Genomic DNA, 144,179 nt, shown 5'->3' on the forward strand with positions numbered 1-144,179 from the left:
TTATAACACATTCAAACAATTTCAGTAGTTGTGTTTACAATTATGATTAAGCTCATATAAAAGCCTAAACCCCAAAAAATAGAAATCTAGAACAAGAGAGCTTCTATTGGCACTCCAACTTTTACTTATTATCAACCATTCGCTTCTTTTCTTTATTTTTAATTGGGGTGTAATAGGTAGAAGTTGGGGTGCCAATAGCAGCGCTCTTTATACGCCTAAGGCTCTCATCATCATCAAAACCTTATCCAAAAAATTTAGGGTGCTTGAACAAATCATGTTCCTCTATTAAATTGTCTAAGCTCTTTTGTTATTATAGGTGTATCATATCTGCTCTCATTACCTTAATCCACATTCTTTTGGGGCTTTCTCTCTCTTTGGTAGGACCTTCAACTATCCTGTCCACTCAAACTGGATCGTTGCATATGATCAAACCCTCTCAAGTGATTTTCTTTTAGTTTATCACCTATTAGGGCTGCTACTACATTTTCACGATTGTGTTCATTTCTTATTTTATCTTTCCTAGTCTTTTTACTCAACTATTTGAGTATCCTCATTTCTCATACACTCAACTTAACATGTTGGTTCTTGATGCCCAATATTCAACCCCATAAAACATAGCCAGCCTTACTATCACCTAAAGCTTTTCTTTTAAATTGATTGGAATGAGTTGGTCATATAGCTCTCCTGAGAAGCACACCTCCACTTTAACCATCCAATTCTAATTTTATGAAAGTGGTTGTTTCCTGACTACCATGAATCTTTACTTTCCATTCTTCATGGGCATCATTATTAAAGTTACATTTCACATACTTTGCCTTGGTTCTACTTCTTTTAAAGCCCTTGGATTCCAAAACAACTTTTTAGGCTCTAGTTGGCATTGACTCCCTTTAGTCTCATCAACTAACACCGATTTGCTCTTGAATATGATTAGTTACTTCATTTATAACTATAGAACAATCAAATATGGGCTCAAAGTCGATCCCTGATGTAAACGAATTGTAATTGGGAATTCATTTGTCTCCTTGCCAATTTGTTCACCATTGCATATATTTATATGATTGAAGTTGCATTGATTCAATTTACAGGAGGTGGGTTTAAAAATGTTCTAGTAATTGGGGCTGATTCTCTTTCTAAGTATGTTGATTGGACGGATAGGGGAACCTGTATTCTTTTCGGTGATGCTGCTGGCGCTGTAGTAGTACAGGTACTTATTTTGGGGCTCTACCTCGTCCTTTAACATCTATGAACACTTTCCTTTTTTTTTTTGTGCTAGTTTTGGTTCATCTTTACGGTAACACAAAATTTTTTTCCCCTTGTTTAAAGCTTATGATATTAAGTTTTGGTATTTTGACTGTAAAGTCTGTTAGTTCCCGAAAAATTTGTCAATAAATGGCGAACTCCATGAAACATATGATAGAACAGGGCTAAGGCAGTAATCTTGACTGAGATTAGGATGAGCTTTGATGAATAAAACAAGAATAGGTAGAAATTTGCATTGCTCAACCAAATCAAACCTATTTTCAGACAAAGAAGATAACTCAACAAAATTATAGTGGCTAGGAGAGCCCTGGAAATTCGGCTTTTCAGCCTACTCCTTTCTAGTGTAGTCAGGGCCTACTTATTTATATGCAGTACCATCACCGTCTCATGCAGGAACGCTCTATTGATAGATGGCGTAGTACCAAACTTGAGTTTCATGTAGTGTAATCAGGCTCCCCTGGAGAAGCCTTAGAAAAAACACACACACAGCGGACTGGACACAACTCACTGGACCACTATTCCTTGCCAAAGGAATAGAGTAAAGGTCCAACCTACTCTATTAGCAAAACGCGCTGTAAGCCCATATTTGATATATCCAGAATGCGAGTTCAAAGCCCCATTCGTTGGTGGGGCCAACCAACTATTCCAAAAGACTGATCTGTTGAAGAGGGGGAGAACTATGAATATAAGAGGGCCACGGGGCTTAACTGGGGTATGGAACACCCGAGAGTGGAGGAAGATATACACTCAACACTCCCCTTCACCCATGAGGATGGAAAGAATCAAACCTGTGGCCTATATGAACCTAGTGCTCTGATATCATGTTAACCAACCAACCAACTACTCTAGAAGACCAATCAGTTGGAGAGGAGGAGAACTCTGAATATAAGAGTCACGTGGCTTAACTGGGTATGACACCCTCAAGAGTGGTGGAAAATATACACTCATGGCAAGCATACAAAACTGACAGGGTCTGGATTTATGTAAGAAGGACAACACTTGTGCCGTGTTGGACACGTCTCTAATACACGGACATACTTGACACACTCTAACACACCATCCTAAAACAAGGTAGCGTTACCTTTTAGTTTGATGACTTTCTGTGTAAAATGATGTCTAAAGGTGGGTGTTGAATACATTCGAGTTTTGTACTTCATATCTCTATCTCCTATTCAGGAAAAAAAAGAATTGGATTGTAGGTTAGATGTTTATTTTTTTGATAAGTGACACTCCTTGTTTTAATCATCTTATGTACAAGTAAAATTTTTCTTACTATGATCCATATGGTCCAAACTTGGGACTCCTCATCAGCAAAAATTTATTTGTTTACTCATGAGAGTTTTCTGTTGAAAACCTATCTTGTTTATTATTTAGAAATTTATATTTGTATGCTTAATTTTAGTAAACTAATACATTTATAATTGTTCTTTAATAGAATAGATTTTTATTCATTTTGCAGGCTTGTGATGGTGACATGGATGGGTTATTTGCTTTCGACTTGCACAGCGATGGGGAAGGCCAAAAGTATGCCATCTGGTCTTGTTGAGGGAAGAAAAATTGAATCCATTTGTAAGGAGAAATGAGACCAAGCATTTACTTACCCTACTTCTTGTGGCAGGCACTTAAATGCTTCAATCAAAGAAGATGAAACAGAACATGTGTTGGGCTCTAACGGTTCAGTGGTAGACTTCCCCCCAAAACGCTCTGCTTACTCTTGCATCCAAATGAATGGCAAAGAGGTCTTCCGCTTTGCTGCTCGGTGCGTGCCTCAGTCAATCGAGTCTGCACTAGAAAAGGCTGGTCTTGCAAGTTCTAACATCGATTGGTTACTTCTTCATCAGGTATTATATAATAATCTCTTGATGAAAAATCAAAGGTCTGTCTTAATACAGTGTGCTTGCAGAGTATTGAGGTCTACCCCACGTATGTCAATCTCTTGACATGGTTCCCGAGGTCATTGAATGAATCATGAAATAGACTCCACATTGCCGTCCCATGGGTCTTTATAATGACTTATTTATGGGATAAAGCATAGTACAACCATGACGTTGATCTTTCCCATCACATTATTTATCAAGAAGATCTTATCCATCAAATCTAGTGCATTATCTTTGATAAGCTCTTCAGGAAGGGTAGGTCGAGTACCTGAAATCCCCCGTAGCAATGAATTCCTTGGGGCCACCCTCCAGGGTCCAGTCCTTGACTCAACCAGTTGCACGTAGGACTTTCCAAGGGGGTAGTGCGTGTGACACATGGGATTAGTCTTTACCCGAAGGGTGGGGATACCCACCATGAGCAAAGAAAAAAAAAAGTCTAGTGCATTATATTCAACCTCAATGAGGATCTGATAAATTTTCTCGAAAAAGTTACTAATTTGCATGACTAGATCATCCAATTGGATTAAACTTAAGAAACACTTTCTTTAGTAAGATTTCAAATCTTACCAAGGGTCCTTGAGCTCAAATAATTGGCAATCCAACATCACAACCCTCTAGATTTCATGGAAAAACTTAGATCCCTCCCCCCCCCCCCCCAAAAAAAAAAAAAAAAAAAAAACACGCACACACACACACACACACAAAAACATAAAAATTAAATATATATATTGGGCTTGATCTAAGGTTTTGAAAATGGACAACTATTGAACTCTCAAAATTAAAATTTAACTACTACGGGTCTCTCAGTATAGTAGGGTCTCTCTTGGTTGGACAGGGTAAATTGTGTTTTTGGTAAATTTACTACATTAGTAAATTGTGTTTTTGGGTTTAAGCTTTATCATATCTACATTAATTAATGATGGAACAACTGGTTGATGCAGGCAAACCAAAGGATCATCGATTCTGTTGCAACACGTTTGCAGATCCCACCAGAACGGGTTTTATCAAATTTAGCCAATTATGGTAACACAAGTGCCGCATCCATTCCTTTGGCCTTGGACGAAGCCATTCGAAGTGGTAAGGTTCAATCTGGTCATACAATTGCCGCTGCAGGTTTCGGCGCTGGCCTTACATGGGGTTCCATGATTGTGAGATGGGGATGAAATTATGTTTCTCCGATTACATCAGCCAAAAAAAAAAAAATTGCAATCTCCTATTACCAACTTGTATTTGAATATGTAGAGGGAGACAGGGAGGTGGTGATCACACCGATCCTCCATCTTATCCGTTCTTTATGGATTTTGTAGCTTTTCAGCTTTGAGCGCGCTTATAATTATTAATTCTTTTTTCAATCTTGATGAGCATTCCCCCTTGTTTCTATGTCAAAGATGAATATATTGTCAATTATTTTCTACTTTTGACTTCAAGGCTCATAATCCAAATATTTTTGATATTTTAATAGAATCAGTAAATATAACACCTATTTCAATCGAGTTTGTATATCAAGTCAACTCAAAAATCAATTGAGACATGTCAACTCAGCCATGTTCTGAGTCAATTGGACGAGTTTTAAACATTACTTCACAGTTCCCCAAAAAAAAAAAACACACCCAACTACCATTCAAATTCTATTTTCCTTCCAAAAATTTCAAAACCCACAAACTATTTATTTCCATTTGAGCCTTTTCTCTCTCTCCCTCTGTATCTTCTCTCTTTCTCTGTTTAAAGAAGAAAAAGAAACCTCAGAAGAAGAAAGATCTTCCCAAGATGATGAAAGCAGTTGGTAAGCTTCTCTCTCTCTCTCTCTCTGCATCTTTTTCTTCATTTTTCTCACTTTTGTTCAAGAAACCATTTAACACTTGTATCTCCAATGTTTGGAAAATTAAACAGCCCGAATCGGCCGCAAGAAAAGCCCGCGCCCTTTCAAGGAATTCTACCAAGAATGGATCGAAATCCTCAAGAACACTCTTTACCCATTACTATGCCGCTCCATGTTGGTCTCCTCTGCCAACCTTCTCTCCACCCATGTTCAGATGCTCCACCACCATTTCCAAGCTTACTATCAAGTTCTAGACCTCGTTGCCTCTGACAATATCTCCCAACTTCTCTATCCCAATTGGCGTAATTCTCTCGAAAAGCCCTTTCTTTGGTTCGGAGACTTCCACCCTTATCTCTTCACCAACCTTCTAAGATCATTCTTCAAAGACGATTTCGAAGATGATTGCGATCGTAAGAAAATTGACAAACCCTTAATGTTCTCGATGGCATGGGAGCACCCATCGGAGGCGTTAATGAGTCGAATTGAGCAGATCGAATGTGGTCTAAGACTCATGGTCCCTTCTATCATGACCCGTTCAAGAAGAACACAATCTTTATTCATTGATCGGGTTGCGGTGGATTGGATACGTTGCGAGGGGAGACAAGAGGCCTTAAAATCCATTGGAGGGGCCATGGTGGGTCAGATGGATGAGCTTGTAAGCATATTTCTTGACGCTAATAGGCTTCGGAGGAGCATTTTGACAGAGATTATGGGTGTCACTGATGTATATCAGGCAGCTCTTTATCTCGAAGGGCTTTCTCAATTCTATATTGGATTCAGAGATACTGAATTGCTCCGCGAATTCGAACACTGCAATATGCCTCTCTCGCTCAATCCTTGATCCTTGATTGGGGTGTCTTTCAATTTCTTTATTTTCTTGTTCAAACAAAGGGACTCTGGAGAAAGAATTTTTATGAGTGAGTTTCTTTGTACCCTTTTAGTTTTATTTTTATCCCATTTGAGCACTTGTTTTTAAAAGTTAAAATTTTCATTATGTACCTATCTTACAACTATGAAATTATGTTCATTTGGATCTGAATTTCTTCTTGACAGGGCATTTACGAAGCTCGTGATCTGTAATAATCATCTGGGCAACCTTTATTTCAATATTTTGGATATTCTTGGGTGGTTGAAGTTGTCTCAATTTCATGTTGAACGATTTTGGATACTTTGTATAATTCTATCTTAAATGTTGTAATCTATTACTTTTAATTTAATTATTTAAATCTGTATGACTGACTGATACTTGGATGAATACTTCAATTAATCACTTAGATGTTACTCCATTTTCATTTTAGTTTAATGTGGGATACTAAAAGTGACTGTTTGAGGTAACAGAAACAACCGAACAAACAAAAGGATTTACGTGGTTCGGCAGTATGCCTTTGTCCACAGATCAGAACAAAATCCAATCACATTATATCCTTGTATTTCAGCCATAAAGATCTCTACGAAAAATCGTGAGAAGAGAAAATGTTTCTCCCAAAATTATAAAACCCTAGACGATTTTCCCCAAAAGAATACATATATATATACCCCCAAAAATATTCGCCCTGGGCGTGGTCCCCTCGAACCCCCTCATGAGCCCAGTCGAGAAGTCTAATGGTCCAAGCCCACTCTAACACTTTTGCCTCTAAAAGCCCAAGCCCAAACATAATACAAGACATTTACACAACAATTTCACCAGCTTTGCTTCCTGTGGTATTAATAAATTGACTATGGTACCGATTTAAAAAAATTTGACTGTAGTAGAGATGGGGATGTCGAGAAAGATAAGTAGAAAGATAAAATTAGAAACTATTAAGAGTATACTAGGATGCAATATAATAATGTATATTGTGATGCACTGAATCATAGTTTTTTATTAGATCAAATTTAAGAGATTCGAATTAGATTTAGGATTAGATCCGATCTTCCATCGGTTAGGATTTTCCTTTTCTATATATACCCTCTTAGGGGTTTTTATAATGATCATTCAAGTAATCAAGAGATTTAATAAATCTTTATTTCTCTTCAGAAATAAACACATATGTGAAAATACAGACATAACTCCAATAGGTAATAAACTAAGAGAAACGTCTAAGATGGTTTGGGCATGTTCAATGAGCGGTAATTACAATCTTATTTAAAAGGAAAATTCAAGTTGAAGATTCTTAAAGATAAGGGAGGAAACCCTAAACAATGTGGCCGGAGATAGTGTAAGTAGAAATGAACCCACTTTCAATAAAGCGTACATCATACTGGTAGTGGTCACTGTATGTCTAAGAAATCCATCATTGTCACTTCTTGAAAATCATTATTATTATTTTTTAATATTTAACATATGGAGTATATTTTTTTTTTGTTTTTTTTTTTTTTTTTTTAATAACCCAATATCCCTGTAGACAACAGACCGGGCTTGTATTTGGGCTTTGCCCAGTTCATAAACCATCATCTTGTCCAAGGAATAGTCCCGGGGCACATGCAACACCCGCACATCACATATATCGGGTTAGTGATGGTGTGCCCCGCTCATAATGAGAATCAAACTCGTGTCATGTCTGATGAGGTACTATGTTCTAACATCCTCCAACTCATTCAATAATATAAATGGAATTTTAAGGCTCTTATCCTGGCAAATATTCGCGATTTGGTAATGTGCACCGGCACCGTCAAGAACAATTAGTTTATCATACATGTACTATATATAAGTTTCCCTAGTTGTTAACACACCTTAATTAATTTCTCTATGTAGTCCCCACTAAACATATTTGACAAAACTCTTAATTGGTTTGTTAGGCCTGTGAGCATTGCTTAATTGTAATTGATTGATGATTTGGGAAGATTTTACACTTAGAACAAAACAAACCGAAGAGCAAACGTAGGCCCAACAAATGGAGATCCCTCCAAAAACAAGTTGTGACCCAACTAGCACTCGCGTAGGACCTATAACACTGATGATAGTAACCATGAACATTGTATGATGGCCATGAGAGTGACACCTTGAAAATAGGTACATGAACCCGTATTAAATGTTTCTTAGACATGACCAACCATTCTTGATTTTTCTTTCTGTTTTTTGTATCTCATTTTTCAGTTTTTAGGTCTTTTTTTTTTTTTTTGCTTCGACTCGTGCCGGGGTGACACAAAGGTGACAAAATGATGAGGTGTTGTGCACATTAGTGTGGATACTTTTCTGCAAGATACAAGTAAAAAAGCATTTGCGGTTATGTGTGCGTCACCACATCATTTTTATCACCTTTGTGTCTCCATTTGTGTCATTCCGGTATTTTCTTTCTTTTTTAATAAAGAGTTGCGATTCAGAGCAATGTCCCATTCCTATAATAACATAAAATATCTACATGACACATTTTGGTTAGAGACTAAATACATTGGACTACGTACCATGTAGAAAATGACTTGGTTAGGAGTCCGATGTATTTTAAACTCTTACCAAGCCAAAAGGTGCCATAAATACACCGTTCCTATGGGACACCATACTTGATCTTGGTTCATTTTTTAAACGACTCAAGATTCAATTCGGTGTCCCGTTCCCTATAAAATAGGATAGGTGTCCATGTGGCATCTTTTAATTAGTGTTTAAAACACATTCTAAGGTGTTTGAATTCTAATAAAAATGTATCACGTGGACACCTAACATTTTTATAAGAATGGGACATCGTTCCGCATCACATCTCTTTTTAAAGAATACTAATGAATGCACACGGTCTATATGTGACCGATTGGGCAAAGGCACATAGTCGCATATCTTTTTCCTTGCGCATCCCGAAGAAAAAGATCTATATATGATTATGTACCCTTGCCACATCAACCACCTATGATTTACAGAGAGCATTCACCACGACTCCTTTTTAAATTAAGCTGATATGAGATTTGACGATTTCTTCATCTACTCGAATAGGTTCTAAGAGCCCAAATTTACCCCTTAAAGTAGAAAAATGGCATAAAATATTCCCCACTTAGAGAGTAGGTTTTATATCTTTGTGGCGTGTTTGTTAGTTTGCTTTTCTCTACGAAACGACCTTTCGTTGAGTTAGGAGTCGCTTTTTCATTTGGTGAAGTGGGTACAGATCGTGTACTCTTCAAGTAATTTATTTCTACTCAACTCCCAACCTCCTTTTCACATCATCAAAGGTTTTAGGGCTAACCTGGGTCCAAACTTTTTAGTTGATCTAAATATAAAGAATCTCCCTAATCCGTGTTTTTTAACCATTGGATTGATTTTTTATTACCACGTGGCATAGAAAGGAGATGTGATGTTTGATAGTTCCCCAATTCCTCGTTGTACAGGATTTCAAGTTCTTCAATCTTGTCTAGCCTTTGAAACGTGAACCACGTTTGACCACTTTAACCACGCTGTACAACTTTAGTGACGTGGTTCAAGTAAAAAAAAGCTGATGTTATCCATTTACATCATGACACGTGTCTCTGAAAAAATATGATCCATATATATTTTAGAATTTTGTTAATGTGATAATCCAAATGGACTTAATGGGCCTTAATTAATACTTGACATCTTATTAAGTTAGTAAAGAAAACGTTTTTTTAAATAAATTTAGTTTAAACACGTGTTTTATACTTCAATTAGTTTTGTTAGCACTTTGATGTGGTCATTTCGCATCAAGATTTGAAATGTCACACGGTACACGGTTCCTCGATGTGGTTGTGAGGGGACAGCAAGTATTAGAAGGTGCGATATTGGCGCGTCGTCTCCATGTAAGAAACAAATCAGCATTGTCACATCATCATCTACCATTAATTATTGTGGTACCCAGTAATGTTTTGTTGTGTACAATAACGACAAAATTAACTCGGTGTATCCGAGGTGGATGAATTGGCCGTACTCCTTCGGCCACTTAGAGAATGATGTTCTATCTATTTGATTTTCTACCTAAACAAATTATCATCAATCAATTTATTTATTTTTTTAGTTATATTAGGGGTGCGTACTACGCACTGCATTATACATTTCTTAAAAGAGATGGAAGATATTGATCGGGACGAAGGCAAGATTTTCTTCTAAGGGAAATTTATATTTAATGGTAAGGTTGAAGAATTTAAAGATGATTTGATTTGGAGAGAAAATTTAATGAGTTTCTTGATTGAAAGTCAAAGAAAATGGTATTTCAGTTATTTCTCATTAATCTATGAGAAAAGACCCAAGTCAGGAGGTAGTATCATTGATTCAAAATATAAGGGGTCTCTCAAATATTCACCAAAACATCTACATGTCTACTTGACCTAAGTTTTTCCTAATAAATTAATGCAAAATAATCCAAAAATAAAAAATTCTTTTGATTATTCTTCCTAAAACCAATGATCTCCAAACTCTTGAATAAAATTTTGAATTTGACTAGTCTTACTATGATGTGAGGTTAAATGTCGAGGTCTTTTTGATGGTGAATGAGGCTTAATAATGCCTTTTTCCTCATTATCATAATAAGGAAAGAGGTGTGTCATTAATTTGATAATAGTATAGTGAGAGGGGGCAAGGCATTAACACATAATGGGGCATCTTAAATAATTATCAACCTTTAGGAAATATTTTAAAGCACCAAAAAACTTGAGGTTGGGCAATTGGCCCCTTCTTGGCTTGCCCCTGATATTGACAATTGTGTTTTAAGCATTGAGCGTATTTTAAAAGTTAAATCTGATTGTGAGGGATTAGTCCATATGTAGCTTATATATGATATGCGACTGTTGAAACTTGAAACAAAGAATCCAACTATCGAGTTTATCGTAGGGATGTGTAATATTAGGATCATATAAATCTGATCATTGGATCTCTTGTTTAATGATTAGAAGGATATGTTTTTTTTTTCGAGTCACTCATTTATGACCATACTATTTAAGAATTAAGATTAGGTACGGTGTCCCTTGTCCATGCCCGTAGTATATGAATGTTATCTACGTGGCACATTTACAACAGACTCCTAACGAAGCCGTTTTCTACATGGCACATAGATCAATGTATTTAACCTCCAACCAAAATGCACCACATAGACATTGTATGTTATAAGAATCTCAAGAAAAAAATTTCCAAAAAACCCTAAATAGGTTTGAAATTCCAATGTAGGGTGGGTTTCCAACTTATCAAACAATCTTACATCTTAACCAAACTTAATTTTATTACTTAAATGGAATGTAATATTTTTTATTTATATACATTAAATTGGGTAAGCCCACCAAGCCTAATATCAAATAAAGCAAGCTGTGTTTCCTTAGCGCATGTGACATATTCTTCACACAATTCCTTTAATTTCATGTTAGAAGTTATTAATTTATTTTTAAATGGGATTCCATAATTATGTAAAATGTTGGATTTTATAGTGGTCAATTGTTGAGGTGTTGGATCAAGTTGTGGTGCTTTGTTAGCGGAGCATGTCCTCTAATAAGTTGCCTCAACATTTTTTTAACTTCTCCTTCCAATTAATAAAATATTTTTATATATAAATATTAATGTTTCTTTCGATTAATAACAACTAAGATGTAAAGTTATATATATATATATATATGGGTAGCGTTCTTTGAAAAAATCCTAATAAATATTCTAGACAAAGTTTTGTCTTATATGACTAAAAAGTTTCAGAATGAAATGATTTTTGTGAAGATGGTCTATATAGTCAATAGATCATCCTCACAAAAACTCAGCCAATTCTAAAGCTTTTAATCCGATGAAAAGTAGTTACAAACTAATGATAAAAATTGATGGTTCACAATTCTTCATCTTATAAACTAGGGTTAGAAATTTTAGAATTTGCTGATTTTTTGTGATGATGATTTTCTCATCATAGAGATCATCCTCACAAAAATTCAGCTCATTATGAAATTTTTAACTCATATAAGACAAAATACTTTTTCTAGAATGATGTTTAGGATTTTGTCCAAAGAACTCCACCCTATATAAATTGCATTTAATATAACATTAACATCTTTTTTGTCATCGTGGTCGATAATTAGGTAAGGGTGGTTTATTATATTGATGTGATTATAAAAATAAGTCTCTCTCATGAGACTTAATTTAAACACTATATTATCTAATGTTTTGGCCTTTTAGATTTGATGTTTCGAAAACAATGTTTGTCACTTTAGACAATGACATTATTAGGTATTAGTTGTTACAAATAAATGTGATAAAAAAAACATGCATGACTCGTACAAATAAACAATGCTTAATTATGATTTGACTTTCATTATAAAAATAAGTATCTCTCATGGGACCTAATTTCAAAAATATATTACCATGGGTTGTGCTGGGGCGACACAAACGGAGACACAAAGGTGACAAAATGATGTGGTGTCGCGCACAACACCGTAGATGATTTTCCGCGAGATACGAGTAAAAAGCATCTACAGTTATGTGCGCGCCACCACATCATTTTTTAAACCTTTGTGTCTTCGTTGGTGTCATTCTAGCATTTTCCTATTACTAAATGTTTTGACATTTTAGGTTTGATGTTTCGAAAATAACACTGTAATTTTAATTGCTTTAGACATCTTATTAGGTACCAGTTGTTACAAATAGGCAAAAAGAAATATGAACACGCATGACATGCATGAATAAACAATAAAAAAATATATGTTTTGGCTTTCAGTATGCAGTTTCAAAGTCATCATATTTTGAATAATCTTGGTTCATATTAGAGTAAATATATATATATATATATATATATCAAATAGTAGAAGAAAAATATAAGGTGGTGACCATGATCACAAAGTTGGAGTACGGGTTTAAATTGGCAAGGGAAAACTTCGAAAAAAATAAGAAAAAAATCATGAGAAAAAAATTGAAGTTATAAAATATATATATAAATAATGAAAATTCATAAAACCAAGTTATTATCATCAAATCCCATATTTTTTATATTTATGAATTATCAAATTCTATTATGTATCAAATCCCACATTTAAAAAAAAAAAAAGGGAGAGAATGTTAAAATTTTTGTCCCTATGGAATGAACAGGAAAAAGTTAGGTGGGTGGCAAGGGACAGGAACAGTCGAAAAAACAACAACTTTTGCTGCGAATGAAAAAGTCATTTCTTTTATCGTTTTAATTGTCAAGGATGCTAGTCGTGTTTCAAATGCAACTTTTTCAAAAAATTGCTGATTTTTGCTTTTATGGCGATATACATAAGTTTACACATAAATAATGAAAAATTATAATTTGAATAGTTTAAATAACTAATGACATCATTCCAATGTCATTAGGATTTAAATAGGTAATCATGATTCCATATTATATATAGATAGATCATCTGTCACCTTGTAGGGTTTTTTTTTTAATATTAGAAGAAAGTGATCATTTCTTCTTCTTTTTTAACAAGTTCGATAAGAAATTTAAAAATGAATGCAAAAGAAAAATGTACAACCATTTTGGGAGGTTAAGTTAATCATCAAATAGTAGAAGAAAAAGAAGATAACAGGGTGAAGGGAACAGAGGTACAAACAAAAGAATTTTAATTTATAAATTTTGGACAATTATAAATTATTGAGTACCATTTAAGACATTTAAAATGAAAGTAAGAGAAAAAAGTATCAGTTTTTCAGAAGGTTAAGTTAATCCTCAGATAATAGAAAGAAAAAAAAGCTAAAAAAATGTAGAGAAGAGAAATACAAGCAGAAGAAGAAAATTACAATTTACGGATTGACCATCAAAACATAATACAACAACAACAATAATAGCAAGAGTAATAGCAACAATAGAACCTTAACCCAAAATTAAATTTGGAGTTGTAATCAATCTTTATTGAATATGCTCAAACCATCCAAGATATTCTCTTAATTTATTTATATTGGAGCTGCGTTTATATTTTTTCAAATACATTCATTATTATTCAAATGATATAACTAGATACTTCAGAAAACTTTAAATAAGAAGTCTACAACGAAAAATAATATTAAAAAAAATAGGATTAGGATTAAAACTCTATGAATTTCAAAATTTGATCATCGAAATGTTTGTTAGTGAAAACCACATGATCAATAAGGCGAAAACTTAGAGAGAAGTTGGGAAAATTTTGACAACCCTAAGCATACACTTGATATTATTGAAGTTCTAGAAACTTAAGACATGAATTGACAAGCAAACCATTGATTTGGATGAAAATTTTAATCATTTATATACGAGAGGCATAATGTAGTTATTGTATAATATTCTGATTATGATTTGACATTGTGAGTTATTGCGATTCTTACATTTCAAACGTGGAGATAAGGGAAGATGAAGAAGAAGAAGAGGGGAGAACGTGGTGGTGGTGGTGGTAGTGAAGAAGAAGATGATATTTTATAAATGAAACATATGGATTGATTTCACTTTTCCATCCATATAAGTGGAAAAGTGAAAATCGTGTTTTGGTGGACTTTTTAATTGGGATGAAAAAGTAATTTTAACAAAAAAATGCATTCAAACACATGAAAAATATCATTTTTCATAAAAATTGATTTTCCACCCTATTTTTCATGTGCAATGAAACATACCCTTAAATTAATGTTCAAGTTTAACGTGCTAATTAATTATTAATATCAATAATTTGACTAATAGTTTCAACGTCAGAGTCTAGAAACTAGAAAAGAGCCAAAATAAATAAAAAAACAAAATAAATAAAAGTGGAGGACGAAAAGATCTATGTAGGATCCAAAGCCTACGTGGGCCCTACAGTTTCCAACCTTTAAAGGAAATCTAAGTCGTTTATTTTTTTTTTACATTTAGCTTTGTGGGGTCCACGTTGAACGAGTAAAGTCGTGTTGCCAACTCAGATGGGACCATGTGAACCCCGCCGCACGAGTTTCGATGACACCAAACTAGAATAAAAAGCGGGACCGCTTTACGGGCTCCCATGGACCAATCTCCGCACGTGACACTAAGGCCCACAAATGTGCCACGTGGATCCGTATCAGCCACAATTATTCAGCAATTAAAATTTTTTTTTTTATCGTCTACTATTAACGCCAGCTTTGTATGATAGCGACGCGAGAGGAGAAATGAGTCCACCCTTATGTGATGGGCCCGTACGGACGCTTGGTCCTAGTCACGTTTTATACGAGCTCATGTGTCGTGACTCTCGTGCCTAAGATGTGGTCGACACGTATGGGTTGTGGGGTTGCATCTGGAGCTGAGGCGTGAGAGTACAATATGTTCAACACTATAGGCCAAGTAAGTTTTTTTTTTTTTAATTAGACATACAAATGCTGTGTGTGTGTGTGTGTGTGTTTTTTTTTGTTTTTTTAAAGAGAGAAATGGGCATTATTTAATAAATAAATATTATTTAAATAATAATAAATACTCTTTTGACTATTAAAAGAGACGACTTGACCGTTGATTTTTATACTAACTTACTCAACCACTTATTTTAATGAAAGTTGACGGTTAAAGTGTTGATTTTCGTTCTATACAAAATAGTCATAATCCCCCCTCAGTCACTCTCATGTCGACAAAAGGACCTCATTCATTACTCTCATTTCCACAAAAAAACGAGTAAAGTAAGAATTATGTTATATTCTCAATTTTTTTTAAAATTTATTTTATTATTAAAAATATAAATATTAAAAATAATATTTATAATAATTAAGAATATAAATAATTTTTTTTTTTAAAATTTATTATATTGTTAAAAATATAAATAAAATATATATTAAAAATAATGATCATTTAAAAAATATAAATTTTTCTTACAAAAAATTAAAAATATATCCCAATAATTAAGAGAAATTAGAGAGTAAGAAATAGTGAGACTAATTAATAGAATTTCTTGTAAGAGAAATTAGAAAGTATGAATGTGATTATTTATAGTTGGATTTTTTTATAATCGTTGGAGCATAAATTTGACCATTATAGTGAAAATCGACAATCGAACCGTCGATTTATTACTTTTTAATAAATTTGTAAAAATTATTTTTTCATAATTATTAATTAATTAATTAATAATTTTCCTACTTTTTTAAATATATAGTGCTATCATGCAACTGCATTTTTTCTTAGAAAATTTAATTTCTTATCATTTTTTTAGATACATAGGAACCCCAAATTGGTGTCAACAGGTTGATGTTGGTTCAATTTGACAAATACTCAAGAGTTAATGAAATAATATTACCCATTTGATACTTCTAGGGTATTTGACAAGAAAATAATATTTTTAAATTAAAAATTAATAGGTAATTCCTCCTTTGATAGTTGATAAAAAGTTATCTATAATGGATTCTTCAAATAAATCAATCTTTTTTTGGAAAGAAAATTAAAAAAAAAAAAATTTAGGATTAAAGTCCTTGTTTGTAGTTGACATCGAGATGAAATAATAAATATAAACGAATAATTTGTGTAGGGCTTCTCCATAGCACAATTGATTTGACACATTGCAAAGCAACTCTGAGGCCATGGGCCCAAGTTCAACTTACCCATAATTTTGTTTTGCATAAAACAAAAAAATAAAAAATAAAAAAAATAAAGTTGCCACATTCTATTGATGCACTAATTTTAGTCCAAATGTAATTTTTCGTAGAAAATGAATTAGTGATTAAAAATAAGTTAATGGATATGAGTTTTGAGCCCATTTCATTGTGTCAACACTCGCAAACTTTAAACAACTTAGTAAGCTATATTTCATTGAATACTTAATTTTATTATAAATAAATTTCTAGTAAAAGAAAATATTCACTGTCAGGTATCCTTTGAAAATTTGTTATGTCTCCTTCGGAGACCCAATTTTTAATGGGTCCTTAAGTTGACTACCTAAGATTGAATTGAAAAATAATTAGGTTCATTGATAATTCCAAAATTGACTAATTAGCTAGGATACAATGGATAAAAAAAAAGTAGGTACTCATTGATACCTTTAACCCCTAGAGAAACACGTTCCTTACTAAGGAAATTTCCTAATTGCGTCACCTAGTGGCATCCAATAACACGATTTGACGTTACATGATTGTAGAGGATAAAATTTTAAGAACTTTGATTTTTTTTTTTTTTTTAAATATTTCTCATCATTGAAATTTAATTTTAGATTTGTGAATTCGATGGCTATTCATTTCAACAACTTGGATCAGACTAATTTTTATTTTTTAAATTTATTTTGAATCTAAATTTTTTGATAAAATCTATAGGATTATGGTGTTGGTTTGCCAATTTGATAATCCACTGAGGCCCAATGATCTTTAGTAAGATTTGAAATCTTATTAAGTTAATTACGATAGCCTAACTGTAATCCTAATGTATTTGTGAGTAAGAGTCAAAAGTAACTTTTAATACGTCTAATAATAAAAATGCTGACCTGACTAAAAAAGATAGTCAACTGACTTGCAGTGAGCGCAAAACTAGACTTTTTCCTCGAGATATAAAAAAGTATATGATTCTATGTACACGGTCACATCATTAGAGTGCAAGGTTTCAAAATTCGTTCGAGTCGTCTCGATATCAGGTATGGAAGAGATGGACAGACAAATCACTTTTTTGGACGAGATTTAAAATTCAATGTTCATTTTTCAAAATTTTAAACAAGATGTCTCAAACGTATTGAAAAATTCATTCGAGATGACTCAATATCTAGCATGGACGAGACGAGACGAGACGAGACGCAAAACCGAGTTTTAAATCAATGCCTGAGGGTGCTTTTGAGTCCGGTTAGAAAACTCTTCAAATAAAGCTCTGCAAACCAAACCGAATAGCTGGCATTTATGATTTTTTTAAATAGGCTTAATGAGCTGGCAAGTATAAATAGGTAACTGGTCATATCAACCGCTATACAATATGTCGTTATTTCGTTGTTTCTGTTATTAATTTATAATATTAAAATGTAAGATTTTATAAATTTGGGGTGTTCGGTTTTCCCGATTTAACAAACGAGTTAGTTTCTTTGTATGGCAACTCTCCTCGCCATTCAAACTCTATAACTACCCAAATCTCTCCTCATTTTTTTCTCTTCTCCTCTCTCTCTCTCTCTCTCGTTCCAAATACGCTTCTGCGTCTCTTCTTCTTCTTCTCTCTTTGCGATTTCTAGGGTTTCTGCAGCTTCTCTTCTTTGAAGGTGACTCTCTCTCTGGAGCTTCGTTTTTTGATATTTTCTCTTTATATTGCCTCGAATGATCATAATCTATGGTTTTGGTTCCAAGTTTTCGATCTTAAAATCCACATTTCAAAGATCTGTTCGTATTTCGATCTTAATCCGTGAAAGTAGGGCTCCTGGTTTGAGCTTTAATAGTTTAATCAGGCTCGTTATGATCTTCTTCGATTATCTGAAGATTAAGGATGTCCAATTGTTATTATTATTATTATTTTAAAATCTCGTTGAATAATTGGCGCTTCTGTTGTTAATTGATAATCGTCGTTGGTATGGTGAGTTACGCATTGCTGTTCGAACGCTAGAATTTCCCTTTTGAAATTGGGAATTTACATGGGATTGGATCTTGAGATCTAGATTATTGTTCTCACCTCTTTCGTATATTTAATTTATAGTTTTTTTTTTGTTTTTTTTTTTTGAGAGATTAAATTGTTTACGCTTGTGATGAGTCTTTTTTTTAATCAATGTGTGCAAATGCTGCCGACAATATTTTTAGAGCTTAAAGTTAGGTAATTAGGTGTTTATTTCCATTTTTTATTGGCTAAAGTTAAGTGCTTGGGTGTTTTTAGAGCACCGTTTTGAGAAAATTTCACTTTTCGTGTTCCATTTTGGTAATTTGTCCTTTTTTTTTCTTTTTTTTTTTGTTATAAAGTATATGTTCTGTCTGTTACTGTAAATTACAATAAGAAAAGGCCAAGTGTTATTGTAATTAATATTTTATTGGTCCAACCTTCAAAAATAAAACAGATATCTCTGAAGGGGGAATCAAAATGCTTCTGAATAATTTTATTATTATTATTATTTGATTATATTTATTTTTTGTATTTTTGTTTCCATCTCTTAAAATGTATACCAGAATCAGATCCAGGTGCTTAATTACTCCCCATGCTTGGATGTTGGCCCCCAATTTGGGGTTGTACATGTGTAATATATTGCTAGCAACATTGTGTGGTTGGGGGATCTGTAGACTTTGAAGTCCTCTGGTATAAATTTCAGTGGGGCCAGTCTTCATAGTTGAGCATTATTTCATATATATTTTTGGCCATAATTGGTCATTTTTTGTTGTTTCAAGTACTATTGATTCCATATTATTATTAATTTTTTACAATAAAAAAAAAATATCTACTATACTTGGATTGTAAATTTCTTCATATTTCTCTTCCTGTCCATAATGCAAAATAGGCCTGGTTATTTGGGAAAATGATTTTCGATGGACATGAGTAAACCTTTGTTTGCCTGATTTATGAGGTGAATCTCGAGGATTTAAGGGTAGGGTGACTTTGTTGTGGTTTGTGGAGCCTGATAGTACAAGTCAACAACAAAATTTTCAAGGGTATTTTCGTAATTTCACTAATATTATGTAAAACCCTAGTTAGGTTTCTTGGGTATTTATATTTCTCGTTTTTTTTTTTTTTTTCTTTTTTTTGGTGAAAAGGTGTAATCTATAATTGTGATTTTTTCTTCATAGTGGAATCGGTGTGATCTGTGGACGTACCTCAATCTAGAGGGAACCACGTAAAATCTCTGTGTTTCTTTGTGTAATTGCATCTTGTGTTTAGTTTCTTTGATTCGTTTTCTTGTTTCAATTGCACCTGTTTTCTTAACTGACTCTTCATTTGTTTGGTTAGGCAGCTTAGGCCTGGGTTGAGTGTTTTAAAGCTGAAGTTGGATTTTTCATGTTAGACAAGCTGCAACACTATTTTGCGTGGTGTTGTATGAAATGCTTAGTTTTTAATATTTATCTTTATATTTTTTCTATTTTTTTAAATAAGTATTTAGCTTTTTTTTTTTAAATCTTAGTTGTTGTATGTGAGAGTTATTAAGTTTTCATCTCTCCATTGATTCTGAGTTAACTTTGGTTGACTCAGCCTAACTCGGTTGTGACCCATCTTTGATTTGATTGCATACGAAGTGTTATATAATGTAACTTGGCCTGACTCGAGCTTAACTCAGCCTTTTTCCATGCATTGACTTGGATCTGAATCGGCTAAGTAGACTCGATTTCAAGGTCAATCTGGACTTTGAGTACAGCACTTGAAACCATGGGCGTTATTTGATGTACAATATTACTTATTACACTCATGGACGATTTTATCCTGCATAGTTTCTGGTTTTGGTGAAAATTTGAACCTTGTATTTCCTTTGGCAATGTTTTCTTTGTACTTCACAACTAAGTTGTTTGAGATCTTTTCTTTGTTGAGGTTCCTCCATAGAGCATGATTTATTTTTTCTCAAATTTAAAAAATTTCTTCATGGAAAGAAGCGCGGTATTGTTAGTTGTGAGCATTGTTGACTGTGTCACTGTACATGGTTGTTTGTTGGAAGACCTTTCACCTTGTGGACTGTTCACAGTTGGCACTTTAATACTTTTCATTTCGTAGGATGGGCTCACAATTCTCAAGCTCATAAATCGAGGCTTGGTTAGAGCTTAATACTTGCATCAATTCTGCTCCAATACACCAAGTCTGAGATTAAAACATGGTGTTCTTATGGTGCATATAGAGGAGGATTGGATAGAAATCCGTCCAGCATCATGTGGAACAGGGCGTCTGCCAGTATCGCTTTGACTGCTTTATTATGTAGATTAAGTCATTTTATTTGGTTTGAAGAGTGTGGAGTACCAAAATTTTGAAAATAATCTCAATGGGCATTGTGCTCTGAAATTTTTAGTAGTTCCTTTCTTTTCTTTCAGAAACTATATCAGCTATAATATGCGAATTGGTACGTTAATGTTAGTTGCTGAATGACGATGAATTCTTGATTCTGATAGGTGGTTTAATGCATTCCCTCCCATTGTTCACAATTTTCTGTATGATCATCGTTATGTAGCTTATATTATGAAAATCTCATTCATATGGTGTCTGCATTTGGAGTTCTTTAAGGGAAGTTATAACTAATTACTTTATATATGGGACTAAGAAACCAGTACCAATCATCTTATATCTGCAAAAAATCCAGTTTTTGTAGATATTGTAATAATAAACATCTTTTCTTTTCTTGATTAATGCAGAAGGTTGGAACATTTGGCTGGATTTGTGAGAGTGACATATTAGTTCTTTTTCAAGCTTGGTTGCATTAAGAATGTCTCAGGAAACCTGTATTTGATGGACTGCTCTCACAATAGCAGTGACAAGAAAACTTTGAAGAGGTGGTTTTTCATAGATAAAAGGGTTGGGTAAATAATATCTGCAATTTGGAAGCGATCATCTGTGATTGGGTTGTGAATTTTGCAATTCATTATCTTGGACTACATTTATCATCTATTAGTTGAATTCTATACATTCTAATTAAAGGTTTATAAACCTAGCAAATTAATCTGGATTTGATGGATTTGAAATCGAATAATGCTGCCCCTGTTCTCACTGATCCTGCACCGATAAGTCAGTCAAGATTAGGTATTCATACGGGTCTATTGCCTTGCTTGCCACTGGGATCAACGTTCTCTTCTGGTCTGTACTTAACAATGCCTAGAAAGAAGCCCGTAGGCAAACTCGATGATGTGCGGTCTGGCAGTTGGCTAGATGCCATGCAATCGTCCTCACCATCTCACAAAAAGCTGACCAAGGATTCCAACGTCGAGGTTTCTTCGGATGATAGCCATGTTGTTTACCGTTCTTGGATGGTAAATTGCTCTATTTATTTTTTCTTTGTTAATTTTTCGGTGGACTGTTATCTATCCATGAATAACTTATTTGGAATTAGTTATAAGTTTCCTTTTCCCTTTGTGCAGCTCAAGTATCCGTCCGCACTTACATCTTTTGAGCAAATCACAAGCTACGCCAAGGGAAAGAGGATTGCATTGTTTTTGGATTACGACGGGACACTGTCACCAATTGTAGATGACCCTGAACTTGCCTTTATGTCTAATGCTGTAAGATTTTACTTTTTGCCCTTACGTTATTAAGATGGGTTGAAATTATTTCTTTCCCTGTATTCTCATTGAGATCTATTAACATTTTGTTAGATGCGTTCTGCGGTAACAAATGTTGCAAAGTGTTTCCCGACGGCAATAATTAGTGGAAGAAGCCGTGATAAGGTATATGAGTTTGTAGGACTAACGGATCTCTATTATGCCGGTAGTCATGGGATGGACATCATGGGTCCAGTCAGACACTCCGTGTCTGACAATGACGATCAAAATTGTACTGTGATGCAGGTAGTCCCATCTATCCTTTCTTATTGGGTAATAGTTCTAGAGGAATACTGTTTATCGTTTTTCTTTATTTTGATGATCTTCTTCCTTGTATGTAGGGTAAGGAAGTAAATTTATTCCAGCCTGCTAGTGAATTTTTACCCATGATCGATGAGGTTTGTAATCGTCTTTTATGTGAGAATATATAATGGAACTTACAAGACAACAAAATGGGTTAAATTTTTTTTTTTTTCTCTATAACTAAATTGATTATATGTGTGTGCAGGTTTTTAAATCCCTCATTGAGAATACCAAAGGAATTAAAGGTGCAAAAGTTGAGAGCAATAAGTTTTGTGTCTCTGTCCATTATCGTAATGTAGATGAGAAGGTAATAGCTGCTTTGAGCTCTACTCAAAGATTATACTTCATGTTGAATCCTGCAATTTGTGACGGTTTTGTGAGGCTATCAGGCTGAAATCTTTTTTTTTGGCTTAATGGTGTGACTTTCAGAATTGGACTACGATTGCGCAATGTGTTCATGATATTCTAAAAGACTACCCACGTCTGCGATTAACTCATGGCCGTAAGGTGTTTTACATAACAGCTCAGAGATTCTTGTTTTATATTTTACAATATCGTTCTCTATTATGAGGGACATAGTGTGGATGTTGAAATTATGATATTTGTTTTAATTTTAAGGTTGGTTTTTTTATGTTTAAAGGTTTTAGAGGTCCGACCTGTTATTAACTGGGACAAGGGGAAAGCAGTGGAGTTTCTACTCGAATCACTTGGTGAGTAACTCTGCTTGTCCTCTAAGTGCAAAGCAACAAGACATGAATATTTATGTGACATTTGATTTTACCATTTGTCTAAAAAACCGAAAAAATGGTGCAGGACTAAGTGAATGTGATGATGTGCTCCCAATATATGTTGGAGACGACCGGACGGATGAAGACGCATTTAAGGTAACACACTTCAATGGTGATCTGATTAGTTCTTAATCTTTGAGTGGCATAATTATTCAAATTTAGTGTTTAAATAATAGGTCTTGAGGGAGGGGAATCGAGGTTATGGTATTTTAGTGTCATCGGTGCCAAAAGAAAGCAATGCTTTTTACTCTCTTAGAGATCCATCAGAGGTATGAATCACACTTTTGTTTTAAAATGTCGAGTATTTTGCAATTTGCACCTTATTTTTGACAAAGAGGGAAAATATTCTGCAACATTTGCAGGTCATGGAATTTCTCAAGGCCCTGGTAAGATGGAAGAAGTAAATATATGAAGAAGAGAGTAGTAGTATGAGAGGCATACAAATGTTTGGTCTGCAATTATAAATACATGTTTTGAATTTCCTAACAAATAAAAAGATCATGGTGGGGGAGGGGAGCTGCATTCTTATCAAGGAGAGTACTATTTGAATTGGCATTGTGGATGATGTCAGTTGTGTTAAATTGTTTGGGGTTGGTCAAGAGCTAGTGATCCTATATCTCATACCTAATTAATTATGTCTACATTTCCAAATGTATTAATGTTTTTTTTTTTTTTTTTTTTGCAATTTTGATCCCAAGGTTCCTCCTCCATTGTGATTCCTATTTAAATTTATAATATGAAAATGCTTGTATTACAAAGTTCATAAGAGTTTTTGCCATATATGTGTAGTATTAATTAAGGGTGTTGAATGCATGGTTTCAAAACTCGTCCAAGACTGAGACGTATCACCGAGTTAACTCGGTATCGGAGCTGAACAAGACCAACTCACAAGTCACTTTTATGACCGAGATTTAATACCTCACGTTCAATTTTTTTATTTTTTGAACGAGACATCTCAAACGTATTGGAAAATTCGTCCAAGATGAGATGTGAAACCGAGTTTTAAAACCATGGTTGAATGGGAAAATGGAACTAATGGAGATCTTAATTAATGATGTTAAGATTGTGAGAAACAACATGTTTATAGAAATGAGAGTAACGAAGATGGAGATGTTGAAATAGATGATCGTTTGTTGAGAAATTTCAATTATTAGTTGACTTTGTAATAATATAGTAATGTGTGTTATTTCAAAGGTCTTTGCCTTTGCCTTCATAGAGAGAGCATAGGTAATTTAAGTGGAGAAAAATAAATATAATCTCTTAACAAAAGTCTTAGTCGAAGTGTTTTGTCTTATATGGGTTAAAAGATTCGGAATGGGCTGGTTTTTTTTTTTTTTTTTTTTGAGAATGACATCCTCATAAAAAATCAGCCCATTTCAAAACCTCTAATCCATGTAAGACAAAACACGTAGGGAAAAACTTAAGGTAAAACGTAGGGTGCCAAATATTTCCCATATATATATATATATGACGTATCTCATTATCAGAGAGGGAATGGAGGATGAAATACTTCAGTTTTTAACTCATAGAGATCAGTCTCCTATCTGAATATATGTGTGATTGAATAAAGGGGCCAGTTACACTATCCAAACCTGGTCCATACCAAGATGGGCTGGCCCATAGCCTGACCCATCAAGGGTCTTTTTTGATAAACGGGCCCGTATATGGGCTTTTCCTAATGCATAGACCATGGTCTTGTCCAAGGAGTCTCGGAGCATGTGCAACTCCTGCAAATCACGAGCACTAGGTTACTAAGGATGCGCCCTCGCAGGTAGTCCCTGAGGAATTAATGCTCGTACTGGGTATCGAACTCACAACCTATGGGCATTAACCGCTTATTGATCCAAAATTGCCATTGAGCCAACCCCTCGGGGTTGAGCCATTGAGAGCCTTACTCACAATATGTTTCTAAATAAGTGATTTAAATAGTTTAGGGGCATTTTCAAATGCTAATAACCCTAATAATGGGGTCATGTTTGTTATGTGATAGGAAAGATAGTATGTCAAGTGACAAATACCCACCCCCAACTTGGTTCTAAGTATGCCAATGAACCCAATTAGATCCGATTACCTGGGTTTGGGTCTTAGATATAGGCCCAATCTATATTCAAACCCATTGTCCTGATACCCACATTTTCACTCATTCCCTAATAGGAAAGGACCAAAGTTGTCTTTCTAGAGCTGTCAATGAATCGGATCACGGTTGATCCGGAATCAATCCACTAACAATCAGGTTGGATCTGGATATGATTTGATAACTTGATAGATCAGGTCCTTATTGGATCAAATCTGATTTGATAAGATATATAAGTAATATAGATATACATCATATCATATAAGTTAAACAAAAACATATAATATTACTTAAATATTTATCATACATCATGGGATTCAATTCCTATATGATCAAACATGATTGATCGAATCATATATCCGTCTCCTCCATACATGAGCTTCCTCCTTAGAAGTATTCCGATGACCAAGTTAGTTTCGAATTTTTTAGAGTTTAGGATCTATTCATAGAGAATCACATATCTTATTCTTCATTCATGGCCTAGTTAGAAATTTTCAGTCTCTTTGACCCTTTCACATTATTACTTGGTTTTGTCATTCTTCTTGGTTGCTTGGTATTTGTTTAGTGTTGTTTCTGGGACTCAGTCTTCAAGTTTGTTAGGCTATGCATTGGTTGTAGTAACAAAGGATTATGGAGGTTAACTATTTTAAGTGCATGTGCAACCCTGTCATGATGTCACCTCCCACCTATAAGATGTCCACTTTGCTTGGGATATCTAGTCTTAACTGGCTCAAGATTTTTTGTTTCTACTTTGAGTGTAGTGATCCCACCATTGGTGGATATGGATCGGTCCTTTACTTGTTTGAAATGGAACTCAAGAAAACTTAGGTACACTAGTACAAAAAGACTTTAGACGTCGATTTTAAGTGATGATTAAAACAATAGACATTGGTTAAAATTGGATGTCTATGGCAATGATGTCTTAAGTTTTGAACTTAAGACATTGGGTTTTAATCGATGTATAAAGTAATATTAACCGATGTCTAAGGTCATAATGGACATCGATTCTTAAGTTTGCCACTTTAGACATTGATTATTACAAAACCGATGTTTATTTAAAAAAATGAAATCTATGTTTTTGCACACTTCTCATCTGCATCAGAGTAAACTCAACTAAACCACAATTTATTTTTTTCAAAAAAATATACTACAAAATGACAATTACTGCTAAATCATAAGCAATTTTGTATAACAAGATATATATAACAATGAAATACTAAAACTAGTTGTCAACATCAGAATTGCTTTCACACACAAAAAAAAGATCATGTTCTCACTATAACAACAAACTCACATTAAAAATTGAAAAATAAAAATACAAAGAAATAGACTAAAATTCACCTTGTAAGTTGTTAAGTAGTGAAGTTTCTGCCTCCCCCCCCCCCCCCCCCCCCCCCCCCCCCATACCTTGCAATGCATGTGCGTCTTGTACGTATAACAACAAACTCACATTAAAAATTGAAAAATAAAAATACAAAGAAATAGACTAAAATTCACCTTGTAAGTTGTTAAGTAGTGAAGTTCTGCCTCCCCCCCCCCCTACCTTGCCTCAACATCAACCCCATCCCTGTCCCCTTTCTCAACATTCATCAGTGAAAGCGCCCTCAATCCGGGTGTACGATCTGCTTTTTTGGGGTTTGGGAATCACCACCTGGTTTTATGGTCTAAAAATTGAATCATGGCTCTAAACAGATAAACAATATTGATCTACGAAAAAGAAATTATGGGTCCGGGGATCACGTTACGGGATTGGAAGGTGTTAGGCACCAATCCAATCCCGTTCGGCAAATGCCGATCTCTACTTTTTTTCAAAAATTACATTGTTAAAAATAACCTAAAAAAAGATAAACAATACTGATCTACGATTATGAAGGTTAACCATTTTAAATGCATGTGCAACCCTGTGTTAGGTGGCAATTTTGATGGACCATGCACATCATCGTCATTATCATTGCTACTTCATGATCATACTACACATTTCATGATGTCAAACTATCACTTCCCACCAAGATGTCCACTTTGTTTGGGATACCTAGTCTTAATTGGATTAAGATTTTTTTTTTCTACTTTGAGTGTAGTGATCCTACCATTGGTGGATATGGATCGGTCCTTTACTTGTTTGAAATGAAACTCAAGAAAACTTAGGTACACCAGTACAAAAAAGACTTTAGACATCGATTTTAAGTGATGATTAAAACAATAGACATCGGTTAAAATTGGATGTCTATGGCATTGATGTCTTAAGTTTTGAATTTAAGACATTGGGTTTTAATCGATGTATAAAGTTATATTAACCGATGTCTAAAGTCACAATAGACATCGGTTCTTAAGTTTGACACTTTAGGTATCGATTGTTATAGAACCAATGTTTATTTTAAAAAAATGATTTCTATGTTTTTACACACTTCTCAACTTTATCAAAGTAAACTCAACCAGACCACAATTTATTTTTTTCAAAAATAAAAAAATAAAAAAAATACTATAAAATACTAAAACAAATTGATAATTACTACTAAATCATAAGCAATTTTGTATAACAAGATATATATGTATAACATTGAAATACTTTACAAGTTGTCATCATCAATATTGCTTTCACACAAAAAAAGACCATGTTCTCACTATTAAACAAACAGCTTACCTTACTGATCCAAACATTACACAAATGCAATCATCTTGCAATGCAGGTGCATCTAATATGTATAACAACAAAGAAATAGACTAAAATTCACCTTGTAAGTTGTTAAGTGGTGGAGTTCTGCCCCCCATACCTAGCCTCAACATCAACTCCATCCCTGTTCCCTTTCTCAGCATCCATCAGCCTTATCCCATGGAAAACCCGCCTCATGTTCATCAACAAGGTCAATCACTTCAGCAACCCATGCACCAACAACCGATCCATGGGCATTTAAAACACCATCATCATAGCTTGTACCATGTTTGGATCACTACCATATTTGTTATCCTCAATCCCAACAATACTTCCATGGTGCTTATCAAGTTGGGGAGGAAGTTGTTGAATGCACCAATATGGAAAGACAATAAAATATGAATGCTTATCAAATTGAAGCGCACATTGTTCACATTAAAAGTAGACAGATTTTAAGACAAATTGAACCGACCAATTCAAAGAGAATAAATAAACTTTATCTAAACAAATATGTTACTTGTTTTAAATTTTAATTGTGTATGTCCTGTTTAGAAGATTTTATAGCAATCACAAAGAGTAACACAACAATAGCTCTGAATCCCCATTTTAAATGAAGAAGGGCAAACTATTAAAGTGGGTCATGGTACTTAGCTAGAGCTCAAGCATAAAAAGAAATTTGTATTTAAGTCTTTGGGTTTAAATTATGTGGTTGTAAGTGTGTCTCCATGGACATAAGGTATAAATGCATTTATGGACACTTAAAATAACTTAGATCTTATACTACTTGAAAAGATTTTTCTGAAATTATAACTGGGGGTATGTAGTAACTACTTAGGTTGCAGTCTGACTCCTTGTACTTGTGTCCAACATTAATTGTGTCCAACATTAATTCATGGTCTTTTATCATCCTATTTGAAGTTTATCCGAAAATATAAAACATGGAAGAACTCATTTCACTTTTGATTTTTATGTACATTATGGATGGGATATTTTTACTTATTCAACTCTTTTTTTTTTGCTTATCTTTCCCACATATTAGACAAGCGAAATATTATTTGACTTGACAATCACACAAGTTTCAATAGGTTGAAAAATCACTTATCGTCCATAATAATACAATTTTCAATGTAAATGATTCTCTTCGATATGCATCAATGCCACTCTCCCATAAATATTTTAAATCATCAATGAGTGGGCTTATGTACATATCAATATCATTATCAGGTTGTCGTGGACCTGATATTAACAATAATAACATAAAATTTCTTTTCATGCACAATCACAATAGAAGGTTATAAGTAACCATTATAACAGGCCAACACCTATGTTTATTACTAAGGTTACTATGTGGATTAATTCCAACTGTCGAAATTGCTTGTCGAAGGTTTCTTGGTTTAGCAGAGAACTCTGGATACTTATAATTTACTAGCTTCCATGCTGATCAGTCTGTTGGGTAATGTAATTGACCATCTTCTAGTCTTTTATATTCATGCCATGTCAAATCCTTCGTTGTCTGTTAGGATGCGTACCACTTTTCGAACCTTGGTATAATAGGAAAGTACCACAATACTTTTGCAAGCACACCTTTATTTACTTGTTGGGTCCTATTCTGTTTTAACTTCCACCTCGATGTTCTACATGTACGACAAATAATTGTATCACTATACTTATTTCTATAGAGTATGCAATCATTAGGACACACATGAATTTTCTTATATTCCATTCCCAACGATTTTAAGGCATTCTTTGCTTGATATATTAATACGAGCATCTCATCATCTTTGGGGGAGCATATCTTGTAATAGCTTCAACAAATCTTTTTTTTTTTTTGCCAGACCACTTATTAGTCGCACTTAAATTCTACAATTTTATCAATAACTTCGTAGACTTTGAGCAATCGGGATATAAGGGCTTTTTGGCGTCTTCAAGAAATTCCTTCAAAGTTTCAGGGTTACTTGTAAACTGATCATATGTGTTGCGAACAATTTTGACCACGTCCCCAACGTCATCTGTAGTCTCCACCCTTTCAAATTGTTCGTAGTACGAAGTTGGCACGTTAACATTACTTGATGTCCTAATAGAAACTTTTTCTCCATGCCAAATCCATGTATGATACGTTTGATCAATACCTTTAAAATACAGATGCCCACATACATCATATATTGTGTGTTTATTAATGTTACTACAACCGTTACATGGACATCGTATCAAATTAGAATCTTCTTCAATGGTATTTCTAATCATCCTAAGCAAATTTTCAACCCCCGCCCCATATTCCACGAACAACCTATCCCTAGACATCCAATATTTGTCCATTCTTACTACGCAATATTGAAGAATCCTGACTTGAACAAGAAAAAGGAAAGAAGATTAAGAAAGTACAAAAATACTAGAAGGTAAGTTAAAAATAAAACTATGTTGGGATGCTTTGAAACTCAAGGGTTTTAAATTTAGTCTGACCTAAACAAAGTGTATATGGCATGCTAATGATACATATCTAGGACAAAATGAGGGCTACACAAGTGAATTAAAGGAGAATATTAGCAGTCGAGATTCACACCACCATAAGATTGAATCAATGAAGAAGAATAGGAATACTTTGTTGCATGAGTCAACTCGAGTTGTTGGTATATGCTAAAAATGCATCTAAAAATCAAAATAAAAATATTAAGAAAGAGAGAGAGAACCAACAATAAAGAAATGTCACACAAAAGAACAAATAAAGCTCATTCTAATATAACTAAGTGGCCAATATCATCTATGCCTTCTATTTCTTCTTAACAAATTTCGTATATTTCTTGCCTCTTAGCTAAGTAGTTACAAAATGACATAATATAGATGAATTTATTTAGAGACAACTGAAATTATGATTTGTAATTCAGTATTGATGCGAGAGAAGACGAAGAGATATTGTTCTTGGAAGAAATATTCATACAAAGTGCGATATTGTTACAGAACTTGATGCAGGAGGTCACTGGAGACAAAAAAACTTATTTGGTGAGTGTGTTGGCGAGATACCAAAAGTATTTAGTGGAGGGAACCAAACACCACTTAGATATAAAGGATTGAAAAACTAATCTTTTAATCTTATTTTATTTGACTGAGTTTTTCTATTAGTGAGTAAAGTTAGGTCCTTTAATATTAATTTTGTAGAAAATCGTGATCAGATGATGAGATGTTTTCACCATTTTTGTGAAAACAACGTTATAAGCTCTTAATCTTACTTCCTCTTGAAAAAATTGTAAATCCCGAGCTTGGAATATATAGCCCGTACAAAATCGAAATTGGGTATAAAACTCGTGGAATCAACTTCTTTGCCCTAATATAATATCACCAATGAGATACAAAACTATTACCAATAGAATATAAGGCACAAATATAACTCCTTTATAAGGGGAAATTGTGAGGGAAATGTCTTGCTTACCTTGATGGGGTAGTTTGTTATGTAATTTCGAAGTTCGCTAAAGCCACTCGTGATTATGAACCAGCTTTGTAAACTAAGTTGCATAATTCAACTCTCTTATTTTCACAAGAATACTGTGAACCAATTTGAAGATAATAATACAAGAAATGAAGTATTATACATAGATGTCATGAGAAAGTAAGAATTTTGAATAAATATGCCTAATTCAGACTTTGTTGTCATATCAACAAGACTTAAAGTTTGCATTATTTTCTAAAGATATTCAAAACAACACAGTTTTTCAGAAGTATCAATAATGTACGTGTTAAAGTGTGAAATGATGATATTACATGTATGGTAGTCAAATTTTAAAAGTTATTTTAACACACTACCTGTGAAATCAGATGAATTGCTAAGTAGTGTATGCGTCTGACTGCCAAAAGTCTTGCAATCCAACAACTTTTTGAAAATGGACGACTAGATTTTCTGAATTGCAAAACAATTTCAAATAAATCAATAATTTCATCCCATAATGATACAACCACATGTTGTTGTCGAATAAGGAAAAAATAGATCACCTTTTTATTCTGTTTACGTCACTTTGTCATATGTATTAAGTTGAACTTTAGAGGTACCAAAGTCTTGAGTTAAATCAATTGTAGAGTTCTCATAGTTCGATCATCTATGAAGATTCATGATTAATAAAAAAAATAGAGTCTACATGGCACTGATGTTTATATCATTGTAAACACCCGAATTTGGACGGGCTTCCCATGCAAAATGCAAAATACCACAAAATTGGAATGGACCCCAAGGCCTAAACCTTCCAAAAATTTATTTATCTTTCCAATAAATAGTCTAGGGCCCCTTCTTGTTTGGCCCATAGATTTAAAAGTCAACCCTATATACACACAACCCACCACCAAGCCCATTAGACTCAAAGCCCAACCATTATCTCAAGCCTAAGTTTCAACCCAATAATCACAACCAATACCAAGATAATAAAAATGAGACATATGTCACCACCACAACCACCTCCCTAATTCATCTACTTACCCCATCACATTTCTCTAAAAAATTAACCTACTCACATCTTACTCATATCTATATCACAACCTACCCCCACCAATCTCTTCAAATTCCCATCACAAGCCACCCCTGTACCCCTTCTCCCTAATCAAATCACCTAATACACACCCTTAACACCTTTTAGACACATGTCACCATATCCTCCAATCTCTCAAAAAAATCAACAACCACTCTATTACATATTCCATTATTCTAATCAAAATCTATTCTATTCAATTCACATAACATTCAACTCAAATGGGGTGAAAAATCCAACTCATTTGGATAATAAATAATTCATTTACACCCCTTTTCACAAATGTCCTTCCACCTCCTTCAATTTACACACACATCCTCTCACAAACCTCACACTATTCTACATTTTTTAACATTTTCATCCCATTTTGCCCCTAAAAGTTATCTCCAAAATCCTATAAAACCCCTTCCTTCTCAACACAATAGCCCCAAGATTTGAATTCGTTTACTAAGTCTCAACTCCCTCAACTCTCAGCTCTCAACTCTCAACTCTCCCCTCTCTCTGACAATACCATACTCACATCCACTTACTACTAAAAGTTTTATAGCCTAACACATCGAGGTTAAAATCAAGGCTCATCAGATAAAGATCAAGAAAAAAAATCAAAGAAAAATAAGGTAGGGTGTAGATAAAGAGAAAGAAAAATTATTCCCCCTTCCAACATCCCCCTCTTCTAATTCTCCATTATCTTCATTTTATTTTTATTTTTATCTTTTTACTAAAACAACCATAAAATGTAATGGATACCCTCCCCTACCTCTAATAGATTGGGCTCCGGCTCGATCGAAAGGGTAGGGGTTGAAAAATCCTTTTCAAAATATTTCTTTAAAAAATCTTTATACTAGTGCACACACTAAAAAATGTTTTGAGACTAAGGACTTGGCTATTTTCCTATAGAAATGGGCCCTTGATAAAAAAAAGTTTATATTTTTCAAGATATGTCAAACGTATAGATCCTAAAAGTGTCCCTTCCTCAATAAGGAAGCCTTTAATAGTTTAAATCAAAATCAAAGTCCCTCGCACTCAAATGCACAAATCGGATTTTTTCGACTTTTTATGTATTTTCTAAAATTGATCAAATATGACATTGCCACCAATGATAGAGAGGAGTAAGGTGCTTAACACCTTCCCTACCCCCTAATATGGACCGCTTTACCTATATCTAGGATAGACCAATGGACCTTATATGTACGAGAGTCGCTACTAAACAATTTTTTATAAAATCACTTTTCGCGTGTACATTCACACCCTTTTCCAAAAAAGAATGATGACAACTTCAAACCTAAATAGGAGAGATCTTCAAACTCGAAAATCACATGTTTACAATCACTATACGTCCTTAAGCTAAAATGAAACATATTTATTAAAATCAAAGATAGAAACCATTTGTTGATTGCTCAACTATAAAAAAAAAAAACACATTAACCTTTAAATGGAGGGAGCAACGGTGCCAACATGGTCTTATAAGCTCTGATGCTCAAAAAAATAAAAAAATAAAATCATTATTTCATTCAAATTAAACAGAAAATCACCAATACAAAAGGAAAAATTTACCCTATTAAGGAACAAATTCAGAAAGACTAACAAGAACAACCCAAGTCATATGGATGAATTTTAGCACAACTTCTATCTCCTCTTCATCTAAAATCTAGCATACCTTTCCATTACTAATGAAACACTTGATTAATGATTAGAGATTACAAACTACATTAGAATCAATGAAATGGCAAAAAAAATGGAAACAAATGAAAGATTGATAGATTTTGGTTCCAGTAAGAAGTGAAACAATTGTTACGTATTCAACCTTTAATATTAAAGAAAGATCAAAATTAGATATCGAAATGGAAGATCGCATACTAGAAATCAAGCTTGAGAGATCGAAATGGAGCTTCTTCGTCTTCATCTGGTAGAAGATCGTAGACCAGAAATAAAACCTTAACAAATCATCAACAAAAAATAGTACTAAGTTGTAATAATTTTGAAAATTGAAATAATCTTAGTCTTGTTAGATTAAGAAAGAAGAGAGAGAGAGAGAGAGAGAGATTGCAGATTTCATACCTAAAAGAAAATTGAGACTTTCTCTAGTGTGTCAGATAAGAAATCACAAACCGTGGGAAGGGGAGCTTGAGAGATCGAGATTTCAGAGAAAGGGAAAGGTATCGTTCGAATGTTTGAGTTAAGATTTTGTTCAAGAATTTCATTCAAGAGAGAGAGCTCCGTTCGTCTTTGTTTGATAATTCAAGAAGGTCGAGAGAGAGTAGAGAGGTGAGTTAGGGTCAGGTGTTGTTCGTTTGAGAGAAGGAAAATAAGTGAGGGAGGTCATTGTAAATAACTAAACATTATAAGGAGGGTTATGTAAAATTCGAACAAAATCAAGCTCTGTAAAAAATCGAACTAAACACATAATTACTATTGACACTCCAATATTTATTTAGTACACCCCAACATTAGACAACGGTTTTTATAACCAATGTCTAAAGTTCCACAAAATCTTATCACCCACAGAAAGTAGATGTTAAATGTCATTTTATAGGAACCGACGTCTATTTAATAAACAAGGGTGTTGTCTAAAATGTTTTTGTTTGTTTGTAGTGGTGGTAGTAGTTTTGACCTTCTACAAATTCCGACCTATTTGATCGCGCCATTACTAGAATCCAAATCCTTGATCCAGACCCCTAAGTTATTGAATTGTACTCGAGGTAGGTATAAAACTATCCAATGACAATCCAAGATCTCCCCACGTGGAGCAGGGCCTAACAATAACGCTAGAGTTATTCAATGTGGGAAACTATAATTTTGTCTGAAGTGAGGGGTCCCAATCAAAAAGAATAAAATATATAAAGTCCACGTCACGAAAACAACCCTTAGAATGTGCAAAAAGCATCAATCACTCTTTCTATTGTTTAGACCATTTTTTTTTTTTTTTTTTCCAATTGAAAAAGGATTTGACTCTATTAGTATGCACCCCATCCCATCACATCACTTGGGCTGTTGGAGCCAATAGTTGCTTGATTTGCGCCGTGTGGGCTCACTTTCAAATGATTATCTTTCTTTTTTTCACAAATACACGGCAGAGATTGCTGCAGACTAGGAGGTGTTAACGGGTTTGGGTCAAGTCAACTAGCCCGAATCCAAAGGTTGGGTCTTGGGTATCCGGGTTGGGTGGTGGATGTAAATTATATTTTAAAACTTTTATTGAGTTAACTTAAAACTCGACTGAGTTGATTCAATAAAATTTCAAGTTGACTCGATCATATAACTCATTTGAACCGGCACAGAAGTTAGCTAATCATAGTAATCGATTTTGGATTTGGTGGCGATATAATTAATTTGGATAATTTTGAGAAATTTTATAAATTGTAGAAGTTTTTTTTTTAATAGAAATTATACCAATAAAATTGATTATCCTCCCTAAAAATCCTATCTTGCTATTAAGATTTGAAGGTTGGAGTAAAACAATGGTATCATATTATGTAATTAATCAATAAAAAACTAATTAATTTATCAATTTAATCAATAGATCTATTATACGATGAATTTTATAAGGGATGAAACTGACCTCTTAGATCACCATATCTCATCTAAATCCACTGATTACATGCAATACCTCACAAATCACATATATTAAGTAAGTCAGGATAAATCTACTTAGGTGACTAACGAGATCAATAATACCTTATCTCAATCATGGACTGAAACTAATATATGAATCGGGTTGAGAGTGATTTTGATTCGATTTGATCGACATGTGAGTCAAATTTTGAAACTATAATTTGAGTAAAAAATCTGAATTTGGATATGTTGGGTAATTTGGTATAACTTGAAAGTATAGTGTGAATCCTCATAATCCCAAATAACCACCCCATGTGGAAGGTTAGCTGTTAACAACAATCGAGTTTTATTATATATTGTTATGGGTCTTACTTTTCTCTTGCTCTCATTTGCCGTATCAGGCACGTAAAGGCCCCGTTGAAAATCATCCCAAAAATGTAGGAAACATTCCCTATTTGTTTAAGAAAATAAATTGATTGAAAAGATTTTCTTGTCTTCTAATTGTAGTAATTTGCAATCTATAGACTGAACCCTAATTACCTGCCGTATTATTGGAATTAAACACTCAAATTTTATAGTTTTCTTAAGTAAGATATAAATTATTAGTTTTCTAAAAATGGAGAAATACATAAATAAATAAATAACTATATATAGGGGGTGGTTCATGGGCTATATGTAAAAATAATGATTTTTCAAAATATGGGATAGAGGTTTTGGATTGTGCTGATACTTTGCGAGGATGGTCACTATGATGAGAAGATCATCCTCATAAAAAATCAGCTAAATCTGAAATTTATAAATCCATCAAAAATGATTTACAAATTATTGCCAAAAATTGATAAAAAAAATCGACGATTCACATGCTAAATCAATTTTAATGGGGTAGAAGTTTCAGATTGGACTGATTTTTTTTTCCGGATGATCTTCCCATCATAGAGATCATTCTCACAAAAAATCAACTCAATCCTAAACTTCTAATCCATATTTTGAAAATTTATTAATGTTACATTGTGTTTTACATATGTTTATTCATATGTCCCTTGATCCGTTCCCATAGATAGGGTCAGATTGAATTGACAAAATTTTAAATAAACTTTTGTCTTATATTACTAAAAAGTTTTGGAATAGACTGGATTTTTGTGAGGATGATTTATTCTCCTTTTGTCTTATATTATTAAAAAGTTTTGGAATAGGCTAATTTTTTGTAATGATGATCTATATATGGTGAATAGATCATTCTCACAAAAATTCAGTCCATTCTAAAACTTCTAATCCCATGAAAAGTTATTACAAACTAACATCAAAAAATTGATGGTTAACGATTTTTAACTTATAAATTAGGATTAGAAATTTCAGAATATACTAATTTTTTGTGAAGATGATTTTTTTATCATAGAGATCATTCTTACCAAAAATTAAGTCATTTTGAAATTTTTAATCCAATATAGGACAAAATATGTTGTCTAGGATTTTGTCAAAAGAACGCTACCTATATATATATATATATGAATCATGATAATTTGACTTATCTGCGTGGCATACTCAATCGACACCCCTAATGTGATAGGCTTGAGAATCGTAGATCCACTCTCCTCAAGATACAAAACTATGGTTCTCCATAAAATGGTGCAATTTTGAATCCTAAGAAAAGTAGATCTACAATTTTTTAGCCTATCATGTCAGTGGTGTTGATTGAGCATGCGACATGCCTAAGTTAGATTATCATGGCTCATATATATATATATATATTAGGCTTATAAGTAATTCTACGCATATTGTTTAGAATACTATATTTAAAAAGAGTCATGATAATCTTGCTCTCCATGTGGCATACTCATGAAAGTCTTCGGACATGGTAGAACTATAGACTTTATGTCTCGTGATACACAAATGCACATCTTGGAGGGTATTTTGAGTATACCACGTGGTGGGTGGGGGGGCTTACTCTTTAAAAAACCATCACATTTTTTTTGGGAGTGGATCCTCCGTAGCCTCTAATTTTTATTTATTATTTTTTTGTCTTTTACTTTTTGACCATTATTGTTTTGATTTTTTAAGAGAGATTCTATTGTTAATGTCACGTCAATTCATGTGTAAATCACCACAGAATTGGCACACATCTTGGGTTAGCATTAACAAAAGTTGGTGTGGCATTAGAAAGTATCTTTTTAAAATAGCAAATCTAATAAATATATATTCAGACTCTTTTGGTACCATATTTTTGTTGGACACATAAGTAGCCTCGCAACATAAATGGTGCATTATAATTAATAATGGATCGGGATTGGCTAACTCAAGAAATACCACTCAAACAATAACATGAGATCGTATTTAAGAGTGACTGGATTTGCTCCTCAGATCATATCTTCAAATTTCTATACGTCCCTTTGCATAAAAGTGACTACTTAACTACTATCACATGACATAGTGAGATGGTACATGCCGCTTGCCAAGCCCAAAAAAAAAAAAAAAAAAGATCCCAACCATTTACAAATAAAATCTAATGATTGAGATTTAAAGGGATTACATCCCAATGTTGCTTATCTCGAAAATAATTATTAATTGTTGGATTTTGTGTTTATATAATCAAGATTTAATGTTATTTTATGAGTCAACAAAATCCAATCCATTAATAATATAATTTTACTTATTTTATTTTTCAACATGTTCATGCAGTGCCTTGGACTATAGAGAGAGTTCAAACTTCAAACAATAAAAAAATATATTACATTTCTATAAGCTGTAGTGACACTTCAGTCCATATTAATTGGCTGGCAAAAGGGAGCCAAATAATTTACCAACTCAGCATTTTCTCATGCAGCAAGTTTCATTTTGAAGCCATCCACCCAATACAAATCTAACCATAATTCTTTATTTTTTATTTTTATTTTTTTAATGTAATAATAAAAAGTAAATAATTGATTTAAAGGGAACAAAAGTATGAGGTGTGAAATATAATATATAATTGATTGGACTCAAAGGGAAGTTAGTCTTGGGATTAATCGTCCCTCTTCTACTTAATAGATGATTAGAGATTGTCCTTGTCAACCCTTTAACAAGCAAAAAGTATAAAATCAAATCAAATTGCTCATTCGACAAAGAGTTTTGGAGTACTAGTCCATTAGATCATTAAATAAACAAACTCTACCATGATTACTTGAAAAGATGTTTTCTTAAATTAGTCCCATGAAATCTCTTTAAAATTTTCCTCTAATAACATAGACAACCTTGAAAAGTTTACAATTTCACAATACTAACTCAAGATTTAACCTAAAATGGAGCTTATGACCAAGTTAAGAAGATATTTCATAGGAATTTGCAAGAAAAACGAATCTTTAGAGAGTAACAGAACCAAGATTTTGTTATGTAGGGGTAATTAAAGATTTACAAATTTTAAAATTTTATGTGAGGACAATAATAGTAAATTTTATTTTTCACCATTGTTTTATGTCGCAGTAGCATATTAATTTTATGATTTTAAAACTTCTTGTGGGGACAAGGGACCCCATTGTACTTCTTTTACTAACAAAGTGTTCGGGCTAATTTGCGTGCACCACGACTAATCTTGAGGAGGACTACCATAGCAATCCACCGCCATGATCCCCTAATTAAATCATGAGAAAATCTAAGAGGGGAATTGAGCCCGTGACGTGCGCCTAACCCATATTTCACATGCTTGCCTTTACCATTTAGACAACCCATGAGTGGGTCAAGGACCCCCATTGTAAATCCGCCCGTCTTTAGAAAATGTGTTGATTGTATATATATATATATATATATATTATATTTTATCCAATAATTAACTATTATCACATATGCCATTTAAATCTTGAGCCATATGTTTAGTCAAGATATTCGTTGAAAAAATAATAGAATATGCATAAATTTCTCATCTATACTAATTGATAAAAATAATAGAATATGACCATTATCTAGTTGGTGGCCATGGTGTGAGAGTAGATGCACTACTGCATAGAATCATCAATGGATTGAATTTGACGTAAAATCTAATCCAATATGAAAAGAAGTATATCTAATAGGGTCCAATATGATTAATTATTGGTTTTAGATTAATTATGCCCTAATCTTTATCTAATAGGGCCTGATATGATTTATATATATATAGAATATTAGATCTTCTTTTTTACTATTTAATTCTATATAAGCCATACCTTCACTTACTACATGTTACTTCAAATCTTTTTTTTTTTAAATAATCTTTATGTATGTCATTTTAAAATTTTCTATTATACTTCCAGATTCATCAACTTGAAGCAAAGATTTTATCCAAAACTGTCTCATCGACCTTTATATATGCTGAAAATCACCTCTAACAACTTTCACTTATTTTATTCTTCTTAAATTTCTTGGAAGCTAGGTACTTGTGAGGGGCTAAAATCCTCCCTAACAGCTCAAGATATATGGTGCAAGTTTCAAGGCCCTTCCAATCTCCTTTGATTGCTTTTATAACCATGATAGAGTGCCTAAAAACCCAAATTAATTACTTTTGTTTAGCAGAGTTTTTGTTCTAGATAGCAGAGTTGCATATCAGTACTCCTTTAATAGGTGTTTTGAGCGGATGATGTGATCAACGACTACCATATTTGTTCTACTATTTTTTGAATCTTGTGATGATCATAATCACATTTTTGAAACCTCGTCTGTTTGTCAGGTGATTATACATCTCTAAACTATTTTTTGATGATAACCCCGAAGGGTTGGCTCAATGAAAATTTTAGACCGATAAACAATTAATGTTCGTAGGTCGTGAGTTTGATACTCAATATGAGCATTAATTCTTCAGGGGCAACCCATGAGGGGGCACCTTCACTTACTTGGTGTGCAATGCGCGGGCATTGCACGTGCTTGGAAGTTTGGGACTAGTCCTTAGAGAGGGCCATGGGCAAAGCCCCGATGCATGCTAGATTTGTCTAAAGGGAAAACCGGTTATAATTAAAAAAAAAAACCCTATTTTGATGGTTAATTATTATATTCAAGATTTAAGATTTGTTTTTGTTATTTTCTTCCTTAAGTGGATTCGAGGCTGAATCCATCATCTCGTCAATACTAAGCAGTGATCATACCAATCATCCATATCAACATCTTCATCTCAACTATGTTCATATTATGAATATTTAATTTTTTAGTGATACTACATTTAGTTCCATAAAGTATGATCGGTCCCTCGTTGTCTTATAAATTTATATATTATGCATTTCTCTATTGGATTAAATCAAATATAATTGCTACAAACTGAAGGGAAAATTAGCCCCTAAGTTTTTAGGACTTCTCTTAATAGTCTATTTAATAAAAGTAATAGTTTGAATTCACCATTATCATCTAAAATTAATTGCATCTGACCATTCCAATCAAGTTTCATAAACTCCATTCAGAAGTAAAGGATTTGAGAAAGAAGAAGAAGACATTTTAAAATATATATTTTTCAACCATTTGAAGACATATGTAAGAAACTATGATTTTTTCCATTTTTGTTTTGTTTTATTAATGAAAACTCAAAAAGTGCAACATAGGTAGATTTTACCAGAGTCGAATTCACCAATTTTTATTGTCGAGATTTTTTAAAACATTGTTGAATTCAATAACAAAAAATGTTGAATTCGACAATAAAAAGTGGTGAGCTCGACAATAATGATGGACCAATAAGAAATAAAAAACTTTACTAAATAGACTTTATCGCCCAAAACTTAGGGACTAAAAGAAAGATATCCCCCCTCCCCCTTGCCCCTGTCAAGGTCCTTAAGTAATTTTTCCTAAAATCAAATTTGGAACAAGATACACATGAAAATCCAATCGAATAGAAGGGGAGATTGGCTCTGAACCCGATCCCGATCAACCCATTGGCTGTTGGATAGACGCAATCCATTAACATGCTTAGTAATTGATTGGGAGCTGGATACACCCACTTTAAAAAAAAGGCTATTGGCACCCCAACTTTTACAATAACACCTCAATTTCTTAAATTATTTATCGCATCCCAATTAAAGATTTAAACACACTTTTCAAACATTACAAATGTTTGGCTCAAATCATAAACTCAACATTATAAAATATGATTACATTTGTTCAAGAAATATTCAATAGTTGTTTATAATTATGATTAGGCTCATATAAAATCCTAAATCCCAAAAAATAGAAATCTAACAAAAAAAAAAAAAAAAACAAAAAAACAAAAAAAAAAGAAAAGAAAAATTTTCTATTGGCACCTCAACTTTTACTTATCCTCAAACGTTCACTTATTTTCTTTATTTTTATTTGGAATGTAATAAATCAGCTCTCTAAGAAAAAAGAAAACAAAAATGAATACAAGACTGAAATGACGTGGATACACGTACGTTGGAGATTGGATGGATATTCCTAGAGATGTCCTGACCTCCAGGCCCCAGCACACACGATTTTGATGCGTATTGGCGGGTGTGCAGTTTAGCTTTTAGTGCGTGTTTGCAATTCGAAATTTGTGGACCACCAAACCCACAACGGTTCTTAAGGGTGTTTTGGTCTTTTCACTTTAATTATTTTAATCATTAAAGTCTTCGATTTCGTTAGCCTCGGTTTTCGTTCTTGATAATTTAATGAAAGATCTGACGGTGATCATATCCTCGTAATCTACTTACTCCAGTACATCGAACATACACAGAATCAAGATACATTACCTTGGGCCCACCTCTTTTTTTTTTCTGTACAGTTGTAATACACGCCCTATAAAACGCGTAAAGCGCACATGTGGGACATAGGGCCCACAAGGGCAAATTGATGGGGGCCCACATTTCTTTCGGGCAACTTAAACAGATCATGAAAGGTGGAATGGTGCTGTCGTTCGGATTATAAAAGTCCACACCAGTATAATCGAACGATATGGATTTAAGGAGTTTGTACTCCTACGAGGATCACACTAACACAACTCGAAATGGAAAATCCGAACGTTGGAGAGGGTCTGACGCCGACCCTCGGCTCATGTGGCCGACAGCTTGGACTAAAAATTGCTTTTCTCGTTTAAACTTAAGGAAGAAATACTCCTTATATATTATCCATTAGATTTTCCTCGATTTCATAACACATAATCTTGTTACCAACGAACGGTTAGAATTTTAGAGATGATGTCTTTCTGAAGTGGATGATAAAGTTTTCTTTTAGAAAGCTCGTTCTCTTAATTCCCTAACAGTCCACACTCTGCTCTCTCTCTTCTCTGTTCTTCTCGTCTTCTCCAACTCTTTCTCTGTACCTCTCACAGATCATGTAAAACTTGAAACATCCATTAAATCGGCTCGAAATCCTCCACAAAAAACCTTCTTCAATCCGATACATGGCTTCCTTTCGTTTTTCCCCTCTGTTTTTGATACAAATTTCGCTATGCTTGAGTCTCTGTTTTGGCGGAGATCCGTTTGTTTTTTTAGATTGGGAGGTCTCTTACATCACTGCCTCTCCTTTGGGTGTCAAACAACAGGTTTGATTCTAGCTTCTCAGATCTTAATCTCTGTTTCTCTCTGTTTTTAGATCTTCTCTTCTCATATTGTTTGCTTAATGCCTTTGCATAAATGAGTGATTTTTTACCCAGTTTGGATTTTTTTGTTGTTCTGGATCTGATAAATTTCACAATGTTATAGGTACTTTGGTGGGTTCTTTTGCTATGGGTTTTAGTTTTTTCCCTTGTTTTTTGATCTGGGTTTTGCATTTTTTCTTTGTTTTTTTGGATTTCCGTTTTAGTGCTTTGGTTGTATTTGAATCATAAATTGCTAAATGTGGTAGATTTATGCGTTTTTCCTTGATTAGTGATATGGGTTTGAGTATCATAGTTGTACTTCAATCAGAAAACGGGGATTTAACGATTTAATGTAATTTAGAGTTCGGTACTTTGATGGGGTTTTTCATATGGGTTTTAGATTTTTTTTTTTTCCTCTTGTTTTTGGATTTCTGTTTTAGTGCTCTGGCTGTACTTGAATTAGAAACTGCTAAATGTGGTAGATTAAACTTTTTTTTTTCTCTTGATATTTGTGACATGGGTTTTAGTATCATATTTTTTAAATCAGAAAATGGGGATTGACTGATTTAATGTAATTAGGGTTTTGGTACTTTGGTGGGGTTTTTCACCTAGGGTTTAGGTTTTTTTTTTCTCTCGTTTTTTGATCTGGTTTTCATCTTTTTTCTTATTTTCTGATTTCTGTTTTAGCGCCCTTATTGTATTGGAATCAGAAATCTGCATAAAGTGGTAGCCTTTGAGAGAGTTTGGGTTTTCTTTCTTCATATGAGAATTGCGTTTTTTTTTTCTTGATTTGTGATATGGGTTTTAGTATCGTAGTCCTACTTCAATCAGAAAATTGGGATTGAATGATTTAATGTAATTTAGGGTTTGATGTTAATTTGTTTTTCAATTTGCATTGCTTTTGGGTTGCAGGTTATTGGGATTAACAAGAAGTTTCCAGGTCCAACAGTTAATGTGACTACGAATAACAATGTGGTTGCCAATGTTGTAAACAACTTGGATGAGCATCTCCTCATTAACTGGTATGATTCCACATATGTATTGTTTCTAAGTTTTCTAACATTAATTTAGGAGTTTTTTTTTGAAGATTTGGGGGATTTTTTGTTGCAGGAATGGCATCCAACACCGTCGTAATTCATGGCAAGACGGAGTTCTCGGCACTAATTGCCCAATACCTCCCACTTGGAACTGGACATACCAGTTTCAGGTTAAGGATCAGATCGGAAGCTTCTTTTACTTCCCTTCGACCAATTTTCAAAGAGCGGCCGGTGGGTATGGTGGCATTATTGTTAACAATAGAGCTGTGATTGCTGTTCCGTTCGGGACTCCGGATGGGGATATCACCCTCTCGATGGGTGATTGGTTCAACCAGAATCATACGGTCAGTGTTGTCAAGTACTCATTTTATTTTTGAAGATAAACAGGATTGTAGTTTAGATCTAAATTTTGGTATTTTTGTAGGATTTAAGAAAGGCCCTCAATGATGGGAAAGACCTTGGAATTCCAGATGGTGTTCTGATGAATGGGAAGGGTCCGTACCAATATAACAGCACGTATGTCCCCGCGGGCATTGATTATACAACTTTTGAAGTCGACCCAGGTAATGTTGTTGGCGAAGAATGGCTAAATAGGTTTCTTTGTCCTTGATCGATAGCATTCAGACTATTGACTTTTATGGTGATTTCTTGGGGCAAATATGTCGGCAAAACACACCACATTTGGAGATATATACTTTTGATGACCATCCAAACTCACGAAACAAGTTAATGGTTAGATTGTTACATAGTGTTATTTTGTTTAATACTCCAATCAAAAGTTAACCTTACAGTTAGAAGATGGTCTCGGTTGTCATTGAAAGCACATGTCCTGGTTGAACAACTAATGGTTTACCTCTAAACCTTTTGCTGAATTATACAAGATGTTTGCTAAATTTTATCTCAGTTATTGTTTGGTCGTCTGCCTATTCTAATAATCTGCTATAATATACTTCAGATGGTGAATAATATCACAAAGAATGGTTTTGGAAGAAAATTCTACCAATTTAATGGTTACTCGTTCAATTGGATCAGTCTTTACTATACTTGCTATCCATTTATTGGACATTCGGTATTAATGGGCATGTTTTTGTGTGGATTGATGATGGTTATTATATTATACTAGCTATGTTTCTGTTACTCATTTTCATTTATTTAAATGGGTTGCTTCTGGTATGTTATTTTTTCATATGGCTTACGGTAAATCACTCTCGATTGACAGGCAAAACATATCGCTTTCGTGTGCACAATGTTGGAATCTTTACTAGTTTGAACTTCAGGATCCAGAATCATAACTTGCTTCTTGTAGAGACGGAGGGATCATACACAGTACAGCAGAATTATACGAACCTAGATATTCATGTAGGACAGTCTTATTCTTTCTTGGTTACCATGGATCAGAATGCAAGCACAGATTACTATATTGTAGCGAGTGCTAGATTTGTGAATGAAACACTCTGGAGAAGAGTTACCGGTGTTGCAATTTTGCACTATTCCAACTCCAAGGGAAAGGCAGCTGGCCCTCTTCCGGACCCACCAAATGATTTTTACGACAAGTTCTTTTCAATGAATCAGGCAAGATCCATCAGGTTCGCTTCCATTATCTTTTTAAAAAGAGTTATTTTTTCTTGATTCCTTTTTGGGGTTATTAATTTGGTCTATTTGGTTTATGGGTTCCATTTACATATTAATCAGGATGAACGTGTCTGCTGGTGCTGCTCGCCCTAATCCACAAGGATCTTTTAAATATGGTTCGATCAATGTGACCGATTTATACGTGTTGAAGAACAAACCACCCGTGATGATTAATGGCAAGCGTCGGACTACACTAAGTGGGATCTCATACGTCAATCCTGATACACCCATTAGGCTTGCAGATTGGTTCAAAGTAAAGGGAGTCTACACACTTGATTTCCCTAATAATCCGCTTACTGGAGCACCTCGTATGGGAACATCGATAATTAATGGTACATATAGAGGATTCATGGAAATTATTCTCCAGAACAATGATACCACGGTCCAGAGCTATCATATGGATGGATATGCATTTTTTGTCGTTGGGTAGGGACATCATCTCTTCTTTGGTGTGTCTTTTATATCATTTTGTTTCTTAAGTAGGAAAATATGTTGATATGGTAACAATAATAATTTGATAAATTGTGGTGATTGCAGGATGGATTATGGAGAGTGGACAAATAACAGTAGGGGTTCATATAATAAGTGGGATGGCACTTCTCGTTGCACAGTACAGGTATGATGCCTTCCATGAGATTATTCTCTTATTCTTATTCTCATTGTTGTCAGTATTATTTTTCGATAAATGAGCTGGGGTGAGATTCCCACCAGTGATAATTGACAAAAATAATTGCAAGACAACAACTATCCTGAGATTCTAGGCAAGGATAAGAAAATCTATGGAGATCTCACAAAGAGAAAACATGTGAAAATATGATCAGTAAACTCTTTTTTCTTTTTTCTAGAGATTCTAGGGAATATATCTGCAATTTGATAGGTGATGGATAGATATTAAGGCATCACTATAATTAATTGTTTTATGAGTTCAGGCAAATAGTGGATTGGGTGGCACAAACTGGCAAGCTTTGTCACACTACTTTTGTCACCAACAAACAAGGAGATGATGAAGCTAAACAACCACATATACTGAAGAAATAACGTTGTATTTTGCTTTGTTGTGAATTTTGAAACATTAACTTGGACATAATTAATTTTGAGAAGTGTGGATCCTTGAACACTCACCAAATGTGGTGTACAATAGAAGATTGAAACCACAAGGCAGTAGATATTGGTAATGTGTAGGATATCTATTTGGCTTTCCATTGGTAATGTAGAAAAAAATAAAAAAATTACAAGAAAAAGAGGCAGAAAAATGGGTAATGTGTAGGGTATCTATATTCGGCTTTCCATTTTATTTTTTTACTTTGGTAGCAGTGTGTTTTCATTTCTAATAGTAGGTTTTCTTGATCTCCATTTGTTTTCATCTGTTTTGTATGTCTATTATCTTTTCCAGATAAGTACTAAAAATTCATTCTAGTAGGGTCTTCTTGATCTCCATTTCATTTCTGCACATTAAAGATCTCTCTATTTTTTTATGCTGTTGTGTGTAGGTTTTCCCGGGGGCATGGACAGCGATCTTAGTCTCTCTTGACAATGTTGGTGTGTGGAACCTAAGAACTCAAAATCTTGACACATGGTATCTTGGCCAGGAAGTTTATGTAAAGGTTGTCAACCCAGAGGATACCTCCAACAAAACCGAGCTACCTATACCAGATAATGCCCTCTATTGTGGTGCCCTCAAAGATAAGTCACAGTATGTATCCAAACTCATTATAATACCATCTCTTCTCCTTTCTATCTTTTACTAGTTTACATAATCTAACCCTGGCTTCAAACCTCCATTTGATGAACTTCAGGCCATTTCATAAACACACATCAAAGGGTTCATCAATCACAGAAGGAAGATCGAAGATGTTCTTCGCACTGATGATGTTGTTCTTTGCTATCATTCCTACTTTCCGTTAAGTATGGTGAAGAAACCAATCTTTTTTTCTAGTGGAAGTGGGATGTATCGTCTCTGTTGAAGGTAGGGGAGCCGGCTTTTTCTTGGGTGACTTTTTTTTTGTCATTTTTACCGGGTGCAAGTGTTTAGGTGTGCAAACGTAGTCCTGTTTATATGAATTTTCTCGGTGATCCTTTACATGTTTGTTTTCTAGTCCAAAGTTTCAGGATGCTCCCCCTAGTGCCTTGTAATTCTAGGTTATTGGGGATCCGTCATTCTTTCTATCCATAATTTATACTGATTATGATTCACTCATTTTCTATACCATATTCACCGTTTTTTTTGTTACTTACTTTCATCTGTCATCGGATATTGTCATCTCATTTGAATGTGAATTGTTTTCGAAACAAAGGTTTTAGAGTTCGACAGAGGGGTATGGTGGGTACGGTATGGGTCGGCTTACATTCAGAAGTGTATGGGCCCTTGAACCCTTGAAGCCATTAATTGTTATTGATGACAAGTTGGTCACAAAACGTGAAAGTGAGATGTGATGAGTTGTTTGTGGTCCATGGTGTGTTATTTGAAGGTTTGTGTACAACAACTGGTTTTTTATGTACATGTACTTTTTCATATAATGTGATCTTTGCAAAATCCTGTCTGGCCAAATGAAAGAAGGGAAGTCATCTTCATTAAATTACAAACTGCGGAAACTCCTTAATATCAAACATGTATATGTTAGTAATAGTGATGTTCAAACAAGACAAGTCTTGAAATTCTGACTGTTGAAGATATGTACACTATACGGAATGGAGGGCATTTAGACAATTCAAGTTCTTCACTATGATGGATCAAAACCAAGCGTATTGATGTTTGGTATCACTTCATTTGTGAGACTTTCAGTAGGTGAGTTTATATCTAAGAGAGTTGCCATTGCCACACCAATTTTTTTACTAATGCCACACCAACAGTTTTCTATTCTTTGCAGGATTTATATTGGAGTTGGTGTGGCAATAGTTACTCTTTTATAATCAATACAAAAAAAAAAGGAAATGATGGAAAAGTTCTAACATTCAAGTTTCAAAATGTGATTTGGTGGGATTGGCCTAACAGTGATTCTAACACATTTTAAAGGTTATAAATTTAATTAAGCATAGGACCTTAATATGAAATTTTCTTTAGAGGTTGAAGAAAAGGTATTTAGGTAATTTCTCATTAGGCTATGAGAGAAGACCTAAGTCAAGGTGAAATGTGATCAGCCTACATTCCTGAATGACCTCAATACCCACACCTTCAATTTAAAATGAAAAAACCCTTAGATTTATATGTTTCCAAAGCCAATCATCTTCAACATCAATGGTAAATTTTTTTATCCTAATCTGGAACGGTAGTACTTGTCTACTTTAACCTTCAAACTTAAAAAATAATATAGGATTTTTGAAGTAGACGAAGAGAATTTTCTTGGTTTACTACAAAGAGATTCAGGTGAGGTTCCAAATTTTTTACCCTAGTCTTCTTGAACGAGAAGAATAATCTACTTTAACCTTCAAATCTAAAGAAAAATATAGGATTTTTGAAGTAGAAGATGATATTTTTTGAAAGAAAATACTAAGATTTTCTACATAGAGATTAAGGCGAGGTTCAAAACGATGGATTAAGATGATGTTAAATAGATTAAAATTAATTTTTGTTTTATAGAAGTTGAAGAGTTTGAATATGACTGATTTTAGGACAAAAATTGAAGGATTTTTAGTTACAAGTTGAAGATGAGGGTTTTTAATTTAGTTTTTGTTAGTGTAAAAAAGAAGAACAAGGCCAATAGGGCATGTCTTTAGTTTGCAAACATAGGGACATCATTCACCCAAATGTGGAGGGGTATACCCAAATCAACAAAAATATTGGGGGGAGGGGAGCATACCATCAGTTAGAAAACATAAGGGTATCTTTAATATTCATTAAAAATCAAAAGGACCAGTCATAGATTTGAAAGCAAAGAGGTGCCTTAAATATTCACCAAAAAATTGAGGGGGGCAAGTGCCCCCATTGTCCCCACTGTTAATCCGCCCACCTCATCAAGGTGGTATTCAAGTAAATTTCTTTCAGCATGGTCCATACTTCATAAGAGCACTTAGTGCCCAACAATTTGAACAATGGCCGGGTTGACTCCAACTGGGTAATTTTCCATAGTAATTCTTGGGATGAATACCATCGAAGAAGCTTACTTGTTTTTTACCCCTTTAGAAGTGTAGGAAGATGAACTTTTCATAGAAGATAGTTTATTAGTTGAACTGAATCGATATCATATTGGCTCACAAAGGGAACAATCTTGTTTGACATTGAAAAGTGTCATGGTCATCGCCATCACCATTGATCAACACTATAGGCTTGATGGCAGGCTGAAGCTGAGAGGGGGTGGAGTGGACACAAATGTATTAGGGCTCTTGTAACAAAACATCATTTGTATAGCTCTTGAGAGCAGAGAAAAGAAAGGTGAAAGATATATAACTGCACTTATACATAAGACACATTGAGTGCATGTTTTTTTTTTTTGAAACCCAAAACAGACATTCAGAGTGGCCAAAACGAATGGTAAGGTTCAAAAGGGTGTTCATCGACCGGAGAGGCTTATTATTCGTTAAGCCCTGCCGAGCCATTGACAAGATGAACGTGTACATTGATTGAGGTACTGAGAAGAGAATAGAAGACACTTGCCCGAACAAAATTCATACAATTGACTCTATACGTCTTAAGGATGAGGTGCTGATGCGTCTAATAGCAATTTTTGTGCAGTTAAAACTAGACAGTTAGAGATCTCAATATAGAACAGTACATCTTCGGGCTGCTTTCAATCATGAAGAATCAGAGATTCTGAGAAACACAGGTTCATTCTGTGAAAATGATGAAGCACATAAATTCCAATTTCAATCGACACCACAACCAACATTGACTCAAAAATTAAATGTTTCAGATTATTTTGAAAGTTCATTCTCATTACTCCACATCAAAACATTTCCTTGGATCAAGATTTTATATCTTGGTAAATTTGGATCTTGTTTATGGATTACAGAGGTGTTGTGTTTATCTAGGCGATGGATTCTAGATAAGCTATTCGTGCTAATCTTAGGATTTCATTAGTATAGTAAACTTTTTTAATGGCCTTGGGCCCAATGTGGAATTATTAACAAGAACAAGCATCCTTCACATCATTACTGTTGCATTAGTCTGGTACATTGTGGACATCTTGTACATATGTGATATGTAAAGGATGTGAGCACAAGAGAAAGTCAAGGTTGGATAGATGGATTCTGCGACTGAGCCATGGGTCTCTGATGTAAAAATAATCTGAGGGCTCAATACCAGCTCATATATTTGCGGATCCAGAAAAAAGATAAGGACATACAAAATTATTACCTCAGTTGACTAATATAATTTGCTGGTAATTCAACTTTGAAAGACATCGAAACTACGAGCCTGACCTGTTTCTATCTGATTTTAAACAAATTGTGGAATCAAAATTCCCGGAAAGACACCAGTAATCTCCATTGCTCATTTTGGCATCACCAACAGCCATCTCTCTTTATTTTGAAAGCCAATAGATAATAAGGAACAACGTACAAGCTGCGATGACAGCAGCCAAGATGAGAGTATCTTTAGACCGCTTCCTTCTGATTGCACCTGCAAAGTTCAAATACAATCTTAATTACATCGTATTTTCAGGAAAATAAACTTTGTAGATTGTAGGAGGATGAAGAAAGGGAGGAACGATACCAAGAAGGCCACGGATAATAGGGAACTTATCGCTCAGTTGCTTGACTTTCCCTTGAACATCTCCAAGCAAAGTCCGTTGAGAGCCCAAAACCATTCTCGTTGTTTGAGCTTGACTTATCACATCATCAATCTACATAGAATGATTCAACGAGACAGGGAACTAAAATGGTTAAAAAGCAATCAACATCATAAAACATAAAATGATATAGTGAGTTGATTTGAAATGTTCAGCTTTTCTTGTAATTATAATAATTTCTACGAAAGTTAATAGTGTAGTTTCTTCTTTCTCTTTCGGGATATCAAGTCAAGGTGAGAAAGTCCTCATTTAAGTAGCCAAGATTTGAAGAGTCGAGTCTTGGTTGATTCCACAAAGAGGAGTCCAATGAATGCAAATATAGAATTTTCATGCCACTTGCAATATATATATATATATATATGCTAATTGCTCTAGATGCATCATATTGAAATTTGACATATTCCCACGAGATATACCCTAATATTTGCATTTCCACCAAACTCTATACAAAAATTTAATGAACAACTTCTTTTGTGTATAGATTTCAATGGAAATAATTATTAGTTTCGTGAAATATTTCGATGAACAGTAAATTTTAACTGAAGTAAATTTTAATTGAAATATTCAAGTTTCAAAGTCTAAAATGCAATACTTTTATGAAATATTTCGTAAACAGTAAAAATCGACAAAAAATATTCTTCTTTATTTTATTTTTTTGAAATATTGTTAATATTTATAAAGATAACAAAACTATACAAATTTTTATAGAAAAAACTTGTAAGTTATACATAATATTCATTCATCAGTAGAAATAGATTATGGCCTTTTTGAAATGTAGAAGGAGATTATGATTAGTTAGGAGTCTATATATCATGCTACTTTGGTGCATTCTATGTATATTAGCATCTTAAAATAAGCACACATTTTTTTTATCGATAATATAAGCACACACATACAATTATCCATGTTCTAATTAATTAGATATATCATTAATTTATTCATACATATAGTACTTATAGTTTGCTCATTTACGTAAGAGTTTTACTACTAATATTTATTTCCAGAATATATATAATTGTTTATTGTAGTTTGCTGATTTATTGAGTGTTTAATGTCTATTTTATCATTTCATACAATTTCAATAAAAAATTCTTAATTTTTCTATCAGTTCCACAACATTTCTATCATTTCCATGAAAAAGTAATTAATTTCCGCACAGAGAAAAAAAAAATTTATATAAGTATTTCCATTTGCAGACTTACCGAAATAAACAACGAAACCAAAATTTAATACCTTGCCTAGATTATCAAACAGAAAAAGAAAGATGTGATAGTCTCAGGCTCCAAGGCATCCAAATACGGTCATCGATACAAACATTGCTACAAGAAATATGGATATAACTTCTTGTTTCTCAAAATTCAGGACACATATACACTATTATCCCATCCAATGCTTTATATTTTGTTTTTTGACTTTTTTTTTATTTACATCATATTCGTAGTTGTCATATGCAATCGCATATGCCATATGCTGTCACACATGTAAGGATGTGATCACATATGCAGTATGTGATCGTATATCTACCCAATGGCCAAAATTTTAACCTCTGGGCAAAAACTTTTTTATTTTATTTTATTTTATATAATAAATACCCCAATATCACCCATGAATACAACACTTTAACCAATTTCTATCCTCATTTTACCTCACTTCTACTCTCATTTAGCTCCCTTCTTTGGAAGACCCAAAACTTAAAAATAAAAAAATAAAAAAAAAGTGGTATTTGCTAGCAACAACATAATGAAGGCAGTCAATCAATATAGATTGATCCAAAATCTGATTCAAATCCAATATAGCACCTATGGGTACATAAGAAATGTATCGAATCGATTCTTTTTAATGAATAGATCCGATCGCAACTTCGAATATGGAATGAAAATAGCTTCAAGTCGTACTTCTTATCCTTGCAAGCTTACTTGCTGGATAGAATATTAGGAGATAAAATAAGGTTGTTTGAGATGGTTTGGACATGTACATAGGAGGGCTTTGGTGCAAGCTAAGGGATCTAAAAAGGCAAGATGGAAGGAGTAACAAAATATATGAAGATGCATACCCTAATAGAGACATGGGCCCAAGAACCATATAGATCAAAGGGGACGTGACGTATGTATACATGCTTACATATCTTATGTCCAGTTTAGGAGATTCAAGAACTTTTGAGGGTAGAAAAAAAATTAAGGTCAATTTGCCATCACGAGTAAGCATTTAAATCCATCATACTTAAAATGATGCAATTTTTCTTAGAAAAATGAAGTCAGCAAAATTTGAGAATAGGATCTACTTCAGAATTGAAAGGGAAAGGTTTGTTGGCGAGAAAAAAAAAAATATTGCCTGTAAATGCCAGAATGGCTTATAAGGTAAAATGAGAATGATCTGAAGCCATCAAATATTTTCCATACTAGTCTTGCCAAAAGATAATAGAAGAATATTTCGAATTGGAACACCACAAATGCATTCAAAAGCGAAAGTGATCAATGCATGTCAGAAATTTATATTACACAAGCAACTTTATGTCAGACAAATTGACGTTCAACCAAAATGCCAGGCCAATATAACAGCATAATAATATTTATGGAGAATCATTTTTCATAACACATTCATTAAAATTATTCAACCACCATACTCCAATTGCAAGTCAAATAACTGCTAAATAACTTGATTGTTTTGCTTTGATGCATAAAGATTAAAAACATGTTAGGACAATAATTCAGTAAAGCTGAGTCTTACATGAGTTATGCTTCCATGTATTGCGGCTCTTTCTCGTAATACATGCATTCTAGGTGACATACTCCCGGATGCCTAAAAGACAAAAAATTAAATAGAAAATGAGTAGATTTGACATAATCAAATGATCTGGATAAATTAAATTCACAGACCATGTTTTCCTCACCTTGTATTCAGTGATATCGTCTCTGACAGAGCTGAGAAGCTCAGCGTGCTCCCTCATGGAGCTTATGTTTCCCTTTGTTCGTCTAAACTCCTAAAGAAAAATATATTTTATTAGAGGAACCGACGGCGGCCCTTATCATCTCATAGAACAAGATAACGTAGTCTTAAATAAAGCAGCAAAAGCTTCATGTGAATGCTACCACACAGCAAAAAAGATTACCACACAATGAACTGAACTTCCGTGAAGGATAATTTTTCCAGAATACTTGCATATGTAGTATTCCTTAGGGATAGACTAAATGATGTTTTCTTTGAAGCTATGTGGAGCTGGGATGTTGCTTTGCCTTGAAATTGAAGGTGCACTGTTGCTGTTTGAATGTGTACATGGAGTGATATATTATTTAGAGTCAGTCTAGCCTGGCTAACTTAGATTTCAAATCTTACTAAGGGTTGTGAGCTCACATCTTAGCATCCAAAAACATGATCCAATGCCACAGGCTTGTAGAGGACGAAATTCTAATAACTTTGAATTTTTTTATTTTTTTGAATCATTATTTTTCACCGTTGAATTTTAATTTTAAGTTTTGGGAGTTCAGTAGCCATCCATTTTCAACACCTTGGATATATATATTTACTTATTTGAATATGAGTTATTCCAAGAAATCTAGAAAGCTATTATGTTGTATTGCCAATGTGGTAATCCATGTGGGCCAAACAAGGTAAGATTTGATTACTAAGGAAAGTGATTTTCTATTATTTATTAGCTAATTTGATAGACTTTTCAAGTTGCAGAAAATATTTCAGTCATATACAAAGTTCTCATTTGGATATGTTCAACCGACCCCAAATTTTTGGGACAAGGCATTGATGATGGTGATGCAATACTCATCTAGAAGGTTGAATAAACATAAGGAAACTCAGCCTTGGTCATCTCTTCACTTAACAATCATTGGTGTCTTAATTGGAAGGATGCCTTCCAAGTGCAATTTATTTAAGTTTCCTTCAGAAAAAAATTGCTAAATAAATGATGGTGTGGAGTCCATTGGAAGTGTGGGCATTACTTTCCTTCTCTTCAGGACTATCTAGGCAAAAAATCGAAGGACATTTAGATGGAGACAATAGATGAGTTCTCTTACCCCTTATTCCCATCACAAGGATAATGGATCAAGGATCCAACCTCACAAGTGATGAGGTAATTCTTGAGTTCTCTTGTAGAATTTCAAAAAAGAACACCCTTTTAGAGTTCCAATGGATTTAACTCCATTAACTTGCCGGAATTGAAACTAGAACAGCAAAATAAGTAAAATCTTACCAAGAGACAGATGGATTGGAAGGAAAAGAAAGATCCAATGATTTCTTTGATGTTTGGAGTAAATTTGACACAGTTTTCCCTTACAAAATTCTTCTTTTTTCCTTCTTTCTGATTCTCCCCTATTTATAGGCCTCATTGGGGGGGGGGGGGGGGGGGGGGGGGGGGGGGTGCAGGGGAGAAAAAGGCCTAAAAAACAACAGATTGCTCGCTCTATCCTTCGTGCGAGCAGAGATTGTTTTCATTCTGAGTTTCTTCCAACTTCTTCAATTCTTTCTCTACTTGGTTGGGCATCCATTAGTGGCCAAAAATGTGTCTTATTTTAGACACAAACATGAGCAGGCCAAACGTGTTGTACAACACATATACCATGATTTGAAAGAGAAATTAGCTAGTCATGCCACTGAAACATGCAATGAGTTCAATCTTAACCAAGGTCCTGAATTTCTCAATCTATAAACGAAGGTGCAAGCTTCAAACTACAAAATCATTTTCATTAGCTCTTCAAACTAAGTTTTTTGAGGACTTCTCACCCTCTGGTCAATAAAATTTAACTTATTAAAAAAATAAAAAATTAGCTCTTCTACTTATGTATTACATCTTGGTTTATTCAGTCTTTAACTCTTGTCCTATGGTTTGAGCTTTTAACCATGTGGTTTGTTTCTTACCTAGCAAAATAAAGAGGAAAACAATCTGAGAAAAATCCATGATTCATGGTTTGCATTCAGAGTACCATGTGCCTCAAGTTTGACAAGTCTTGGGACTCTTACCAAGTTTTGCAAAAGTTAGCTAAAACAAAAATGTTTTACAGGTGGATTGCTTCAAGAGATTTGGTGGTCAGGTGGCTTGGTGTCTTAAATTTCAGAGAACTATTAGATTCACCAGTATCAATATCTTAGTGTCCTTTAACTTACGAGGATAAATATGTCCCCATCGATAATGAAGATGTACCAGTGTGGATACAAGGTAATCAAAGTTTGGGGTATGAACCTTTTCTTTTACTCTGTTTTAGTGGGGCTTTCCCCATGAATGCAGTTCTGGGAATCAATGTCTTTCATAACAACCTATCTTGATGCAGCCAATAATTTTTTACTAATGAAAGGGAGAGACCCAATAACCTTTAGTCCCACATTAGTCGTGAATTGGTTCTTTGTGTACCTAATGTAAGTCAACTCATCCTATTTGTTTAAACAAGTCTAGATAAAGATTATAAATGTACGTGCATGTGTGAAACAATGCAGCTCATGCGAATAGTGTGGGTATTGCCAAAATATATTTTTCCATTCCTTCAGAAAAATTTAACCCCCAGCAGTTATGAGTTGCAACCTCTTGTGAGCCAACATTCTTAAATTAACTTTTTCTAGCCGTACCAAGCCGATTTCTTCTCTCAGAGTCTAATATTATTTTCTTGTTAATTTCCAATAATCTTTGCTTCCAATCAAGAAAGTGACAACACATGAGGCAAAATCCAATAGAAATGATATGTTATGAGCTTTGTGATCATAGTGGCAGGCCAAAGATCAGTATAAATATTTAGGAAAAAAACTAATATCTGAGTTGGAATAACGACGCTTCAAGTAATAAAGAAAGTAGAATGGAGATAAACCTGAGTAAATTCATGAAGTATGTCCCTGTGCCTTGCCAACTTCTGGGTAACTGAAGTAGTGGGTGTTGCAGATGCAGCACAACGACTCATGGAATCATTGATATCTAGTAGCTTCTCGAGCAAGGATTGAATCTCCATTTCCATAGACTTCCATGATCTACCAGAGCCAACAGTTGGTGACCCAGTGTCTGCATAACCTGAACCAATAGCATAGTTCTCAAAAGGGTGAATAACCTCCATTGAACCACTCTAACTACATAGAGAGTGGAAAATAATGAAATGACCGGTAATACTATTACTTTTAGGGTAATACTATTACTTTTATGACGTCGCTCTTTCAATGTTATTGTGCTTTATATGTATTTTTGCATTTCAACCAAAACTAAAGTTTAAAAACTTTTGGGCGAAAAAGTTTTGAATTTGTCTCGCATTTGCTTCCACAATGGAAAGTTACATGAAATCAATGGGTTTATCTAGAGTGGTTTGGAAACCCTTGCTTAATCTAAGTTTAGTACACAACACACATACACATGAAACACAAGCATGGGTATGTAAGTGGCTTTGGCACTTTGGGGAGGAAAGGAAAAGCTTGTGGATAAGAGTTATTTGGGTAAATATGGGGAAAAAAGTTTTGGTTGGGAGAGTGGGGAGGCGAAGTCTTCCTATGGCTGTAGCATATGTAAAGGAATTTTCTATGTGTCTCAGCTATTAAACAAAGGAGTTGGTTTTATGATGGGGAGAGGGGACAGGTTGCGATTTTGGGAGAACGGATGGTGCGGCGTTGAAACTTCATCATCACAATTCCCGTACCTATACATAACGTCTTTGAAAAGGAATTGTGCTATGAAAGACTACCTGATTCACAATGGTAGTGACCTCACTTGGGTTTCAGGAGGAACTTCAATGATTGGGAGACTGATGAAGTAGCTTCTCTTCTTCATCTGCTCAACTCTACTCAAACTGTAATTTGATTGAGGAGGATAGAAGAGAATGGAGTGGAAATAAGGATATAAAATTCTTTGTAAGTTCCTTCCATAAGCAGTTGTTGGTCCCTTGCAATCTAGTATACTGAGAGACATCCATTTGGTCATATTTTGTGCCATCCAAAATTGTTATCTTCATTTGGTTAGCTTCTTTGGAAAGAATTCTTATCTTAGACAATCTAATAAAACATGGCCTATCTACTCCAAATTTTGTGCTTTGTGCAAGGAGACTCTGGATCTCATATTCTGATACATTGTCTATTTGTTCATAAAATATAGGTCAATTTTCTTTCCATTTTCAAGCTAAATTGGGTCTTTGCTATGTTAGTTTTGTCACTCTTCCTTAGGAAGTCCTATAATGTGTTCTTAAGTAAAAAACCATAACTATGGGCCATTCTCCCTTTTGCGGTTTGTTGGGGTCTTTGGAATGAGTGAAACAAAATGGTGTTTAAGGGGAAAGTGAAATCTCCCCAAGATGTGATTTTGGAAGTTCTAGTTTTTTTATTCTACTGGTGCAAGTTGAGCAAAGACTTTGAAGGAGTGTTCTTCGAAGATTTTGTACTCAAATGGGATGAGTAATGTTCGATGTAATTCTAAAAGGATTTTATTTTAGCTTTGTGTCTATATACTCTTGTAATTTTTCTTTTTTCCTTTTGATCTTTTTATCTTTTGGGGGCCATGTTGGCCTACTGTTTCTTCTTCGATAAGTTTTATACTTATAAAAAAAAACACGAGCATGAAATGCTGCGATGCGGGGCACTAGTATGAAACCTATCATATTTTGTTAATAACTTCCATTTATAAATTTATTTAAGCGGGCCAAAGGCAGCAAGATACGGCTCAGCTAGCAAAAACAACCTGACGCACTTCGGCCTTGACGGAACTATGTTGGGCCTCCATTTGCGTAGTCTCGCTAAGTGACATGACCTTTTAAAGAGTCTGAATCCGGTGTGAGGCTTGTGCTTCTTTCTATGTCTATGGAGAGCATGAAAGGCCTAACAGGTTAGTCAACACTGAGCGGGATCTTTCAGCAACGAACTCCCCATACAGATAGAGGCACCTATCAAAAAAGATACTCTGAAGGCTTCGAGCTGATCATAACATTGTGATACTGATTGGCGAGAGCTCTCGGTCATGAATACAAAATTTCTTTGCGAATTCAAGATGCACTCATGAGTGATCAATGGCCTCCCTAGAACATTCGTATGGACCGAAAGAACAAATTCCTTTCATCTTGCATATTTAGCCTTGATTGAGAGACCTTTGACCTTCAACTGCTTCTCGACCATTTTGAAAACTTCCATTATTTTGTTTACACTTTTGCACAATTCTATCCATGATGAGTTTCTAATGAAGCACAACATAGAGTGTTTCCCACTATATTATTTGCCATGTTCTCTTTTTCTTTTTCTTTTTTTTGCATAACAGATACTCAGAAAAAAAATAAAAAATAAAATAAATAACGAAAGAACGGTCTTTTATCTTCTTTTACTCTTATCCACAAACAGTACGATTTGCGCTAAGACTTTCATTCAATCTTTTAAAATTTAATAAATGAGTTTTAGATGTTATTTCTATGTCTTTTTATCCAACTATAAACAGCATTGTTTGGAACCATTTCGAACAATTGTGTATTTTTTTTTCTTTAAGGGAAAGGGCTGTACAAGGGATTCAGGGTTTGAGCGTTTTTCTTGTATTTTTCTCCAAAGATCTGATCGCGTCCCATGTATGTAAATCTTGGTGTTCTTCGGTTTGATCTTTATTTGAAATTCTCTTTGTTTGTTACTACCAAACCACGTGTTCTGACGAGAATTGCACAAGTACCACTAGATCTACCCCAATGGAGATCCCCAATTTCCTAAATGTTCAAAAACCACGACATTTTCAACATCAATAATCCCGAAATTGATCGAAAAACAGAAATTTTGTGATCGAACTCTAGGAATCAAACATTACAAACATAGAAATTAAAGAGAGAGAGAGAGAGAGAAGAAGAATGACCTCCTTGGGTGAACCTAGCGCCAAGCTTGGCGTAGGAAGAGAGTTTGACATCGAGATCTCCCTCGATCTTCCTAGCTTCCTTCCTCAATTCCTCCCAACCTGCCTCCTGCAACTCCAGATTTGAATCTGTAAGCGAAGACATCTCTCTCTCTCTCTCTTCTATGTTGGTGTGGCAGTTATTGATTCAGTTATTACAGTTGGATTTTCCATTCAAACAAACCCGTTTCTCTTCCTCTCTTCGTCTTTCCTCTCGGCTATCAAAAGTTCCAATCTGCACTTTCCTCTCTCTCTCTCTCTCTTAGCTCTCCTCCGAATCTCCGTACCCTACTAAATGGTAACGTAACGGGACGAGTGATGGGTTGATGGCTCTCGTAGGCCGGGTTTTAGCTCGGCCCATCTCGTGGTGAACTGGCTTTGATTTTAATAGGCTAGATTCATATTTAGGGTAGGGCTCGGACTTGGACTTAGCCTACCGGATGTGTCCGATCATCCCGATTTTTTATATTATAATTTTTATGGTTGACCGACAACTATTTGCTACAACATTGTAGACATCCCAATTTGAATGGCTCTCATTCGAAAGGATAAAAAAAATTGTTTTTTAAAGAAAATTCGTCAATGGGTTTAAAATACCCAAATCCTCAAAAATAGTCATTTTAATCAAATCAAAAGGTCTTATGACCTTTAAAGGTCTCATGAACCCACAATAAGGTCTTCTAAATCCACCACCTTCTCCATCTCTCACCCTACTGAAATCATCTCAATACTTTTTTACTAAATAGTAAAAAGGTATTTGATTGAAAAATTAGGAGTCGTCACCTTTTAGGTTTAGGAATGAAAATAACTTCAAAGTGAATCCAGATTAGTCCATGGGTAATAGAATTGGTAAGAGGTTAGATTATCAGTTTCGAAAAGTGTTAGGCACCAAATCCACCCGATCAAGATGATTGGACTTTACTATAATCCAAGAAAATCCTATGGTCAATGAGTAAAAACTAAAGTAAAGTACGGTCCAATCAACATCATCATCATCTTATATCGAATTTATTAAACAAATCCTACGGTTAAAATTCCTCCAAATATTAACCCTATGCCTCGAATTCCACATATGAAATAAGTAAAAAATATGAAAAAACGTTAATCTTGTTCAATGCCATAGGGCTCATGTGGTAATTTTATAAAATTGAGATTTGAAATAAAGATGTCGTGTGCACAAGTAAGTTCCATACACTTTTACATCCATCAAAGCAAATATGACTTCTAATTTAAGCATAATTTTCAAATTAATGAAACATGATCACATGTAAACTTTTCAAATCAATAAAATTCATATTATTCATAATTACCAAATTGGTAAAAATACGAATATGTGCAAACTTTCCAAATCAATAAAATTCATATCACTCATGATTGTCAAGTTGGTAAAATATAAATACGTGCAAAATTTTCAAATCAATAAAATATAAACATATGTAAAATTTCTAAATCAGAAAATTATGAACATATGTAAAATTTCTAAATTGAAAAGTTATAAATATATGTAAAATTTCTAAATTGATAAATCATGCATGCATCAAATTCCTGAATCAACAAGAGAGATATATATGCATGATTTTTAAATTTTCAAAATAATCATCATGAATATTTAACAATTTAATAATACATCATCGCATGACATAACCCTCAAATCGTCACACAATGTATCACATATTAATATCCACCAAATTGAACAATTTTTTTAATCTTAAACACAAAAAAAAATTAATAAAGTAGTTCGAATCACTCTAATCATAAAAAAAATTCAAACAACCTTAATATAAAGGAAAATTGATTTGAGTATGATGATCATGAACTTAACAAAGAAAAATGTATTTTCTAATCCTATTAGTATAAAAAATAAAATAAAAGAATAAGAAGGAAAAAAGAAAAAAAAAAACTTCCTTTACTATAAGTTACATGATGATTATGACTTAAGAATAAATGAAAACATCAACAATAAATCAATGATGATAAAAAAGCAAAGGGCACATCAAAGAAAATAAACATGGGGGGAAAGAAGAAAAAATAAATCAAATATAACAATAAAAATAAGGTAAAATAACAAAACTAAACTCACCTTTACGATAATATGGGTGTTGTGGTGCAATCCCTTCAAACTCGATGCGAAATCTTGAGAGAGGGGGGTGAAATAGGGTAAAAGGAGCATTAGTGGTGCAATGGGAAGATGATGTTTAAAGAGAGAAAAAAGATATGATTCTATTGTTTGAAGAATTTTAAGAGAGAAGAAAAACATGGTGTTTCTGTTTGAGATTTTAACAGGGAAGAAAGAAAATGTGGTGCTATTTTTTGGGTCTTTAATAGGTAAGAAAAGAAATAAAACATGATGTTGCTATGGTACAGACATTAATAAACAAAAAAGGGTTATTGTAGGAGTGTTGTGGAGAAGAAAGAGGTAGATGAAGATGCGGGTGATGTTGGGGTTGTTAATGAAGATTAATGAAGAAGATGGAGGTGATGTTGGGGATGTGAAGAAAAAGAGAATTAAAAGAAGATGATGGCAGTGAAGTAGAAAAGAGGCGACTTGAGGAAGACGGCTACAGAGGTGAGTTGCCTATCCCTTCTCTTTTCTTCTCTTCTTCTTCCCCTTTTTTTTGGTAAATTTTTATGTGTCTTTTCCTTCTCTACGATTTTTTTTTTTTGGCTCCTCTTGTTAACATTCAGACAAAATTCCCCTTTTTCTTTTTCAAAATTTTCCCTCTTCATTTTCTAAAGTGAGAGGATCCTCCTCTACTTATATATATTTTTTTCTTTCTATTCCTCTTCATCACGTGTGTGTAATAGACATGATGGCTGTGATCCTGTGCTTTTTAGAGGTTTGGAATCATAACATCTTTTAATATTTGCAGGCAATCACTTAAGATTTTTTATTTTTATGGATTCATTGAAAACTTGATCGGTGAATGTTATTTTTTTTATCAATTTGTTTGTTTTAAATTCCACAATGAATGGCGCCCATGATTGATGAACATAAATTTGTTTTAAAGAAATTGGGTTGGTTTGTTCACATTTAATTAAAGATTTAATTAATCGATTGATTGGCGATTGACTTGATATGTTTTGACCGTTAATCATATTAGATTAAATTAAATGTTTAATGCATAAAAGGGCCTTGATTGATTTTGGTTAGTCATTAGTTTAAACCTTACATTGTTTGATTCAATTATTTGATTTTGAGGTATTTATTTTTTGAATCAATGCTCAAAATGCGATCAGGGGTTATCATTCCACATGGCAAAATTTATTATTTTATGCAAAAAAAATTTATTTCCCTAAGTGTGGGATTTCTAAATTGTTTGATGTGCGTCAATTTATTAAAAATTTATTTTCAGTTACGTTTTCCTAAGAATCAATGCCTTTAGGTAAAAGTCAAATATCAAAGGGTGTTTTGGTCATTTTTATAATTTTTCGTAAACTTCTTCATTTTTATTGATTTTAATCTCGTTAGACTTGAAATAATATTCTAAGAGTAATGTAAGTACTTTCGAGATTTTTTGAAGGTGTGGGACCTACGAAGGGTATTTTAGTTATTTTGTTAATTTTACAAATTTTGTCGTGCGACTTCTTTCAGTCCCAATATGATTGTTTTTAAGTCTTTAAGTCACATTTTTCTTGCGTCGCGAGATTTTCAGATTATCGAAATGTGTAGCGAACCTAAAAGTACGTACTTGTTAAATCGAATATAAGGTATAGCGATCCTAAGCGTGTGTAATTTTTTATGTCGAGTCATAATGAGTGAGAGTTATTAAAGGACTAGAAATAAAAAGAAATTGGGAATAGTATTTTCAAACTTTCGAGTTCTTTGCGCTCATCATTAGGAATCCACAACAACTAGAAGACAAATTATTGAATTAGGTATATGAAAAAATAGGATGTTTACAGATGCCTTCTTTGCTAGAGGATAAAAGCAAAGTAGATGACCAATTTACTTTGATAGATAGTACGACATCCAAATACCAAAGCTAGTGACAACTCATTTATAGTCTGATTCGATAATTTGTCGAGGTGTCCAGATCCTTAAGGGTAAGCTCTCCAAAGAGTAAAACATTTTAAATTCTTGAATTTTGAAAAATTCTCCTTAACTAATGCAAATGCAAGATGAGTGCATGTATGTACAATAGTATAATGATAATTTTTAAAAAAACGTGCTTCCATTCTACGCATTCATGATGGGAGGATAATGATCTTAACAATAGAAAACTTAGTAAAATGACTGAGCAAAATTTAAATAAAATATGAATGAAACTTGAGAAAAATTAAAATTAAACTAAGCCAAACTTGAGAAAAGTTTGAGTAAGGTCTGAGCAAAAGTTGAAAAAAAATTTGAGTAAGGTCTGAGCAAAAGTTGAAAAAAAACCTGAGTAAGGTCTGAGCAAAATCTAAGTAAGGTTTGAGTAAAATCTAAGAAGAATCTAAGCAAAACATGAGTAAGGTCTGAGCAAAGTCTGAGAAAGATTTGAGCAAAATCTGAGTAAGTTCTGAGAAAATGTCCTACTCTACATACTTTGGGTGAAAGAATAATGAACTATTTTTTGAACAAATATGAGATTAAAAATGCTTCAAATTTTTTTATAAAAAGAATTAAGTCTTATAAATTTCAGGCCAACCTTTTGACTTTCTTTGAATCTCAGGGATTTTTAAAAATTACTATCAAAAGGGTAACCTTTAATTTAGAGTTAACTTATCCTTTGGGGTTGAAATTGATTATTATTATTATTATTGCATAAGTTAGTCTTGAATCTATGATCTTAGAGTTGGGATGCAATACGTCAACTATGACATTTGAGGGAGCAATTTGAGCATGGTTGGACAAGTTGAGGTCTAGATTGGGTCAGGCCAAACCTAGTTTGAAACAATCTCTGTCTAACTTTACTTTGAGACGGGTAAAGTTCTTTGGGTTGTGATCCAATCCAACTAATAACGATCAAAGTAAATAAAGTAGAGTTCATCATTCTAAGACTATATATATTTCAATCAAGAAATCGTACAATATTGATAACTAAGCAACTGGTTCTTGTGGTTCACAAACCTCTTTGTTTCTTCATAATTGACTAGGTCTTGGGTCTCTAATTGATCGGTTTCTAGATGAAAGCAATGATGTGAAAGTCAAATAGGTGTGGAGGGATGGTGTATGGCTAGAAAATATTCTGAAAGAAAAGATTGTAAGTCTGTCGTCTGTGCAAGAAATCCTTGCGTTGATCATCCAAAAAAGTTCCTTAGAAAAACTAGTCTGGACGAAGTTGATTTCAAGTTTTCCCCCCTAAAAAACAACTTGGGAGACTATTAGGTAAAGTGGTTCTAAGGCACTTAAATGGGTAATGGATTTGAGAGCTAACACAACGTGAAAAAAGCTTATATTTGATAACCCAAGGCTATCGAATTTCATAAAATTTAACAGACCAAGACATCAAAATTTTCATTGTCAATTTTTTTTTTCAATTGACCGAAATCGTTAAATTAATGGAGGATGAGAGACATTTGATGGCTTTAAGCCGTCGAATTGGGGATCATAAAAAATTTTAATGCTCATAGGTCGTCAAAATTCACTTTCTAAAATTTGTGGGTTTTGGCCCGTCGAATTTTCTTGTCAAAATTTTCAGTTTTCACATAGTGTAATGTGTTTGTCTAGATCCAACTATTTGTTTGGAAAATGACTCATAAGGCTTGAATCAAGGCTTGGTTAAACAAAAATCAGATTGGCGCCACTATTAACATGATGCCTTGGATAATTGTTTGGTATGTTTGGTTAGCTAGAAACAAGGTCATTTTTTAGGATGTTCCACCAAGTGCAACTACAATTAAAAGACAATGCATTATATGGATCCAAGAGTTGCAATAGGTTTGTTCTTTTAGTAATATAACATCTAAAATAGAATACCTTCGTTTCCAATGTTTGAATTTTAATATGCAATCAATTGCTCCAAAACACAACTTATAGTAACTTGGAAGAAACCTTTAAAGGGATGGATCAAACTAATTATAAATGGAACTAGCTAGTCTACAAAATTCAGGTCCTCTTTGGTGGATGAGTAATTTTAAGTAATGATTAAGAAAATTTTATTGTAATGACTTATTGGCTCTGTGGTGATTCAACCAATAACATGTCTGAGTGTAGATCCTTGGTGTCTGTGCTTTAGAGAGTTTTGACTTGGTAGACAAGAATGTTGAAATTGAAATGGACTTTATATTATTGGTTAATAGTTTGAAAGGTTCAAACTATCCACGGAAACTGGACCATTGGATTAACTAAATATGACATGCTAAAATTTCCACAATTTCAACTTGAACTTAGTATTTCAACCCCAACAAGATGGTGACACATTTATTCATTATAGCCAAACATATGTGAGTAGGTGCATTGTTTACAATATGATGCATGAGATATATAGTAGGGGAAAGAAAATTTCAACCCTCACCCTTTTGGTCGAACGTAATTTCAACCTATTAGAGGTGGGAGAAGGTGTGCATTACATCCTAAAATATTATTAAAACATAAAATAAATGAAGAATTAGAAGCAGTAAATACAAATGCTTGAAAATAAACCTAATCTAACTCACTTTGTCCCTTGATATTCTTGAATAAAATTGAGAGTTGAGTGCTTTAGTTGAGCGTAGATGGTTAGAGATGATGAGATTATTGATTGGAGGTTGAGAGATGGATGATAATTCTTGAGTTGAAGGTTGGATTGAAAGAAAATTAAAGAGGTGATGTAGGGATTTTGATAAAGTTTTAAGTTGAGAAATAGGAGTTTGAGAACATAAATTGCTTATAGAAAATAGGGTAATTTATAGAGTTTTTGAAAACTTTTAGAAATAAATGGTCCAACTCTAAAACTAAAAAGAATAGACATGAGATTTTTAATTATTTCTTTTTGAATTTTTCATTTTTATGAAAGTAAAGGTGGAATTTCTGAAAAAAACTTTAAAAGTATTTTTGATCTTTGATTTTTTGGTAAATAGAGGTGAGAGAATAAAAATACTTTTAGGAGGGTGAGTAGGGGAGTGACATATGTAAAAGTGAAGTGGTAGGTAAAAAGTAAACATTATTTTATTTGTAAATAACTCATAAATAATGGTGGATGTATATTTTTGAAATGAACTAATGGGAGAGCTCCATGTATGTACTTGAAGATTCCCACCTTTTGGGAGGAGGTGTAAGACGATGAATTTAATATAAACTTTATTTTGGACTTGGGTTATGAACTCATGATAGTTTAGGTTTGGATATTTGGACTAGGCTTGAATGTAGACTTGGTATTTTGTTAGGTTATGGGTAATGAAGAGTAAGTTTAGATTAGGGAGGTAGGTATGAAATTTAATCGATTTATGGATTCGAAGACATGGGTTAGGAAAACGAATATGAAATTTGATTGAATTAGGGACAAGGTTTTGGTATGCAAAACAATGTGAGATGATGCATGTATGCATGAAAATGATGCTAAGTGGCAATATGGGTCTGTTGAAGGGCTTAAAGCTCTTAATTCAAATTAACTTGAGAAAATTTGGATTTTTCTAATGGATTTGTGCAAATTGGGGTGTCTACACGTACTATGTTAGGATCATATGACATAAAAATCATCACTTCGGGAATCGAACGAAGTTTTTCGCCAAAATTCAAATAATCAGACAAAAATAATCTCCAACACAAAATACATCTAGAGATCGCATTATGCTAGGAATACGCAACATCGAAATGTAGAAATTGCCACTTTGGGACCAAATGAAACTTTTTGTAAAAAAATTAAAAAATGTTTTTGTGAAATAATGAAATGCCTTAATGCCCAAAACACCATTAGATACCTCATACGCCGAGGAAAATAATTCAAAACACATGAAATGGTAATTCACGCAAAAACAGTAAAATAGAAGCTTCCGATACAACATTAGAGACTCTCTCTCTCTCTCTCTCTTGCATTCTTTTTGACTATTTTAATAACAACCTTCTCTTCGTTTTTGTTAATGAAAAGGAGATGAGCATGACATTCTTTTTGTTTTTCTAATTGTTATTTGATGGGTTCTTTTGATGTGTAGGCCATTAAAGTGTCCTTAACCATGATTTTATCTGATATTTGATTAATCTCATTTATAGCATAACTTTGGATGCAACCTAAGTAGACATTGAATTTCAAATTAACCTAATGGCATTGAATTCATGTTCGAAATTCTTTTAAATTCAATGCCATTGAGTTGATTCGACTGTGAGAAACAGCGAAACAACCGTATTTTAATTCACGATTTTGAATCATGGAGTACATGTTGGCAAAAGATTTAATGGAGTTGGCTCATTGTTTTTTATGTGTACTTGGGAGCGAAATGTGGAATATTTTTCAACAAAAATGCAACCGAGTTGACTCATTTTTTTAGACTGGACATTGAAAAGTTTTCTAAAAGATAATGGATCGACTCGTTATTTTTTAGTGCGTGTGAGATTTGTTTTTGGGGAAAAAGAGGTCATCGAGTCAACCCACTATTTTTGGATTGCATTAGGCGAAATCGTAACTTATTTCGATGAAAATAATACACGTCGAGTTGACTCGCTATTTTGGGGTATATTGAGCAAAATTGGATATTATTTTGGTAAAAATATAACATGGTGAGACAATTCACTAATTTTTTGTTGCATGTTCATTGCTCACATCGAATTGATTTTTCCTAAGGATTGGCAAGTCGACTCATCAATTTTCATAACTATTAGATCGATTTTCTTTTTCTTAAAAATATCCATTGCATTAACTCATTAATTTTTGAAGGTATTGATCGTTTCCTTTTTATCAAATCAATTCATCTATTTTTGGGTGTGCTGAGTGATTTTTGTAAAAATTGCACATTGAATCAATGTATTATTCCGTGCCACGTAAACCTTGCCATATCAATCATGCGCGTTAAGGCATTTTCTAAGATTCCTTAATGTACGGAATTTGGGGAAATTTTTTAATAAAATTTAATTTTGAAAGAACCTAAGCCATATGATTTGATTGGCTAATTTGGCACACATTGATGATTGGGCTCATGTCCCGGGAGTTTGACCTTTACTTAGGTCTCCTCAAAGTGACTTTAGGACATTAGCTTGAATTTAGTTTTTACCCATTGACCATAAGATAGTCTTGGATCGTAGTAGAGATTGATCATTTCGATCGGGTAGGTTCGGTGCCCAACACCTTCTGAAACCTGTAACTTAACCCCTTGCCTATGTCTTTTACTAGTTGATCGTCCCGAATCTATTTGGAGTTTTTTTATTTTTGTTTTTTTTTGTTTTGTTTTGTTTTGTTTTGTTTTGTTTTGTCTTGTTTTGTTTTTTTTTTTCTAGTTCTTAAATCTAAATTAGGTGGCGACTCCCTTCTTCCCAAAAATCCTCAATTTATCCAAATTTTTTATTTTATTATAAAAAGTGTCGAGGCACTTTCAGTTAGGATCGTCTTCAAAGATTTGATCTTGTTTAAGTTGGATCTACTTTTATGGTTAGGAGTATAAGGGCTTAGGGAATGAATATAAATTGACATGTTTCCATATGATTATGAACATATGTGGAATCATGATTTCTTCTATTTGCATTCTTTTTTCTTTATTTAGTTGATTGATAGATTCATATAGGACAACATTCGGTAGACAAAATTTTGTCTTATATAGCAAAAAAAGATTTAAAATGAGTTGATTTTGTTTAGGATGATCTCTGTGGTGACCAGTTCATCCTCATAAAAAATCAACCCATTATGAAAATTTTAAACCCATGAAAAGTGGTTGTAAACTAAAGGTAAAAATTGACAATCCGCGAATCTTTAACTTATAAACTGGGGTTAGAAATTCCATAATAGACTGATTTTTTGGGAGGATGACCTCACCATAGAAATCATCCTAAAAAAAATCAGCCCATATAGGACAAGACACTTTGTCTAGAATTTTGTCTCTTGAACCCGACCCAAATCTGTGTTTACATACTGTACAGTTCACGTTTAAGCCCTATTTTCACCTAAAATTTTAAAACAACATTGTTCCTTCTGTATTTTTTCTATGAAAATATATCCAAATATTCTCCTCTGGGCATCAATTTCGTTTGAATATGTTTTTTTACATTTAGTTATGCTTTTTCAAACATAGAATGTCAAAGCAGAAATTTCTGTCAAGGTGGAGAATTGGGGATGGATGGTCACCTTACACTTGAAATTTATAAATGGATCTTAGCCACTAGTTTCCAACAGACCTATAAGTTTTCCAAAAAAATCTCAGATCAAAAGTGTGTTCAAACCACCGTATCTTTAAAAAATTTCAAATAACTTATATATCCATATATATAAATTAAGGACAGTAATGTATCCAAATGTGTGGAGAAAAAAATTAAACAAAATAAATCTGTTGTGTTCTTTTTTGGTATCAGAGCCACAATCTGACTTTACCGTCCCTCATGGCATCAACAGATCAAAATTCCACTTCTGTCTTATCTCCTAATGGTCTACACCATTTAGTCTCTCTCAAACTTGATCGATCAAATTACATATTATGGCGATGGCAATTACTTCCTATCCTTCGTGGATATAATCTACAAGGTAATGTTGATGGGTCTCTTACTTGCCCACCACAGTTTATTCAAACAACAGAAGAAGAATTTTCAACCCTTAATCCAGCATACACAGCATGTGTTCAACAAGATCAAATCCTCCTTGGGTGGATTCTCTCGTCGCTTTCAGAATATGCCCTCTCTTGAGTAGTTGGTCTCTCCACCTCAGCAGGAATTCACAATGTTAAAAAAAGCCCAAATTTGACGGACAAAGGGTCGAATTTTTCATTGTCAATTTTTTTTTTCGACGGGTCGAAACTATCAAATTAATGAAGGATGGGAGAAATTCGACAACTTTAAGCCGTCAAATCTGGAAATATCTAGAATTTTGATGGTCCTAAACCGTCAAAATTCAGTTTCTAAAATTTGTAGGCCTTGGCCCGTCAATTTTTTCTGTTGAATTTTCCAATTTTCACGTAGTGAGTATGGAGCACTCTTGGAAGGCATTTTGCATCTCGCACCAAAGGACGAGTTATGCAACTGAAACTCGAACTACAAACAATGAAGAAAGGCGATCTTTCCATGACTGATTATCTTCAGAAGGCAAAATCCATCTCAGATATTCTTGCAGCAGTTTCTCAAAATGTCTCTGAAACATATCTTGTGGCACATATTCTCAATGGTCTTGGATCTGAATATGATCCATTTATTTTTGCTCTTCATGCCCGTACCGACGGATTTGAAATCATGTTGGATGAACTTCATGCTTTGCTCCTTACTCAAGAGCTTCATCTTCTACAACATCAAATTCCTTGGGAAGGAATTACTCTTCAGGCCACTATCGCTACCATTTCAAATGGATGATCTGTTACTCGATCATTTTCTAATCCATCTGCACGTAAACCATATAGTCCACACTGTTCACACATGTTGGTATCGTTTCGATCATACTTATCAGCCAAAGCCTCATTTTTCTCCTACAGCAATGCTTGCCACTCAAATCACACCCCCTAATGATTTGACATGGTATCCAGACACTGGTGCAACTAATCACCTCACTGCTAACCTTGGCAACTTGTCCATCAAATTTGAATGCCAAGGCCCTGATCAACTGAAAATTGGTAATGGTACTGGTCTTCCCATCACTCATGTTGGTTCATCTACTTTCCATGCATCCAATCATTCTTTTCTTTTTAACAATATCCTGCGCGTGCCTTCTAAATCATTGAATTTGCTTTCTGTTTCTCAAATTTGCACTGACAATGATGTTTTCTTTGAATTTCATCCCACTTATTTCTATGTGAAGGACCGGTGTTCGAAGACCCTTCTACTTCAAGGGCAGAATAAAGGAAGTCTTTATTGCTTCGAGATTGCACCAAATCAACCCAGGTTTGCTTCTTCTCCAATTTCTAAGCTTGGTGAACGTACAAACTTGGATATATGGCACCAACATCTCGGCCCTCCTACTCCACGAATACGCCATTCTCTTTTTATAGAAGATGCAAAGTTACAGGTGTATGTTTATCTGATAGAGCAGTTCAAACTGCATTTGATTTTTGAATGTAATTCTGTTTAGTCTTCCTTAAAACTAGGCCAGCTTGATTCTTCTTGAGATATAGGAGTTAGTTTTTATTTTGTTATATTCATTGTATTATTTAAACAATTCATTCTAATGAAAGAGCATTCAGTTCCTCAAATCTTGATTCCTTTATGGTATCAGAGCAGCTCCTCTTTCTCTCCTATTAATTTTTTTTCTCTCTTTTCCTCTTCACATACAGTGATGACTACTCTAGACAGCACACCCACTCTCCCCAACACCAATGAATCCAAACTACTCACAATCAACACATCTGCTCAAGCTCCTCTCAAACTTACCTCTTCCAACTATCTCTCATGGAAAATCCAATTTGAAACACTCTTCATTGGTTATGATCTTCTTGGGTACATTGATGGATCCAAACCATGTCCACCCAAAACTCTAACTACAAACAATATTGCCACATCAAATCCTGCCTACAACCTCTGGGTTCGCCAAGATCAATTGATCCTCAATGCTCTCATTGGTTCTCTATCACCTACAATTATTTCATTTATTGCTCGTGCCAATACCTCTCGTGAAGCATGGACTGTTCTAGCAAATACATATGACAAACCATCTCGTGGTCGCATCAAACAAGCCAAGAACCTTCTCAAAAATCCCACCAAAAGTACTATGACTGTGACTGATTTTCTTCACTCCGTCAAAGCCCGTGCAAATGAACTGGCTATACTAGGTGCCCCAATGGAAGAAGAAGACCTTACAGATAAGATCTTGGATGGACTAGGTGATGACTACAAAGAGCTTGTTCGTGCTGTTCAAGCTCGTGACACTTCCATAACCTTCGATGAACTCCATGAGAAACTCTTATCCTTTGAAGCCTCTCTCTCAACCAACTCAAAATCTGAGATACATCTTCCAATCACTGCTAATCCTACAAACAGGACAAATACCATCAATACCAATTGGCGGCCACACAAGACCTACAACAACTGGCGTCCCAATCACCCCTCCTCTACAGGTAACACAGGCTGGCGCCCACATCCAACCAACTCTGGTCGCTCACCTATGGTCACCAATTCAGGTGCTCCAACTCGCACCAATCGACCTCCACCTCGTTTATATCAAGGATTTTGCCAAATCTGTGGCATTCAAAGTCACACAGCAAAGCGCTGCCCATCCTTTCAACTTGTACCTATCCAACCACCTACTACAAGTGCTACATCACCAACTAACTCAACTACACCATGGCAGCCACGGGCTCACTATGCTGCAAATGCTACCACCAATAGTCCATCATGGCTGCTAGACAGTGGCGCCTCTCATCATGTTACTACAGACTTAAGCAACTTGTCTCTTCATGCACCATACACTGGCTCAGATGATGTTATGATTGGCGATGGTACAGGTCTATCCATATCTCACACCGGTTTTGCTTCTCTTCCAACATCAACCACCACTTTTACCCTGAATGATGTTCTCTGTGTACCAACTATGAAAAAGAATTTAATTTCTATTTCTCAATTTTGTACTACTAATAATGCCTCTGTTGAATTGTTACCCTCTTCTTTTCATGTGAAGGATCTTCGTACGGGGGCAATTCTCTTGACGGGCAACACTAAGGATGGAGTGTATGAGTGGCCAGCTGCACAACCTGAATCTTCTCCAATTCTAGCCTTCTCTCATGTCAAAACTACATCATCAAATTGGCATCATCGTTTAGGCCATCCAGCTTTTCCCATTTTAAAACACATTATTTCTAGTTATCAATTAGATTTCTCTTCACCTTTGCCAAAAGAATTCTCATGTAATGCATGTCTTAGTAATAAAAGTCATTAGTTACCTTTCTCTATTTCGTCTCTTAACTCAACACAACCTCTTGAAATAATTTTTTCTGATTTGTGGACTTCTCCTATTGTATCGCAAGATGGTTTCAAATATTATGTCATTTTCGTTGATCATTTCACAAAATACATATGGTTTTACCCCCTCAAAAGAAAATCTGAAGTTCAAGAAGTCTTTAAACGTTACAAAGCCATTGTGGAAAATTATTTCTCTCACAAAATTATCACTCTCTATTCTGATAATGGGGGTGAATATATGGGACTCAAAGATTATCTTTCTCTCCATGGCATCTCCCACTTAACCACTCCACCACATACACCTGAACACAATGGCTACTCTGAAAGAAGACACCGCCATATTGTTGAAACTGGTCTCACCTTACTTTCTCATGCTTTTCTTCCAACCACCTTCTGGCCTCATGCCCTCGCTACTGCTGTCTATCTAACTAATAGACTACCAACCACTACACTAAATTTGTCCTCTCCTTATGAATTAATTTTCCACAAAAGTCCCAATTACACTAAACTAAAAGTTTTCGGATGTTTGTGTTACCCTTGGCTTCGCCCATATACCTCTCACAAACTCAATCCAAGATCTAAATCGTGTGTGTTTCTTGGGTACTCTTTATCTCAAAGTGCTTATCTCTGCTTTGAGCCATCTACCTCAAAAATCTATGTTTCTCGTCATGTTCAATTTGTTGAATCAGTTTTTCCATACACCTCACTACACAACAGTCTCCCACATCCCACTTCAACTACCATAACCACTTGGATTCCTCCTGTCCTCACTGTTTCTATTCCCACATCATCCCAACAGGCAGCCAGCACTCCATCTGCAGCAAGGACTCAAGAATTGCCTCTGTTCGAGGCCACTCCACAACCAACTGCACCATTACCACAGCAAGCTGCACCTGAGTGTCAACCACCTCCAAATCCTTCCCATCAACCCACCAAACCACACATCACAATCCCACCTCCCACCCAACATCGCATGACTACCCGAGTCAAGAACAACATCACCAAACCAATTCAGAAGCTCAACCTTCATACTCACAAAACCACTTTCCAAAGTACTCCACCTACATCCATTTCACAAGCTCTCCAAGATCATAATTGGCGGCAAGCTATGTCCGAGGAGTATGATGCACTTGTTCGTAATGGAACTTGGGAACTAGTTTCTCCTGATGGCAATTCTAATTTGGTTGGTTGCAAATGGATTTACCGTATTAAACGACATTCTGATGGTTCTATTGATAGGTTCAAAGCTCGCCTTGTAGCCCAAGGCTTTCATCAAAGACCGGGTGTGGACTACCATGAAACCTTCAAATGGGTAAAAGTCGTAAATTTCCCTTTGTTTCCACTCTCAATGTTGCTTATTCTCGTTTAGAAATTATTCACTCGGACTTTTGGGGTCCTGCACCTGTCTTATCTGTTGATGGCTATAGATATTACATTCATTTTGTGGATGCATTTAGTCATTTTACATGGATTTTCCCACTTGTCCACAAATCTGATGCTTTAAAAACATTCATCCAATTTCAGGCCATGGTTGAACAATAGTTCGGGACACCAATAAAAACTCTTCAAAGCGATGGAGGTGGTGAATTTATCAAATTCTCATAATTTCTTATTGATAATGGAATTATTTATCGCTTTTCATGTCCCAAAACACCCGAACAAAATAGTATCGTTGAACAGAAACATAGGCACATTGTCGAGACCAGGCTAACTTTAATGGAAAAATCCTCGGTTCCCACTAAACATTGGAACTTTGCTTTTGAAACTGTTGTGTTTCATGTTAATAGGTTACCCTCTCCAATAATCAAACTTAAATCACCTCTTGAATGTTTCTTTGGCCAAATACCTAATTACAATTTCTTGAAAGTCCTGTGGATGGAGTGTTTTCCTTATCTTAAACAGTACAACTCGCACAAGCTGCTGCCTCGCTCTCTTCCATGTATTTTTCTTGGTCATAGTAGGTTTGGCTATCGATGCTTACATTTACCCACTGGCCGGACCTACATTTTCCGTCAAGTGGTTTTTAACCAAACAAATTCCCTTTTCAAGATATCCCTCTTGTTCCTACCAATGCCCTACCTATACCTATTTTCAAACTGCGTGCACTTCTTACTACTCGTTACCCCCATGATCAAGATTTACCTATGGAGCCAACTTTCTTTACTCAGGCCCAAAAAGATTGGTTTGATTAGTTAAGGGGGTAATTGTTATCCTAGAGCATGGATTGGATACATTGTTATCCTTTATAATATATTCTTAGTAAAAAAAAACTGGACAATGCTGGAATGACACAAATAGGGGACACAAAGGTGACAAAAATGATGTGGTGCTGATGCTTTTTACCTGTATCTCGTGGATAAGCATCTACGATAATGTGCGTGACACCACATCATTTTGTCACCTTTGTGTCTCAGTTTGTGTCACCCCAGCACGACTCAAAAAAATTGAGTTGTGGACCTGCAAGACTTGACCTCGTAAATTTTAGTTTATTTATTTATTTATTTTTATGTCTGTTTGAAGTCAGGGTGTCGAGTCTGGATTCTGTGCTGCCCAAAACTTTGACCCAACTTGAAACTCAATTTGTAACCTCTTCGGTGCGGAATGGGAATCTGATCAAAATTAGAAAAAGTTAGGGCTTTCAATACTCTTTTCAAAACAAAAACCTTTTTTTTTTAAAATTACCTAGAAACTAATCCTAGGGAATTTTTTATATGAGAAGGTCCAGATTTCAATCTTTTTTTAGATCCCTGATTAAAATTTTAGTAGTTTGATCCAAGATTACATTTCATTTCAACCCTGGGGTTCGGATAGGGGTTGGGCCATGGGCCATGGTCCGAATAGCGGGTCCCAAAGTCCAGGAATTGATAAAAGGGCTCAGCCCATCTTCACTCTAAGGAGAATTATTGTTGAACCAAGCTAAGAATTATAGTTGATCTTATCGGACCATATTGATGGCAAGTGCACATCATTGACTGGTTTCCAGGTTTGTAGTTAAAGAGGCTCATTTGGGTGGACACCAAAACTTAGATGAACATGCATAAGGAAAATAGTGCCATGTCCAACTTAGTCCATATTCTCACCTCTTCATGTTTGTTTACATCATATGAATTGTTCTACGAAGAATCCTACATCTACCAAGCACAAGCCATTAATGAAGTCCATCACCTTTCTTTTTTCCTTTGAATTTTGAACTCAAGACCTTATTCGATCGTAAGTTTCTCCTTACAAAAGTAAAACAGGCCTTCGTCACCATGCACACTTATTTTCGTAAAAATATTACTCATAAATACCTCATAGAGCAAAAATTAGGGTTTTTTTTTTTTTTTTTTTTATGTTTTATTTTAAAGTTTATATTTGGCACTTCACCATACCAAAGGAACCAGATTGATCCCCATACTAAACAAACAAGATGACCAAATAAAATTCTTAAAATTTTTTAGAAGCCCAAATTAGATCTTGACATAGGTTCGAGAGAAAAAAAAAAGCAACAAAAATAGGATTTACTTTATTTTTTTAATTTCCGAAGTCTTCTTTGAGAGGAGATATTGGCAAATACCTCTAATGTCCCAAATTTAATGTTCCAAGTATACCAAGTTGGCTTGGATTTCCATCAAATTGACTCAAAGTAAACCAATAATTAAACTATACTAAAATCATTTAACATCTTAAAATATTATTATCATCTAATTTGAAATTACATTTATTTTTTATTTTCCATACAATATAATATCAAACACAACACATTAAGCGGGTCCAATTGACTTATCCAAGTAACTGAGTCAGCTCGAATTCAGGAGAGGATCGAGAACCATTAATGTGAGTAGATATCCCAACCAAAAGAGTACAAGGGAGTCCACCAAACAAGAGGGAAACAAAGATTATCATGAAAAGCCGACATTGTATCTTTCAAGCTTAATTATGAATATATTCTTAAAAAAGTTGAGTCATTTCATAAGAAACTGTTGGGCTTTTCAGACAAGACCCAAAGTAGCTTTTAACCCTTAATTTGTTCCTCAAAGATCACGCTAAATGATCAAATGAATCAATCCCTCCATCCACTTAAATTCCATCTCACCTGAACATACGGCCAATTCACATTTTTCCAACTAACAAAACTAGGGTTGTCAGTGGATCATAATATATATTATATACTATAGTTGCTATATCGATTCGGATCATAAAATGGTAGGTCCAAAAAAGGTGTGTGGGGTGTTGATCGCACGAGCTAGGTTCAAACTCACCTTCTTGTTGACTACTCACCACCATTTCTTGCTTAGTAAAGGGAAATGTACCATCAAATATCCCATTGCTGGAAACAAATGAATAAAAAATCTAGTTTATATTTACTACGAGTTCTTACACCCTATACACAGGGGAATTGATCGCGTGTAGAGTGTTTTTCCTATAGGAATTTTTTCCATAGTTGAGAGAGCAACACGTAGAAAAAATTTTAAAAAATAAAGCACCTCAACCATCAAGGGTTATAAATCAGATTAAAAATAAAATAAAAAAACTTTTTTTGACCTGATCAAAGATTTTGAAAATAGATAGTCATAGAGTGATTTAAGTGTCTTATAGATGTGATGCTTTCTCACCAATTGTAAAAGCACGCTATGGTGCTACACGAAAAAAATGCTACAAATGCCTATATATATATATGGGCTAGAAGTTTCGGAAATGGCTGATTTTTTGTGAGGATGATCTCTATGGTGAGGAGACCATCCTCACAAAAAAATCAGCCTATTCTGAAACTTCTAACCCGAGTTTACACATTGAAGAATCTTGAACCATCAATTATTTGTAAAGTACTTTTGATGGGACTAGAAGTTACCAAATGGGCCTCCGAATGCTTCCCACATATATATATATATGGGTCAGAATCCCTTGACTCCTAAGAATGATTCATGAAAAAAACACATGATCCCAACTCTTTAAATGCAAAATCCAATAATTGAGATTTATCATCGGGGTAAGTATCTCCGAGATTTGTGTTATCAAGATAGTCATAAATCTCAACCATTAGATTTTGTTAAAGGGTTGGGATCAGGTGTTTATTTCATGAGTCATTCTTAGGAGTCAATGGATCCCAACCCTATATATATATAATAATTTTGGTTGAGATTATTTCAATTTTTTCATAACAGATTTTGCACTTTAGATTTATAATCTTAAATCCATGCATGCAACCCATGGAGAATTTTCTTTTTCCTTTTATTAATATTGTCTATAATTTGTGAAAAAGAAAAGAAAGAGCATCCGTAAAAGGAAGGTAGACATAAAAACAAAGATAGGGATATCGTCACTCTAAAGTAAATTTTGTTCTTCAAACGTTTCGACACACCTAAACAAGTGAGAGACAGTGAAACATCCATCAATTAACTAAACAAAGAAATTACTATGTTCACTTTGTGGATGCAGCAATCCTTCCCTTGCAGGGAATGTTCCCCCTTTGCCCCACCTCTAGTCCATCATACTTTCTTATCGTGAGATAAATTAAAGTCTCATGCTAAGGAAACAATCTTTATTTTAATCACATTTATGGTAACTTTTAAATTTAAAACTGTTGTCAAAAATATCATCAATTGAGTCTAAGAAAAGATGCTTAGTGTCACAAATTTATTATCCCTAGGAAATAATATCATTAATTAGGCCATAATTAGTTTCTCCAATTCGTTCTCCTACCCTAAGGTTTCAGTCCAACTCACTAAGACACTCATACACTCGCTCCCAAAAGAGAATTTTCATAGTTGTCCAATTCCTAGAAATTTTACTCTTGGAAATTTGGGTGATTTTCATTGGGATCATTGAAAGTACTTGATGTGATAATGCAAGTTTTCTTTTTAAATGAGTTGTATTCTTTTGAAGAGGTTGATATATTTGAGAGTTGAAGGAGTTCTTAAAACTAATTATTAAGACAAAATTGACTTAAGTAACATTAAGAAATTAGCTCGAGTGTCACATGAGTGCTTTGGAATAAGAGTTTCACCATGTGAAAACTGGAAAATTCGACAAAAAAAAATTGATGGGCCAAGGCCCACGAATTTTAAAAATTGAATTTTGATGGTTTAGGACCGTCAAAATTTTTAATGTTCCTAGATTTGATGACTTAGAATTGTCGAATTTCCCCCATCTTTCATTAATTTGATAATTTTGAGCTGTTGAAAAAAAATTTTTAACAATGAAAAATTCGATGCCAATTCAACCTCTTGGTCAGTCGAATTTTATGAAATTGACGGCCTTGGACTGTCAAATTTGGATTTTTTTTTTCATATTGTGGTCGTTAGGTCAGCGACACATAAATCAATTTGTTGACCAATTGCAATGCAATGTTATAATGGTTGCTAGGTCTAGGTCACCTAAAAACAAATCATCTATAAGATTGGTGTGGCCGAAAGTATTCCACATGCAGGACATTAGATATTAAGTTTTTTGTGTTTAAGATTACAATTTTCTCGTAACTTATTTTGCAAGGAGTTGTCATGAAACTCTTACTCAACGTAATATTGTTAATTAATTGGGATTTGGACTTTTCTAACCTCAAATGATATACAATTGAGATAAGAGGTAAAACATAGGTTTCTTAGAAATCAATACAGGTTAATTTCTTAGAAATCCATTTATTTTTGAAAATCACGAGAAATATCCTCCCATTTTGGCAATTCAATTGATGGGAGAGTCTCCAATCTCTTTTGAGGCAACCATTTCCCTGGGAATAGAATTGGAAGAGTGATTTTTCTAACCTAAGATGGTTGAAACATAGGACAACACATATTTCTTAGAAATCAATGCTTGTTTTCTAAGTATTAGTAACAAATTTATAGGGATACACTTTTTCTTGGGAATCCTTAGGAGTACTATCCCGCATCTCATCATTTATTTAATTAAAGAGTTGTGATAATATGACTCACCAAGTGGCATACTCAATCAACTCGTGATGTGGAAAGGTTTGGGACCTGTAGATCTGAATGCCTCGGGATACATCCTCATTTTTTTTAAAAGGTGTATCCCGGGGGAATTGTGGATTCTGAGGCATATAGATTTATGATTTCCAACACGTCCACGTCAGGGAGTCAATAGAGTATGCCACCTGGCGAGTCCTGTTATCAGGAATCTTAATTAAAATCCTCAGAAATGGTGCTAACCCCTCAAAATATGATATAAACTGAGGAACTGTAGATCAGGATGGAATTGAAGCGAATAATTGAAGTCACATGAGCTGTTTCACCTGTGAATCATGCTATCTTCCACCACAAACAACGAACCTTTAACAAACCCTAATCATTCTTTCACTCACTCCTATGCTCTCCACCCCACGCGTATGGCCCTCTCTTGTCTTTGCGGCGCAGCGACTCTCTCTCTCTCTCTCTCTCTCCTGTTAGTGAGATAGACTGATGGATGATGTTTTATGAGTCAATGAAACACGCCAAATGATGCTCTCTCTCTCTCTCTCTCTCTCATATGTCAGTGAGATAGATATCCAACACTGATGAATGATGTTTTATGAGTTAATGAAACACGCCAAATGACTCTCTCTGTTACTCCATGCTTGACTTCAACCCAAGTAACTGCATGCTTCACTCTAATAATATACGTTGATGTACTCATACTGCTTACCCATGTTCCCTTAAACAACAATAAGAGATTGACCCCCTCTGTCTCTCTACTGGTATTAATACCCAGGTGTTTCTTTGTCCTTCTTACATTCTCCATGAGATCAAATGACCTACACTGATTCTCCTTTTATCGTTTCAAGCTGTCATGGTATGCAACCTTGGAAGCTAGGAATGCATGCCTTTTAGTAGGTAATAGATGATTATTCAAATAACAAAACTAGCCGAAACTCGAAAACCTTTGCTGTTTTTTTGAAAGATTGAAAACCTTTGCTAAGTTGCTTCTTCTTAGTCTTTCTTAATCGAGTTTTCAAACGTTATTGTTATTTCATCTTCCAATATGTGCTAGTAGTACTCCAACTTCACTCTCTACTTTTGAGTATAGATTCTTCATTGATAACTATTAATTATCTAGGTTGATAATAGGTTTAAAGTTTAAAGAAGGAGTTGACATGTGAAGTAGGCCTGTTACTTGCTTCTTTTAGACTAATCTTAGTGTTGTAATATTAGGCTTGGATTTAATGTGTTCTTTGCCATGTATCTTGTGGTGACTTGTAGTGAGGTGTCATTACTTTTAGTTGGTTATACCAATCTGTTAATGACATTTTGTTGGTCAATTATAACAGATGCTATATAGGGGGGTCTGTTAGTCAATGTAAAGTGTTGTATTCATTTTGATCTCATTGTATAGCAATCAAGATCAGAACTTGTGATTGTGTAAGTATGTCATAAGATTGATGGCTTTGTGTTCTGTTTCATTAGTTTTCTTTTCTATTTTGATTCTTTGATTCTTGACTGTTCTTGGTACAAGTTGTGAAGAAAGTAAGTTTTCTGCAACACTTAGTATTTATATATGTTTTTGTTTGTCTTAATTAACACTTATAGTGTTTGGTAGTTTCATTTGGAGCCTGTGCTCTTTTTGCATCTTGGTTTGATCTTTTGGAGTTATCTCATAGAAGGGTTGTTACTCCCTTCATACATCTAACGCCCTGCTGCTTCATCTAAGAGTAACTCCAATGCAAATAGGCATAATTGCTCCGGACATTTTATTGTAGAGAGCAATTATGCCTATTCAAGGGATTTGCACTTCGATGGTATGAGCTAAAATTATTCTTCAAAAATATTTTAATATATTTTTTAGTTTTTCACAAAATTCAACTACAATAAAATGGCTCACAACTGCCATATCTTTTTCCCGCCAACAAGTTTCACTCTCTTCTTTTTTCCTTTCACTTTCTCTGTCTCCAAATTTTTTTTTTTTAAAAGTAAAGTGCCAGACCCGTTCATTGGAGTCTCTCCTTGAGGCTCTAGCTCTGCTAAAAGGCAGTTGGTGGGGGATACCTACCATGAGCCCGAATGCATTGGATTAGCTCTAAGTAGGTTTGGGATTTACATTTATAGAAGATTTATTTTCTTATATATCTACCAAAATATTATGTCATACTTATATTTGTCATTGATAGCTTCTTATGTTAATGCACGTCAAGTGCAATATGGACCAGTTGTAACCTTTCCTTTGAATTGGATGAGATACAACTCGTCATGCACAAACTTTAGTGTTTCTTATTGCAAAAGGGCAGTACAAGGCTCATGAGCTACTTATTGTTCTATTATTTTTCTTTCTTTTTGTAATTCCCTATATTCATTCGATCTAAGGAACTTCGATAAAATATTTTCTTGATAATGATATACACATAAGTGATAACGAAGTTGAATAAGCATTCCACAATAACCAACTGTAATCAGTTCAGATTCTCCTTTGAGGAGACCTAGTTTTCCTTTTATTAGGACCTGGTTATTTGCAGTTTTTCTTTAAGGTGGGGTAACATACAAATTTGGATTGGCTATTAAACTGGATATAAAAAAAGGTGTCTATTGCTACTGATTCTATGGTGGCCTTCCGATGCATTCCCTATAGTGGAGACCCTACTTGGCGTGTGGCAAGGACTGTCAAGGAAATCAAGTTGAAATTTTGTGTATTTGTCTCTTATGTCGAATAAACCATATATTTTAGGGTAGATGATTTTCTTGGCTTCATATAAGCTCTTCATTCTTTTCTTGACATCAGAGTTTATTTTTCTCTATTTTTGAGCACTGGTATCGTACCTCTCAAATAAACTCCGATGCCAAAGTCTGATCCTCAATCTTATGCTAATTAACTGGAAGAGTCGTCGTCGACTGACTTTAAAATTTACATCAATTCACACCATGCTGATGTGGAGGTGCACATGGAACCATAGATGCTTTTCATCGACTCATATCTTGATGAAAAGCATCTATGGTTCTGTACACATATCAACATCAGCAAAGTGTGAATCCATGTGAATTTTAAAGTCACACCAGTATTATTCTAACTGAAATAACATCAAACCTAAATGAAGAATAAATTCATCAATATATAGGCTTACCCATTAACCCTAGATCATCGATTAAAAAAATATAAATTACTTAGTAATCTTTTCCTTGAATACTCGGCGATTGTGATTACAGTTTCTGCGATTCTATTCATCTGTTACGAGCACAGTCATGACGCATGTAGTTGTCCCTCGGAGAACTGTGAGTCACGTGGTCTCCAACTAGAAGAAATCCCATTTTTTCTATGGGGAGATGCGTCTCCTGTTGTTAGTCCTTCCACTATTAGTCTCCATGCATCTGATCCGATGCTCCTAACACATTCCAATTTCTTGCTTATACAAGTCTGATCAATTTCTTAACTGACTGTTCTTGAATTCTTTAGTATTTATTTAAAATGCTGGAGATATTCCCTTAAGAACATCACAAGAATATTGTAATGTCCTCCTTCATCCCATTAAGCTATGAATTAAACTTTTCTTACCCAATATTAACAATTGATTAAAAGAGAAGTCAAGGAATAGAATCTATTAATTAATGAAACCAGAAAAAATGAAAGAAAAAGATAATCTTAATTCTATTTCAGAAACAACATACAATGACATATCTATGAATTGAGTGAGAACTCAATTTCATCGAGGGCTATATAATAAAACCCATTACATCCAGACAATGCTATGAACAAATAAAACGGCAACGCTCGGCTGCGCAATCCACCTAATAGTAATTCATTTATCTTAATTAATATATGGGAGTTTTTTCCCTAACCATATGGTAATATTAATAGATATTACAAAGGTTCAGGCAGCAGCCCCAATAGCTAAGGTATTACGGTTTAAAGTTTTATACTATGTACAGTAATCTGAATAATATGGCTTCTCCCTTTTCTTTTGAACTGTACTTCCTATGATCAGTATATATTTCAAATCTCGGTGGACAGATATTCACTTCCACAAATCAATTTGGCAACTCGATGTGGACGTGGAGGCATATTCCGACCCCATTTCTTGCCTGTTGGATTGTGGGCCAAGGATGTTCACGTGGTCAGCCATGTGAAAGACATCGGCAGCATTAGAGAAATTGGGTTCTTTGGAAACATTGTCGTCTTGGATGAGTTGAGATGCAACAAACTTCTCGAGAACTCGCCAATCAGTCACTTGATCATCCAATGCTTTCTCATTGTTATTATTGTAAAGTGAGTTTGGATTGTGATGGTGGCTTTGTTGCATATATTCTTCTTGAGTGAGTGAAGAGGATTGGAGAGTGCTTCCATGGTTGACATCGAGGCCATAGACAGCCATAGAGTTACTGCTTCCAGTGACTGTTGAATGTGGAAATTTGGGGCTTTCTAATTGAGGGAGCTGGAGGAAGGATTCATGAATCATGTGGTATTGCAATTCTAGATCTTGCTTGCAGGAATAAGGGTGGTGGTATGACATACTAGGCTGAGAAATCCTCTTTGGGGAGTCGAGCTCTGGCATGAATGAGACTTGTTCGTCGTACCAACAAGGTGAATCATGCTCGCTCACTCTTCGTATCGTAGCTATTCGCTTCTTGAACACCCTACACACAACCCAACCCTCTTCCTGGTGCAATTATAAACAACACTTTCATCAACATTGCAAATAGTTTCTATTGGAACAAAGAAGAGCATTTGTATAAATGTACATAAAATAGCTTATATTAGCCATAAGTAGGAAAGAGTAGGGATCCCTTGACTCATTAGAAAACATGAAATCACGGTTAGAACATGAAATCAACTGTCAGATTTTTTTCTTCCTGATACACGACATATGTTTGGGATACATGTACTATTCCAATTGTTGGAGTTCGTGCTTTAACAGTTGGGATTTCATGTTTTTTTCATGAGTCACGACCTATAAGAAAATCTTAGTTGATAGTATCATATAATATGATATTCTAATCTATTTCTCATTACATGAAGGTGGCCAGCTCGCTCGTAGGTTAAAGTTTCTGAGTGTTGATGCCACCACCTGGTTAGGTTCAAAAGCCACCTAGCGAAAAATAATTCCCTCTTATTGCAAACAACTTGCTATGTATACTATGATGGGATACATGACAGTGCTTCAATGTATCTCATGCACATTTATACAATGCTCCTCTTTGCTCTAATAGCTTCATTGTCAATTTAAAGAGGGTAAGTTAAAAGAAACAAAAAATTCATCACACAAGAATTGGTTTAATTGAAATAAACTAATAACATTTGGGATTAAAAAATAAAATAAAATTCAAACTGAATGTACTTGCCTGAGGAGCCCCATTTTCATTGGTTTCAAGCCGATATTCATGCATGATCCAATCGGACTTCAGCCCATTAGGGGCTCGACCTTGATAAAATACCAAGGTTTTTCTCATGCCAATCAAATTATGCTTAGAGTAAATCGCCTTATCTCGTCCCGTAGCTTTCCAAAACCCTGCGGTTGTGGCTCTATTAGTACGAGTTCCAGTTGGATACTTCTTATCTTTGTGGCTGAAGAAATACCAGTCACTCTGCTCTTCTGTTCCTATCTTACATTTTTCTGTTCAAATAACACAATGAACAATAATTAATATAAAACTATAAATATAAGAATCCTTCTTATAATTTTTTGGAAATTTTTTGTTATTTAGTGATACCTTGAAGGTCCCAGGGCTCAATCTTATAGAGATCGATGTCTTTAATGACATCTAGGTCAATCATTCTCGACGCAACTTTCTTTCTAAGGTAGTAATCAACAAGTTCTTCATCTGTAGGATGAAATCTAAAACCTGGTGGAACATGTGAAAAGGTATTCATATTCTCCCAGTGAGGAATCAATCCTGCATATCAAGTTCCATACACCATTAGTATTTTATTTTTTTATACTATAAATTTAAAAAATACAAAAATGGAAAATTATCAGAGCATATTATTTCTTCCAAAGGTTTCCAAATATTGAAAATAACCTCTGATGTTAGTAATCATACATATCAATATTACTCAATTAGCAAAAAAAAAATAATAATAATAATATTAGCTGAAATGCATATAACTAATATAAATATAAGATAAGCCAAACATCAATACTAATAATCACTTCTTTGAGATCCTCATGTGTGAATTGTCAAATTACACTTTGCAGCCCCTTCTAATCATGTACAATATTCATCATTAATTAATATGTTATAAAAAAAATTGATCTCGAGAAACAACAATATATGACAATCAAAAAACACAAATCAAAATAAAGATAATTCATGATTTATGTGGTTTGACAAGATTGCCTTCATCCACCGGTGATGATGATCTTTGAATATCTCAATCTCAGTTCTTCTCAGTAAGTAAAACAGAAATTCTCCCTCACAGAAACCCTAAAAGATACTCATGTTCTACTAGTGTTAGACCAAAGAGACAAGAAACTTGGCAAGAATTTGAATACTTCACTAAGAGCTTTTTTGATGAGTGTCACCCTTATCTAGATCAGAAGTAACTAATCTGCAAATCCCTATATCTCATGTTTTGAGTTTGGTTCAGTAGTTTTTTCCTCCACTTACAAACTTGATAAACTGAAATGCTTTTGAGAAGGACCTTTGTTTTTTTTTTTTTTCTAAGTAAAGAAGAATATTGAGAAGGACCTATATAATTAATGAATCTAACATCTTTCAACTATAAAGGTTAGAAATTAATTGCAACAAAGAAAATAATTTGAGATCATACTTTTGATGGTAAAGAGGGAAAGTGTCCGGACATAGATGGAGTCATAGCTGATGAGGAAGTAATTAATGAAAATTTTCTCTTAGGATTGTTAACTGATATTGGAAAAAAGATACTCATTCATTGTAGTTTCTTTCCAATTTAGATTCATCCATGTTATTGATGTCTAAATCAAATTTCCTTAGATTCTTTGAGTTCCTAAATGGCATGTAATTGATGAAGGGTTTCTATATAAGTTATTGTTGACAAAAAAAAAAAAAATCAACCTATCAGGCTTTGTCCCCTAAATGTTAAACAAATATAATGCTCAAGTGTCACATAAAATTATTTTGAAAGATCAATTTTTGTCAACTAATTTAATCTTAGCTAGGCAAGCAAGAGAATTGTATTAAAAGAAAGGAAAAAAAATTACAAAATGTGAACTCGTTTTAGGCTAGGGAGATTTAAAAAAATCACCAATAAACGCCTTATGAGCCATGAAAGGAAGAGAAAATACAGAATCAAAATAATCAGAAGAAGATGTTGAAGATTCATGACAAGCGAAAGCATCAGCAACACTATTCGCCTCTCTGAGCACGTGCCTAATATCCCACTCGATATGTTTCAATAGAGATAGGCTTCTTACAATTAGATATGTAAGCATGCATTCAATTAATCAAATGTAGTTGGTATTCCATTCTCTCAAGTGATCCAAGAATAATACAACTATGATCGGATCATGCAGTTGCATAAACTTTAATTTGTTTAAAATCGTAAATCATATGGTTAAAGTAAAATAGAACATCCTGATCACATCATCTACAACTTGATGTAAGACCAAATTTGAACTCTAATTGAACTTATTTCAACATTTTTGCAAATAGAACAGCAATTGAATATGGAAGATTTCAAAAGCTCTATAATTTTTATTTTTGATCATATATTATGTCTTATCTTATGGGACCATTAAAAAGTATATGTTTCTTTGCAAAAGTAGAACACTGTCATTTTATTAGTCATATTAAAATGATTAAAGAGTATATTATGCTGATATATTTGGAGTTAAAATGTTAGTCCTATGAAATATTCTTATACTTATAGGGATCCAAATCTAAAAAAGAAACTAGATATGCCAAAGAATTAACAGAAAGTATCTTTCTAAATGTAAATATAGAAAGATCCACATTCCCAAGTTACAATACTTAAAAAATGTAAGCTTAGAGAAAAAAAAAAGATCCACATTCCTCTTTAGGCGTCTTTTCTTGTGCGTGGTTGCCATGTTTGGAATTACCATAGGTGAAGTACAACATTATTCAATATTATTTCTAATAATAAGCAACCCATTTGATGAATAAAAATTAAACAGTTGTTTGATATGTTATTATTAATCTTATATATATATATATATATCTATATATATTTTGCACTTATGTTTTTATTTGTAGATCTATCTGTGAAGAAATATGGAGGCAATGTACCTACTTTCAAGAATAGAAATTGATTAGCTAAATTATTGCTATTAACTTCAAAAAATAGTGTAAGGGACGAGCTTTTGACTGAATTAGTGCATTCAATTACTTTGGACACGATGGAGAAGATATTGGTTCAAGTATAAAACTCTAAAACTTGGGGATCAATGACACCTAAAAATTATTGGTTCAAGTATATGATATTGATAAGGAATAAAACTCATCTTCAACTCTTTAGTTCATTTTTCGTTTGTTTCATTCATACCAAATTGATTAAAAATGGACATTATCACATGAAAGCAACAATTAATTGATAATGTATAGGTCTAGATCTACATTAAGGGATTGTTAGCTCCGTAAATATTTTTATGTGCTCATCAACTAACTAACTAGTGTGCAAGCTCTCCCATACCATTCGATTATGTACTCCCAACACATCTATAGCAATTCAGACTAAGAAATTTTCTTGAATTGGAGCTTTTTAAATTCATTTGAAATCCAACTTTTGAAGTCCCAAGGAGAGATTATACTTGCTCTCGCATGGCATGGTAACCTGATCAGAAATATGAGGTATTGATCACGTCGTTTGTTATTCATGAAACAATAATCATACAAATTATAAATGCGCGCAAGAGGATACAATAAAAGAAAATAAAGAAATTTGCATCTACAAGGGACAAAGAAACCACATTTTTCACACTTGATTTTAAAAGATTTTGACTTAAAGTATGCGAATTTGCATAAAGTACACAGAATGTACTATAATCACAAAGTTATCTAGATAATGTTTTGCATTATTCTAGTTCTTGACAAATTTGCTTCCATGCAATCAAAGAATAAGGTTAGAAGAGAAGTTAGCAGTACTAATATTGTCTCAGATCTTAATTGTTGATATTTTCACTAAATTGATAAACATTATCGTTTTCATACATTGAAACATGATAAGGTGTCGTTTTAGTTAAGAAGTCAAAATTAGAATGAAAAAGATGAAAACAAACTAATCAACATCTGTTGTACTAATTTGATGACAAAATAGATGATTAGTAATAATGTAATTCTGGAAGACTACTTATTCTATTTTGTCCCATCATATTTCATCAACTTTGAAGGGTATTTTAACTTACTAAATACTAATAAAGGAAAAGCATCAGGTAATAATGGAAATTTTCAACTAATAAAGAAAAGATGTTTCCACCAAGTTTCCCTTGAAATAAACTTGCTCCTTTTAATCCATTATTTCCTGCAACTAATTCATTTCTCCAAGATGATGACAGCTCATAGTGGAATAAATCAAATTCATGAACATGAATTATATTGAAAATTCCCCAATGAGATTCTAAAAAATTGTAGTTTATGGTGTGAGATTTCACCTTATATCATGAAATAACCCCTAGGTTTGATGATCAAACATGTCATAATAAGAAAAATATCATTTTGTTGGGGAAAGTTTGATGATCAAACATGCGATAATAAGAAAAATATCATTTTGTTGGGGGAAAATATCATATATGATAATATGAAAAGCAATAGGATATATTCAGTGACTTTCCTTGTATGAATCAGAAGAAAAAAAAAATGTAAAAAAAATTGGAGATTGATAGACAAATTAAGTTTTGACATGGAATATTATCAAACCTCATTCGAAAAATTTGTCACTCAATCAGTCGAAAACATAAAAACATTCTTCGATAAACATCAACAGCCAGATCTACATAAATAATTCAAAATCCCAAAGAAGACCCGTTAATTTCAGTATTTGAAAAATCCATTCTAATATTTTAGATCTGCAAATTCACAGTTTCTTAAACAGATCAAAATTAAATCTCAAAGAACTAAATGAATAAAAGAATGAATGAAAGAAATAAAAGAGCCCCTCACAGATTCAGATAATAAAGAACTTTGATTCTCTCTAGTACTTACTTTTTCTTGTGATCACTTAGATGATTGTCAACTCCTCTTAAATTCCTCCTGGGATCTGATTCAAATAATTAAATCTCCTTCTTCTTCAATCACTGTTGCTTTTTCTATGTTAGCCAACTTTAGATGAGAGACAAAAAAAAAAAAACAAGAAGATCAGCTGAAAAGACAGTTATCCTCGGGATTTGAACCTAGCACCTAAAGTAGTGGTAAGACTGTCTAATCAAGAAAGAAAGATTGAAGAATCCGATCCCGAGGAGAGGGAGAGAGAGAGAGAGAGACTGATTCAAGGTAAGTTGGCTGGGGAACGAATGGAAGAGAAGACAAGAGATGGGTTTAAATAAGAAGCAAAATGAGCACACGCACGCACACAGAAAAAAAAAACCCTAATCATCCATCATTAACTCTGTTGTTTCTCTCTTTCTAAATTGCAGCTAGATTGCAGGAAAAGCTTTCTGTGAGAGAGAGAGAGAGAGAGAGAGAGAGAGGCACCGCTACCAGCAAATGAAAGAGACCACTAAGAAGATGAGAATGTTTATGCTCAGATTTTGCCGGACAGCGCGGGAAAGAGAGAGAGAGTGAGTGATGGATAAAGCAACGGTTACGATCCTACGTGCGCTTAGACAGAAAACTAACGGTGAACACGTCAGCAAATCTAACGGACAAGATCTAAAAGTTCTTCTATATATATGACGGACAAGGGCAAAGACTTAGTTACAAGTTGTGGAGGAGAAAAGTTTGATACACTAACCTTTGATAAATGCCACGTGGTATGATATTTCAGGATCGATTTTTTTTTTAAAATTATTGATTGGACCACGGTTGAACTATGGTCCAACTTATATTTATTTAAAAAATTGAAACAATGCATGTGTTTTTTCATAAATGGCCTCATAATTAATTGATTTTCATTAAATAAAAAAATTTAATAAATGCATATATAGTTAAATCATATTTTTTTATCACATCATGAGATGGGAATATGATTGTTAGAATATTAATTCATAATGATAGTAAATCAAACCATATTGACAAGATCCTATATTTTATTTTGAGTCGTGATTTTCTGACTCCCCCTCTACTCTCCTGACGTGGCATGGACATAAAATCGTAGATTTCCTCGGGATAGACAACTACACATAAGAAGAAGGGTTAGAGGTAAATAATTAGTGGATGACAATGGGGTTTGAATAGAGGTCCTCGTATCATTACTCACAAACCTTTCTAACTTAATTAGCAAGTTCATACCTTCTATTAGATCGAATCTTTATTGAAACCCAAACCCTTGATACAAATCCTAGGTTATCAGATTAGAACATATAGGATGTCCAGCCTATCCAATCAATTGATATATATATATATATATATATATATCCCACCTAAAATCATATTCATCAAAGCGACAATGATAAATGCTTGAATCCAATGGTAAAATATCACCACTTGAACTGATTTTTAAGGTGTAGTTCTACCAAGAGGTGTTCCAAAACTTTTATCGATTAGTAAATTTGAATAACATACAATGTGGCAATGTTCAAGGGGTGTGTATCAAACTTTGCTACTCTATAACAGGAACAAACTTTATTCCATAAAAAATCATTTAATATAAAAAATAGCATAAAACAACGAAGAAGAATGTACTCGATGAGATTGGTGGTGACGTAATTGAACAACTTGCCATAAACGCTGCACCCTCGTACTCTTTTCGCCCCACCACCCTATCTATGTTTATTACTACAAAGCTATTGTAATACCAAAAATAATCTCTAACTGGGTCCATTATTACTATATTTTTCTAGGTATCAATTCTTTCCCTCGATGGCTAATCTATCAACCCTTAGGTTCTTACTTTTATTTAGTTGTAAATAGTTAGCGTGGGAAAATGAAATTTTGTCGAGCTGAGAATTGCAAAAATCAATTATATATACCTTCTCCGATCCAATAATCTTGATTACTCGTAATTGAGATCCAAAATTCAAAATGGTGACATACATTTTAGTGAAATTAACATGTGATTTGACTATTCAATGAATCCTAATGTGGCCGAAATGTGTAAAAGAAGCTTCTATGAAGTCTCACAATCTCTAGTTGTAAAGACCCCTAAATATGATATTGGAAAAAAAAAATGCAAGATATAGAGTTTTTCAAAATTATTTATATTGAGCTCACAAAGTTAAAGGTATGAAATTTCTCTTGTACAAAACATGTTACTCTACGACAATTTCTTTGAATTTGAGCATTGGAGTACAACCACAAGAACTAATAACAATAATTTAACAATCAAAATACTGAAGTTAAGATAATTGAACTTGGAACAAATTTTGTACCCAGTAATGACGAAAGCTAAGCTATTTAGGAGCCAAATTGAGTCCCTTATGATGCTCACTGTTCTTACCTCCATTCTTTACTCGTTTCATTTTATTAATATTGTTATTAACACTAGAAGGTAACATGCACAAACGCATTTGTATCAGAAGGGTTTATGTACATTTTGAAATATTTATTAAAGGATTTTGAAGATTACACAAAGAAAAAACAGACATTTTGTAATTTTCAAAACTAAACAGTGTGGATTGCAATTTTCTTGGTCTTTGACAAAATGACCTCAAGATCTAATATGGTATCCCGCTCTTATAAAATAAGAACGATGTCTACTTATCATGATTTAGTTGGAGTTTAAGGTACTTAGGACTCCTAACTAAGTTGTTCATGTAATCCAATGTGCTTATACTCCAATGAAAGTGTGCCATGTAGACATATGGGAACGAGACACCTTTCTCGATCGTGAGTCTAAATTTAAATGTAAAAATGAGGACATTTGTGAGATTCCAATTTTTTGTGTCCAACCACTTCATTAATTAATTTGATTGACACATGTAACACTTTGCTAAAGTTAAGTGTAATTGAATAACTGCATTTTATTGATTGTTTGCAGCCATTCGATACGAACAATTTTTTGTCTAAAAATTACCAATCAATCTAACTTTAAATGTGCAGGTTAACCAAAAGGTGTACATGAGAGCTTACTAGATCCGAATAACTGGCACGTGCGATTTGGAGGACGTCTCTATCGAACTTTGATAAAGACGTCTTGATTGGTCCAAATCAAAGAATTGTTGGGGTTAAGGGTATTTTGCAAAATTTAATATTTATAAACTTCAACAGCAATTGTACGGTGAGCTGTGGTTGGTTGGACCTGCAATTTTATACTCTTTCCTCTCACTTAAGTGGGTCCCACCAACCGCCTTAATCAAATTCCGAATGCGACACATCTCCAAATAAAATCAGAAGCCACTTGCCGGCTAAGCTGGTTCTGTTAAGCTGACTAAGCCGAAGCCAAGGAGAGAAAGAAATGGAGGACACACAGTTTAGTGGAGTGTCATGGGGCCCACAAGTGAATGATGTCCACGACTCTGGTCATAGCGGCTCATGGTCCGGCGTGGGCTAGCCCCGATCATTAGGCTTGCAATTTTAGTGGTTGTTGGTCCTTCTTGTGGACCCCCTCTCATGTTGTACTACTTGGGCCCACATCAACTTGTTTATGCCTCCCTGGATGACACGTGTATCTAAGTTTGGAGCGTGTTTGTGCCGATAAGTTAACCATCTATTCATTTGTCCATCATATCGGGCCGATTCGTCGCCGCTGGTCATGGAAAATGTAACGTATACAACTATACTAATTGATTTATTATTAATATTTTCTCACTAATGTAGTAAAGTGAAGCTAAAGTTTCACACGTGATCCAATGGTCATCTTGGTGCTTTTCTTTTCACTCTAGTCAAATAAATTACTATTGTGGGAAAATGATCTAAAACATATACTAGAATAAATAATAAAGAATCGTGATAATCGGACTATCCCACATGGCAAACTCAATCGACTACTCCTAATGTGACAGTTTGGGAATCGTAGATCTACTTTCCTCAAGATACACAACTACAATTTCTCATAAAAAATGTATATGGAGGGAATTGTGTATATTGAGAAGCGCAAATCTACAGTTCCCAAACTTGTCATGTCAGGTAGTCAATTGAGTTTGCCATGTGGGATAGTCAGCTTATCGCAACTCAATAATAAATCTTGGACCGTATTTGTGTAACGTAAAATTTTTATTAAATCTGATGGTGATTGAGTGGTTGGGTAGGATAGGGTCCAACGATGTCCAATTATGTGGTGCTTGACAACCTTGCTCAACCCAATGAGGTTGAGTCAAGTTGGACGTCTACTCATCCTAAGATAGGGAAGGGTAGATCAAAATAAAATTATAGGATGAGCTTTTCTTTTTCTTTAATTTAAAATTTAGAGATAATCCTAATAATTTAAAAGTGATTGACCATGTTAATTACGTTCTTTTCTAAAATGATAATTCCCTATTAAATAGGTGTTTTCCATTAGCAATTCCTAGGATTTAGAAAGATGACAAATCCAAATCCTCCGGAATAAGGTCTAGGGGTGATGCGGCAAAGAAGGCAATTAAGGTAGGAGAATGACATATAAATAAGACAACAAACCTTGTGAGAGAAGATTTTTGGAAGGTTCTCAGAGCTTATAACCATTATCTTATACAACTACTAATTTAACTTGATCGTAGGAGGGTATTTAGTAGGTACTAAAGCATAAGAGAGCCCATCATTAGAGTAATTTTAATTGTTCGAGATAAGTTTCAAAGATTACTCTTATAGTATTAAAGCAAATCCAAGTTTGAGAAGCTCTCTCTGAAATCCCAAACCATTTCAAGCGTAATAGATAAAAGTAATAAGAATATAATGAGATAATCTCATTCAGTTTAGATAGGCCACATTTTCACCAATGTGCATGATAGGGGTGATTAACTAATATGATGTAGAGTGGTCATGTTATTGCCACTCTACTAACGTGGTTCAACTGATGAAATGATTAACCAACATAAATACTTAAAAATAGTTATACAAAACATGAATGAACAATGAGCCATGTCACAGAAGATGGAAGACATATTTGATAATATGTCAATACATATCTATTTAGCCATATGTTATTTCTCTCTAGCATGATATCTATCAAGCTCTTTATAGTATGACCAATTCTAAACTCTATAAGTAGGAGGTATATTTGAAGGCATAAATTAATATACAATTTTCTCTCAAAAGAATTAAATGTTATCTATCAATTAAGTATTTCCACATATCTCCACGATGGAGACATGGAGTTTTTAGTTCAAGTAATCATAGTTTAAAATCTTCTTCTGATCTTTTATTTTATTTTATTTTCAAAAATCGAAACGATATTGAAATATTCTTGAAAATTTGTGAAGCATTTCAGAAATAATCGAAACTTTTAATATATATATATATATATATATATATATAATATATATATATATATATATATATATTTGTTTTAAAAGAAATCTTTTACAGAAGACTATGGTCAAGGGGCATGTAATCAATTTTAAACATATTGGGTGTCTGAAATATTTATTAAAATGAGGGATTTTTATTTAAATAACTTAGTCTAGAGGTTTTTTTTTTTTAAATTTAAATAGCGTAGTCTTTTAGAGAAGATCAAGGTCAAGGGCGTATATTCGATCAAAATCCCTAGCTTCTTCAGAAAATGAAGGGGAAGACAAAAAAAACATAGCATGCAACAATCGCTACTGTCTCCTCCGACTTAAATGTCGTTACAAATCGACATAAATCTCTCTCTCTCTCTTCATTCTTCTTCTTTCCTCTCCTTTTTCTTCTTCTTTATTTTTCAAAAAGTAAAAGTAAGATACATTCTATATTTAGTATTTCAATGTGTTTTCGTCTATTTTTCAAAGTGTTTAATGTCGGATTGTTAAAAAATCGAAATATTTTGTATGAAACGTTACAAAATGAAACGATATTTTGAACTATAAAAGTAATTCAACTCAATGAGATTACATGAAGTAACAATGATACCACAACTATCATTTTACTCACACGTGTAAACTTTTCTTACCTCGAAAGACGGTACGTTAAGTATCGGTGGACGATACGACCATGGAGTATCGTATCAAGTTTAAAGCAATGTTTATCGTCCAGACATTAAATGGGACCAGAACGAGTGGGTCCCACATTTAATCATCATGGATTTAAAAATCATCATTGTTTCCGTTCGCCACGTCTAGAGAGAGATTGAAACTCCGTTAAAAGCATACGTGGCACCGTTTGAGTGGTTGAGTTGTACAGAAACAGTGGTAATGCTGTTTCTTCAATGCACCTTGGGCCCCACCACACACTTACTTGTTCTATACAATCATGTCCGATACAGCAGGCCCACTAATGCCTACAAAAGCGGAGGAACATTTAAATTTGTACTAGAATGAAGGGCCCACGTGGTTAGTTCTTATTGGTCAAATGCATCGAGTAAGAGACCTTAACAGATAAAAACAAAGCGTTAAGAGTGTCATAAGCGTGACTGAAAAGTACAAAAAGAGCGTATATAAAAATGACAAAAACAACACTTTAACCTTTTAGAGGTATATTATACACTATAAAACTCAATCATATTTTATTCTATGAACAAGTATTTTGAGAGGTCTAGTTGCCTTGCAATTTAAGCTCCCTATAAGGGTATTTTGGTAATTGGAATTTCGGGAAGTTTCTCGGAGGGTCATGGTTGGTAATGGGTGTATAGTCAATTATAGGTATAAATACATGTATATGTATTTTATATATTGGTTTCAAGTGGTACAATTACATGGAAGCCATTATTCCATGCTTCCATCTCAATCAATGATCATAACTGTTGGTTTCATTTACTCGATCTCTCCTCATACGCGAAGAGTAATAGTAGTGAGTGCAATATATTATAGAGAGATTTACCGAGTAGGCCTATATGTTGCAATTTTATTACAAAAACTCCATCACTGTATCAAGTTTGTTACGGAACAAACTTTATTTTATGAATCAGGCTAGCATAATTAACTTAGTAAGATTTGAAATCTTACTAAGGTCATTGGACCCACATGGATTATCAAATTGGCAATCCAACACCACAATCTCCTAAATTTCATGGAAAAACTCATAATCAAAAGGAAAAAAAAGAGTTAATAATTAAACTTTTTAATCTTGATCGAAGGTGTTGAAAATGGTTGGGTACTAAACTCCCAAATTTAGAACTAAAATTCAATGGTGAAATTAACCACTCCAACATATTGCAAGTAACAAATTAACCTCATCAATTTGGAATTTTTAACGTGCATCATCATTCCAAGGTTTGCTGGGTAGCAAATTTGATAAAGTTAGGTTTGGTGGGTAACGAACTTTGTAAAGTAAGGTTCCCTTGGACTTGTCAGAACTCCAAAGGAGTTTTTGTAATAAAAATGCCACAGTTAGGTCTGTCAAGTAAATCTCTCTATATTATATTTAATTTATGTTGGAAATATATTACTTTGAGATGAGCATATATAAAATCCAATAAATATTAAAGGAGTATGAATATCTCGAGGCAAGAAATTGAGGTTGGCCCAACACAAGATTGACATATGTACGTTCTAGTCTGGATAATCACATGGCACAATTGATTAAATAAAAATAATAAATTAAAAATGAATATTGTAAAGGGTAAAATCAATATTTCATCTAGACCCTACATGTATCCTAACTAGGACAACAATCAAGAGAGTGGGGAAGCGATTGATAAAGGCAAGTGGTATTCAGAACAGGCCAATAGTTTAAACTTGCCCGATAAAATAGCATGATAAGGATAGACATCTGTCCTAATAATTGGGTAGATCACAACTAGTGCGTACACACAAATCTCGATTTGTGCGTATCTGACTCCGAGATTTGAGAATCCCAAGATCCTAAGAATAAAAAGGGGATAATCCCAATTTGGTTAAAATTCCTTTAATCATGAGATCCCCCATAATCAAATCCCGGATTTAGAAGGACCAACGAGGAAACCCACTCCTAAAGAAAGTCCTATATAAAGGAGGGATGATCGATAGTTAGGGATTTTTTTGACTCCCCCCTTGATTCAATTAGAATCTAAACAATTTTTTTTTTTAAATTTTAACTTGATCGTCAAAGGATTATTGACAGGTACCACACCAATTTTCATGAAAGAGCAGAAGCATCTTAATAGAACAACAGAGTTAAATAATCTGAGGTAAACTCGAATTTTCCTCTACAAATACCACTCTATAATTAATTAGAGTTGAAAGACAAAAGAAGATTTCAACTCAAATTAGAAAGAGACAGAGTTATTAGTTTATGTATTTGTTTCCTTGTACTTTATCTTTAAAGTGCTATTATTCTAACATTGCTCACAATACACATCTTTAATTTATTATTATTATTATTTTTTTTTTTTCTTAAAGATTAAAGCTGAGTTAGGCAGACCCCCAACCAGATCTTGAGAGAGAAGGTTTCCTCAATTTGTGTTTAGGGATCTCACGGGCGAGGCCACGCGGCAGACAAACAGTTAATGGCTAATAATATCTATAATCGTGTCTAAGTTAAATAAATAAAGATCCTGCATATATTCTAGCACGTGTAGATTTGTTTCGTACTACTCTGATTTCTAATTTTTCTTGTCTATTCTGCGAACACAGTTATAAGCTTTACAATTAAAATCTGTATGTATTTATTATTAGTTACTACATGCAAATCCACCGTTGGATCATTATTGATGATAGTGAATCTCGGTGGTCCCACACTTTTAAAGCAAAACCTTTTAAACTCTACATGATTTAATGACAAATCACACGTTCATCTTTTTCCAACATTACAACTTGTTTCAAATGTTCTCCAAATTTCAATGGTTTAAAATCCGGATTGGTGATTGGATCCAAAATTTATGGAATTGGTCCAACTGCAATGGGACCTTGGTTCAATTTGGTCGAACACAATTACATCTAAAATTTTAAAGTACCTTTTGAGTTCTGTTAACATAACCCACAGTTCTTCTTAAAATTATCCAATAACATTCACAAAAGTTAATTTTACTGAAACATCGAACCCAATTTATTTTATATTACCTTCCAGACATGACTTTTTTACTTATTTAAATACCTACCTTTCTACATAAAAGAAGTAAAAGTCACTTAAAAGTTACTCGTTGATGTGGCATGTGTGCAGAATCATAAATCTTTTTCTTTGGGATGCACAAGAAAAAAGATGTGTTATGTACATACATCCAAGTCAATGAGTGAATTTCTAATGTCCTTCTTTTTTTCAAGTCAGTTTATCGTTAGTCAATCAATATATTTGAAAGAAAAATGCTTGACTGCCTGGACACTGGGTACAACACTAAGCTGATCTGGCAATGCATAGAGAATTGTCAATTTTCTAACTTGTATTTCGATAAAATAAATCTATGGTTATCTATGCATTGTCAGGTCAGCTCATTGTTGAACCCAGTGTCCAACGCATGTAATGTAACACGACTTTATTTGAAATGTTTCTCTAATTTTAAAAAGAGCTTGCTATGGAGACTTGATGTAGCATTTATGATTCGTATCTCAAGAAAAAGAATTTATGATTTTTTGCACACTTCGAACATGACCACTTTGAGCGCTATTTCAAGCCACTTTAGCATTTTTCTTTCAAAAATGCAAGGGGACTAAGCATTTGTCTTGACCCAATGGATCATGTACAAATGGGAATTGTGCATCAACTTTAACTGCCATCCTCTTGCATGTTATGTGGTAATATAATTGGCATACCTTGTGGAGGATGGGAGAAATTTGATGGAGGATGGGAGAAAGTCGATGGGTCGAAATCGTCAAATTAATGGAGGATGGGAGAAATTTGATGGCTCTAAGTCATCGAATTTGGGGAATATAAAAATTTTCAACAGCCTTGGACAATCGAAATTTGGTTTCTAAAATTAGTGGGCCTTGATTTGTCGAATTTTCTTGTAGAAATTTTCAATTTTCACATATTATGGGATCTATGCTAAAAACAAAAATTGACAAGTTCTTATACCATTAGATTTAATTATTTTTACTTGATTTCTATATATGTACTTCTCCTCCTTTCAAGCCCCTATATAAAAAATGTTGATTTTTTTCACCATTGTCTTCAATCTCTAAGAAAAATTTCTCTCTTTCGATTATTTTTCACCCTTTACCATCAACCTATTTTCAGCTTCTTGAAAAAGAAACCCATGATTTTTTCTTCCCAATAACCCATTGTCTTCGACCTACCCTGAAACCTTATCTTGTTCTTGACGTTTGATAGGTGAAGGAGATATGATATTTAGGTTGAAGATTAGGGTAAGAAATTTTACCTTAGAAATTAAAGACAAGAGTGTCTTGAATAAAATTCAAGTGTTTTTTGTTGAGGACTAGGGTATTTCAATCATTTTACATAAGTCCCATATGAAGAGACCAAAGTCAAAGGTTATGCCATCGATTTAAAAGTAGGATGATGAGGTTCTTCAAATTTATCCAATCTTAAATAAATGATGTATTTTATAACCCTTTAAAATGATATGTTCACTTAATTTTTTTGGTGTTATAACAAGATGATGTCTAGGCATTATATTTATTTTGAGTATTGTCCATTATATTATGTTTGGAATTTTAGAATTCTTGGCATTGCTTGAAGTGTTTTCAAGTTCTAGGCTTCAAAAATAAAAAATATTAACCGCAAATGGCTTGTGAGGCTCTCCATCAAATAAATGGCTGAGATGGGAGGATACTCTTAGTGATTCTCAAAAAATTGAATCCATTAGAATACTACACTAGTTCCTAAAATACTAAATGTGGTATGTGGAAAATCTGTATTTCTCTCATCTCAGTCGTATATTTAATGGATAGCCTCAAACCCATTTTAATTCTTGATCAATAAGCCTATATTATAATGAGATTATTCAATGCTGGTGAGAATCGAACGATTTACGATTTCATCACCCATAGACTTCACCAACTAAACAAAGTTCTATAAGAGTCTCAAATTAAATCATGTTTAAGGTTATACTTAAGCTAAGGACTGATCTAGAAACATAAAATCAATACCCTATTAACACAAAATCCAAAGTCAGATAATACATGTATCCCGAGAATATATCATAAATACGTCACTAAGATAAATTCTGACAGTTTGGATTTCCTCCGTATTTCTTTATGACACTTACTTATGTCATTAATGAGAGTTGTGACTGTGGAGCTTAATGATCCTAATAATGACATTTCTAATGTTATCTTATGCTTCCTTCAAGGAGTGTGACTTTTTAAGGGAAAATGATAATATCTTCACATAAATGGATTGGTGGTGGCTAAAGTAAATACTGTTATATATATATATTCTTTGAGATTGCTGTGGTGAGATCTCTAGGACCATTAGTGGCTCTAGAGCCTACCTGCCTCTACCTTTTGGTTCTGGAGATGGGAGACCAAACACTCTTCTTCTTAAATAGAGTGGAAATATATGAAATCCCACCCAAAAAAAAAGGCAATAAGAGGGATTATGATTGTTTTTTTTTTTCTTGGTTTATTTGTCCACTTCAAAGTAATAATGCCAATAAAAATAAGATTAAGAAAGGAGAACAAATAAGGGCAAGGGAGTGGAAAATGGAATGATTAGGACCATATTCACGAGGTAATGAAGAAATTACTGATCGAGCAAAGGAAATCTAAACGTAAAATAAAATTGAAAACACAACAATATTAGGTGGATTAATTGGATATGAGTAAAAAGTAGTAAAGTATTAATGCTTCACAAAAGTATAATGAGTGACTTGTGAGTGGAACGGGTCAGATTCCTAATTCAATTCATTGTTATCTGTAAACTTAATTATGATTTTGTTCAAGGATTTATAATTCCCACAATGATCCTATTTGACAGCTTATCTGTTTGATTTTGGATCAAACCATCTCTATCTGATAGGGACCGATCAATCGACTATTATGTAACAAGCTATATATATATGAAAAATGCTAATGCGTGTCTAAAACTTCATAGGAACATTTAATGATCTTGATAACCATCATTTATTCATAAATACCTTTATAAAGAGAATTTATTTCATTTCTTTTTAGAGAAAAAGAAAAGAGTCGCGATTTTCTAAAGCCCCCTCTAACATACACTCCCCGACGTGGCATGTCCTAGTACCGTAGATTATTTTCTCGGGATACATAATTTTACATCCCCTTAAATATGTGTAGTTGTGTATCCTGGGAAAAAAATTATGTTTCTAGCACATGCCACATTAGGGAGCTTATGGGGGCATATGGCAGTGGGGGCATCAGAAAATCACTATTTAAAAGAAAAGGTATTAACTATTGTAATTATAAAATAGTATTTTTTTAAAAATAATTTTTTAAGACTTTGTAATATTTATAAAAATGTCATTGCATAAGGCATGCAAGGATGACAAGGATGATATGCTTTAGGAGCATCTATGAAAATTCATAAATAGTTGTAGAGGTTACAAATATCCACATTAAGTCTACGAATGATATAGGGAAGAACTCAATCCAACAATAAAGAGAACAACTCGATCCAATTTTGAAGACCACATCTAATAGCTTCACATTGGACAAAGATTTGATTCTTTTGAGATTTGTTCCAAATCCGCATCCACGACTCCTTAACTAGTCTCAGTGGAAAATAATATATTATATAGATTTAATCTTTATTGGTGGCTAAGTAAACAATGGGTTATATCCCTACAGTTTAGGGAGGGTGTGGCCTTCAATGGTTGAATATTGATTTTCAAATATTAGAAACTACACAGTATCTTATTGGATTAAATGGACATTTCTTATGTCTATTAAAAAGGGATAGGCGGTTCGACGCTAAGAAATCATGCTCAATTCAATTTTATTTCTTATTTTCTTACTCATGTTTGACGGCATTATATTGGAGACATGATGGATCTACCAAATTTTAGACTTCGTAAAATATTTTTTTATTCATCCAAATACAAATTGCTTGATTAGCCAAAAAAAAAAAAAAATGAGACGCATTAGTAAATAATATGTTGCATTGATTCAAGGGCATATCCTCTACAATTACAATTTGGTAAATCTAAATGAAGATAAAACTATTTTAACTCGACAATAAGATTAAAGTGTAGCATTTTGTGGACAATCCAAGATTTTATAACAAGTAAACAATTTGATTTCGAGAAATTATTATGAGCATCACATCTACAACCTGATTTTCTTTCAAGAAAGCCATGTATTATTTCCGATTGAATCAACTCAAGCCTAGCACCAATCTTAATTAAATTTCACATCCAATATTAAACCTCCCTTGAAAGCGGGTCTCCTTTAATATGGTTTTGGCACAAGCTTCAATAGATACCTGAAGTTAGGTTTTATTGAATTTGTTACCCAAAACATCAAAAGTACATATTAAGTGGTTTATGAGAAAGAGAACTATTACATTCAAACTTTGATGATGTGGGACGGCCAGCAAGATAAGAATTGACCCAGATGGCGCGATGCAACGTTCCCATAATAACACTACTGTCCCAAAGGGTATTTGATGCTGGGAGTACAATTATGAGAGAACATCCCATAACCACTTGCAATTTAACTGATTGTCTCTTGATCCAAACCATCTGATTAAAAGGATAACTCTTTGATATGGGTGATAATAGTACATCAACTCATGAGAATCTAGATAGAACTCATCAGTATGTCTAGAAAATATATGGGGTTCTTCCTTTTGTAATTTATATATATATATGTTCATTTTGCAAAAAAAATATTGGATCATATCACCACCAGTGGATCGAACACTACACATCTACAATGAGATAGCTAGTAGCGAGAACAACTGATCAACTTAATCTACGGAATGGAAAGATCTTCCTATTAGAATTCACGTAACGTGGTGGCTTCATTGACCTCCACAGTTATTAATTTTTAAAACATAGAAGGATTCTATAATATAATAGAATATCAATATTATTAGAAATCCAATACAATTAGAATTATTATATTTTTTAACGATTAGTAGGAAACCATGATGGATAGGAAATCTACTAAAACAATGATTCTAAGCTATCAACCTTCATCTATAAAAGGGATCGACTACCCCATATTGAAAACGTTTGAAAAAGAACAATTTGTGTAGAACGCACAAAAAAAAGAAGTTATAAAATAAGTAATATATATCAATCATAAATCCAGTCGATCCACATAGAGAAAAGGGGAAAGATGAGTCTAGTAAGAAAAGATCAACTTGATTGGGATTTTGAAGGTTACAAGGAACACGGATTCTAAGACACATCTCCAATATATTAAATCAATGGTTTTGCGATGGCACAAGGTAAGTAATTATAACTTGTTTTAATTTAATGGGAATGATATATTTGAGATATGCGATTAATTAGATTCTATTAAGACAATTGAAAGCCATGTTTAAGATTTGAATGCATAAATTTTATAACATGTGATATCAGATCATCGGTTGTGAATCTCTATATCTTGACTATTGTTCATGAATAAAAGATTTTCATGATTTATAATAAATTTCTTGTGCCAATTTCTTGATCTCGTTGTATAACCATAAATATTGAATTTTCATGTATGTACATGCTTTTAATTTTTGGTATTTTGACAATTTTTTATTTCATTTATATATATACATATATATATATTCAATCGGTATTTCTGTATTTTGATTTTTCACATATATTCAATTGATATTTTGGGATTTCTGATTTTCATATATATTCAATCGATATTTTGGGATTTCTGATTTTCATATATGTTTTCGGTTTATACATGTATATTCAATTTCAGATTTTTTTTATTTATTCATGTATATTAAATTTCAGTTTTTCAGTCTATACATGCATATTCAATTTCAGATGTTTCGATTCATACATGTATGTTCAATTACAGATTTTCGGTTTACACATGTATTTCAGATTTTCAGTTTACATGAGTATATTTAAGTTTCAAATTCTTGGTATTTACGTGTATATTCAATTTTACATTTTTTCGATTTATACATGTATATTCAATTTTACATTTTTTCGATTTATACATGTATATTCAATTTCAGATTTTTTTTATTTATTCATGTATAATCAATTTAGGATATTTCGATTTATACATGTATATTCAATTTTAGATTTTTTCGATTTATACATGTATATTCAATTTTACATTTTTTCGATTTATACATGTATATTCAATTTCATAATTTTCGATTTATTCATGTATAATCAATTTAGGATATTTCGATTTATACATGTATATTCAATTTCATAATTTTCGATTTATTCATGTATAATCAATTTAGGATATTTCGATTTATACATGTATATTCAATTTTACATTTTTTCGATTTATACATGTATATTCAATTTCAGATGTTTCGATTCATACATGTATGTTCAATTACAGATTTTCGGTTTACACATGTATTTCAGATTTTCAGTTTACATGAGTATATTTAAGTTTCAAATTCTTGGTATTTACGTGTATATTTCAATTTTGAAATTTTGTTTTTACCATATATACATAAATTATCAATTTCGTTTTGAGTTTTAATATGTATATGCTTTCCAATTTACTTATGATTTTTAGTTATTTATATGATCCCATCTATTAAACTAATTGTGAATCTGATTAAGGCATCAAAGTTTCTTTGGGCGTGTACCACACAATTTTCCTAGAACAGACGTATATACCATCTCTATGATGATGTAGATCCATGGGCTTGTATAGGAAAGATGGGACACCTCAACAGCCTAGAGTGTACAAGAAAACAATGTATTCATACGTAGAGACGAAGCTAGAGGACTTTACAACTTTGGTTTGGAGTTTTTATTTATTTATTTAGGCCTTGCCCGGTTGCCATGTTTGTTGCTTTTGTTCAAAGCCCTCGTAAAGTAAAATTGCATAGAGATTGATCCTTTGCCAGTGAGAACCCTTCCCTCACAGGAGAGACACTAGGGCCTTGTTCATCATTTTATATAGTAAAATTTTTGAAGGGTACTTTTGTAATTCACTAATATTATTTAAATCCTAGTTATGTTTTTTAGGGATATATATTTCTCATTATTGTTCATCATTTTATAAAATAAAATTTTCAAAGGGTATTTTTGTAATTTACCAATATATATGTAAAATATAAATCCTAGTTATATTTTTTAAGGGTATATATATTTCTCATTATTTAGTAAAAAGATGTAATTTGTAACAACGAATTTTCCCTTCATACTGGAATTTGTATGGATCCGTGGATATACCTCAATCTTAAGTTAACCACATAAAATCTTTGTATTTTTACGTGTATGATTGTATCTTGTTCTTAATTTTCTTCTCTTTTTGTTCTCCAAGCTTCCATTTAAAATCATAATATATTGTTCAAGAGGTTTTTCCAAGAAACAACTTCTTCAAATAATTTTGTAATTACAGTTAAAAAATTTAGTCTTATTATTAAAAATATCTTAGAAAATTTTAACCAGTTGTTTTAGGCATTAAATAAAAAACAATGTATTATCTTCAAATTAAAAGGGTTTTGTTAACATGTACCCTAAGTAAGGGCACAAGTTAGAAGTGCATTAAATATATCTTGAAAATTGATTTTTGTAACAATTTTTTTTTTTTTTTATATTATCAAAATACTCTTGAATGTTTATTCGCAAGGTGTATTTAATGTACCTTAACATGTGTCCTTAGGTCACACATTAACAAAACCCCTTCTAAAAAAGTTGTAACTTATATTTCATCAAATTTCCATTGATCTCATTTGTGAACTTCAATTCCCACCATCAATGAGGTGCTTATCTCATTAAAAACAGTTTTAACGATAAAAAACAATTAAACTTTTATGTTTGGCAAAAGTGCTTCTCAAATCTATTACCAAATAGTAGTTTGAAACACAAGAGCTTTTAAAACGTGCTTCCAAAATGAACCTAGCAAAAAGGGTAACTGCTCTTTCCCAACAACAGATCTTCTTCAGTTCTTGTCCCACAAAGCATTGCACTTGGAGTACCCTTTGAAAGTGGGGCGCTTCAATAGGATACAACTATGGTGTATGATTATTAAATAGGACCATGAGCCCTAACCACAGGACTTGGGCTATACTTAATAGTCTCATGGTGATCTTCAACAAGACACTACTTTTCACCATTCTTGATGATAACCCCAATCTTCTTCTACAAGATCCTTAAAAAGATGATGCTTTGTGGGCCATCTTATAAGCTAAAATTTAGTGTTACACTCATGAGAGACTTCTAATGATTTTAAAATAAGAGTCAACATATTTATGATTTTTTTGGGTCACCAGTGATCCAAAAGGTGGCCCACACCAATTGAGTAGGTTGGATTGAAGCATGGTTTTAAAACTTGTTCAATCGACTCAAAATTGTGAGACTCCCAAACATACTCAATGGAACCAGGGACTGGATGGTTGTTCAAGGATTAGAAGCTTTATCCGGTTCCTACCCGTAGGCAGATTTCGTTGAGTCAACAGTCGGCATTCACTTCCTGACTCTATCCATTCTAGTTGAGTAAGGGAGGCCTCTTGTGACAAACAGCTTTAGGACTGGGCATACTATATTTAATGATGGAATCAATTTGCGAGAAATAAAAATAATTTATTAATTGATAATAAAGTAAGATCATTCCAGGAATGAAGGCTGCGAACGATACACTTTATTTACCACCTGGTGTAGTGGTGCTTCGACCACATAAATCAGGAATATAGAAAGCAAAATTCGATGAGAAAGAGATACATAAAAGATTAAGTTATATATGAGATGAGGAAGCCAAAAAAATGGAGCGCTCAATAGCGAGACGGTGACGGTACTACATATAGCTCAATTACATCAACCTTGACGAAACTCCAGATCTGGCCTGCCCTAAGGTAGGATTCCTATCCTCGATCAACTCAGGCGATGGTGCAATTCCTGGCATATGTACACACCATAGTAGCTAAGGCAACTTAGCCGAGTCAACTTGAGAAATCATCGAATCAGCTAATCAACCCAACCGAGCCAGCTTGTAAATGCATGAATTCGGGTTAGAAACTCGACCAAGTTGCTTGGTTATATATATATAATGTTTTTATGGAGGAGAAAAAACAAATATTTTATTTATTTAAGTTATTAAAAGAATTGTGCTGGAGTGACCTCAAGATTTACCTTATTTCACACTTTTCTGAATCATAGATGCTTTTCACTCGTATCATAATGAAAAGCATTTATGGTTCCTACACAATTTCACATTAGAAAAGTGTGAAATGAGGTCACTATTGACATCACTTCAGCATTATTCATATTAAAATTATAAATGTAGTATAGTATTATTTGCTCGTCCCAATATTATTCCATGAAACGAAATTATTCAAATCCGATAAGAGTTCTATTTATAGGACATGAACTCTATCAACTTTTAAGAATGTGACATAAATAAGGAATTTGTATATTTTTACTACTTTTCACGACACATTATGGAAGACATTAGGGTCAGCATCATGTCTCTCTTGCTTTGTCATTCAAATGTATCTAAGTTATATCATTCATCAAAATCACACTATTTCATATATTTTCTTATTACCTTGATTAACCAAAATTTCGGTCTTCCTTTCACCATTTTGGGTCTCCAATTTTCACCAAATATTTTCTTGAGCCATGTTAGATGTATCATTAACAATTATTTTTCAATTTATTTGTGGTGTCTCATCATTTAGATTGCACTTTTATCGGTATTAATATTCCGCTGTAAAACATTTTAAGGGTTTGCAAGATTGTCAACAAAATGTTTGTCATGGGAAATAACTTCTTTCGAAAAAAATAAATATTAGACCTCGAAAAATGTCGAAAAGACAGCTTTTAGTTGTGAGTAGGAAAATGTTTTTCCTCGGAAAAAAGCTCAATCATATACCCGAAAATTTCATTTTCCATAGAAAACCATTTTTCTGTTGATTTTCCATGTGCAATCATACATAGAGAAGCATAATCAACAGCTGAAAACTTATTTCTATTGAAAGAATTCGTTTTCAAACTTTGAAAAGGCGACTTCTCTTAGTTTTACCCCACTAACCTAACCCATTGGGCTTTTAGAGCTCATTACTCTTAGGCTTTGTTGTTCTTAGGCCCAATATCCATGGATCAAGAACTGTTTTCTGGCCTAAAAATAACTACAGTGGGCTTCGGCTTAAGTTATAAATAATGGCGAGTCATGTACTAGGTTGGGCTTTAGCAAGAGCTCGGCCCCAAGAGAATTATAACTCCTGTACTAGTACTACTGTTGTAACACATTGGATAATTCTGGTGTTTTAGGAACAGGATTGGCACCATTAATAATTGATTTCGGTCACTAGTGTCCAAATAACCATCCTTAATTTTTTTTTTTTCCTCTCATCATGGGCTTTCCAGAAAGCCCATAAATTTAAAGCATTGGCTATGATGATAAAATGCTCAAATCTAACAACTAAGAATCATAGTAACCAAGTTCAGATTCAGAAATTATTTGGCGACAAATCAATTTAGATAAATTCTGGAAAATTTCAGATTGAGGCTGGGAAAAAAGGCGGCAGGGATATATTGATTAATGAGTCCAGAAATTTTTCGGGGAAGGGTGCAATCTTAGAAGAGTCGTGATAATCTGACTACCCCACGTGGCAAACTCAATCAACTACCTGATGTGACAAGTTCAGGAACCATAGATCTGTGCTCTTTCGGATAAACAGTTCTCTCGAGATACACTTTTTTTATGGGGAAGTACAGACATGAATCCTGAGGAGCGCAGATCTACGGTTCTGAACTTGCCACGTTAGGGTAGTCGATTGAGTTTGCCACGTGCGATAGTCAAATTATCACGATTCATCTTAGAATACTAAGCAAATATTATTGTTCCCATTTTTTGGGTCAAACTCGGGACAATTTCTGGGTCCCGACATTATTGATTATTGAACAAGGCCTGCGACGTATAATTTGATTACTTCCCCCCAAAAACATAGACAATTAGGATGTATGATTCCAAAGGTTGCCTCATCCATTAGTTTACAAAGGCAGGTGCAGAGTTGTTGGGTTATGTTCCCTCAGTGAGGATAAAGAAATCACTAAATCAATTTATGTTGGTCAAACCTATTTGAAGAAAGATCATCCCCAAAAATATCAACCTTTTTTTCCCCCAAAGTCCACAAATTTATATCTTTTTCTGAATTTCATTGCCTACCATTTAATTATATCTTTAAGGATTAAGAAATTAATCCTTTCCTGCCCTCTAGTGCGTTTGCCTCTAATCGCATTGACGAATAATAAAATCATGTTATCCCCATTATTTTTGCCATTAGCATTAGAAAAGTAATATATATGGCTCAACACAAATGACTATTGCTAGGGCTGGCAATGATTTGAAATATACCCGATATCTAAATCGGTTTGATTCGGAAAAAAATATGAAAAATTGGATTTTCTGATCGGATTTGGATTGAAATCTCAGATCCAATATAATTTTGGATCGAATTTGGATCTACCTCAATCCTCTACGGAAAAAAAATTTGATCTAAATATATTTTAATATTTTTTATTATTCATAATCCCATATATATATATATATAGATAACACATTTTAGTCCTCTATATTTAGAGTTGAAAAGTGAATTTTTTTAAAAAAAAATTTATATCATTTTTTTTTAATCTTTTAAACATTGATAATTTAAAAATAAGGCATGTGTTTAGATTGGATTGGATCGGTTTCAGATTAAGGATGAAATGAAATGGACTGGATTAGGTTTGTAGATTCGTTCGATCATATCAGATCAGGGACATGATTGAGAATTTTTGGATTAGTATTGGAGTGGTACTGATCTGATATTGAACCGATCCATTACTAACCCTAACCATTGCTTTGTTTGTGCCTTTGTATAATGTTGGTGGTGTTATTCTGACCTAACCAAAGATCCAACTTTGTACATTTAATTTTTTGGGATTAGGTTTTTTACTCAATTTTGTTAATATATGCCCTTGTTGCAATTACATTTTTGTATGATTGATAAATTCATATATCAAACTCGTTTTAGGATTTCTATAACGGAATGTAATTTTTTTATTTTTATTTTATTTTTATTTTTATTTTTAATTTGAGAAAGAGTTTGAGCGATTGTAACTTGTAAGTGAAAGGATAACATTATCACCCATGACTTCTACTTTTTTCTAATTTGTGAATTTCAATTTTGATTATTATCATCAATTCCCATACCTGTTTTCTATAGCCATGTTACATCGTCACTTGATTTAGCCTTATCTTACTCTATTAAGACTTTTAATTGAAGGTCCTAAAAGAACGAGAAGATAAAAAATAACATAGATAGGGATACTGAAAGCATATACAATTATACAAATTCACTTAGAATCAGAGAACTAGGCGGAGCACAATTCATTTAACCAACCCCAAATTTTTGGATAAAGCTTTGATTAGGGGTGTCAATGGATAGTCAAAAATTTAAATTCGAAAAATCAGATATTATCCGAAAATTTCGGATATTGGATTCGAATTCAGATAGTTTTATATTATTTGAATCCTTATTAGATACGGATTTAGATATTAGCATTTCAAATTCGATAATATCCGATTTGAAATAATATATAATGTATATTATTTTATTTAATATAAATAATATAATATATATTATATTATTTTATTTATTTATTATATAAATATTATAAAATATAATAAGTTATTTTTTAATAATGAAAAGTCAGTTTGATAAGGAAAAAATATGTTTTTTTTTTTTTTTTTAAATACAAATTATTCGAATTTGAATTGATATTCGATAGGATAATCGGATTTGAATTCGGATATAATTTTAGAACATCCATCGAATTCGAATTCGAATATCAGATAAAAATTTTAGATTCGGATTTGGATATTGCTGTATCCAAATCGATAAGCATCTGTTGACAGCCCTAGCATTGATGTTATTGTAATATTGCATTTCTATCTCATGTCTCATGATTTGATGCCATGTTAAATAGTTGTTTGGGTGAAAAAGTTGTTGATTGTTAATTTGATCCATAATTAACAAGAAAGATTACTTTAATAAAGTGATTTCTGAGTTACTTGATTATGTTCCTTAATGAGATAAACATTTAGGCTTTTATCACTCCTAGGATTGCATGCAATGTTGTCGAAAAGGTGGTGCAGACTTGTTGGGAATGCCAATGGATGTGTTCCCTCAGTGGAGATACATAGACAACAGATTAAAGAATTGCACATGGTTGGTGTGCCAATAATGACTCTCTTAATATGTCAATGCATCATATCACAACATGAAAAAAGCCTATATTTGACGGCTTGAGACTGTCGAATTTCATAAAATTTGACAGAATAAGAAGTCAAATTTTTCATCGTCAAATATTTTTTTTTTGATGGATCGAAACCGTTAAATTAATGAAAAATGAGAGAAATTTGATGACTTTAAGCTGTTGAATTGGGGATCATAAAAACTTTCAACGGTCATAGGCCATCAAAATTCAATTTCTAAAATTTGTGGGCTTTGGCCCGTCAAAATTTTCTTGTCAAAATTTTCAATTTTCGCATAGTGTATCTAAGGCCATATAAGTCCATATATTGGTTGCTCACTTGAATCTGATCTGAACGCATTTTATACTTTTTCTCTTCTAACCAGGTTGTTCGTAGGGCTGGAAGATCTTGGGATCGACCCGATCCAATAAGGATCTGATCTGATAAAATATCGGATCTTTATACATAATTCATCCTTCACTCCAATGATGACCTGATTTGATAGCATATTAGAAAGTATATGAATTATTTTATTTAATTACTACAACATATGCTTAATTATATAATTTTATTGGTTCAAATCAAATCCAATTCTAACCTGATCCAATTACTATGAGTTTTAGGATCCCTGAAAAGATACAACCTGCCGGATGCACATGAAAAAGAAGTCCTGGATCTCATTCATTGAAATCTTGTTGGTTCATTATTGGATTGGATCGGATCGAACCAAATCCTCCAAAAAAAAAATTCTACCAAGATACAAAGAGGCTTTTCAAAAGCTCATGAAATCAGCTAGGCTGAAGGAGAATACCAAATGTTATACTTATGGCGAAAACATATAGATGAAAAATTTAGGACCAACACCTGAGGTTTCTCTTTGGGATGAAATTATTTCAACCTTTAATAATGTTCCCTTACTTATGTATAAATCTCTATTTATGACGAATTGAGGTTGTAATGTCAAAGCATCTCGAACAATGCCCTTTATAATAAAAAGCATACTTTGTCAAAATCTGACAAATGTCGTTTTAGCTAGTCCAAAATTTGTTGGGTGCTCCAACAGACTCAATAAATCTTTCAATTGTTGAAAATTGACTCAAATCTTAATAAGAGTCGTGACCTCACATTTTGGAATCCGAAAACATGATCCAATGCCAATGACTTCTAGAGAATGAAATTTTAAGAACTTTGAAAAAAAAAATTTATTTTTCACCGTTGATTTGTAATTTTAAGTTTTGAGAGTTTGGTAATCGTCCATTTCAACATCTTAGATTAAACTCTAAATTTATTTTTTTGTGACTGAGTTTTTCCATAAAATCTAATGAGTCTTTGTCTTGATTTCTGCATTCGTTACTTTAACATTTGTCACTAAAGAGTCTGTTGGACCCAGATTTTGTGATGCGTCTCTTTATAATAAAGAGCATGCCAAGTTTAAAGCGTATGTTGGAGTTGCTCTAAAACCTACGTTTTGGGTGGTCCAATTTAGCCTCCACGTTTTAATGGTCTTAGAAACTTTAGAATCTATTAACTAGAGAGAAAGTCGAAAGATAACAAATATCTCAAATTAGAAAATCAATTAGGACTCTCCATAATTGATTCTAGTAGTAAAACTTAATGGATTAGGAAACCTACTATTGGAGAACATCCAAGCCCTCTGTTCTCATCTATATAAGTTATGACGTCAATAGACTAGGAAATTTACTAGTGGAGAACATCTAGGTCCTCTGTTCTCATCTATATAAGTTATGACGACAATCCCTTAAAGAACAATTGACCAATATGATTTTGATTCTTGAGTATTAATATTCTCCTCCATCAATTAAAGCATTGAGTCATCTTATTCAAGATAGACGAGAAGAGAATGTGAGTCTAGAAATTAGAGCATTAATCAAGGGGATAGATGTTGTATAGTAAATCTCATTGCAAGATTAATTCTCAATCAAGAATCGTCAATGGCAAAAGATAAGGCTATATTATGTCTGTAAATCTTTTGAGATGTTTGTGGATTCTACGATCATTGTGATTCGTGAAATTCCGCATTTAAATTTGTTTAAATCATGTTGATAGAGACTTGTAAAATTAGGGAAAAAGTCTAAGATGTAGGTCTTTTATTAGAAAAAGTGAGACCATGATTAGTGCTCGATGACCATATAATATGGATTCATATTTCATAGTCAACAACATGTATGGTAGTTGTAACAGATACATTAGATAAAATTATTTCAAACTTCGTTTTCATATGTATATGTAATTATGAAAAGTCATTGAATCCGGTTGCCAGACTCATCTACCCTTAATTTTTATTCCATTTTTCTATTTGTTTCTCGAAGATTGGTGCCCAATCAAGAACCCATAATCATATTAAATGGATTTAAATGTTGAGGAAAGAAATCTTCAAATAACCATACTTCAAGATGGTCTAATTAAAAAGCTATGCCTATAATATATTGGTTGGAATCCGTTGACTCTTAGAAATGATTCATAAAAACAAAACTGTTCAAACATGAAATCCAACGACTTCGATTTATTTTAGGGATAAATGACATGTCCTTGAGGTACATGTGTTATGTGCTGAGTTTCATATTTTAACAATCAGGATTTTATGTTTTTAAACGAGACACCAAATCCACACCATAATATAGGTTTCTAGAACACCCTTTAGGGGTTGGGTTAACATAAAACTAACGACAAGGATTTGCTCTTTTAAGTCATGTGTTCAAAATTGGATATATGACTCCTGATGTACCTTATTGCATGTTGGGAAACTTCTACAGGGGTTGAGGGAAAGCCATGGGTTATAAATAAGAAAAAAAATGGATTTTTATAACCAATTTAACCCTAAGGTCATGTATGAAAACATATAAATTTTTCATTCTTTAGAAAGAATTGCATGGTAAATTTTTTTATTTTTTTAGAAATATTTCCAAAAAAAAAATTTGCTTATTGATTAAGTCTCAACATCATCTCCATTAACTTAAAATAATTATCAAAAGATGTGTTTGATGATTTCATTTGAAAATTTGTTATTTTTTGTTGATTCAACGGGGCCTTGACCTCTAAGGTCTTTTACCCTAGTTTCATGCATCGATTTACAGTGAGGGCACTCGCCCGCACAATTTTTTTTTTTTTTCTTTTAAATTACATTGTCCTTTTTATAATTTGATAAAATTTGACTTTACCCCCATATTTGCCCCCAAGTCCCACCCCACTCAAGTTTTTGGATGTATTAGAATCCCTCTATTGGATTAAATATTTGGCATTTCCCCCCACCTCCACCGATCACAGTGCCCCTTGAATTAAGTTGTCTTTTACAAATTAATGAGAAATGATCTAAATACCTTTTTTTAAATTTCTAATAAAAAAAACCCTTGAATTTTCATCTCAAAATCCCTCATCTTCATGGGAAATTATAATTTGCCCCGTCTACAAGAAAATCCTGGCTCCGCCACTGCATTAGCAGATCCACAAACTACTAACTTTAGCCTGATTGGTGATTTTAAACCATTGCAGTGGATCGAGTTCTGTTATGGGCTCAATGAAGAGGATAATAGATAGAATTGAAACCCATAATTAAAAAAATTATGCTCCAAGGACTAGAAATCATAACTTAGATTAAATTTTAGAGTGTTGGTCTGCCATATATCTTTGGGTCAGTGGGCTCAAACTAACTATGATTACTGGCATACAAAGGACACAAGGACTTTGGTGACACAGATAGATATAGTAGTTGAACCATTTTATGTGTTATGTTTGAGGAGTCCATAAAGAACAATATCATAAGAATTGTGTTGCTCTATTTAGATTTATTGTAGGCTTGATCAGCTTCTAAGAATCTCAGAAGTAGAAGCATAGGAAATAAAAGCAATTGAAGCTCAGTTTCAAATTTATTATTTATTTAAATTAGCTTAGGGTATCCCACACCCCTTTTTGGATGAGATTAATCCCTAAAATTGTATTCCCCAACTCCAAAAAAGTTTCTCAATGTGCAACAGGGGAAGTAGGGAGGCCACCCAGTTTCTAACACGTGATCAAGGGGAGCAAAAATTATTATCTAGTGAGACATATTTTTAAGGAAATAACTTCTTTGGACATATTGGTAATTATAGTAGAAGTTTGGATTCTTTTATTTTTATATTAATTCAATGTCTTAGTAGATTTATTGGGGTATTTTAGTCATTAAACAGATAAGGCTATTAAATCTAAAATTTATGTAACTTCACAAAGTTATAGTTTTATCAGATTTTTACTTAAAGTGAGAAGGAGATAGGAGTTATTTCTTGTTTCTATCCAATTTTGACTTCCCAGGAAAAGGCAAAGCACTTCACAAGTATTGTCCAAACAGTAATTTGAATTTGAAAAGCACTTCTAAATGCTAAAATTGTGAAAAACATTTTTTAAAGTCAAACACAAATGGGTAATTTAATTGACTTTTAGTTATTATTAAAAGAATTGGTCAATAAAAGAGGGTTAGTAGTGCTGATACCACTGAAAGCACCTCTTCATCTATTCTAACAAAAATATTCAAACACAATGGTTTGAAAGAATTGTCCCCTCATCTCATGTCTTAATTAAACTTAGTTTGTATATTTTTCACGGTTAATTTAAATTCATTTAAGTTAATGTATTTGTCCCTATTGTTTTAACCTCCATTTAAGAATCATATTAGATTAGGGCATCTTAAGTTGGCCTTTGTGTTTTCGTGGAGTCATATTTATCTTGATAAGCTATGTTTTCATAATAAAATTAAGATTTCACATGGTTCATGTAGAAGGAGACAAACCATCGTTCGATTGCCCCAATAAGAGTATATATACATTTTAATAAAAATTTCACCATAAGTATGACTGATTTATAGTACATAGATTGCTACTTTAGTAATAGACTAATGATTTTCTGACTCCCCCTTTCTAATATACGTCCCCATCAAAGGTGTATCCCGAGGCAAATGATCCACGGTTCTTTGATGGGGGCGTAGATAGTGTATGTTAAAAGGGGGCATCAAATTATCACGACTAATATGAATCGAGAGAAGAAGCTTGTAAAAATTGAGAGCTAAGTAATCCTTCTTCGTTAGTTTGATTTTAATATCTATAAGGATAAGGAGATTGAACAATTATCCATAACATGTATTTCTAGATTGATATTTGACCAACGTGTATTAAAAAAAAAAAAAAAAAAAAAAATTATAAGAGTAGATATGTGCTGTTGAACTAAATGTTCGATAATCAAGAAACATTTTCATTGGTTGATAAGAACAAACTGGTTTTCAAGAGGTAGAATGAACTTTGTAATACCTTTTATGAGAATAAATAAATCAATTTGTTAACCCTAGAGATAATATAAGCCTAATGATGAATGCATGCGGTAAATCATATGCAGTCTATACATGGTTGATGTGGCAAAGGCACATAATCGTAGATCTTTTTCCTTGTGTATCCTGAAGAAAAAGATCTATGTCTATGATTTTGTGCCCTTACCACATCAACTGCCTAAAAATCACATATGATTTTTTGTATGCATTTATCACGGCTCATAATATAAAAAGATTGGTTTTTGGTAAATATTTGAGATACTCCTATATTTTTAAATTGAATACATATCCCTTGACATTGGTCTTCTCCAATACACTATTGAAAAATGATATAAATGCCGTCATTTTCAAATTATAATCAAAACGCTAGATTTTTATTTCTGAAACCCGTCTTCTTCAAATCCTATGGTAAATTATTTTAATCTATTGAACCTCATCATCTATCCCTTATAAAAATCCTTCATTTATTTTTTTCTATTGAAACACCTATCTTGTTCTCGTGGTTTAATACCAAAGTAAAAAATAAACTTAAGATTGTAGATGACTGATTTTGTAAAAATTAAACAAAGAAGAAACATAAAAAATTTAAGTTACAAGATGAAGATGAGGTCATTTATGTCATTTTCATTAGCTTATAAAAGATCACTAAGGTTTAGGGGGGCATGTCATGAGTTTGAAAATATAAGGATATCTCAAATATTAGCCCAAATATTGAGGGGTTAAAATCACTTTACAAATTAAGATTAATGAATCAAGGAAGAACGACAAACTGAAGACATCCAATTGTCTAGAATTACTTTTAAAGTATTATTATAAGGTTCCGTTTTAAAGGTGGTGAGTCATTAAAAGATAACTTTATAGTTGAAAAGACAAGAAAATTTGAATTGTGACATGCGTACACACTAAAAGACAGGGTTACGTGGTTACCACACGTTGTGGAGTACAGGATCTGTCCTCTAATACTTGATTTGGACTTTAGAGTACAAAGGGTCTGTATATTTCTCCAACCGACCACCAGCCCGCCACTTTGGAATATAGAGGCGTCGGACCTTTTGATCCACACACTCTTGTCGCACACGCACACGTGGTCTTACATTTCTCTTCTTATCACAACCTATTAATTTTAAAAAAGAATAATGCTGAAGTAAATTCACAAAGATACCAATGACAAAGCATATATGATTCTTATACACTTCCACATCACGAAATGAAGATATGAGGTTTAAACTTGAGATCACTTTAGCACGATTCTTTTAAAAATTTAAAATTATGATTGAATCCAATTTTTGTTGATTCAATTCAGTTGGATCGATGTATATATTTATACATAATTTTTAAAACACATTTATATTTAGATTCATAAAAGGAGAATTCTCAAAAATTCGATTATTCATTACCCGAATTGATTACATTATAAAATCTAGTTATATCCAACTAGACCACTAGTTCGATCCTATTTGGTAATGTTGTTAAATATTTTTTTTTCCCAGATCTCATTGGATACGAGATCGATCAATCACACGAGCCCGCATGTTTTGAATGGAATCCCTAATTTATAAAACTACCCTTATTAGATTTGGTGCATCACTGTAATGGAGACTCTAAAATATGTGAGGAAAAACTCGGTGAACAGAAGTTCTCTCTTCGCTAATTCCTAGTTCCTACACTGGAAAAGTTATTATTGAAAATTATCGTTTGTTAATCATGTTGTGTTGTACTATTTTGTTAAAAAAAAAAAATTAAATGTAAATAAGTTATCAATTTAGGTCTTAAAATAAAATATCAACTAATGATTTCCTAACTCAAAATTTTTCACTCGGTCTATACTCAACTATGTGGCAAGGGTACAGAATCGTTAATCTTTTTCTTGTGTATCTCGAAGAAAAAGATATATGGTTCAATGCCCTTCCCATGTTAGTCTTGTACAAATCAAGTGAAAATTTTCAAGTCACAAAACCATGACTCTAAAATATAATCTGAATTACTTATTGTATATTTATTAATAAAAAATATTTATAAAAATAATTATATCATAAAATAAAATCCTATTGGGCCTTTCACTCTCACCTTGGTTGAAAAGTGAGAAAATTAAAGCATGTTTTGAAATTTCGTATGTTTTGGTAGGTGCAAAATGCAAATTGTCAACTTGATCTAAAGATTCCAATGAGACAGATTTTCTATTTATGACACGTCGGATGTGCGAGGTTGATACAGATGGATGCTTATTTGCATTAGTTTTTGAGAATTGAGACCTAATTGATTAAAACTCGCTTCTTTCATTCATACAATTTATTTGATAAATGATCACACTCCTTGCATGTTCGCCACGTGTTATTCTGATAGGTGAGGTAGCATGAGAGTAAATGCAGCCATGCAGACTTTTGGGAACAATACACTAAATATTTTAACAGCAAAAGACAACAATTTCTTTATTTATATTTCAGATGCTATTTTACTTAAACTACTACTACTGTATTCGATAACTAGCCTTACGCAGAAGCATCCTCGTCGTGGCATGATATTTTTGACATTAGTCCAAGTAGATCATAACTTTTGTGGGGTCCACATTGATTGGAGAGCTTTCGTTGATATCTATCTCTTCGTACGGTTGATATTATTTATTATATAAACAAAGTTAGAAATATTCAAAATATAATATTAATGTCCATTGAAATTCAAAGTACGGAAGCTATGCGTGGCTTAACTGAAGAGTTTCTGGGAAAGATAACTCTTGTGGTCGGTCCAACTCGTTGACTTGAAGGATTAATCAAGTTGCTTTGATTAAATACATTTAATTATCTCCACTTCGCGACAGCAGAGAAGCATCATCTAACCGTTTATTTAGCTGACTTTTGACTATGTCCTGTTCTCTTTGTTCAATTAGATGGCGTGCCGACCCTTACCCCCCACCACTAATTCTTTGTAGGGGTGTTTAAGTCATACCTCTCTAAGTTTTGGTCAATATATTGAGACACCCACATCCCATGTTTTCAAAGTAATAGCATGGCCCCTTGATCTAGTTCTTTTGTAAATTAAATGACTAAAATACCCCCATTTTTAATTTCTAGTAGAGTACCCTTCAATTCCCCCGCCCTAAAAATAATAATTAGTAATTTTCAACTTTTTAACGATAAATTTTTTTAATTTACAACTTCAATCTTAAGATTTTATCTTCTTTAATCTTAAAAATCAAAATTTAATAACAAGATAATATACTTTTAGAAGGGAACAATGATGATTTCTTTGAAAAATCAATAATCTTGAACATGAAAAATCTACCTGCTTCAAACTACAAATCTCAAGAATGAGATAGAAGTTCTAGGAAAGTAGAAGATATGATTGATTTATTTAAAAAAAAATTAAATAAAAAAGAAATTTCAAAGATAATTAAAGGTGAGGTAAAAAATGAGGATGAATAGATTAAAGGATTTTTCTTAAAGGTAGAAGAACTTGAAAAAAAAAAATAGATGGATTTTTTGAGAAGTAAAAAACTTAAGGTTTTTGGTTAACAACTGTGAAGATGATAAATTTTCTTAGAAATAAATCAAGGGGAAGGTGTTTTTTTTTTTTTTCAAGGTTGAAAATGAGGGCATTTAGGTCAATTACTTTATGCCATCAGAAAAGACGTTGGTCAAGGGTCATATAGTTAGTTTAAAAGCACAGGGTATCTCTAATATTTACCAAAACACGGAGGGGTTTGTCTAAATTACCCTTCTTTTATCTTCAACAAACACACCCTTATATATTGCTCCAAAATCCCAGATCCAGGGACCTTATTCTTCTGTTTGGATCAAAGAATCTCACCACCACCTCCCCCACCTTCTTCACCACTAACAGAAACCCGAAAGAAGTTTGAGGAAAAAGAAAGAATTTGAAGAAATTCACAGAAACGTCTCTTGATTCGATCGAATCTTGGTAGAATCAGATGAAATTCTCCTAACAAAAACAAATCATACCTCCCCAGACCATGTCAAATATCCCAACTTCTCTGTCTGAAATCTGTCTCACCCTTTCCCGTCTCACTATGTCCACTGCTGACCTTTGGCCTTTCTCTTGAACAAAAGCTCCTTGAAACCCTTAATTAACAGAACCCAATCTCTCTTTCTCTCCTCTTCTCTTCTCCTTCTACAAACTATGAGGAAAACCAGAGGTTTCAGGTTGGGTCGAAAGCTCATCCGGGTCTTCAAATGGGTTATCAAACCCAAAGCAAAACCCACCGGGTACCATCGTTTATCCGCTCCGGATTATAAAACCACGACGATGACGAAAATATGCAACTGGGGTCGTTGTTTGAAGCGAGGAGCCAAGGAGCTCTGTTTTTCCAAATCAGCTTTGGGTTATTCTCCAGTGGGTCAGGATCCGTTCGAACTGAAATCAGTTGAGGTGCCGAAAGGACACTTAGCTGTGTATGTGGGTCAGAAAGATGACGACCCGCACCGGTTTTTGGTACCAGTGATTTACTTTAATCATCCTTTGTTTGGAGAGCTTCTTAGGGAAGCTGAGAAGGAATACGGGTTCAAACATTCGGGTGGGATTACGTTACCATGCCCGTTATCCGAATTCGAAAATGTGCAGACGAGGATTGCCGCTGGACGAAAAACTACGTTGAAGCGTCGCATGCGATGATGATGATGATGATGATCAAGATAGTGATGGTGATAGTTATTACAATCGAAATCAAGATTGTTGATGAGATTGTGGGCCTCTTTAATTTTCTTTCATAATTTTTTTTTACCATAGTTGCATTTTTTTTTTTTTTCAGTTAGAATGTTACAGGGGATTTAGTTGGTATATAAAAATTTTAATTCTTTTTTGAAGTTACCCCTCCAGGTTGTGGTGAATGTTTACTATACCCTCTCGCATGTTCAAACAGATTGTATATCCCTTGACTGTAGTATTAAGTGGGAGACTAATTGAAGTGACTGAAATACCCCAAACAAGATGGAATATTATTTTGTTATGATGAATTACCATAGTTTCAAAAATCTTTTGAGATGAAGATGATTGGCATAACATCATTTGTGAAAGAGAGATGAAAGAGTTGCGATCTCCTAGGTTCACTTTCTTTTGTTATTTTTAATTTCTTCACTTCTCTCCATTCTAGATATCTAAGAAAGAACATCAATCTTATCTAAACTTCGTAAAGTATCCTACTAACTCATTTAGATATCATTCATGAATGAAAAAAAAAAAATTGAAATCTCTTATTTTTATCTGTTTTTGTTAATCATATTAATTACGCAAAATTTCTTTTATATTTAGAAATTAATGGAAGAAAATAAATAAAATTTTTAATTTATATAACTTTGTTCAATATTTAATGGTGGAAGAGGATGAGTTACTTAATAAAATAAAAAAAAAATTTGTTGCAAAATATTGAATAAGGTTGAAAATAAAAATTATGATCAGAGGTTAAAGAGGCCAAGGAGTTTGTCATTAATTTGAAAAATGAAGGAGGTTTCTCTAATATTTATTTAAACATGTTACCCTTTTCTCTCTTTTTGATAATTGCTATTGGCACTTCAAATTTTATTTATTACACTCCAATCATATATATATATATATATATATATATATATGTGGGTGGTGTTCGGAGGCTTTAAAGAGAGTCAAACATTTTTTCAATGTATTGGTTAGAGGTTTTGGAATGGGCTGATTTTTTGTGAGGGTGATCTCTGTGATGAAGAGATCATCCTCAACAAAAATCATCAAATTTCGAAACTTTTAATCCCATCAAAAATTATTTATAAAAATTGAACGATCATGATTCTTCAAGTTGTAAATTAAGGTTAGAAGTTTTGGAATGAGTTGATTTTGATAATGATGATCTCTTCACCATAGAAATCATCCTCATAAAAAATCAGTCCATTCGAAAATTTTTAACCCTCTATTTTAAAAATAATTTGACATAATATTTGATTTTTTTTAAGGTTTTCGAACGTTTTCCCATATATATATAGTGCGACAATTGAGAATAAGTAAAAATTGGGGTCCTCATAGAAACTCTCTCTATTTCTCTTTTTTTAAATATCTATTTTTAAGTTTGTAGTTGTTACACTTCAAAGTTTGTCATCAAAGCGCATGTTAACAAGTCGCTCGTTTTACATCTCTCAAGTCTCAAATATTTACCTTAACACGTCATTGTCGTGGACCGCACTCTGAGATTGGTGGAGAATCTAGTAACGCCGTTAGTTGAGGTGGTCCCACATTCTCTCCAAAGTCTCCTACCCAATCGACTTTCGAGAAGTAATGAATGAGGGGAAGATGTTTGATGTGAACTGGCGCTCTTATATTAGGAAACTCTGATGTAATCTTGAAGATCGACATTCCAATGAAAAACATTTACAATTTGACCACCTCATGATCTTCGGCCTAAACAACATCAGATGCATTCACGTTTTCTTTTTCAACTCCACTGAATGTTTGAATCTGACTAGCCTTACTAAGTTAGTAATGATTGCACCCTTACTAAGGCCCTTGGGCTCACCTTGTGGCATCCAAAAACATGATCAAAAACTTAGGGTTGAAGAGGACAAAATTCCATGAACTTTGAATATTTTTGTTTCCAAAAAACATTATGTTTCACCATTGAATTTGAATTTTAAATTTGATAGTTATGTAGAAGTTGGATAAAGTTCAAATTAAATTATGTTTTGAATGTTTTCTTTTTCTTTTTGGATGTGAGTTTTTTCATGAAACTTAAGAGGGTTATGGTGTTAGATTGCTGATGTGGTAATCCATTTAAGTAAAATGACACTTAATAAGAGATGTTGGTAAGAAAAGTGTTTCCCTAAATGTTTTAAGTTGGAAAAATGCTAAAGTGAGAATGACACACGAAGTACCATGAGCATGGGGAGTGTAATAAGAAGTGGGCAAAAATTCATAGATGCTTTTTCTTGAGGTGCAAGTATTACACACTTGAGGAAAATTGATGGTTCTCAGTATACACAATGCTACTTCTAGTATATATTATTGCAAGTCATTCTATTAAGGGTCTCTAAGTTAATCCTAGCATATTAAAATTTAGGAGAATTGCAAATTATTTTTGTTTTTTAAATGTAATCAAGAGTTTTAAGCAGAGAGAATTGCAAACTAGCAATATGGCTCGATACATGTACCCAATTGGACCAACAATTTATAGGGCATAGGAAAAGTATTCTACCCTCAAGGGGAAAAGATTGGGAGAAAATGTCCAACCAAACACTCTACCCCCATGTAGATCGAGTACTTGGTCATGTATCCCAATTGAGCACCCTACTCCCAAGTAGAGCCCTTACTCTGAGTGATTAGCCGAGCACTTTACTCTCAAGCAAAGGGTTCGGTAATGTGTCCTAGTCGAGCATTCCACCAGAAGTATAAAGGGCTTGGCCAAATTGTTTAGTTAAAGATCTTTTCCTCCTAAGGATGGAGGGCTAGGTCAAATGCTTAGTTCAAGAATTTTACTTCTTGTGGAGGGAGAGCTTCGCCAAGAACAATTATGAAGGAAAATCATTTCTAGCCCAAATCTTGCTTCTCAAGGTGAACTCTAGAGATATTAGTTGATTAGGTTAAACTCCAAGTGTAGTTTGAACAAAAATACAACTCATAAACAAGGAAACTTTGGTAGGAGACTCATCTCAACACAAATCTTGAGGCATCTCATCTTGAAGCCTAGAGATCTATATCGTAGTTATGAAATATTGGGTATTAGGACTGAATATAAAATCTTGTCCCCCACATTATAGGACCCTAGGCCATGATCTTGATGGTAAATGTAACAGGCCAAGCGCAATCTCCTCTCTAGGCATGTATTTAGGTACCTTCGAAAATCAAGGGTAGGATTCATGATAACATAGAAGCACATTAAATTGATTATTATCCACGTGGCATGTGGATATACCCAAATCTTGCACATTACCGAAGTTAACTCCTAGTAGGAAAATTTCAATCAAGGATAAACTTGGATGCAAAAGTTCAGATTTAAGAAGATTCTTGGAAGAAACTTAAGTAGGGGTGCAGCCAATGCAAATGTACACAATTTTTTTTATCTCTTACACATTACTCTATCACATTCTTAGTTGACTTGATCATCAAAATATTTTTTGGGACCTCCGCGAGTAGCATCAACTAGAGATCACAAATAAGAAGGGTTGAAGGATCTCAAGAAATTTACCCCACATTTGGCATAATAGGGATAATTATAAGTCATAACATAAAAAGTTCTCGTTCATAGTCGCAAACCTATGGCTATAAAAAAGGGGGAATCCTTTTGACATTCTCTCATTTTTTCTATGCACTTTACTTATCCATATTATATTCATTAACTTGATCGTCAAAATACCTTTGATAGGTACCACATCGAAGATGTCCAAGTGGAGATAGACTTTGTTTGGAGAAGAATATTTAAGTTTGAGGAATAGAAGAAAATATATTTTGATTGATTATAACTCAAGAAGTGTGTGAATGCGTTAAGACCCAAATCAATGCTCCAAAAATTCTTAGGTGTCATTGAAGTGAAAAGTTTAAGTCTTAACCTAGGGATCCTAGTATACCCCATACTTAAAGGTCTATGCCCTTGTTGGCCCCTTTAACAGCGAGCACCCCAGCCCCTTGGTCTCATTTCCAAGTACTAGGTACCCTTTTTTCTTTTTTTTCATAAGTCATTATTTCCAAGACTAATCATGGTGGCCTACATTGGACCTTACCATGGGAGACATCCCCCCCCTCCCTTTTTTTCTTCTATGGACCATTTTTCCGTATCCCATACAATAAAGAAGTCCCCTTTCTCATTTCCTCTCTCTCTCCTCTCCAATAATTGTCTTCCCATGAATCAAATCTTGGACGTGGATTTGGCTTTGATACCAATTGTTAAGACCCCAAATCAATGCTCGAAAAATGCCTAGACATTATTGGAGTGAAATGTTTAAGTCTTAACTTAAGAATCCTAACATACCAAAACAATTACTAGATGAATGCTAAATGATAATTTTTTTTTATTTTTATTTATTTATTTTATGTTACAACTAAATAAATTAATGGCACACAAAAATAAAGAGTAAATAAAATAACCATAGCTTCGAAAGGGTCATTTTCATTAACTAGGTTGTATAACTCGTAGTGATGTGATTACTTTATAAGATGCCCGTAAGATAAACTTGTTTCATGAAATTATATTTGCAAAAAGTCACGATCCAAAACAGTATCCTATTTCTATTGTAAGATGCAGAGTCATTGTGAAATTTTTGATTGGAGATAAAACACATTGGGTTGCATGCCATGTAGAAAACAACTTGATTAGGAGCCTAATGTATTTAAATTCTTACCAAAAGATGCCACTAGATACTATTGTGGATCCTATACATGCCCATGCTTTATGGAACTATACATGTTAAAACAATATATATGATAAAACACAATTGTCGGTCCTACTTTACTACAATTTTGTGGGGGATAAATGTCGCATCTAGCTATAATTTTGTGGGTTTCACCCTACTCTCTTTATTTCTTTTTCTTTTTATATCTTCAACTTTATTATCTTTCTTTTTCTACCCTTCTCTTTTTAAAATAATATCCATCTAATTTTACTATCTTTCTTCTCCTCTCAACGTCAAAATATACTAAATCATATTAGGTGCATCTTATCACAAATGACAAATTGTAATGTATGAGTCGGAGGTCGTAGTCATGGTTTTTAAACTTGGTATCCTGACTTGTGTCATCCTCCATCGATATCTAGTTGACTCAACTAACAACTCAGATCACACGAGATACCTAGTTGACTCAAGAAACAATCCAATCATTAAATTATTAAAAAATAATTATTTTTTTTAACAAATCTGATTAACTTGACCAATAGTTTCAATGAGGAGTACTCTTATAATGATATCTAACTATTTAAAAAAAAAAAAATTATTATTACTTCAACCTAACTAATGGTCTAGCTAACTGGCTCTAAAATTTTGAAATAAGATTTGATGATTGAAAATGATTCTTGATGAAAGGAGATTATGGTGAGTTAGTGGTAGACAAAATCAAAGATTGAGTGTATAGGTGAAGGATGACATGTACTTAATAGGTATTTAGGTCAGTACCTCATTCACGCACCCACGCCAACATGATTTTGTCTGCAAACCCACTTGAGCTGCCACCACCTTTTCCCATGCGTCACCTCACGCCTAGAGACACACACACTAACTAGCCACCATGCCAACTTGATAAAAACCTAACAACTTTTCATCACTAAAACACAAATAGTCTACACATCGAATGACAGATCTTCTCTAGATCCCCAACATGGAATAAAGGACAAGTGAACAAGTAAGTGCAAGTCACTGTTACTTAGAAACTTTGGAGTGGTCTCAAGCTGAAATTAGTGCAAGTCACTATTATATATGTTCCGACTTTGAAGTGGTCTCAAGCTGAGGTAAGAAGGTTCCCATAAATCTTTCATGGAAAGATGGAAACAGATGGTTTGGCATACAAGTGGAATCATATTTTAAAACTTGATTCGAGTCAAAAATGTCAATTGAGTTGACTCAATTCCAACACTTACAAGTTACAAGTTAACTAACTTGGCCAAATAGAATGAATTTATCATAATTTCTTTTGTTATATAGAAAATAATTCACATTTAAAGATGGAGAGATTGAGGAAATTATTACCCCTATAAATTAGACCTCGATGATATAAGTAGAGGTGAACCACACTAAAAGGGAAGGAGTTGTGATAATATGATCCCCCACCCCCCTCTTCTGACACACGCCCCCATCATAGAATCGTAGATCATTTTCCTCGGGATACACTAGGAAAAGATTTAAACTTGGTTTCCATTTCGGTTGTAGGTGTAACCAACCTGCTATTAAGGATATGGCAAAAAGAAATAATAGAAAAAGAGTTCCAGTATAAAGATCTTCATTAGTTCGTAAGCCAATTGTATACCACCACTGATAAACACCAGAATAAGTGATATTCACTGGGCCGAGAGCACCCCCTCGAGTAAAGGCTTCCACAGCCAGTTGACCAAAATGAGGATCCCAAATTACATGAGCAATATGTCTTACATGTAAAGGGTCCTGTACCCATGACTCAAAATTTCCTTGCCAAGCTACATGAAACAGATTTTCGGAAGTCCATAGAAAAATTATTGCTAACTGCCCGAAGTGAGAAGAAAAAATATTCTGATAAAGACATTCCTCAGTAATATCATCATGACTATCATAAATCTTTTCCTAGTGTATCCCGAGGAAAATAATCTACGATTCTATGATGGGGGCATGTGTTAGAGGGGGGGGGGCATCAGAAAATCATTACATAATGGGAAAACTAATAAGAACTATGAAACGGAATATTGAACAATTAAAAACATCATCTATTAATATGTTGAGTATGATTAAGAAACAAACACATTCAAAAATAATTTTAGTAAAACTTTAAATAGATAATGAATTAAGAGGAAGTCAATTGAGATGATTTAGACATACTCAACAAAAGGTCAATTACAACACCAATTAAAACGAAATAATCAAATAAAAGGTCCTAAAATGGATAGAACAAAAGAATGTTGTCGAAGATAGTGAAAGTCGGCGAATAGGATTCTTTTAGTTGATTCCAAATTTTTGGGACAAAACTTTCCTTTGTTTTTGTCATTGTTGTCGTGGTTGTATTTTTCAATAAAGAATAATATTCATTTTATTTATTTTTCAAAAATAAATAAATAAGTATAATCACCTAACTTAGTGGATTTTCTTAAACATGCTTGGTGCATATCTGCATGACTCAACCGAGTTGGCTCTGAGTGTAAATGTCTGAATCCTTGGGAAATCCTTGTAAGTAGAGTCAACTTGAGTTTTAAATTTGTGAACAAGTGGAAAATTAATAATTAACTTGTTTGAGTGCATGGCAACCATGTCTGACCGTTGAATAGATCCATTTATTGCAGATCTCCATCATGCTTGGTCAACATTGGGCTTAGGTATGGATGTTCACAAGGTTGCATCTTAGCCCGGCCCATTGTGCTTAGTTTACTTTTTTGTTTGGTAGACTTTTTTATCCAAAGTACACATGGTCTTACATTGGGCCTGACTTGATTTAGGCCCAGTAACTAATCAAAAATATTAGACTGGAATTGGGCCTCATTAGACAAATTTTGAATTTAGGTCCTTATTTGAATCTTTCAAAAATAATAATACAAACAATCCCACTCGTACCTCAATATTTGGGACGAGACATATATATATATATATATATATATAAACATGATCTAAAGTTTAGAGTTATATTTCATTTTTGGTAAAAAATATTGAACATTTCGGAAATGTTTCCGATTGTTTTAGAATATTCTGAAACATATGTGTAGAGACGATCTTGTTTCTTCTCTTTACCAAAATCGAAATGAAATTTTAACTCAATAGATGACAACAATAATAGCATTGTTGGCCAACGTTTTATTCGAAAACAACTTAAGATCAATAAAATTGCTTCAACCAGCCAGTTAAACAAAAACTTTACCCAGAACTTTTAGGAACATTTTTCTTTTCTATCATCATAGTTTTGTTAGTTCTTCAAATATTTTTTTTTGAGATTCTATGGTCTTTGCTTATTTGCATCCCGAAACTAGGTTTGCAACCTGGGCAGGTTGGAGTATAAGCTAGGTCGATGGGTTGAAATTGTCAATTAATGGAGGATGGGAGAAATTTGATGGTTCTAAGCCATCGAATCTGGGGAACATCAAGAATTTCAATGGCCTTGGACTGTCGAACTTTGATTTCTAAAATTTGTGGTCTTGGGCCGTCGAATTTTCCGGTTTTCATGTAGTGCAAGTAGTAGAGCCTTCAACCTGAGCTCAACTCAACCCGACCATCGGGGCTAAACTCATTAACCCAAACTAAACCTAAACTTGATCTTCTAAAATTGGGTTGAAATCAAGTTAGGTAATTTTGGGCAATTTGGTCCAGTTGGATGGGTTGGGATCATTGAATAACCCTAATTTCATTTCGATTAGCAAATAAATTTTATATTTAAAAAAAAAAATACAATATCAAAAAACAAAACCACTAGTAATTAAAATTGCGTACAACCTTCAACTCCATCATTGAGAGAATATTTAGACAAAATATACTAAGCCAAATCCCATTAATAATATATCCAATTGTCGACAAGCCATAATAATAAGATGGAATAAAAAATCTAAATAGCATCGGGTTCATGTTGAGTCGGGTAGCCTGAACACTCAACCCGAATTAAGGTCGGGTCAAGAAATTATAACCCAAGCTCAACTCATTTTCTACAGAAGTCTGCCCAGGCTCCGCCCTCAATCAGGTTGAGCCAAGTTGAGTTCACCATCTCACTCAGGTTGCAGCCCTACCCAAAACACCGTAATAGTAATTTATTCCAGCTTTCTGCGATTTTGACATGCTTGATTATACAACGAAGTGTGGGCCCATCCGTAATTTAAAAAAAAAAAAAAAAAGAGGGTGAAAAACACCATAAAATATCGTTGGTTAAAAATCTCCACAAAAGTACCCTATTTTCTTTCAACAGATTGAAATCCACTTGATCAATTCATTTGTACCTCTCTCCCTCTGCAATGAGCTCATGACCAGGCCAATCCGAGTTAAGAATAGGATGGACTTGGACTAGATTGTGTAGGTCCAATTAAAGTTGGCCCATTTAAGGCCCAACGAATTGGCACCCTTATAACAAATTCTTTAAATGAGATTATAGTAATTAAAACTGTCAAGATTAGGCCAATTTAGTATTAGTGTTTGCCTTGGGAATCATATTTAGGGCCATTGGATGGAAGTCCACTTAATATATTCATTTATACCTCACTTCCTCTCTAATGACTAGGTTGGCTTAGATTAAAAATGGGCTGGACTATGAATATTTTTAATAGAACCATTAAAAACTGCTTGTTTGATGCCCAATCCATTGACACCCATATAACATGTTAACAACAACTTAAATATACTTTTGAGATTCTACAATAATTAAAATCAGTCAAGACTAGACACATCTGGGGTATTAGAAGAACACAGAATGGTAAACTTGTTCTTCTTTTCATCTTCCTTCATTATTTGAAAATTTTGAATTTTAGTAATTTTTTCTTCTTTTTTTGAGGGAGAATAAAGTGGTGCAGGGTGATACTGGTGAATGATAACCCTCGTTGTCGTCTTCTTTTTATTTTGCTATTGTTCTCTATATATAAAATAATAAGGGGTTGTACTAATTTTTTTATTATTATTATTCATCATGTTACATTTTTGTAGATAAATATAAAATTTAAAGGATAAATGGCATATGCAAGGATTTGATTTTGTAGGTCTAATTAAAAATGGCCTACCATTTTTAAAAATCCAAGAATTTTTTCGTTATTTTCAATGAAAATATTAGTCTCCGGATTATTGAACTATTCTGAATAATTCAAGTATCTTAAGTTAAAAAAAGAATAAAATGCAGTTTTTTTACGTACAAATTTTATATAAGAACTCGGTCGAAAAAAATGCTATTGTAACTTATGACGTATGTTGCAAAGTGTAAACTTGTAAGTTATGACGTGTAACACAAGTCGACTTTAAAAATCTGGGTTCAACCTCACGGTTTGGACTCATAGAAGCTGTGCAGGAAAAACGAAGTTGGGTTCTTTGATCTGAGTCTAATTTGGTGTGGGTTGGTCAGGTCATGTATAATTGGGTGCCCTTGTTATTGGGCCAGTAGGGCAGCTTGAAACCCAGAAAATAAGAACTGAGAGGACTGGACTGGCTGGTTCCAAAGTTTGTTGGTTTGGTTAGGGCCGAGAAATTTATATTTGAATAATATGAACCAGGATTATAGTTCGATGTGGTCTGGGCCAGGTAGTTGTTTAGGGTACAAGGATATGGGCATGATTGAGTAATTCGTGTTCCTCCAGTAGGGCCAACCAGTTTAGTTACAACGAGTCCATCCGTGCCGTACTGGTTGTTAACTTGTTATTGAGTAAATTATAGGAATATTTTATTGACACACCAAAAAATTACCGAGAGACCTCATACTCTTGAGGGCACCTTTAAAATTTAGAAACATGTTTTGGGCACAACCACTCCTTTGAAGTCTCTTTTTTTTTTTTTTAATTTTTTTTAATTTTTTTAAAGTTCCAACACTTCTTAGCGTCTCTAGCCTCTCACTTGAAGTGATTTCTACGACTCTGGATACTCCATCAACTTGACAAATCCATCCATTCTAACAAGTTTTTTTATTCAATGTTTTACTTGATACAACCTGTGTGTAGAGATAAAGCCTTGAATATTTTCGATGTTCCAAAATTTAGATAATAGGATGTGGATTAAGAGAGAATGAATACTGAATAACTTTTAATGGATGAGGGCATTGTCGACAAACAGGCACATATCGTACTAATGTTCGACTTAGAAAAAAATAAACCACGTCAAAAAGGATCTATTGACATGGATAAGGCCATGTTCACATTGGGCTGTCGACATAGTCTTATCCATGTTGACAGGGTCTTGCGGACACCATGTCGATGTGGATTTTGCTTTTAATTAAAAAAACATTCGTTGTCTTGAATGGACCCTGTCGACATATATTTTGCTTTTGAAAACAGTCGCTGTGTGAAATGGTTCTGGCGACATGGTGGATAGGGCCATGTCGACATGCCCTAATGTTTGATAAATAATTTTGAAACTTATTTTTCTAAAACCCATTTATTCAAAATGGGTTGTTTTAATATTGTATTGCATTGCATTTCTAATCATCGAAGACTCTAACATTGCATTACATCCATTGGAGTTCTCAACCAAAAAAATAAATAAAATTGTTTTACTTGATTTAAGAGATTTCAAGAGTTTACTCTGAATTTTCCGGTGGGATTTTGATGTTTCCAGCATCTGGGTTATTTATTGTAGGAGAAGAAGAAGTGGGTTAGAATTTTGTGATCTACATCAAACCCATGAAGAAAAGAGAGAAGAGGGAGAGAGATTTTTGCATTTTTCAACTCTGTCAAGTGAGAACATTTGGAAGAAAAAACAATTCCTGTTCAATGCCCCCAATTACAATTACAATTTGGTGTTCAAATCAGGGTCGATCTAAGACCAATCCAATAAAAAATTGAATCAAACCCTTATCAGATCGAATTCTACTTAGATCTCAATATTAGGATCTAAATTGTTATTGAAACGAATCAAATTTCATATACAAAATCTAAATAAACTTCATACTTTTAAAATGTGTCGGTTTGCAGTGACTAATGGAAACTAACTCATGCAAAAACATATTTTATGAAAACCAATAATCGAGACTTATGCACATAGTTAATACTTATTTGTCCATGACTTGTGTTCCATGACTCACCGAAACTTAAAATACATAAGATAATAACATGTTGTCTTATATTTTATCAAATCGGCCCCTTACCGATTGTTACATGGTTGATCTAAAATCCAATACAATAAGATGAATGAAAGTGATTGACGGGAGAGCTCCATTAAGTGTTTTAGTCGGTGGAGCAACTCTTGGATGAACTTTCAAGTTCTTGGAGAGGAAGTTGATAATTTAGGTCTTGTAGATACTCGCACAACATCTCCTATTCATAGATCTACGCCAGTCTTTATACAGTAGGATGCAAAATTGTCTATTTTTCAAACATGGATCAAAGTAGTGGATCTGGGTTATTAAATTGGATCCTTATCAGAATCAAATGCTTTATCTAGATCCGAAGTCATCATATGAGCATGATTTTGATTAATTGGAGGGTCATTTTTGTCCTAGACTGACAAACTTAGGCAGCCAAAGATAGTTGAAAAAGTCATTGGATGCAATATGAAAAGAATGGAAATTTAAGGACATATCACTAATATATTGAATTTACAAGGGTATAATTCTAATTACTGAAAATTTGTTGAAGACAACACATTACTTACTGGATGCATGGAACCCGGAACCCATTGATTAGTGGAGCCAACAAATATAGAAAATCCTAAACAATTATTTCTAATGCTCCCCAGTTGCATAAATCCTCTAAATAATTATCATTAAATAATAACAAGTTGTGTGGAATTTTGGGGTTGATCCTTTTGTTAACCAAAATGGAATGTCAATGGTGATTTTACATATCTCATCACGAACTAATCATCTTCATTTCTTTTCTGATTGGACTTTTTATTGATTACTCTTAAGTCTTAAATAAACTCCCACACGTTAACACCTAAGTATTAGAATCTTACATTATCTTCACACCATATAATCCATACATTTAATGAAATATTTCATTTGAAATGATTTATTTATTTGGTTGATAGGAAGGAAGTCCATTATTTGGACACTATGATGTTACCTGGAATACACGCAATACATGGATAAGGTGAGGAAGAATTTTAAATGGGGTAGAGACAATAATATAAGAATTTTTTGGGGCTGCTTTTAGTTTTATTTTGATAAAAAACACTTTACAGATTCAAAAGTATATCTGTTGGTGCTCTTTGGCTTACACAATAGCCAGAAAGTTAAAAAGGGTTAGAATTAAGCTGAAGCTGAAGTTAGTGCAAAAATAAAGACATTTTGGGATTAAAATGTTCATTTTTCTTATTAATAATAATTTTTTGGGACTTTTTCTAGGTTTACATAATTGGTCTCTTCTTCACTCCTTGCATTTTTTTTTTTTAAATTTAATTGGTAAGCCTATTTTCAATGAGATTAGTAACTTGATGGCGGTAATTAAATGAGTTTATAAATGGTATCATCAGTCATAGAGTTTAGCAAATAAGCAACATGCATGCACTTTCCACTCTTTGTATGTATAGAAGTTATTTTTTAGTTGATTTCACTGAATGCCTACGGCCTCTACAATTGATTTGAGATCCACTTCGTAAACATTGTCATTAAACAATATTCGATGTCATAATGACAATTCTCACATAAATGATAAAGAAGTCCTCCAATTAGTAGGTTACAACAAATATGGCCTATTTCACAATGCGAAAAAAGTTCAAATTTGACGGATCAAGAGGTTGAATTGGCATCAAATTTTTCATTGTCAAATTTTTTTTTTCAACGGATCGAAACTGTCAAATTAATGAAGGATGAGAGAAATTCGACAGTTCTAAGCCGTCAAATCTGAGAACATCAAGAATTTCGATGATCCTAGACCGTTAAAATTCAATTTCTAAAATTTGTGGGCCTTGGTCCGATAATTTTTTATGTCGAAATTTCCAGTTTTCATATAGTATTCGGCAAGAAAGAGGTATAAAAAAATCAAGAATTCTAGACCTATGAATGGTAACTACTTCATATCACGTAGCAATCGATTCAATAAAAAAATCCAATCACTACACATATATTGGAAGTTTAGTATGTACATCCATCAATTAAGAGCATTCAGTAAGAGACCCCTTCTAATAAAGTAAAAGAAAAAAAGAGGCATGCTGGGGTGATACAGGATTTATTGTGATTCTCACAATTTTAACATGGACATGCATACATAACCGTGGATGATTTTTACTCGTATTGCAAGAAAGCACATTTATGATTATGTGTACATCCTACATAAGACTTGTGAGAATTACAGTAAATACCTTATGTCATTCCAACATTTTTCAAGAAAGAAATGTGGGTAACGAAATCCATCCCCATAGGTATGAAAGGAGAACAATCTACATTAAGAAAATCTCTTTCTTGTCCCTCCCAAATCGCCCACATGGAAATATACATAGATGAATAGTCAATCTCGTAACTCGAGCTCAAGCGTATGTGTACGAGGATTATAATAGGAAATTAAGAAAAGTTAAAGGGTTAAGGGTCAAGGGTCAAGGGTTCAGAGTCCTAAAAGGATAACTATAACATATATCCAATGAGAGAAATTATATTATCGACAGGTGTCAAAGTATGCATATGACAATCTTGACAAGATCATGTCTGAAAGGTGATGTATGTGATTATCATGATTTGACAAGTTAAAGAGATTTCAATAGGACAAAATATGGATATAAGTTAGGCAAGGGGAAGGCAAACGATTTTGTACTAGACCCACTTATTCTTCTCTTCCGTAGGAGATGAATGAACGGAATTGAAAAATAGAGGGGCAGCTGGCATTTATCGAACAACTTGGTTAAAGATGAATAGTCAAGGCAGGCAGTCTAAAATTATTATTCAAGGACGATGTCTAAAGTCTGCTCAAGATAAGGAGAAAAGCCACAATAGTAGCCCCATTTTCAATTAAAAACAACTATGCTCGCAGTTCAATGTGGGATTTTCTAATTAGAGTTGGTGAGTCTACCCTTAATATCCAAGGAATAGATTTAGGTTCCACGTTTTGGTGCATGTTTGAGATGCTCTTTGTGTTTCAAACTCATGACATGACAATTGACAGGTGTGGAGCTAGGAAGGAGACAATGGGGGCAGTTGCCCCCACTCAATTTTTATTTATTTATTGACATTTTAGATATCTTTGAATTTATGCTTAAATTCAAGATACTCCTACATTTTGAACTATTGATATGCCTGACCTTGTTGCCCCCACTCCCTCATCTCCCTCCTATTTTTGCCCCCTCTCCTTCCAATTAAACTATAAGTTTGCCCCCACTAAAAGAAAATCCTAACTCCGCCCCTACCCCTTGACCTAGGTCTTCTATTATAGATTATTGAAAATGACCTAAGTATGTTGATAGTCAACCTTTAAAAAAAAAAAAAAAAACTCCTGATTTTTCTCTCATAAATATGTCATTTTCAAGTTCTATAACCTGTATGGTAAATTATTTTTTAATCTATTCAACATTATCTTCAATTTATCGTTTTCAACTTCACCTTAACCACTTTAGAAAACTCTTGATTTTTTCTGTCTATAATTCCATTGCCTTCTAGTTATTTGAAAGTTCGATCTTATTCTTGTGATTTGATTGAAATAAAAAGAATTTTAACGTTGAAGATGAATGTAAAAATATTTTATCCAAAGAAGTTAATGATAATACTTTCGAGAAAGAAAAATCAAAGACTTGTTTTACTACATGTTGAAGATGATGGCATTTTAAGTCACTTTTCATTAGTCTATTAGAATGGATTGATGTCTAGGGAAGCATGTCATCAGTTTGAAAACATAGTGAGGTATCAAAACATTTATCAAAAGAAGCATAGGGGTATGTTTAAATCACCGATTACAAAATTATGGATGACAACATTAGTATTATTTTGGATAAAGTAGAAGTATTTTATAAATAGCGACACATGGTGCGTATAAATTATATTTTGTAGAGACCATCAACACCCCCACCATAGAAATAATATGGAACTGCCCATGATCATCTGCTTGGTAAGTGTAAGAAATTCAATAATTTTAGAATCATGCCCATTAATTATGAGACAATCACTTATTCATAAACCTCTAGTTCATATTTTCAATCTCATGAAAACCTTTTGATTTCATGTATCCTTATTCCCCTATTAAGTGTAAAGTCCAACAATTTTCCCCCATATAATCCCTACAGTACTATCTTTTAAATGATGGTTTAAAGTTTCTTACTGTCTCAAAATATTTCGATTGATTCTAAAACAGAATAGTTAATGTTTTCTAATTATTTTGGATTGCAACAAATCATAGGACACAAGCTTACGTGACCAAAATTTAAACCTCGGTCCAAATCAAGGGCTTTCATGCCCCTGAATATCATCTTTAGTCAACAAATTAAAAAAGTCAAAAGTTTATAACCGTGTCCTTGATGATCAACTGGTGAACTACATTTTTATATAAAAATCAACTTTGACACCTTATCATCGTCACTAGTCATCAAACCTCTATATAAGGAGGACCTTAGAGGTATGATATTCAAAACAAAGACCAGCAAACCCTAGGTCATTTGAGTCCATTTGAGTCATAGACATACATCGATCCAGTAATGGGTCTCGAACTGTTTCTTACACTTGTGTCCATTTCTCTTCTTTTGTCTCCTGCCTTTGCAGATAACACTCCTTCAGGCATAAAACAATGGTGTAGCCAAACACCATACCCACAACAATGCGAATATTTCATGCTTCACAACAACCATTCTTCTAACATCAAAGGAAAGTCAGATTTCAAAAAAATTGAAACCCAAGTTGCCCTTGACCGAGCCCTCCGTGCCCAAAGCCACACATTGTGGCTCGGTCAAAAGTGCCGAAACAAGAAGGAGAAGGAAGCATGGGCTGACTGCTTAGCCCTCTACGAGAACACCGTAATTCAACTCAACCACACCATCAACTTGTACGGTAAGTGCACTGACCCTGACATGCAAACATGGATCAGCACGGCCCTTACGAACCTCGAGACATGTCGTACTGGCTTCATTGAGCTTGGGGTCTCAGACTACATCTTACCTTTAATGTCTAACAATAATGTTTCCAAGTTGATTCGCAATTGTTTGGCCACCAACAAGCTTCCTCAAAATGAGCAAAAATATGAAGAAGGGTTCCCTAGCTGGGTATCGGTCGGTGATCGAAAGCTATTGCAGTCATCTTCACCGGCTTCACAGGCGAATCTTGTAGTGGCCTTAGATGGGTCGGGGAACTTCAAGACCATTAAAGCCGCTCTCGATGCAGTTTCAAGCCAGAGGAAGGGAAGTGGGAGGTTTGTGATTTATGTTAAGGCAGGGAGCTATAAGGAGAATTTGGATTTAGGGAACAAGTTGAATAATATCATGTTGATTGGAGATGGCATAGGGAAGACTATTGTTACTGGAAGCAGGATTGTTGGAGGTGGTTCCACCACCTTTAACTCAGCTACTGTTGGTAAGCACAATCAGCTTTGATATGCATAGTTTAAAGATTTAACCAGATTTTGTTATTTATTATATATATTTCACCCTTAAAATGACCATTCCATTTTATTCACAGCTGTTACTGGTGATGGATTTATTGGACGGGACATGACATTCCGTAACACAGCCGGACCAACAAATGGTCAGGCAGTGGCGCTACGTTCGGGCTCCGATCTCTCAGTTTTCTACAAATGCAGTTTTGAAGGATATCAAGACACCCTCTATGTTCACTCTCAAAGGCAATTTTATAGAGAATGCGATGTATATGGCACAGTCGATTTCATCTTTGGAAATGCAGCCGTAGTTTTCCAAAACTGTAACGTTTACGGCCGTAGGCCCAATGGAGGGCGAGGGACACTCACAATAACAGCCCAAGGTCGCACAGATCCAAACCAAAACACTGGAATATCATTCCATAATTGTAGAGTAACAGCTGCTTCTGATCTAAAACCCGTTCAAAGCGCGACGAAGACATACCTAGGAAGGCCATGGAGGTCATATTCTCGAGTAGTCTTCCTCCAGACGTTTCTCGATAATTTGATCGACCCAGCGGGTTGGTTGAAATGGAGTAGTGATGCTGATCTCAAGACCTTGTACTATGGGGAGTATAAGAACACTGGTCCGGGTTCTTCGACAGCAAATAGAGTGAAATGGGGTGGTTTTCACGTCATAACAAGTGCAACTGAAGCATCCAAGTTCAGTGTTGCAAATTTAATTTCAGGCAATTCATGGTTACCCTCAACCAATGTGCCTTTCACTTCCGGCCTTTGATTTTCTTCATTAATGCTCTCCTTTGCATCGATTATTGTTAGACCAGTTAAAGTTTCTTGCCACATGGGTGGAGAGACAGAAAATAAGTTAAGAGATGTAATCTTGTCTTAAATTATTTTGCAAATGGTTGTATTCAAATTCAAGTTTCTCGCCACATGGGTTGAGAGACACAATAAACAGATGTAATCTTATCTTAAATCCTGTCGCAGATAGATGTAATCAAATTCAAGTTTATTGTCTTAAATTTGAAATATGAAATGAAATCTGAATGTGAATGTTGTTGATGTTCTTTATCAATTATATGTGTAATTCCAATGTCAAAGCCTTCCAAAGGACGTTAGCATCTGTAAGAGAATGTGATGCATCATATGCATGGGATACATTGAATCATATTTGTCCATGTGTCTCATCACAGAAAGGAAGGTTATGATTGAAAATAAAATATTAGCAAAATCTATTAAGATATTCTACAGTACCTATAACTCCTAATGGAGAAGATCTTAATGGATATTATTAAATATTAATTTTATTTTTCATTACAACCTTCCTTTTGTGATGAGATGTGAGATACATCGCCAATGATATAATGTATCTCATGTGTCATAAAATAATTGCATCTAGTTCTCTGACAACGTCCTCTATGACCATTTTTTCCTGATATTATGATCACTTTTCTAACGAATTTATAAATAAGAACATACAAAAATTACAACCATCTTGGGGTTGGTCAATTTAATCAACCTCTTATAAACGCTTTTCAAACCACTAATGAAAGACTATATACGGACATAAACATAACATTTCTTTTTGATTTAGAAGCAAAGGAAGTCAAAAAAATCCACCAAATTGTTAGCATATCTAAAAACATGTCTAACATCCCATTGGATGTTCCTTAGAATATGCAACCTACTAGTTATTAAGTTTATCATTCTTCACAGAAAAGCTCCCCTTTTTAAATCACTAACCAATGAGTTGGAATCTGATTCAATAATTACTTTTTTCCCTCCAAATTCATAAGATTTAAATCATGTAGCAAGATCGAAAACTCAACTACATTGTCCATTGTACTTCAAAAGTAAATGAAGGCTACCTTCAAAAATGAGACATTTATGAAAAAACATGACCAACTTTTGATGAATTTACGATTTTGGCTCACTGTTCGTTTTAATTACCAAAATGTAAATGGTAACGATATCAGAGGTTTGAAAGTGACAATTTCACAGGTTTTAAGTGACAATCTCACAGGTTTCACTACTTTTAGCTAGATCGTCATTATACAAACCAGTGAGATTGTCACTTTAAACTTGCGATCTCGATCACTTGAAGAACCTATGATTTCGCACGATCATGTTTTAGTAATTAAAATGAATAATGAATCAGAATCATAAATTATTATTATTATTATATTTTTTATAAGCAAGCAAAGATATAATAAAAGAAAGAAAAAGCAAATTACAAAATTTTGGAGTTTGGGAGATTCAGTTGCTCTCCAACTGATCCAGGATAATCTCCGTAGATAGTCTATAGTAAATTAGGAATAACTTTGTCATACCAATGATTCCAAAGGTATTGGACAGATGATTTAGAGGGCTACGCGACTGAATGCCTACAAAAACGTTTCGACATTATTTACCTCTTCGAAATCACAGTCAAAGTTGAATTTTCTATTTATAGAATCTTTGACTCCAAATAACTTTTAATTCGATTGTGATTCTGAATTTGTAACAGAAAAGAGTTTTAACGTATTTAGGATTCTTAATCAAATTATGAAGTAATTAAAAATTTACTATTTTTAGACTTACTATAAATAGTATTACTATTTATAGTAAGTATGTCAATTAGAATAAAACTAAGTTTTTGTTCTTTCTTTTTTAATAAATACCATTGTAACTCTGTTTGGAGGGATAAAGAGAAAATTAATAAAACAATTTCATTTTCTCCAATTATTGGATTTTTTCTTCATATGAGATTTGTTTGGATTACCAACAAATGCTTTTTTATTAAGAAAAAGAAGAGAATTAATAGAAGTAAAAAAATTAGAAGAACTCGGGGATGAAGCATAGGTCGCAAGAGCATCAGCAGTGTTATTCCCTTCGTCAAAAATTGGTCACGAAATGATAATTTACCCTTAAAAAACTGCCTGAATCATTTCTTAGCACACTACCTACACCAGCTGAAGCATTTTTCAAACTTGACCCGTCTAGATTTAATTTTCACCAGCCCACTACTGGCTTCTCCCATTTGATCAAAACAACTCTATTATCAGTATTTGTAGCAGACCAAAAGACGTGTTTTAATTCATTTACCCATCTATCAACTGTTTTTTATCACTTGGACCTTAAATCTTCTTTTATCTTTAAAGATTAGTCGATTTCTTGTCAACCAAACTTCCCAAATTAACGAATAAAAAATTCTCATTTTTCTTTTACCGTAAAATGGTTAAAGAAAAAAAAAATGTTGCCATTATAGAATGACAACAAAATTCTAGCTTTTCACTAAAAGGAATATAAATATTTTTCAAGGATAATTGTGAGAAGTGGCAAACTAGTTGATCACTTAGTGCAGTTACATTCCAAAATAAAATAAAATAAACTAAAATTGTACTTATGGGGGTGTTTGATTACACAGAAAACTCTAAGGAAAATAGTTTACCATGGAAAACTTATATTTGATGGCGTTTGAGAGCAAAGCGACAAATCTTTTCTCACCCCTCCTCCCTAAGAACATGATTG

General features: G+C 33.7%; 7 protein-coding genes and 1 pseudogene across 10 annotated transcripts in view; 6 read left to right on the top strand and 2 right to left on the bottom strand.

Annotated features, from left to right (window-relative positions):
- LOC147393468 (beta-ketoacyl-[acyl-carrier-protein] synthase III A, chloroplastic-like) overlaps positions 1 to 4,489 on the top strand; it is a 10,942-nt gene extending 6,453 nt beyond the window's left edge. For all 3 annotated transcript variants that reach the window (XM_086455683.1, XM_086455686.1, XM_086455684.1), the window contains 4 exons: positions 1,086 to 1,204; positions 2,720 to 2,784; positions 2,879 to 3,101; positions 4,079 to 4,489. In XM_086455683.1, coding sequence (XP_086311809.1) covers positions 1,086 to 1,204; positions 2,720 to 2,784; positions 2,879 to 3,101; positions 4,079 to 4,300 — 629 coding nt within the window. In that variant the 3' untranslated portion in view covers positions 4,301 to 4,489. The remainder of the gene's footprint in view (positions 1 to 1,085; positions 1,205 to 2,719; positions 2,785 to 2,878; positions 3,102 to 4,078) is intronic.
- Positions 4,490 to 4,624: 135 nt separating this feature from the next.
- INP1 (transcription factor) lies at positions 4,625 to 6,207 on the top strand. Of its 2 annotated transcripts, XR_015182051.1 has the most exons (3): positions 4,625 to 4,920; positions 5,028 to 5,873; positions 6,010 to 6,207. XR_015182051.1 is itself a non-coding variant. In XM_086455687.1 (2 exons), exons 1-2 carry the CDS (start codon positions 4,905 to 4,907, stop codon positions 5,795 to 5,797), a joined length of 786 nt encoding a protein of 261 aa, XP_086311813.1. In that variant the 5' UTR covers positions 4,625 to 4,904; the 3' UTR covers positions 5,798 to 6,003. The 2 variants fall into 2 exon arrangements, 1 of the variants encoding a protein (XP_086311813.1); XM_086455687.1 differs by lacking the exon at positions 6,010 to 6,207 and having other exon boundaries at positions 5,028 to 6,003.
- An 11,609-nt stretch (positions 6,208 to 17,816) lies between these two features.
- On the top strand, positions 17,817 to 23,696 carry LOC147393470 (trehalose-phosphate phosphatase A-like). Its single transcript, XM_086456451.1, has 11 exons — positions 17,817 to 17,973; positions 21,017 to 21,628; positions 21,737 to 21,877; positions 21,971 to 22,162; positions 22,258 to 22,314; positions 22,425 to 22,526; positions 22,649 to 22,726; positions 22,860 to 22,929; positions 23,033 to 23,103; positions 23,184 to 23,276; positions 23,370 to 23,696. The coding sequence occupies exons 2-11, from the start codon at positions 21,332 to 21,334 to the stop codon at positions 23,409 to 23,411; spliced, it is 1,143 nt and encodes a 380-aa protein (XP_086312577.1). The 5' UTR covers positions 17,817 to 17,973; positions 21,017 to 21,331; the 3' UTR covers positions 23,412 to 23,696.
- A 19,257-nt stretch (positions 23,697 to 42,953) lies between these two features.
- LOC147393471 (monocopper oxidase-like protein SKU5) lies at positions 42,954 to 48,192 on the top strand. The gene is made up of 9 exons (XM_086455975.1): positions 42,954 to 43,253; positions 44,202 to 44,311; positions 44,400 to 44,670; positions 44,751 to 44,889; positions 45,546 to 45,912; positions 46,019 to 46,384; positions 46,496 to 46,574; positions 47,449 to 47,651; positions 47,755 to 48,192. Exons 1-9 carry the CDS (start codon positions 43,113 to 43,115, stop codon positions 47,861 to 47,863), a joined length of 1,785 nt encoding a protein of 594 aa, XP_086312101.1. The 5' UTR covers positions 42,954 to 43,112; the 3' UTR covers positions 47,864 to 48,192.
- A 2,868-nt stretch (positions 48,193 to 51,060) lies between these two features.
- On the bottom strand, positions 51,061 to 60,795 carry GOS12 (golgi snare 12). Its single transcript, XM_086456183.1, has 6 exons — positions 60,470 to 60,795; positions 57,486 to 57,682; positions 54,572 to 54,661; positions 54,409 to 54,480; positions 51,606 to 51,735; positions 51,061 to 51,512 (listed from the first exon to the last, which is right to left on the bottom strand). Exons 1-6 carry the CDS (start codon positions 60,609 to 60,611, stop codon positions 51,415 to 51,417), a joined length of 729 nt encoding a protein of 242 aa, XP_086312309.1. The 5' UTR covers positions 60,612 to 60,795; the 3' UTR covers positions 51,061 to 51,414.
- Positions 60,796 to 84,602: 23,807 nt separating this feature from the next.
- On the bottom strand, positions 84,603 to 91,864 carry LOC147393473 (NAC domain-containing protein 7-like). Its single transcript, XM_086457152.1, has 4 exons — positions 91,442 to 91,864; positions 87,017 to 87,199; positions 86,648 to 86,919; positions 84,603 to 85,965 (listed from the first exon to the last, which is right to left on the bottom strand). Exons 2-4 carry the CDS (start codon positions 87,174 to 87,176, stop codon positions 85,324 to 85,326), a joined length of 1,074 nt encoding a protein of 357 aa, XP_086313278.1. The 5' UTR covers positions 87,177 to 87,199; positions 91,442 to 91,864; the 3' UTR covers positions 84,603 to 85,323.
- A 30,820-nt stretch (positions 91,865 to 122,684) lies between these two features.
- On the top strand, positions 122,685 to 123,741 carry LOC147393474 (auxin-responsive protein SAUR36 pseudogene; annotated as a pseudogene).
- Positions 123,742 to 139,693: 15,952 nt separating this feature from the next.
- Positions 139,694 to 141,710, top strand: LOC147393475 (pectinesterase 2-like). Its single transcript, XM_086456857.1, has 2 exons — positions 139,694 to 140,647; positions 140,753 to 141,710. The coding sequence occupies exons 1-2, from the start codon at positions 139,780 to 139,782 to the stop codon at positions 141,445 to 141,447; spliced, it is 1,563 nt and encodes a 520-aa protein (XP_086312983.1). The 5' UTR covers positions 139,694 to 139,779; the 3' UTR covers positions 141,448 to 141,710.
- Positions 141,711 to 144,179: the final 2,469 nt, after the last annotated feature.

This window comes from Akebia trifoliata, chromosome 10, assembly GCF_017979445.1.
Source record: "Akebia trifoliata isolate Shusen 1 chromosome 10, ASM1797944v1, whole genome shotgun sequence".
Classification (NCBI taxonomy): Eukaryota; Viridiplantae; Streptophyta; class Magnoliopsida; order Ranunculales; family Lardizabalaceae; genus Akebia; species Akebia trifoliata.

What these genes read in the sequence shown, in the direction of transcription:
- LOC147393471 (XM_086455975.1), top strand. Translation starts at nt 43,113, where the DNA reads ATGGCTTCCTTTCGTTTTTCCCCTCTGTTTTTGATACAAATTTCGCTA. An exon ending in AATCAGGCAAGATCCATCAG is followed by an intron (nt 45,913 to 46,018) that starts GTTCGCTTCCAT and finishes CATATTAATCAG; the next exon opens with GATGAACGTGTCTGCTGGTG. An exon ending in CTTCTCGTTGCACAGTACAG is followed by an intron (nt 46,575 to 47,448) that starts GTATGATGCCTT and finishes TGTTGTGTGTAG; the next exon opens with GTTTTCCCGGGGGCATGGAC.
- LOC147393475 (XM_086456857.1), top strand. Translation starts at nt 139,780, where the DNA reads ATGGGTCTCGAACTGTTTCTTACACTTGTGTCCATTTCTCTTCTTTTG. An exon ending in CTTTAACTCAGCTACTGTTG is followed by an intron (nt 140,648 to 140,752) that starts GTAAGCACAATC and finishes TTTTATTCACAG; the next exon opens with CTGTTACTGGTGATGGATTT.
- GOS12 (XM_086456183.1), bottom strand. Translation starts at nt 60,611, where the DNA reads ATGTCTTCGCTTACAGATTCAAATCTGGAGTTGCAGGAGGCAGGTTGG. An exon ending in ACGATATCACTGAATACAAG is followed by an intron (nt 54,481 to 54,571) that starts GTGAGGAAAACA and finishes TTTGTCTTTTAG; the next exon opens with GCATCCGGGAGTATGTCACC. An exon ending in TATTATCCGTGGCCTTCTTG is followed by an intron (nt 51,513 to 51,605) that starts GTATCGTTCCTC and finishes TGAACTTTGCAG; the next exon opens with GTGCAATCAGAAGGAAGCGG.
- LOC147393470 (XM_086456451.1), top strand. Translation starts at nt 21,332, where the DNA reads ATGGATTTGAAATCGAATAATGCTGCCCCTGTTCTCACTGATCCTGCA. An exon ending in TTTTACCCATGATCGATGAG is followed by an intron (nt 22,315 to 22,424) that starts GTTTGTAATCGT and finishes ATGTGTGTGCAG; the next exon opens with GTTTTTAAATCCCTCATTGA. An exon ending in GATTAACTCATGGCCGTAAG is followed by an intron (nt 22,727 to 22,859) that starts GTGTTTTACATA and finishes TTATGTTTAAAG; the next exon opens with GTTTTAGAGGTCCGACCTGT.
- LOC147393473 (XM_086457152.1), bottom strand. Translation starts at nt 87,176, where the DNA reads ATGAATACCTTTTCACATGTTCCACCAGGTTTTAGATTTCATCCTACA. An exon ending in TGAGCCCTGGGACCTTCAAG is followed by an intron (nt 86,920 to 87,016) that starts GTATCACTAAAT and finishes TTATTTGAACAG; the next exon opens with AAAAATGTAAGATAGGAACA. An exon ending in ATGAAAATGGGGCTCCTCAG is followed by an intron (nt 85,966 to 86,647) that starts GCAAGTACATTC and finishes TAATTGCACCAG; the next exon opens with GAAGAGGGTTGGGTTGTGTG.